The sequence below is a fragment of the Nothobranchius furzeri genome, chromosome 7 (assembly GCF_043380555.1).
Source record: "Nothobranchius furzeri strain GRZ-AD chromosome 7, NfurGRZ-RIMD1, whole genome shotgun sequence".
Lineage (NCBI taxonomy): Eukaryota > Metazoa > Chordata > Actinopteri > Cyprinodontiformes > Nothobranchiidae > Nothobranchius > Nothobranchius furzeri.
Window position 1 is genome coordinate 74,901,737 of NC_091747.1, and position 144,179 is coordinate 75,045,915.

The 144,179-nt window shown below is 43.2% G+C and overlaps 2 protein-coding genes across 5 annotated transcripts in view; both read left to right on the forward strand.

The window, feature by feature from the left end:
- Positions 1-24,166: 24,166 nt before the first annotated feature.
- On the forward strand, positions 24,167-89,863 carry palm3 (paralemmin 3). Of its 4 annotated transcripts, none has more exons than XM_015954275.3 (8): positions 24,167-24,560; positions 71,624-71,676; positions 74,530-74,610; positions 78,794-78,915; positions 79,153-79,198; positions 81,183-81,216; positions 82,232-82,282; positions 88,362-89,863. In XM_015954275.3, exons 2-8 carry the CDS (start codon positions 71,632-71,634, stop codon positions 89,303-89,305), a joined length of 1,323 nt encoding a protein of 440 aa, XP_015809761.1. In that variant the 5' UTR covers positions 24,167-24,560; positions 71,624-71,631; the 3' UTR covers positions 89,306-89,863. The 4 variants fall into 4 exon arrangements, with proteins under 4 accessions (XP_015809761.1, XP_070409843.1, XP_054607628.1 ...); XM_070553742.1 differs by having other exon boundaries at positions 81,186-81,216; XM_054751653.2 differs by lacking the exon at positions 24,167-24,560 and adding an exon at positions 59,918-60,314.
- Positions 89,864-135,587: 45,724 nt separating this feature from the next.
- Positions 135,588-144,179, forward strand: part of misp3 (MISP family member 3) — a 22,913-nt gene continuing 14,321 nt past the window's right edge. The window contains exons 1-3 of the mRNA XM_015954274.3: positions 135,588-135,726; positions 142,857-142,977; positions 143,354-144,179. The exon at positions 143,354-144,179 is cut by the window's right edge and continues 1,417 nt beyond it. Of these exons, the coding sequence (XP_015809760.3) occupies positions 135,588-135,726; positions 142,857-142,977; positions 143,354-144,179 (1,086 nt within the window). The remainder of the gene's footprint in view (positions 135,727-142,856; positions 142,978-143,353) is intronic.

Genomic DNA, 144,179 nt, shown 5'->3' on the forward strand with positions numbered 1-144,179 from the left:
TGAGCGGCTCGCTGCTGAGAACGCGTCTCTGCGGGAGTCCGTTTCTTCCCTGGAAGAGGGAATGACGCGGATCACCCAGGACAACAAAACTCTAAAGGAGACGGTTTTAGACCTTCAGGCCCGCAGCATGAGGGATAATTTGGTGTTCGCAGGTCTGCCGAAGCAGGCGGGAGGAGCGGAGAACTGCGAGCAAACAATAAAGAACTTTCTCCAGACAGAAATGAAGATTCCAGAAGAAAAAGTTAAAAACATCACATTTCACCGGGTACATCGCCTTGGAGCTAGACGAGTGGACAGCAGAAGACCTCGTCCCATCGTGGCTAAATTTGAACATTTTAAGCAGAAAGATCTTGTTAAAAGTCACGAAAGAGAGCTCAAAGGAAAAGATTTCAGCGTGAATGATCAGTTCCCGAAGGAAATTCTGGATCGACGCCGGGTCTTCTTTCCGCTGCGTAAAAAGTTTATCCAGGATGGGAAGAGAGCTGTCATCGCGGTGGATAAGCTTTATGTGGACAATAAACTTTACAAGGAGCGAGGAGTGACTGACTGGCTGTTTTAGCCCAACATCAGGTCAGACATTTACTATTCTTATCAGGATTCACTGGGTTTGATCACGTCAGGATTAAACAGCTGCTAAATCCGTTTTGTAGATGATAAGATCACCTGTCCATCACCACCTTACACCCCATCACCTCTTCTTTTTAGTTCTTTCTTCTTTTTTTAACCTATATCTGTATTTTCCCTTCCTTTTTACCTGCTTCTGTACCTTTACTCCTGTATGGCACAACCACACAACTTTCCAACACTGAGTCAGACTCGACACACACACACACACACACGCACACACACACATACGCATACATACACACACGCGCACGCGCGCGCGCACACACACACACACACACACACACACACACACACACACATATATATATATATATATTAAATTCACAGCACAATATCATAATTTATGTGTCAAATAATACAACCACAAACACTGTTGGATCTTTATTATTATTATTATTATTATTTACTTTTTTGTTATTTATTAACATACTATTTATACATTTATATACTTATTCCATCTTATTCACATGAAGGCGTCATATTTTAGCTACTCACACACACATCTATGGGTGCACTAAGGTTTGTCTCATGGAACGTACATGGGGCTGGCACTAGAGAGAAGAGATAAAAAATTTTTGATCAGTTAAAGAGAGTGCAAGCAGACGTAATATTGTTACAAGAGACTCATAGATCTGCCACATCCGCAGATGAACTTAAAACACCTGAGTTTCCCAGCATGTTCTCTGCCTGCTATAACTCTAGGCAAAGAGGTGTAGCTATTTTAATACACAAAAACATCAATTTCACAGTATTGGACACAGTTTCTGATCCAGAGGGTAGATTTATAATGTTAAAAATATCTGTACATAACCAACGCTTATGTATCGTCAGCATATACTGTCCAAATATTGATGACCCTCCATTCTTTCATAATTTTTTCTCTGTACTCTCCGAACACTTGGACTGTCCACTTATACTAGGAGGTGATTTTAATTTTTGGATGAATTCCTTAACAGACAGGCTCATTACAGCTGGGACTCAGCGCAATTGGCAATCCGCTAATATAGTTAAACAGTACATGAGTGATTATGGGCTTTGTGATGCATGGCGATCTCTTCATCCTAACCGTAGAGAGTATACTTTTTTTTCGCACATCCATCACTCTCACTCACGTTTGGATTATTTTCTAGTCAGCAGCTCATTGTTGGCTGAAATTTCAGACACTGAGATACACCCCATAGTTGTCAGCGACCATGCTCCGGTTTCTTTAACTCTGGTAAATAAAAAGACAATCCCACCAAGCAAAAACTGGAGGTTTAATACATCACTGCTTAAAGACGAAGGTTTTATTGATTTTTTTAAAAAGGAGTGGGCTTTATATTTAGAACATAATGACCTGCCTGGAACATCAGCACCTATTCTTTGGGAGGCAGGAAAGGCAGTGATGAGAGGTAAAATAATCTCTTTCTCATCACATAGGAAAAAAACAGAAAACAAACGTATTCAGGAGTTAGAGGAAATCATCAAGTCTTTAGAGGCATCCACAGAAGAAGAGTCAATGAGCAAATTACGTAAAGCTAAATTAGAACTTCATGGAATTATTGACAAAAAGACACAATTTTTAGCACAAAGACTACGAATAGAAAACTTCGAACATAGTAATAAATCAGGTAAATTCTTAGCTAGCCAATTAAAGATAAATAAAGAGAAAACTACCATATCTGCTGTTAAAGACTCAACCGGGAATATAGTTAATGACCCTGAAAGAATAAACAACACCTTCAGAGACTTTTACCAAACGTACTCACCACAGATAAACCCATCAGATCATGAGATCAATGAGTTCCTTGACAGGATAACACTTCCTAAATTATCAGACAGCCAAGTTACAGTCCTGGACTCGCCACTAACATCAGCGGAGCTCCAGGAAGCCCTTAAATCCATGACTAATAGGAAAGCTCCAGGTCCAGACGGGTTCCCAGTAGAATTCTACAAAGAATTCTGGATCATTCTGGCTCCAACATTTTTCAGAATGGTGAGGGAAATTGAAGAGAGCGGCAGATTACAGCCGAACATGAATTCAGCCAATATTAGTCTCTTGTTAAAACCAGGCAAAGACCCTTCATTTCCTACCAGCTATCGCCCAATTTCTCTTTTCACCCTGACCAAACTGGTTTCATTAAAGGTAGACAGTCATCCACAAACTCACGTAGATTACTTAATTTGATAGATTTCTCTTACAGTAGAAACATAGAAACTAGTATATTATCTCTAGATGCAGAAAAAGCTTTTGATAGAGTTAACTGGAAGTTCTTATTTGCAACTTTACATAAGTTTGGCTTTGGGAACTTCTTCATAAACTGGCTACAAACATTATTCAGTTCACTAACAGCACGTGTCAGGACGAACGACCAAATATCAGCTAGCTTCTGTCTTCAGAGGGGGACCAGGCAGGGATGCCCACTCTCCCCCTCACTATTTGCTATCTTTATCAAACCACTAGCAGCAGCAATTAGGCAAACAACAGACATTAAAGGGATAAAGTGTAAGAAAATAGAACATAAGATCAGTCTTTATGCAGATGATGTTTTACTCTTTTTCCAGAATTCTCAATCCTCTCTCTCCCAAGCAATAGAACTGATAAACTCTTTTTCAAGTGTTTCAGATTACTCTATAAACTGGTTAAAATCCACAGTTCTACCAATTAATTTCTCATTTGTCAATTTGTTTAATACACAATTGGAGTCAGGGAATATCACATACCTGGGAATTAATATCTCTCCCAAGTTAGCAGATCTAACCAAACTAAACTACATCCCACTTTTAAGGAAAGTGGAAGATGATCTTGCAAGATGGAAATCCTTACCAATATCACTCATGGGGAGAGTTGTTACAATTAAAATGATGGTCTTACCCAGAATAAATTACTTATTCTCGATGATCCCAAACAAACACCAGCTGACTGGTTTAAATCTCTGGACTCCTCAATTACTAAATTCCTTTGGCAGGATAAACCTCCACGAATTAGCTTAAAAACGCTTCAGAAGACCAAAGACAGAGGAGGACTGGATTTACCCAACTTTTATTATTATTTCTTAGCCAACAGGCTGCAATATATACCAAGATGTTTGCAAGATAACCCATTAGATGAGTCCTGGTTAGATATAGAACAGACACTTTGCAATACGATAGAGCTTTCAGACTTACCATTTATTAGCTCAAGCATAAGAAAACATGAAAGCTTTAAAAGTATTAGTATCAGCACTTCTCTGACAGCATGGTGGGAGTATCTTAAAATGACAGAGTCTTCACTAGTACCATGCAGACGCACACCTATCTGGAACAATCCTGACATTTTGCAAAACAACAAAATGATGAACCTTCCGGACTGGAAAAATAAAGGAATCCTATACCTGGAACACATATATGAAGGATTGGACTTCATCCCATTTAATCAAATAGTCTTCCAATTTGGAATGGATAAGAATAGCTTTTTAGAATATCACCAAATTAAATCTGTAGTCAAACAAAAATTTAAGCTCAATAAAATAGAATTACAAACACCACCAAGGGTATTAGACTTATATAATCTCAAACCCCCCAAACTACTGTCTAAAGTATATAAGACACTGTCCAAAATAGACGATAAAATTGCAATCCCTATTGAAAAATGGGAGGTGGATCTATCAGTTAGCTTTGACCAGGGCTTCTGGTCCCAATCTTGTTTAAAAACTTTTTAAATGATCAGACACCCCAATTTACAATTAATTCAGTACAAAATTCTACACAGAGTACACTATACAGGTCATCGGATGTTCAAGATGGGGTTTGTATCGTCTGACACCTGTACACACTGCACAAACAACATTCCTGACAATTACATTCATGCACTGTGGTCCTGCCCACCTGTCCAGGAATTTTGGGGTAGAGTATGTGAGGATCTGTCAAAATGTCTGAAATGTCATATCCCAACTTCCCCCTCTCTTTGTTTACTGGGACAGCTGCACGATGTCCCGATTGCAACATCTTTGGTTCACGTGGTTCTATGCATCGCTAAGAAAACTATCCTCGTGAATTGGAAAAATAGAGAAACTCTCTGCATCAACCAGTATAGAAATCTTTTGTTAGATCATATTGCACTTGATATAGCCTCTGCTTCCACTTCAGATGAATCTCTCTGGGCTCCTTTGATCGGTTCCATCACATAGCGAGGGTGGGGGGCCATTGATGTTGTCCTGCGGGATGGTGTGGGTGGGGGGGTGTGGGGTCTGAGTTTGGAGTATCTGGATGTTCCCTGGAGGTGGGTTCACCGGGGGTGTCTGGGACTGGGGGGCTGTCGCCCCCCTCTGGAGGTGCTTGGGTTGCCTCGGGGGGTGGACTGCTGGCGGTTGTGAGTGGGGCCCCTTGGGGATCTTGGCGGCGGCCATGGGTCACTGCCTGGCGGCTGCAATACCCCTGGGCGGGTCTGGGTGGGGGCCTGGGGGCTCGGGGTTTGGGGGTGGCCGGCCCCGTGTGGGGATCTGGGCGGGGCCTTGGGGGTCGGGTCCTGACATGTATGCTGCCGGGAAGAAGGCAGGAACACTCAGCAGTGCCTGGCCCGGGTTCGGGGGCATCAGGTAGACCTTGGCTCCTCTGCCGTTCCATCACAGGGGAGGGGGAGGTCCAGGACAGGGAGGACCAAACCTTACCTGGATGTCCCATGTCTTATATATTCTGGAAGTTGTGCAAATGCAGGGGTGGGCATAGATATTCTGCTGGGATGGGGCTGGGTTGGTGCCCTCGGACTCCGTGAGGCTCTGTAATGCTGCTGCTTTGGGCCCTGGCAGGATGGGCTGGGGTCTCCATGCCCTGGGTGGCGGTTTGACAACAGAGGTGCCTATTGGGGCCAGTAGGGGAGCTGGCTCCCTGGAGGGCTAAGCCCAACCAGCCATTCCTCCCCATCCCCGCATATTTCTCTCCTCCTGCTCCCTCACATCATCACACAAACATACACATAGGACCTTGGGGGGTGGGCAAGTCAGGGAGTGCGGGTATGGACCCCATTTCTGCATTCCTGTGGCAACCTGCCCTCCAATTTTACTTGCACCTTATACACTTCCACTGACGACATTCCACACAAACACACACTTAGGGCCTTGGGAGTGAGCACATTCAACGGCATTTGGCAGGGGGATATTTCAGCCTCCTCCCGAGTGCCGGTGCCCACTTCCAATTTTAAACCGCACTTAGACACTGATGGCTGAGGGTGTAAGTGGGGTGGTGCGGTGGCATCAGCTGGCATATGCCGGATGATGCCCGCACTGCCCACTCACCACAGCCATGGAATACACCTCATGATCACACAACACTATATTGGAGCAGGTGGAGGGAGACTAGGGGTCTTAGCCACCTCTGTTGTTGCTAGACTTCCTGGGGCTGGAGGCTAGGAGGGAGATCTGGCAGTCTGGTTGGGGTCTGGGGTGGTGGGTTGCTGTGCTCAGCGTTGGGCGGGGGAGCCTGCTCATCAGCACCCCAGCAGAAAGGGTCAAACTCTGGTTACCGGTGATGGTTGTACCCCATGTGCAGCAGTACCAGGACCAGAGTTAATAGGGTGTGAATGGGGAGCATGAGTGAGTGTCCGGCGTGCATTTTTGTAAGTCTTGGGTTGTATGTGCATGTGTGAGCATGAGGGAGGGAGTGTGTGACTGTGTTTGTGTATGACTGTATATGTCAGGTGGGGCCTTTGGGTCCTCCCCTCTCCTGGAACTTCTCTGATATAGATCTTTGTCCCCCCTCCCCCTGCCACACCTGGTGTGGGGGCTTGTGCCATGGTCTGCCTGAGTGTTCGTGGCAACCGGGTCTGGGGGTTTAAGATTTTGGCATCTGCCTGATAGATCCCGGTGGCTGCCTGGTGGGGTCTGGGTCCCTGGGCTCTGCTGGGTCCCCGGCGGGGGTGGTCACCCCTGGGTCCCGGGTCGCTGGGTCCCGGGCTCGGCCGGCTAGGGGGTGGGAGGCTGCGGGCGGGCCTGTGGGCTTGCCGCTGATATCTCCAGGGACTCTGCCGGCTGCTGGTTGTGGCCCCCCGGGGCGATCCTCTGTGCCTCTCGAGGGGGGCGGGGGCCTTTCTGGTTGCAGTCTCCTTGGGGTTCCTGCATTCTGGGGCAACGCCTGGATCTCTGGGACTTGGAGCTCCCCCCCGTCTCCTGCGCATCTTTGGGGGGCGGATCTGTGGTCCCTCACACTCTCTGTTGGACGCTCCTATAGAGAAACCTTAAATAAACAAGCGCATGTACACACACAGGTGCTCACATGGTGCTCTCAAAAGTATGGGCTTGGGCACGTTAAACACAGGTCTTAAAACTATGGGGGGCACTTAATGCATTGTGATTTATTATCGTGATTCTTCAGTTAAGCAATGTTTATTATTATATATATATATATATATATATATATATATATATATATATATATATATATATATATATGAATATATATATATAGGTTTTTTTTGTTTTTTTTTCATCAAGTTGACGCAGTGATAGGTAGATCTTGTTGTATTGTTGCTGTGTCCCTTTTTTGTGTACCTTTGTTTTTTTTTTGTCTTTTTCTGCAGGTCTAGAAGCAGACTCTTGTTCATTGTTTATTTTTGTGGAACCCCCCCCCCCCCCCCCCCCCTCCTCTCTCTCCACCTTTTCTCTTCCTTTCTCTTTCACCTCTGTCTCCGTGTCTGGTCGGAATTACAAAGCATTCAACAACAATAACAATAAAGTTTCAAGTATCAGGCGTGACATTAAAAGCAAACGCTTTGATGCTCCACCTGAGAATAAATCTGTAAGGCTTGTCACCAGCATTCAGACATCAATTCTGCTTGCTTCACAGCCAGACAGGACACGGAAAAAAAAAAAAAAAAAAAAAAAGAAAAGAAATGTATCCCGAAATCATGATTTTCAAACGTAATGTCAACAACTTAGCTTTAGGTTTAACCTGTCTGCATTTAGTCCTTGTCTGTGACTTTAAAACCAAACATGCTGCTCTCCCAGTTCACTGCAGCAACTCGGACAAAAAACATGCAGCCAGCTGAAACTGAAAGATGTGTTCTGAAACAAAAATATACTGCCTACGGACAGCTAAATGGTTACAGCCAAGATAGAAATATATTTATCACACTGGATGACTGTCTGTGGCTACAAACATTGGGTTTTCAGTCCTGGAGCTGCAGTATGAGCTGCTTTCTCGTTGCTATTTTACACACTCAACTCTCATGTGTTCTACAAGCCTGCTACTTTGTGTCATTAACAAAAAGTGTGAAGGGTTTTTTCATCAAACCATCTTAAATGCATAACTGTGTTGTTTGATTTTCAAGCATTTTCAAGGACTTAATACAGAAATCAAGCACTTTCTATACTTTAAAAACAGCTTATTAAAATTCAAGAATTTGCAAGGATTTCAAGCACCCAAACAAATTCTGAATATCACTGGACATCAGTAACAAGTAGTAAATACCATAAATAATATGTATTGGCTTTGGTTGTGTATTTTCCTATGTTTACAGCTCATTCTATCATATCACTGGTAGCTTGGTACTGGATGTATTTAAGGCCTAGTCCACACGTAGCTGGGTTTTTAAAAAAACGAATATGCACCCCTCCAAAAACTTGCATCCACACCACCTCGTTTTAAAAAAAAAACTCTGTCCACATGTACCCGGATAAATACGTTGTTAAGGACATGCCAGACCTGTAGGCGGCAGTACTTCCCCCCGTTCTTAACCTTGTCCTTCGTCTGTGGTCTTCCGCAAGGAGCAGTAATTCCGCTTGCAAAAACAAACAAGTAAAAAGCACTTGGACAATTGATAAAGCGAGCGCAGTCGGCTAGTGTAAACACAGGTCGCACACGTGATGTCAGCATTTTTTTGTCGCGGAAAGTGACGTTGCGGACCTTAAAACTCCGGTTTTGTCTGTCCACACGCAGACACCCAAAACGGAGAAAACGCAGATCTTCACTTTGGCCGGAGTTTTTCAAAAGATCCGTTTTCGTGTGAAAAAACTCAGTTGTCGTGTGGATGACAGGACAAAACGTAGAAAAATATCTACGTTTTGGCAGATCCCCGGCTACGTGTGGACAGGGCCCAAGATGACCCGACACCAACAAGTTTACAGCATCCAACCCAGTTTGTTGTAAGATCCATCTGTTCAAACATTAGCACTGTTAGGGATTTAGCTCCTGTGCATTTTTTTTCAACCTCTGCACTTAATTAAACAATGATGCTCACCTGTTTCTGTCCAATTACCTCCATGTGTGCTCCCCAGGATTTCAGCTCCCTGCAGCCATAGTGCTAATGCCAGATCATTCTCCATGCAGCCCACAAGCCTGCTCCAGTCCCAGTTCAAGTTCCAATTCCAGTTCATATCCAGTAGCCAAGTCCAGTCCAATCCAACCATGTAAAGCCAAGCCAACCTCAAGTCTAGTAAATCTGAAGCCATGCCACGCTGCATCAATCCCTCTGTTTTTCTGCAGTAAATTATTATATGCTACAATCTGTGAGGTGGCTGCATCATTGGGTACAGAATCCCTGGACCATTACTGTTTCTGTTTACTTAATGCAGAGCAGATAGAAAATGTGATATACACCCACATTTAGTGTGACAGAGATTTTACATTTTCTATGATGCCACCCCTCCAACAAAAAGTCACTGGCTACAGGCCTGGTTGATTTATTTGAATTTATTTCAAAAGATTCACTAACAGTCAAATCTGGAGACTCAAACAGACTTTAAACAAGCTTATTTTAACTAAGATGATGTACACTTGCTAAATATTAACCTCAGTATTATTTGATACATCTTCATAGTGACCAAATGTGTAAAGACATGTTTGTCTTTCAGTACTTTAAATCTAAATGGAAAAATGTGGTGCTGTGCTAATGAACTGCTCTCCATAACAGTTCAAATTACTGTAAATAATATGGTTGGATTAAATCACGTTAAATCAAGGTTATTTGAAAGCAAAGATCCTAGCTTCGGATTCAAAATAACTTTTGCTATTAAATTTAATTATCTAAATTAAACAGTAATCTTTGGATTAAAATTAGATCAAACAGGTTGATGTATGAACTTAGATTAATAAATGTAAGTTTCCGAGATTTTTATTAATATGATATAAGCTTCATAGGTTAATCTGATTGGTCATTTTTCGGAATCTCCACTGAATAGCAACAGAGGTGATTTCAGTATGCAGATAACTCCACACTTCTCTTCTAAAACTAAAACTTTACATTTAATAAAGAAACACATGAGCAGAATTTCACTTTTTATCCAACTTCCTGCTAAATAGTGAGCGTTCCTTCCTAATAATGTCAAAAATTTGTCATTGACATTGTTAGAAAGTTAAGATTATGTCCTAAAAGTCTGTGACAAGGAAACCTCTGTTATGACAGCTCCACTCCTTTAAAAGGGATCGTACACCATCAGCCGGTTCTGTTAAGAGAAATGGATCCTAAAGAGAAGGCTTGGATATGGAAACATTTTTGACACTGCTTTTGAGATGACAAATATCCAAACCTGAATGTGTAAGGAAGCAGAATTATAAAAACCGCCCACCCTCCTTCTGCACTCAAACAAACCACTCACAGCTGGAGAGGGACCACAGACCACTCAAAGCAAAGTGGCGCTTTTTTTTCTCTCTTTCTCTCTGAGTGTGATGGATAAAATCACGTGGTGTCACAGATGTCATTGTTCCCATGGTAACACGCTGCATTCATAGAGTGGGATTTGAAAAGGGGAAATGTGCATATGCAGAAATGCCCACACAGTTAAAAGCACAAAGACAATGTAGACGAGACGAGTGCCACTGAGATGCGGTCTTGCTCACAAATGATTGAATTCACATGCCAAAATGTGTGACCCAGAGAAAGAAGAGCTGTCAAAAGAAATTGCATACAATATCGTATAATTCACAGCTGTCTGAGCAGACAATAACCTGTAGTGAAGTTTGAGACGATGAAGACAATCGAGGATCTGACACCAAAACTACAAATAAATCCTGTGATTATTGTCAACCTGTCTCTAAAAATAGAGCTACAGAACCTCGCTGCTGCAAGGACACAGTAACAACTGCAGCCTGTGGCTACATGAATATTACATCTACTTACACCGTCCCATCTTTGACTCACATTCTGCAGGTGTGCAAGGTTCCATTCCATGGTGTGTGTGTGTGTGTGTGTGTGGGGGGGGGGGGGGGGGGGGCCTTAGCAAAACATTTCATAAACCACCGGCTGGATTTTAATTAAATGTTCTGTAACCATTCATCAGATATTAATCAACTATTTAACCTTGTTTCAAGATGGCCGCCACGTCTGAATCTGCCTCAGTTATTTGCTCAGATTTGATCTAAAATCTGGTGCAGCATCATAGCTGAGAGGTTTTCACCATTCACTCTGAGTCCTAACAGACATATGATATTTTGCCTAATGCAATGTCATATATTCTTCAAACACCACCCTTTGTCATCGTGAGATGACACAAAAGGTGAAAGGTGATGAGCGTTATTTCAAGGAATAAAAGGACTGTTACGGCCAGCGGCCTTGTGTGTGTGTGTTAGGGCTGCAACTAACGATTATTTTCATAATCGATTAATCTGTCGATTATTTTTTTCGATTAATCGATTAATCGATTTGTTATTGTTTAGCTATTTAACCTATACGAGTGATGAATACATTTCAGTTAAGAAAAAGAAAAACATTAGAGAATTGTGCAGTTGACTGCAATCTATTTTATTGCACATGAACACAGTCAGTGGTGTAAAATGAGCTAAACAGTGCAGAATATCAGTCCAGAATAATTTTTTGGCATCAAAATATAAGAGGCAAATTCCATAAAAAATAATGTAGAATTGCTGGGGGGTGAGTGTCTTGTTCCCCATGTAGTTGTCCATCGTTGCTTGTTTTATTTCTGCATAAGAAACACAAATAGACTGAAATAAGTACACATATAAAATAAAGCAGCACACACACTACAACACTAAATCAATATTATATTATTTGAATTAATTAACAATATACAGTGATCATTTATTTAGACAAAAATGTGTTGTGAGGCGTTTTACAGTGTTAGATAGTAAAACAGCCTTTTAATAGTAAAAAAAATTACTTTCTGAATTTCTCCTGTATTTAAAAATTGAAAGCGTACAACTATGCCGCGTTATATTCACCTGGACACAGCTCGTCTGTATATTTTTCTCCGCGGAGTTGTCCTTTTTTGAATGAGGAACATAGTTATGGGTTTGTGCAGTTTTTCTCTTAACTAGAACATTCTTATAAACAGACGTGCTAAATTTGGCAAGCGCATGACACACAACACGGAGGAGATTCACGATTGCATCTAGTCAATCAGAAGTAGAACACCATAGACTGACGTGGCAAAAAAAAAAAAAAGTTTAACATCCACTATAATGAACTCAGCTAAAACACTAAGTCCCAAATTTGATCGGCGTGTAGTGATGGACCAATATATTTAGCTTGTTTATTTTCTGTTACTTACCGGGCTGGCTCTTCCTCTGCTGCATCAGCTCCCACATGTTTTCGTCTCAAATGCTCACTTAGGGACGTCGTGCTTCCGTGCCATGCTAGATGGTTTTTGCATATTTTGCAGGTCACCCGTCTTTTCATGGCATCTAGAGTGAAGTGCTCCCATACTCGTGAGGTTTTTGTCCAGGGTTTCTCTTCAGTTTTGTCGCTTCTATTTTTCTTCCGTATTTCTTCTTGTTCCGCCATCTCTCACAGCAAGATGCGCGTCAGTAACGTGTTACGTCATGAAAACCGAGGGCACTTATTGGCTCGTTTCTTCTTCTACGGCTCCACTGGTAGATCAGTGGCTCATTACTGCCACACACTGGCGGCAAATTTAACAGCTTGTAACCGATGTCAGATTGTGGTAAAAATAGACTTTATGCGGTAAAATGTGATTATTAAACAACTAATCGATGACTAAAAATGTTGTTAACTATTTTAATAATCGATTATAATCGATTAAATCGATTAGTTGTTTCAGCTCTAGTGTGTGTGTGTTTTTTTTTTCTTATTTCTTGTTCAGTTACAGGTGAGCGGCAGTTCTGGATATCTGCCAGCAGGCTACTCCCTGGAGTCAAATACGCACCTCCTGAAACACTTCCTGCCTTAAGATTCCAGCTCTGCTGGGCTCAAGATGGCGACCAGTGCGGAAATGTTGTGAGGAGCTCCGTGAATGTGAGTTGTACCACGTTAACTTTTGCATTTTCTTAAATGACTTCCACTCGTATGTTAACACCATAAAGTTAATTGTAAATGAGAAGGCAGAACTCACTTTAATGAGTCTTCAATGTTTATTTCTGACTGACCCTGTATAACAAAAACAAAACAAAAAATATGTGCCTTATGGAAGGTTGTGTTGTTATGTTATGTGCCTCTTGTCGACTAATGAGCTGATGTCTGTTCGTGTGTATATTTGATGTATGTTTGCTAGTGTGATTATGTATTTGTGACAAAAACAAATAAAGCTTGGGGGAAAAAAAAATAAAAGATTCCAGCTCTAGAGATTGGAAGAACATCCAGCCAATTATCCAATGACTGAACAGCCCTCCCTTTATAACATGGACAACTTCCTGGGAAGCTGCGGCTGGTTCCTTCTGAGCAGCTTGCCATCTTGTTGGGTGTTTTGCTGTAGCTGTGCTTTGAAAGCTTGTTGTTTATTAATTTTGATCAGTCTTTGTTGAAGCTAACTTCTTGGTCTTTAGAGCTTGTATTTTGGTTGCAGTTTAGTCTTCTGGTGGTTCATTATTTTCCTTAAACTCCGCTCTGTATGTATCCTGAGCTTTACTTTAAGTCAGCTGAAACCACTTTTCTTTAAGAGCTGAAGGTTACTGCTTTGAGTACCTGTATTTAATTTTGTGATTTTTGTCCTTTTGTGTTATTTATTCAGTGGGTTTTTCTGTAGCCTTGAGACTAGGTCCTTCCTCTTTGTTAATCCTTACTTTATTTTGTAAACCTTCCAATAAACCACTGGACCTTTTTTTTTTTACCCTTTAACATCTTGGGTTTAATTAATGTTACTTCCTTTCCCCCTGGATGATCTGGGTTGTAACAGGACGTTGGAATATGTTCAGTTTATTATAGAGAAATGTTTTAAATATGTAATCAAATTTCAGAGAAAAAGTGATAAAATGTGTCAAAACACGTGAGGCATGACTCCAACATGAATATTAAAACGCAAAGTGTAACGTTTAAATCACAGGTATTCAACTCTGGGCCTGGAGGGCCAGTATCCAGCATGTTTTATGGGCCATTCCCATCTGTACCGGGTCGGCCCGGGCCGGGTAGCCCCAGTCGGCCCCTGCCTGGCCCGGTTGATTCCACACATCCTTGTCTTAAGCCCATGTGGGCTGATTCTACCCACCAATCAGAGGCTTGCTCTAATGGAAGGTGTGAATTTGCTGTCAGCAGTGGGTGTGTTGGCCCTGGTCGCCCTGAAGCAGACCCCCTCGAGAAGAGGGCCGAGAATGAGCCTTGGTTGGCCCGGAAAAATACCAGGCCACCCAGATATGTAAACAACCTACGCTACCCGGCCCGGGCCGACCTGGTACAGATGGAAATGCCCCATAAAAGCACATGAAAGTTACATTTGTATAAGAAGCACCAATGCAAGAGCCTAGATTTCATCTTGTGTCGTATATGAAAATGTCCTTTTTCTTAAATCGTATTTATTTCTGACAACTTGTGAGAATTGGTAAGTCAGTGTATTTTAAGACAATTCATCTATTAACTCTCCCAGTCACCTCTTTTACATTGTTCACATACACAGCAGGTGGTGGCTTTTAGGGTCCTAGGCAGCTAAAGCCTCTCTAACAATGGGAACTATTGTTTGCATGCATGTTGCAGCATGTACTGTTTTAAGAGAGCGCACATTGAAGCATGCACTGGTTATGCATGAGCACGGGCAACCTACCGCTGAAGTTATACATTTTGAATAAATCATGCATCCCTGTTAGGCAGGAAGGAGAATCTTTAGAGTTATTCTGAGTCCATATGACAAAAATATAACAGCCTGCACCAGGAAGCAGGTTTTCAGTCCTGACATATTCAAAAATAATCAACGACTGTTAGTGTCTCTCTTAGGCAGTAGACAGGAGCAGTTTAATCCATCTGGGATTCAGGAAACCTCAACATCATGAAGGTTTTCTCAGCAAAGTTCAAATATTCTGGAACTCACCAGAGGAATAGGGGCTAGTTTTACATTTAACACAACTTCATGTTCATGAATTGTAGTTTTTTTAAATGCAGTGAACTGTTGAGATGTTTCATCCCTTCTGAAGTGTGTTTCTGTGTAAGAGGTATCAATAATTTACGTTCCGAATAGCTTCGATTCTAAGACATGAGCCATGTTTCCACCATAGGAACATTTCTGGGAGGAGGGATGGCGCCAGGGAAAACGCAATGGCTTGGTCCATTCAGCTGTTGTGTCTCCATACAAAATCTATCCTGGACTTCCCGCACGTCGAAGCTGCTTTGGTAGTGAGTAACGCCGTTGATCAGCACCGAAGGTTCCGCAGACATTAATCACACTAAGAAAGCTTCATTCAAGCATTAAGGTATGTTGTAAATGAGCTGTTCAGGAGACGAGGAGAGCTGTTGTCTGATGTAAAGAGCAGCGTTCAATGACCTGAAGAAAAGCAGTTTTTTACAGCACTCTGTAGGAAACCGTGAATAATGGTGTTGGGAGTTTTGAAATTTTAAAGCAGAGTCAACTTTGCCTATTTTCTTTTCTTTCCACTCTGCTTCACCAGCAAATGCTGGTTGTTTTGTGACGTCTGTCGATGTAATTTCCCACTGAGTTACAACCAATCAGCATGAGTTAACCACAAGTCCCGCCCTGTAACTTTACTGGGCCTTTTCTGGGTACATATCACAACCGCGTTTGGTTCATGAATGGTTTGGAAAATGGTCCTTTTGAGCTTGCTTGATGAAGTAGACATCATGATGTCATGGTCTGCTAGACTTACCCAGAAGCTCTGATAGTGGAGATGGCTGTGTAGAGTTAGAATCTAAAAAAAAAACAAGGATAAACTTTGTCAACGTCACCCTGACAAAAAGATTGGGCGTTGTAAAATAGCAGCAATGCATCTTGGTCTTTGCTACTTTCAGAGTAGCTGTTAGCTCACCGGTCCAGGTATAAAGCACCATTTCTCTGACTGTATCTGCAGCAGGTAAGACTATTCATACCTTTTACACAGAAACACACTTGAGTAACTAAAATGTCCCTTTAAGAATGTTTTGTTTCTTTGCATGTGTTGATTTTTATTGTGGAAGATGTACCTACCCTGGGTAGGGTTGTCACGATACTAAAATTTCAAACTCGATTCGATACTTGGGGGGGGGGGGGGGGGGGGGGGGGCTCGATACTCGATTTCGATACTATTTAAAAACACCAATTTATTGAATAAGTTTATTCAAAAAATAACATTCCTCAATTTATATTGCAAAAATTTAATGTCAAGAATTAAGTGTGTAAAGTGCTTAAACCTTTCAAGTAACAGCATTTTTTAAAACGTGCATACAAAAACTGGCGAAAGTTAACACTTTAAATCATGACTTGTCTCACTATACATACACTATTTGTAGAGTGATGTTTTGCTGCTTAAACTCTGTTTAAGGTGCATTTTTGTCATAAGATGTAATGCCATATGTTTTGTTCTGTACTTTTGAACAACTCTGTTGGTCAATAAAGGGAGAAAACGAATTTCTCCACAGTAGGACAAAGGTACATCTACCGGTAATCTTAATAAAAACAGATCGGCGCACGGCAGTGACGTCATTAAAAGCGCCGGTTAGATTAGCCGCGGCTGGTCTGTTCACGCCTAGAAATCCCAGACCCGCTCCAAACGAACAGGGGAATCACGTTAATGATTCCTAACAAAACCTTTCGACATTGAGATGTTCTGGTGCAGATAATGTCTTATTTCGAGGCTGCACCATGGGAGCCCGTCCGCACCCGTTATATGGATATACACTGATGGCGATTCGCCGATGGATCTAAATACCCCGGGGAATCCAAGTAGCACCAAAGTTGTCAGCGTGAGTAAACAAACGTACTGCATGCTGGAAATTAAATCCGGGTTGCAATAAACGGGAGTTTTCCTTTAAGCACATAAGCGTGAATATACAACTACATGTCGGACTTGGTATGCTAATTAAGTTGGGCTGTGAAGCGCCTCCCAAATTCGCTGTTTATGTTTTTGTTTATTTATTTGGCAGACAAAACTTGGATTGGAGACAACTCGCGTGGGAAATTGCAATGTAGCCATGCGGCGTCTTCTTCTGTTTGTCTGGGAGGCGGAGGTTGCTTTACGGCATCTGGCTGTCGTGCGTGTTGGTGTACTTGAAGAAGGCTGTGTATAATAGTCCATAATATCGATATCACAGGGATGGAATATCTTATTTAGATACCACTTTTAGCATCGATTTATATCTAGGTATCGATTTTTTTGACAACACTAACCCTGGGTCAGGTAATGATGTCTGCATTTGTTCCTGTGATGACAGACCGAATAGAGAAATTCTCCAACTTGAACCTTCTGTTGACTCACAACGCCACTGATCTGGCTTCCTAGCAGAGGCCTCAGACGTTCCGTGTCAGCAGGATGTTTAAAAGTCTCCGACAGCTATACCAGAGCGTTCCTCTGACCTAACCTGAACCATGATTACATGCCATAACACAATTTTCCACACTAGTAGAAAACTAATGAGACATGCTCTGATCATTAACACACACCCAGGACCTTGTTGTTGTTCTTAGTTAACATTTTCATTTACAACAGTGTTGAAAGCCCTCAGATTCCTGTCTGAGACAACAATGTCTCTTAATAATACGCCACTTTTAACTCAGCATACCCCCCATTCAAAACCACTGATCCTCTTCACTTTCTTTGTGCGCCGCATTCATGTTCAAGCACACGTGTTCACACTAACACAGACACAGGCAGGACTGTTTCTAACACAACGCTGCACATGCACATCCATGCAAACAAAGAGCCACATTCAGAAGGTGCTGGCACTTGTACGGATGAATACACAGGAACTAAAGCCTGTGTAGAGCGTATTGTAAGGGAGAGGTTGCTATCCTACCAAATACCTCCCTCTGTAAACACCCACAAACACAAAACACAGAGAGAGACACAACTTCCATGTAGTGAAGATACATTGGTGATATGTGCCAGAAATCTCTTCCTTGTCTTGGGGAATCAGATGTGGGCCGCGTCTGAGGATGTGCTCATTTCAGATACTATCATTGTGGATCGCAGCCAAGGACTTTTTTGTTTCAAATTGCCAAGCTGGGGACTCTTAGACATAAATAATTAATCAGATTTTCAGCTGAATTGGATTATAAAGGCAATACAGCACCGGTCAGCTAAACAGTAAGTTTAGGTGCCTAAAATGAGAACCTACAAAGAAATCCTTTCACTCATACTTCAAGGGTTCACACCCCCAATGTGGCCAAAGATGAAAAAGCAATTAATGAATGAGGCTGAAGCATAGTGTGGTATTAATGAAATATGAGTAAGCTGTAATGGAAGATACTTAAAAATAGCTTGGCCTAGATTTATTTGTGAGATATCGAGAACTTTTAGAAACTCTGTTCCATCCTTGCTGGAAGTTTCTCGTGTTTAAGGGTCTGCGTGACGTCTCATACGGTAAAATGAAGAGTTTTTTGTTTTTGCTTTAAAACAACAAATAGACTAAAAATAGCATTGACGCCGTGTTTGGAATGGTGAACATCTCTGTGTTGAGTCTTTGGGACGATGTCCTGTTGGTTTGGTCCATCCGACGGAGCACGAATCGATAATGCTTCCTTTAACAGTCCCCGGTACTTACATGGTAATTACATAGTAAGTTAAAGAGTATTATTGTTTCTGAGTTCTTAAACAGTTACAACCATGTAACTCTGGTTCAATTCTAATTTTTATTTTCAGTAGTTGTTCCCAGCAAAAACCGCTTTACACAAAAATTACACTTTATCACAATTACACACTTTAATTACACAATAATACACTTTAGCTTACTATGTAACCACCATGTAGGCACTTAGTAATTAGGGGACTGTAAAAGGAAGCGTTACCCATGAATCAAACCAAATGTAACTTTTTTCAGCATTCACACAAACCAGGGTCCCTGGACTACTCTGGTGTGACATCACCCTCAGGCCTTGTCTACACCAAAACAAACTTCTCTTTCGCTGCTCTTTGTGATTTTGGAATTTTTTTTAGCAATGTTTGCAGAGACATTTTCCTCCACACAAAAACGTCGAACCCTAAAATGCTGCAGTACCTACTCCAGACATTTAGCTGGCGCTGTAATGCAGTCACGGTGTTACATGGGGTTCCATGCTAAGTTAGAGCCTAATTTGAACCCATCTACTTCCAGACCATGCGTCCTCAGAAGATCGAAGAAAATAATAAATGAAGGCAAGTCAATGGGGCTAAAACGCTTCTTTCTAATCCCGTTTGACACCACCAATTTGACATCATCGAACCAGACATGGAGAAGAGCAAAGGTAAAATGGATGTAAGTTTAGCGAGCTTCAAATCCTTTTTTCAGAAGGAAAGAACCACCATAGATCTGGCAATGTGGTAAGATACGCTGGGGAAGAGGAGATTCTGTGGTGACGTCATATACATGTGACGTACTGACATCTGATTTGTAGTCTTGCTAATTACAAACATTTACAAGCTGATAAATCGCAAATTATGTGACTGGCGTGGTCGAAACACACATGGTTACTCATTTAAATTGAAGTACAACATATGTGTGATCCAGGGCGTGAGTCAAAACTGATTAAGAAATAGCTCCTTTAGCCTCGTTGACTTGTGTTCATTTTTTCAAACTTCCGATGACCCATGAGCCGACCGGAAAGGGAGGAGACTTATTCTCTATTATTTTCCGTCACGCCCACTCTAGAGAATGTAAATAAGTCTCCTAGCCAGTTAGCTTCACCAAGCAGTTTCTTCACCAGCCACTACTGGGGTTTTTCATAATTTCCAACCGTTCAAAGTTCATCTGGGGTTTATGGAGGCTTCGTCTCAGGCCCTGTCCACACGTAGCCGGGGATCTGCCAAAACGTAGATACTTTTCTACGTTTTGGCCTGTCATCCACACAAAAACAGAGTTTTTTCACACGAAAACGGATCTTTTTAAAAACTCCGGCCAAAGTGAAGATCTGCGTTTTCTCCGTTTTGGGTGTCTGCGTGTGGACAGACACAACCGGAGTTTTAAGGTCCGCAACGTCACTTTCCGTGACAAAAAAATGCTGACATCACGTGTGCGACCTGTGTTTACACTAGCCGACAGCATGGATGCCCTCAGAGCGGCGCTCGCTTTATCAGTTGTCCAAGCGCTTTTTGCTTGTTTGTTTTTGCAAGTGGAATTACTGCTCCTTGCGGAAGACCACAGACGAAGGACGAGGTTAAGAACAGGAGAAGTACTGCCGCCTACAGGTCTGGCATGTCCTTAACAACGTATTTATCCGGGTACGTGTGGACAGTTTATTTTTTAAAACGAGGTGGTGTGGATGCAAGTTTTTGGAGGGGCGGATATTTGTTTTTAAAAAAACCCGGCTGCGTGTGGACTAGGCCTAATTTTCTTGGCTTTTTCGGTCACAACTGTCCCTTGCTCCGTCGCCTCTGCTGTTTCCTCTGCCACCTCCATGCTCCTGTGTGTTTATATGTTGCTTCTTCTGCTGGGTTAAACAGGCAGCCTGCCGATTAGTCGGAGCACTACTGCTACTTAGTGACTGCGGGGTGATTTAGCGTTGCAGCATGAAAAAAGATGCTAAAAATAATGCTATAATGCTGGCTATATAATAAATGCTATTCCTGGGTGGTGAGCATCTAACATTATTGCTGTAGACAATTGCATGCATGCACACCAGCCCTCTGGAACATCTCCATATCATTTCAGGAGTGAAGTGCACTAATGGAAGTTTCTCCATCCCCCTTAAATAAATGCCTAGAAGATGAAGACAATAAAAACAAAGTACCTATCTCAGAACTCTTTTATATGACACAATAGTTTTATGGCAAAAGCTAAATCTACACATTACAAGTGAAACTGGAAAAATTAGAATATGGTGCAAAAGTTAATTTATTAAATTAATTCAAATTGAATGATGAAAGTAATAAATGAGAAAGAGTCATTACAGGTAAAGCCAGAGATGTCAAGCCTTTACTTGTTATAATTGTGAAGATTATTCATTTACAGTGTATGGAATCTCCAAATTAAAACAATTTGGATTTTTACATGAAATCAATAAAACAAGAATGTTAAATGGTAGCCGTTTGAAAGGTATCATCATGCAGATGCACTCAATACTTGATTTTTGCCCCTTTTGCTTTATAGAAATAAATTAACGTTGGACAATATTCAAATTTCTTGAGTTTCACTTGTAAAAAAGACAAAAAACAAACAAAAAACAATATATAATTCCAACTAACATATTAGTTAAATCAAACTATAACTGCTTGTAATTAATTGAATATTATTCTAATAATTTACACTCAATCTTCTTTATATATTTCCAAAAGTATTGGCACATCACTAGTATTAAAGGTGCATTATGTAGAAATGAAGTAAAAATTACATCCTGTGGAAAAATTTGGTTACTGCAACCTCTTTAAACAACTCTGGAGCTTTTTGCCAGCCGTCATCAAATTACAGTTGTTGATATTCAACCAATAAATCAATCAGTCAATCAATCAATCATCATTTAATCAATCAATCTATCAAATTTTATTTATGAAGCACTTTTCATACAACAAGTGCAGCTCAAAGTGCTTTATTAATAACAAGCACACAGCAGTCAGTTTCCCACCCCTCCCACACAGATTAACATCCGATCTCTTCTGTATCTCCCCTCTCCCACCCTCAATCCCATCCAAATCCCTACACACACACACACACACACACACACACACACACACACACACACACACACACACACACACACACACACACACACACACACACACACACACAAGCAAAAATGAAAGGGCAGCTGGCTGAGTGTGAAGTAGGCACAAAGAGGACGGAAACGCTATCAAAGGAGCCAACTGCACCGTGAGCAGCAGGATCGGCAGCAGCAGCCCGGTCACCACCACATGGCACCAAGAGGAGGTACGAGAAGCACCCGGGGCAGCCAGCCCCCACACAGGAAACACTGGTAAAATCTAATGAGACTAAGCTAACAAGTTAAGAATCAAATTAAGCATAAACACCTGATAAATACAAATCTAAATAAAACACACTGATAAAAGATAACCATGTAGAAACATACAATTAAATATAAACACATTTTGTCATACAGATTATTAATACTGGTTAAAACGAATTATTATTACAGGTTAAAACTAGTTAAAACTTACATTAAAGAGCATTTCTCTCATTTAAGTAAAAGAGTAAGTAATAAAACACTGATAAAATATTTTAAACAGGCTAAAATAGATGAAAATCAGCTAAAAGCTATACTAAAAAGGCGAGTCTTGAGCCTGGCCTTAAAAACAAGAACACTCTCTAAGGCCTAGTCCACACGTAGCCAGGTTTAAAAAAAAAACGAATATCCGCCCCTCCAAAAACTTGCATCCACACCACCTCGTTTCAAAAAGAAAACTCTGTCCACACGTACCCGGATAAATACGTTGTTAAGGACATGCCAGACCTGTAGGCGGCAGTACTTCCCCCGTTCTTAACCTCGTCCTTCGTCTGTGGTCTTCCACAAGGAGCAGTAATTCCGCTTGCAAAAACAAACAAGCAAAAAGCGCTTGGACAGTTGATAAAGCGAGCGCAGCTCTGAGGGCATCCATGCTGTCGGCTAGTGTAAACACAGGTCGCACACGTGATGTCAGCATTTTTTTGTCGCGGAAAGTGACGTTGCGGACCTTAAAACTCCGGTTTTGTCTGTCCACACGCAGACACCCAAAACGGAGAAAACGCAGATCTTCACTTTGGCCGTAGTTTTTAAAAAGATCCGTTTTCGTGTGAAAAAACTCCGTTTTCGTGTGGATGACAGGCCAAAACGTAGAAAAATATCTACGTTTTGGCAGATCCCCGGCTACGTGTGGACAGAGCCTTAGGCCCTGAGGTCCTCTGGCAGACTGTTCCAGAGATGAGGGCCATAAAACTGGAAGGATGCCTCACCTTGGGAGTGTGTCCTGACTTTTGGAATGACGAGGAGATGGCTGCCATAGGAGCGCAGGGACCGTGGAGGCTCATATTTATGAAGAAGTTCTGAGACATAAGAAGGCCCAAGACCATTAAGACATTTTAAAACCATTAAAATAACCTTAAAATCGATCCAGAAACGTACAGGAAGCCAACGCAGCTTGTTTACAACAGGTGTAATGTGCTCTTGCCATGGTCTTCGTCAGGACACGTGCTGCTGAATTTTGAAGATTTTGTAAACCTGAGGTACTCTTTTTGGGAAGCCCAGAAAGCAGGGCATTACAGAAATCAATTATACTGGTGATAAAAGCATACATCAGCATGTCTGTTTAGGCCAGAGAGAGAAAGGGGCGGACTCTGGCAACGTTTTTCAGGTGATTAAAACCTATTTTTGCAGTGTTCTTAATGTGGGGCATAAAAGTTAGCTCAGAGTCAAAAATCACGCCCAAGTTGTTCACTTGAGAAGACAGATTAAAAGTAAGTGACTGTAGCTTTGGTAAAAGTTTCTCTCTCTGGGCTGCAGGACCGATGACTAAACCTTAAACACTGTATTAGCTCGCAGGAGACATGGCAACCCCACACTTACTGATGGTAAACAGTAATTAGGTCCTTCCTTCCTTTGTTTTGAAAGGAGAAAACCTGATAATCCCCACAGTCACCTGGATGTGAGATATGTTTCAGTAGAACCTTCCTTCTAAAATGACTGAAATATTAGAATCTTTGGGATTTTCGCATTGTGGAATTATCACTATATTCATACATACTGCACCTTTAACTACTTTCATTCCATTATTTAGACATTTTTTTGTATTGGCCAAAAATTATTTATTATTTAATTTGATCAAAAAATGTTTAAAATTTAACTTAGTTTTACCTTTATTTTTTATTTTATTTCTTTTAATTTGATGTTTCTTTGTATTATTTTGCATTTTATTTTTACTTCTGTCTTATATAATTGCATGAAGGACAAAATAAGTATCAGCTTCAATCCATTCCAATTTCAATTGATGTGTTTCATAACTTGTACAATGCCAACACTGCTATAATGCAAATTTAAAATAAATCCATCCAATCGTTCATTCAGTTTTACTGCTGAATATAAATAATTTACATCTATTTCAGTGATGCGTTATAGGTAGCAGCTTTGTAACCGATTGCTCTGACTAGCTGTTAGCTTGTCAATCCCTTCAGAACTAAATCTAAATTTCTCCAAACTGAGGCTATTCGACATATTCCACAGACACACTAAAACATCTGGACTGTCCATTTAGGCTGCATAAGGATAAAAATATGGGCAAGTCGCGGTGATCTGCGGTTAAACGCTGCTTCAGGGTCGTAAAGGTGTTAGTAAGTGATGCACGCGCGGGACTCACGTTGCGTGCGTAAGAACAACAGGAAACCTGAGTCTGCTGCTGCCGCTCTGTGGAGGGCTGGCCTCGCCGCGGAGTCAGGTAACCTCCGCTCCGTGCTCCTCCTCACACACGGCTCTAGACGCGAGGCAAAGCGGCGAGGAAGAAAACTGCTTCTACACTCAAGAGGGAGGCTGCGGCTCTCCGTCTGACGCAAAGTTTAGCGGACTTTAAACAAAGTCTGGGCAGTTTAGCGCCGCGTGGTCCTGCTGCTGCGCTCATGTGACGCACCTCTAAACCGGCGGAGGCTTCTCAGGTGTTGGAAGTTCGTGTCATTGAGCCGGAGGAAGGAAACTTACTGTTTTCTACTTTTAATTAGAAACTTTGCTTTTTGTTGCTGAAGGGCTCAAGTGGAAACATCTCACCGGGTAAGTGGATTTGGCTCTGTTGGATGCGGCGTTGACGCCTGGACTCTAAAACTAATTTGTTGGTGGGAGGTCGGTTGACACCTTTTGAGTGTGGTCCAACTGGAAGTGAGCCAGAACAGACCAGTCCAGCCCCGGCAGGTGTTGACTGGCCCGATCTGCATGCAACTCTACGAACAAATCGATTAAATTTTCGATTTTCATTCAGTTTAGCAGATAAGTCACTTTTGATCGTCATCTAACCCCCCCCCTCCCCCCCTGATGTTTTATAGACAAATTCAGAAATGAAAAATAAATTAAATTACGTTTTAAAATTAAGTTGGAGACATTTGATGTAGATTTTGCCCCTTTTGATGACATTTTTGCAGTTGCTCTGTGTAGAACACACACACACACACACACACACACACACACACACACGTAACAGTTTTATGTCATATTGTGAACACGTGCTTAGCCTGCAGCTGTGCCTGCACACTGACACTACCAGCAGATGACATCAGGGACACCTGAGAGATGATGATGAGTCTGCCAAGCTGTAGCATTGAGCGTCAGCATTGAAGTTTAGGCTGCTCTGTCTTTATTTTGGAAGTTCTTTGGGTGAATTATAAGTGCCACAGGAGCCAAAGCGGCCAGCTGTTTCTGAGCATGTGCAGATGTGCCTGTAGTGTTTGCAAACTATCTCATGAACCTCTGGACATTTTCTTAACCAAATTCTCAGAAAACAATCACTGGATGAACATCTACAACTGCTATCAGAGTCAAACAGTATCAAAATGGCAACACAGCTTATCAACATCAGCAAACACAACATCGGTTATAATTACTTCAATTATACATACTCAAGGGTAAAACCTATGGAGTCGGCCATGTTTGTCTGCGAGCTCTAATAATGTGTCATTTTAATGAAAATCTCCAGAATGAAACATTTGATGTTCATCTGCAGAAAAATAACCCACAGAGCCGACCTGATTTAAGGTGGCAGACAAAGCTTAATACAACTGGATGTTGAGCTGAAATCTGGTCTGATGGTTGCTTAGGCATCCCAGCTACACACCATGACTTCTGGTTGCTCAAGATGTTTGTTTGTTAGAAAAACATCTCACAAACCACTGGATGGGTTAGAATGACACACTTGGGTGCCACAGCAAATAAATCAGTCCCATTCCCCTCCCACCACCCCTTTGGTTAATCATTCATTACTATTCACAAGTCTTTAGGAATGTAAAACCCATCAGCGGGCTTAGGGTTGAGTTTTGATCTGAGTGTGCAGAAATGTGCCCCATCGTGGGCGGGGACAGTTGTTAATGGCAGATAAAAGAGCAACAGTAACTGTGCAGTTGTCAGCTCCACCAATCAGCCACAGTTTATCTACTGAAAAGCAGAGGCGGATTTAGCAATTTGGGGGCCCAAGGCGAACACAGACATGGGGCCCCTTACACAAAATTTTCGACAATCTTATCTTTAACTGGATTTGCGAAACTCTCCCCTCTTCTGACATGAGTTATTTCCCCTTTTTATTAGTCCCCCTCTTTTTTCCTGTATTTCCCTCCTTTTGAGTGCTTTCAGTATTTGCTCTGCTTTCTTCTTCCTGTCAGCGCTCCTGTGCTTTTGCCTTTTTTTTCTATTTTCCATTTTGGTCCATGTTTTCCTCCCTTTAAACATTTTCCATTGTCTTTCCTTTTCTGCTTCCTTTGATGTTTACATAGAAAAACAACGTCACTTTCAGAAGTGAAAATAAAAGCTTTTATGAAGCAAGCTGCTTCTTTCTCTTGTTGGAGCCACTCCATGTCATGCTTCATGTTTTGACTATCACTTTGAGTTTGTTACGAACGCTCCCGCCTCTCTTCTTCTTATTTGTGGTCTTATGGCACTTGGCAAACAACAATTTGGTGCATTACTGCCACCAACTGGATTGGAGTGGAATGACTACCAATCACTTCCTGTTTGTTTATCGCCGTCTTAATAACCCTCTTATGACCATAATTATAACAGGGCCGCCTGGTATTTTTTCTTATGGCTATAAAATTGTAATAAAAAGTGCAAAGTGTGTGTAACACTCTCCTTTTTTCAGAACAACTTCCACTTTCAGTGTATGGTTTGTATTTAGAATTTATTTCTATTAAAGCCTTTAAAAAATCAGCTTAGAAGTGAAAAAAGCAAAAAATGGATTTGAATTTTTTACATTTATTACTGAACAGGAACTTCAAAATTACTGTGCAAACAATTTAAACTTTGAACTGTAATGCATCTATTCTTAAAAAAGTTTGAACCTTGGTATCTTTTTTTAGCTGTTTTAAGACCATTTATTTTTGTAAACTTTCAGACGTTATTATTTGATGTGGTAGGCCTTGAAGCAGTTTCTCTCCAGCTGCAGGCAGAGTCCTGCACACCTGACACTGCCATGGGGTGCTTCTCTTGCACACCGTGCCAAAAACTTTTGTTTTAGCAAAAATAATTATCTATTGTAAAAAGATAAATAATGTTGGAATGAAGCTGAATCTTACAATTAGCAAATAGTTGAGGGTTGTTCAAATAAAAAAAAAAGACTGAACAAACATTCATACCCTGGTTCACTGGAGATCTGTCCTTCTTCGTGGTCACTGTCTTCAGATATAAGCCTTCTGGGACACCTAATAGATCGTGTTGATTTTCTTTGAGGCATTTCCATAATTTCATGCTGGCTTTTTATGATAATTAGCTTCCCCGTTCCGTTATCCGTTTTCACCGCGGCGCTGCGCTCCACTGGGCTCCGTTTGAATCAGGCTGTACAGCAGGATTTCCATAACTCTGATTGCTTCATGCTATAGATCGTTGGAAAGCTGCTTTTATGTACTTTTAGGAACTGTTGGGATTCTTTGAATCTGATCAGCCATTCAAAAGTTACAAAATGGAGCATTTTGGATGACAAACTCAGCACGTCTCTGAATCTGTGTTGTGATTCGTTGCGCTCAAGACAGGAAATCCCGGTGTCTACCGGAATGTATTTTATATGCACGAAAAGCCCCATTTTTAATCTTTTCAGCACTTTTGGAATTTTACAGATATCTTGAACGGTTCAGGAATTATGGTAATGAGAAGTGCACATGTCCAATCCCGTCTGCGGTGACAGGTTGGTAATAAGAATATTGTGGCATTAACAGAGGGGTGCCGGCGGTCAGGGCTAGGGGGGCCCCCAACACAAGGGGGCCCCAGGCGGCCGGCTACCTATGCCTAATGGTAAAACCGCCTCTGCTGAAAAGAGCAGGGGAGAGAAACAGACTCTGACGAGGCTTAAAGAGATTAAAACACAGAGATAAATAAAATGGTGTGTGTGTGTGTTTGTGTGTGGTGTGTGGTGGGGGTGGGGGTGGGGGTGGGGGGCAGAGGAAGGGGCTGATGAAATCTACCACTTTGCTTTGCTGGGTCGACTGGGTACAATGCCAGTAACATTCCTCGCTGTCACGCTGTTGCCTCCAGCAGTTTGCTTCATGTGTCCATCCCCCGTGTGAAGGATGCTTGGTTTACTGACACATTGAAAACGGTGTGCTGCTTTGGAATATGAAAATGTGCTGTTTTATATGGGTGGAGCTTTTCCATCTTAAGTACACGCTGTGGAGCTTTGTCCGATAAATGCTGTTGTTGGTTGTTATAATGTCAGAGTTTTCCATCTTAATATGATGTTTGATGGTTCTTTATTTGTTTGAGTCTGCATAGCGCATACGCAAAGCTCGTTGCAGGTTGTTATTATGACCAGACACAAAACTGGCCTCAGATGGCCGAGTAAGCACAAAGAGGCCTCACTAAAACAGAGACGGTGCATGCTTTGGCATTTAAACTCTAATGAATTTCTAATGGGAGCAATAAGTTCACAAACACACAAACAAAACAAGCTTTTTTGCTAACAAAATCACTTAAAATTAGCCTTTGTGTGTTTCCTTTTAGTCAGGAACTCTATATATGCAGCAAGATGAGGCAGAAGTTCTCCTGCTGAGCTGACAATGTGTAAATACGTTTAATTATAGTAAACAAATGCAAGATGTCCGGATTATCTAGTGTAGGTGGATTACTAGTCTGGAAGTGCTAATATTGACAAAGCTTTATCACTCATCTTTGGTCGGTAACAAGATGACACCTGTGCTTGGTTTAGCTGCATTCACCGGCCACTTTTTCTAACGTTTCTTTACTGACCACCTCCTTTTCACCTCCTTACGTCGACTAACTCCAGCTGTTTCTGTAGTTTCTGATTCCTCCACCTCACTCAGCATGGCTCTATTAAATACCCGCCCTGTTAACAATAAGTCCTTCCTGCTTAATGATCTCGATCTCTCTAAAACCTGGACTTTCTGTTTCAGACTGAAGTTTGGCAGCAAACATCTGATTATTCTGGTCTGATTGAACTCTGCCCGAGTTGTTATTCTTTCCTTAGGTAGCCCCAGGGTTCTGGTCGTGGTAGATATCTAGCTGTTATTTTTAGAGACCATCTACCATGTAGTTCTACAACCTCTGGTCGCTTTGCTTCCTTTGAACTGCAGCTGATTAAAGTTGGGCATACGGACCCGTCCTACTGTGCTGTGGTCTATCGTCCACCTGGTCCAAACAGTTCTTTCCTTCAGGAGTTTAGTGACTTTTTATCCTCCACTGTGAAGCTGTCCAGACTGGTGATTGTTGGTGATTTTAACATCAATGTAGATGATCCCTCAGACCACTTTGCTGTGACATTCTCTAGCCTCATGGACTCCTTCAGCTTTACCCAGAATGTTTCTGGCCCCACACACACACACACACACACACACACACACACACACACACACACACACACACACACACACACACACACACCAGGGGACACACTCTGGACCTTGTTTTTACCCTGGGTCTAAATGCTGACAGTGTTTGTCCTGAGGACATGTATATTTCAGATCACCATTGCATTTTCTTTAACTTGTCAGTTTCTAACCCCGGCTTTCCACGGGAGCCGTCAGCAGCACGTTACTGCAGCAGCACGTCATAGCTGCTGATAGGAACCGCTGTGGTCAACAGAACCTTTTCCACCAGAGCCGTCGGCAGCCGTCAGCAGCGCGAGTCGGCCGCGTCTCAGGAGCAGCATGTTGCGGCCTTTATGCGCCGGTTCTATTTTCTACGCGCGACGCCTCTGAAACGGGTCAAGTTCGACATTTTTGGGGAAGGAAAGACAGGAAATTGGACGCGGAAATTGAGAGACTCTATCGAGATTTTCAGAATAAAGAACGTACTGCCTTTCGGTTGCTTTACTTTTAAAAAAGGTTACTAATTGTGCGTCCCCGTGAGAATTTATCACCTAGCTAGCGGTCTCCTTTGTTTTTCAGGTCCGTATTAGCGATTATAAAACGGACAGAACATAAAACACAAACATTTTGGAGCCATGTTGTAGTTTTCTCCTGCTTGTTGTTGTGTTTACTGACAAAGTCACTCGTGTGACTTCGTGCTCTGTCGGTGACAGCTGCTCCCCTGCTGCTTCGCGTCTCGTGGGAAGGGCCACGCAGCAACTTACGCGAGCAAGACGTGCTGCTGCAGTAACGTGCTGCTGACGGCTCCCGTGGAAACCCGGGGTAAGTCCCCACCTCCTGCTCGCAGTAAGGTTCATTCTCGTTTTCTTGATGAGAGCACAGCTAGCAATTTTTCTTCTACTTTTAATCCCCCCTGTTCTTCTGATATTAACCCAGATTCATTAATTTCTCAGTTTAACGAGCACTATCTCTCCATTCTGGAAAACATCTGTCCTGTCACAACCAAATCAGTTCCTGTAGTGAACCCTACTCCCTGATTTAACAACAGCATTCACAGCCTGAAGCGACAATGCAGAAAAATTGAGTGCTTTTGGAAGAAAGCTCGTGTCCATGTCCATCTGCTGCATCTAAAGTATCTTCTGACATCCTTTAACTTTGCAGTCAGAGAAGAGAGGGTTGCCTATATGCAGAGGACTGTTCTGTTCTGGTCCCGCTGGACCTGACAGCAGCCTTTGACACTATTGACCATCACCTGCTGCTGGAGAGGCTGAGAGACTGGGTAGGCCTATCAGGATCTGCTTTGGAGTGGTTCTCCACTTATCTGTCTGAGCATTCCTTCTCTGTGGCCATCTCCCAAGTTTAGGTCCTCCACCTCCTCTATCTGCTTCCTCTTCAGCACATCCTGAGCTCATTTAAAGGAATCTCCAACCATCTTTACGCAGATGACATCCAACTGTACATCTCCTTTAAGCCCCATGAAATGTCTAAGCCTCAGCTGTTACACACCTGCTTAGACTCTATCAAAACCTGGATGGCTGGGAGCTTTCTACAGCTGAATGAAGATAAGACTGAGATCCTCATCTGTGCCCCAGACAAGCTGGTTCCCAAAGTCAGAGACTCTCTTAAGCCGGGCATACACTGTGTGACTTTTTCACTTTTTTGAGCCGATTTTCCAGTCGTGCGAGACGCCACGACATCGGGGCGAGTTTTGCGCCGAGTGGTCGTGTAGTGTACAGGGGGTTACGAGAGGCGATTAACACCACGTGACCAGCCGCCGATCAGCAGTCGTGAGGTCGCAGGGACTTCTGGTGTGTTTAATATTTCACTCGTCCCTCGTGAGGGTATCGCACTGTTGAAGCGGCGCTGCGAGCAGCTGCGAGCAGCTACGATCCAAAAAGTATCAGAACCGCTCACGGCGCATGCGCGCGCAATCCTGCATCAACGCCGGCCGGTCGCTCGCTATTTCCCTAATAACACACGCTGTTCGTTTTTGTTTCTACACGTTTTGTTTACTCACAAAAATTGTCAAGAAAGCGTGTTTGTCGTGTTCATGTCAAATTAAACTGATCACAAAACACAGATTCACTTTCTTTATTTCGTTTTCCTCATCTAACCCCCATAAATCCCTGTGTGTCCTCCTGCAGCACTCCCGAAGGACAACAGGCAAGACAAAAAAGTCTGACGTGTTGAGTAAAAACTGCTATTTTTAGCACATTTTTAGGGCCGACGTGTTGCTACCAGACGTACAGTGTGAGCAGTCAGGTCGCATGCGAGAACTGGGTCGTACATTGTGAGCACATGACTCGTGAGATCTGCTCTGCGAGGAAGTCGTACAGTTTGAGCTGAAGCTGAACGCTGCGAGTGAAAAAGTCGCACAGTGTACGCCCGGCTTTAATCAGCTTGCTTCTCACACCAAACCCTCTGTCAAGAATTTTGGTGTGACCTTTGACCCAGCTCTCACCCTGGATTCTCATGTCAGTTCTCTTGTTGGCTCTTTCTTCTTCCATCTCAGGAACATTGCTAAGCTGAGTCCCATTCTTTCCCGCTCTGAACTTGAGACAGTTCTCCACACCTTCATCTCCTCACGCTTAGACTACTGTAACTCTCTTTTCACGTGTCTGAGCAGAACCTCCCTGAACCGTCTACAGGTGGTTCAGAACGTCTGTGCTCGGCTTCTGACCAAGTCCTCCAAACACACCCACATCACCCCGCTTCTCCTCCAGCTTCACTGGCTGCCAGTCAACTTCAGGGTTCATTTCAAGATCCTGGTTCTGGTCTACAGGGCCTTACATGGACGAGCACCATCTTACATTGGTGATCTTCTTAGTCCCTACACCCCCAGCAGGTCCCTGAGGTACAGTGATCAAAGCCTACTGGTTGTTCAGCACCAGGCTAAAGGTCAAAGGTGACAGATAATTTGCTGCTGTGGCCCCCAGACTCTGGAACTCTCTTCTCCTGAGCCTGAGATCAGTGGACTCAGTGGTCTCCTTTAAAAAGCAGCTGAAAACTCACCTGGAAAACTCAAGCTGGTTTTGGTGTGACCCTCATCATCCTCGCCTTATTCGTCTCCCCCCACCTATTCCACCTTCCTCAGGATCATCTGATTTCCCTCTTTCCTTTTCACTCTCTTTCTTTACATTTTTTCACAATTGTCTATTTTTTGCTCATTTTAAATATATTTTAATCATTTAAATTATTTTTTATATTTTACATTTTTTTGTTTTTGTGAAGTGCCTCAGGATTTTTATCTTAAGAGGCGCTATAGAAATTATCTTTTCTTCTTCTATGCAAAAGTGTTAATAATTTTGGGTAAAAGCTGGTAAATTGTACAAAATCCAACATAAAATTTAACGATAAGAAAGATGAGGTTGAGTTTTTTCTGCATATTGTAAGTGTAAAGACTACTTACTGTTTTGTTTATTTCTTTGAACCACAAATTCTGTCTGACAGAAACCTGCCGTCAACACTTAAGTGTTTCTGGATTCTTCCCTTCGATGACGATCCTTCTAAACGGTTTCTGTTGCACTGACGGTAAGACAAATGGCTTCCCACTGAGCTCACCTGGCGGTGTTTGCTTTCTTTAGTGAAGTCACCGTGTTTGTCCAAACATGTCCTGGATACCGACCATACCTCATCATTTCCATGTGAATCTTAACAGAAACCTCCAGCTGTCAACCCGATCAGGAACTCAGATTTCAGAACAACTTCTGTAAAGCTGCAGGAAATTTAGCTAAACTGCAATTTTCAGAGGATTTAACCAAATGTGATAAAAGAAATTGACACCTGTGAAACTGTGAAAAGGTCGTCACTAGTCAAAACTCACTGATGCATGTCGGAATAAAGAATCACTGACTAATATAGTTTGTTTTATCAGTTACTGAAGCTGGGTTTGAAAGGTGCATGTTGGTCAGGTCGGCAATGGGCTGAAAAGTCTGGAATCTCAACCAATCAAGAGTGCAGAGTTCCAGGTAGATTTGTGGGCCATTCCCATCTGTACCGGGTCGGCCCAGGCCGGGTAGCCCCAGTCGGCCCCAGCCTGGCCCGGTTCCACACATCCTTGCCTTAAGCCCATGTGGGCTGATTCTACCCACCAATCAAAGGCTTGCTCTAATGGAAGGTGTGAATTTGCTGTCAGCAGTGGGCGTGTTGGCCCTGGTCGGCCTGAAGCAGACCCCCTCGAGAAGAGGGCTGAGAATGAGCCTTGGTTGGCCCGGAAAAATACCAGGCCACCCAGATATGTAAACAACCTACGCTACCCGGCCCGGGCCGACCCGGTACAGATGGGAATGGCCCAATGTGTCCGGTCCGAGCGTTCCCAGTTGAACGCTGCAGTTCCGGTGTTTTATTTTACATTAAATCAATCACAGACTGGTGTAAAACAGCAGTGAGACCTCTGATTTTTGTAAAGTTTTGTACAGGATTTCAGTTTATTTACACATTATATACGAACTTATGAGTATGATTAAGTTGTGTGAATGAAGCCGTCTGACAGGAACATAAATAGATTCTTGTTGGCTCTAAAATATTCTGCAGGTTCTGCTGGTTTAAAGAGAATGTTTAACCATGAAGATGTCGTACTGATGGTGTGTGTGTGTGTGTGTGTGTGTGTGTGTGTGTGTGTGTGTGTGTGTGTGTGTGTGTGTGTGTGTGTGTGTGTGTGTGTTTACAATGAGGTGGTTGGGTTGAGGTGCAGCTGTGGTTGGGACAATTATTACATTAACTGATGGACCTGTAAATAAATAGTTTATAAATAAGGTAGAAATAAGTTCCTCACACTGAAAAATAACTAATCTTTGAGACTGAGGACACGGTGCTAGTGCACGCTCCTACAGCACATTAATAAGACTAAATACATATAATGCAAAATTTTGTGATCATCAATTTATTTGCATTTATTTGTTATAAATGCCACTGCATACTTCTTGCTGTCAGTATCTGCAAGATATTGGTATTTGGGTCTGTACTGGTTCGACTTAAATTCAAATTGAAAGATCCTTTATTAATGAGTATTAATTATTTACACTTAATAAATGAGTTAAACCAAGGTCTATAGTCCTTGGGTCATAAACTATGAGCTACAAGTATATCAGTCTTTTTATACTGGAAGTCAGGAGTTATTTTAGTGATCATCTTGTTTCTTATTTATTTTTGTCCTGATTGTGCCCTGAGCAATTTTATGACCAAATAAAAACAAATAAAATCAACATTAATTGAAAAATCGTCTTAAATAATCAAGATCTCAATTTCAGTCACAATAATCGTGATTATTGTTTTTGCCATAATCGAGCAGCCCTACGGAGCAGTCAACAGTTGGCCGTAGCTACACTAACCAACATTCGTCTGCATGAATGTGACCGTCAGAAACCCGACCAAGCAATCTGAAAAGTAACTAAAGCCATCATGCTGGATGCCTTTCTGCAGTGGACAATACCGTGTTCAGCCCGCTAGAATCCGCTACAAGTAATAAATAAATCTATTAACCTAACGCGGACCGTTTTGCTGTTGTGTGTTGTCCGTAAGAGCGAGGGGGGTCTGCGTGTGTGGGAGGGGGGATCTCGTAGGTGTGGCGCAGCACCACGCCTGAGCCTATGTAAGGGCAACACTGTGGTCAGCTGATGGCCAATATGTACTGCTGGTTTTCATGGCCAATATTTAAGACCTTATATTCATGTTGAAATGTCACTAATAACATCAGGTGATGCAAAACATTTCTGAAGTTGAATCAGATTTGGAACGCTGAATTGAACAAACTGTTAAATTTAAAGGTTGTGCACATAAAGTTAATTTTAGAGTATTTATAATGCAGATGTAATTAGTGAATGTAAAAATGCATTTACATAAAGTTCTGCAACACCGGGCTGCCCGAGGATGTGCCTGATGTATAAAACGGTAAACGGACAGATATATCGGTAAAGTAGGGCTGTAGCGAAGCCTCGACGAAGTCGACGGCTCGATTCTAAAAATTTGTCGACGTCAGATCCGGAAGTCGACGCACCGCGCCCACTTGTTGCATCCCCAGGAGTTTGTAAATAGAGGAGGAATCTGCCTGTTTTTCCTCTAGTTCGCCCTCTTCTCCGCCTTCACTAACATCTCCGCCAAATACCGAAGACGCGGAACAACGTCCGTCCACTACTAGATTATTTTCCTGTTTTGCCCCCTCGTCTCCCGGCAACGGACAACAACTTCCGGGGTCAGATGCGCTGCTTCGTGTCTATCGCAGATGTAGAAAATCACAGGGAGCGCTTCTCCCTTCATTAAGGAGCTTCTTTCAGACATGAGGAGAGCTGTTTTGGTGGTAGCAGTCTCTCCTCCGTGCTGGTCTGTTTGCTGCTGGGTGTTTTTGGTTTATTTAAACTTGGTAACTTGAACTTAATGTTGGTAAAGCTACTGTTAGCATCTTCGCTAACAGCTTCTTGCGTTGGGATAAGCTGTTACGTTTTGGTTTAGAGTTCATCTTTTTTGTGGTGTAGATCTCCCTTTTATTACATTTAGAGTGTTGTGGGTTTTCGGTTTAGTGTAAAATATCACCTGAGTTTGGTTTAACCCGTAAGACCACTCGCCTCACGCACATAAGTGACCAAAACAAAGCAGCATGGAGACACTCAATCTTCTACCACCTCTCAGGCAGCAGCCTGCACTCCCAAGTTCTACACGTCACCAGAACATAACCAACCGCAACACAATAAAAGCAGTGTTATACAAAATGGAAGGCCTGTAGTGTTTATTCTCTTGCAGTAAGAATTTATCTATTTTTTTGAGGAATTTATTTGAGATTTTCTGGTTTTTGTTAATTGTGCAATAGAAAAATAATCATTAGATTAATTGTATAAATAGTCATTAGAATAGTCGACTATTCGATAAAATAATCGTCAGAATAATCGTTTTAAAAATAATCGTTTACCCACAGCCCTACGGTAGAGCGATTGATCGTCTACCCCTAATTCAAACGTACCGTCTTGTTTTGTGGGGTAAAAGTCTGCCCTGGTAATGTGTTGGGGTCATGTAGAGTAAACACACAGGGGTAAAGGATGTCCCTCAGAAAAATACCATTGTTCCTGGTAGGGTTTTGGGAATATTTCCTGCGGGGGATGGACACCTTAACCTGGAAAAGACACTGCACTAGAATGTTGCAGAGACTTGGCCGATGTTCTACTGAGAACGTCAGGTTTAGATTAAAAGTGGATGAATAATCAGCAGATAATTTTCATCTAAAAGATTTTCCAGGGTGTTTGTGTTCATGCTGCTGTGGAAAAAGGCCAATAATCTCACTTGAAAGCATAGGTGTGACCAAGTCACTGCTTTGCAAGTCAATGAAGTCACAAGTCTTTCCAGTCAAGTCCAAGTCAAAGACAGCCAAGTCCAAATCGAGTCCAAAGTCAATGATGTCAAGTCCAAGTCCTTAACTTTGAATTTTCAAGTCATAATCAAGTCATCTGTCCAACTTCAATTTAATTACAATGATAATAAATAAATTCCAGAAATAAAGCTTCTTAAAAGGAACTCCGGCTATGAGGACGTGTGTGCCCTATAAGCCACACGTTTTCTGTTGTACCAAACTATGTTGTTAGAAACACACAAAATATTGCTGTTTATTTATAAATCTATAATATTTGGGACATTTTTGGACATACGTAGGACGCCATGTTTTCCGTACGCGATGCACTCTGGGGGCGATGATGTATATTGGTTGCACTTGGAAGAATAGCTATTGACGCTAGTGTTTGTTAACGCGCTCACCGTATTAATAAAGTAAAATGCTGCATTGTGCTGCTTTTGGATTTAATTTCCAGTCAGAGGGCAACAAGGAGAGTGATGTGAGTTTACATAGTTTTCCCGCTGGCAAGAAGAGGAGAAAGCAGTGGGAAGATGCCTATGGACGAACACAACTTCCCAAAGATCCGCGGCTGTGTTCCCATCATTTTTCTCCTGATGCGTTTGAGGCTTATAGTCGACCACAACTACTTAAAGAGCTCACTAGAGCGGCTGGGTGTGAGAGAAGTCGGAAACTAAATGCTTTACCGACCATTTTCCCACACAAGGAGCCTAAACGCCCTCGGAGAGACAAGAGACGCTGGACGCTCTCCTGAGCCGACAACCCGCTCCTGCAGCTGCCGCTTCGGTCACGTTCAGCGAACCATCGGGCACGCCACTCGTCACGGATGAAGCTGAACATTCACCTCTCCCGTCAGTAAGACAAGTAGTAAGTGTAGCAATGCAGTGTTCTCCAAATATATAATATATGCAAAAAGGATTAAAGACGTTTCACTGAATATCCTAATCATCGATGAAGCACACAACAGCTCTGGATGCTAAAATTCTCCTAAATCATTCATAATTGAATAAGTTTGATCACACGATAGTTCACCGTTAACTTCTGCTGACAAAAATGTGAGCTCTCTCTCTCGGTTACCATGGAGACACATTTGCCTCACACCAGGGTATCCGCGGGTTCTTAAAAAGTCTTAAATTAGCTTTTCCAAATTTAAGGCCTTAAAAATCCTTAGAAATGACAAATAATCCTTAAATACAGTTTCCAAAGGTCTTAAATGACCAAAGACCCAATAAACAAGATTTTTTTTTCTATAAAATTTTCGTGAATTTCTGGTTAGTGTTCAGCATTATTTGTGTACGATGTTGGCGTAAGCGGAACCTTACACATTCAGTTGGTTGTGAAAGGGGGCTATTTTTAGATGAGCACATTAGCTGGTTAAGCTAGTGGGAGCTTGCACCATGGGGAAGTGCAAGTTTAATGGTAACTGGATGGCTAATCCCACGTTTGCGACGTGTCTAGCACCGGTTCCAGGCAATAGCTGGAAATTATAGCTTAAATGAAATTTAAAAAAATAGCTTAAATTTGGTCAAAGTGGCCTTAAGAAAGGTCTTAAAAAGTCTTAAATTTGGCTCCCTTAAACATGCAGCTACCCTGTCACACGCACCACCGGTTTTGTGCTGGACTCTCTTCATCCCGCCCGTCTTGCTCTTCATGTTGATGCTCGTTTTGTGAAACATGGTCAGTGATGTCCTCATTAATGTTTCACTCTGGTTCAAATTGTAAAGGCTGAACAGATGACATGTTGATGTCGCTGAACAGTCTCTAAACGGTCCCAAAGCCGGGCGGTGAAACCGAGCTACAACCATATGACGTCACTACCCAGAGTGCAGTGCGACGTTAACAACAATGGCAACCTACAAGTTAAACAATTTTTTACAATTTTTATAAAAATGGAGACATAAAGAAGGTTTTTACAACATTTTAATATAACTGACACTAACATTTATCTTTTAAGAACTGCGAGGTTTTGTAGCCTGGATTCCTTTTTAAAGCTTCTTTATTTGCTCAAACAAGCAGGAAGTGCAGCTGAAACTGATTATAAACAACGTGCTGCTGGATTTAGCAGTACAAGATCAAACCCAGAACGAAGAATGATTTATGATTTTTGTCCATGCCGTGCCACTTTTGTGCTAAAATATCAAATATGCTCAAGTCATCATCAAGTCAACAGATGCAAGTCGATTCAAATCACAAGTCATTGGCGTTCAAGTCCGAGTCAAGTTGTAAATCTTTATAGATTTTATCAAGTTAAGTCAGAAGTCATTAAAATAATGACTCGAGTCTGACTCGAGTCCAAGCCATGTGTCTCGAGTAGTGTTGTCAAAAAAATCGATACCTAGACATACATCGATGCTAAAAGTGGTATCTAAACTAAATATTCCATCCCTGTGGTATCGATATTATGGACTATTATACACAGCCTTCTTCACGTACACCGACACGCACGACAGCCAGATGCCGTAAAGCAGCCTTCGCCTCCCAGACAAACAGAAGAAGAAGACGCCGCATGGCTACATTGCAATTTCCCACGCGAGTTGTCTCCGATCCAAGTTTTGTCTGCCAAATAAATAAACAAAAACATAAACAGCCCATCTTAATCAGCATACCAAGTCCGACACGTAGTTGTATATTCACGCTAATGTGCTTAAAGGAAAACTCCCGTTTATTGCAACCCGGACTTAATTTCTAGCATGCAGTACGTTTGTTTACTCACGCTGACAACTTTGGTGCTACTTGGATTCCCCGGGGTATTTAGATCCATCGGCGAATCGCCATCAGCGTATATCCATATAACGGGTGCGGACGGGCACCCATGGTACAGCCTCGAAATAAGACATTATCTGCACCAGAACATCTCAATGTCGAAAGGTTTTGTTAGGAATCATTAACGTGATTCCTCTGTTCGTTTGGAGCGGGTCTGGGATTTCTAGGCGTGAACAGACTAGCCGCGGCTAATCTAACCGGCGCTTTTAATGACGTCACTGCCGTGCGCCAATCTGTTTTTATTAAGATTACCGGTAGATGTACCTTTGTCCTACTGTGGAGAAATTCGTTTTCTCCCTTTATTGACCAACAGAGTTGTTCAAAAGTACGGAACAAAACATATGGCATTACATCTTATGACAAAAATGCACCTTAAACAGAGTTTAAGCAGCAAAACATCACTCTGCAAATAGTGTATATATAGTGAGACAATTCATGATTAAAGTGTTAATTTTCGCCAGTTTTTGTATGCACGTTTTAAAAAAATGTTGATACTTGAAAGGTTTAAGCACTTTACACACTTAATTCTTAACATTTAATTTTTGCAATATAAATTGAGGAATGTTATTTTTTGAATAAACTTGTTCAATAAATTGGTGTTTTTAAATAGTATCGAAATCGAGTATCGAGTTTTTTTCCCCAGTATCGAGTCGAGTTTGAAATTTTAGTTTCGTGACAACCCTAGTCTCGAGTCCACACCTCTGCTTGAAGGTTTGATTTTTTTCACACAGTGGGTTTACTTGCAGCATCAGAAAACAGAATTATTGCTTTATTCTTTTTAAATGCATTTTTACACTTTAGTTCGGCTAAAACTGAACCAAACTGGCTTTCTCATAATCGAGCTTAAGTAGCAGATAATGTGGCTAGAAAATCGAAACTCTGCATTTAAACCACACCGCAGCTTAGCCGAGCTACAACCGGCCTGGGCCTTTCCTCTGAGACTGCAAAAGTGGGCCTATATTGATTCAGCTGTTTATTGCTGCTGATTCTCTTGGTTAGGGTTAGGGTTAGCTCCAAAGGGTTTGACTTGCCAATACTGGATTAGCTTAGAGTGCTAGAGATCAAGCCCTTACACAGGTGCACATTAGCTGTAGGATTTTTGTAAACGCAGAACAACTAAATACAGCAAAACATCAACAATTGTTCACATATTTTGGTGTGTTTGCATCTAGTAGAGAAAGAAAAAGAAAATCCCACAGTCGAGCTACGCCAGGGAAGCTGTCCAATGTTGCACATCCGGCCAAGTCTTCAGCTAATGTGATGTTGTTTTCTACTTCATTATGTGGTAAATCTAGTCTTTATCTCTGCCAGTTCACAGCTAATGTAGAAAAAAACCCTCACCTGTTGCTGAATGCACTCAGTGCCAAATCACATCAAAATCCCACACCAAAGCATGCCGGCTTTGGTTTTTCTCTGCAGACAGACAGACATCATAGCTGCATGTGCAGTAAAGATGGCTTCCTGTCCTTAGAGGCAAATGGATTTTTCCCAATTGTTTTTTAATTAGTCTTACTGCTTATAGGCAGGAATTCAGTCTGAAGCATAGGTGAACAAATTAGTTGTATTTTTTATACTGTAGCTTATCTTAATGCAAAATGTGAGATTCATTATAATAATGCCATCCATGTTTGGAGACAACTCACTTTTCAAACCTAGTTACTCTGAAATGCACCCCTGAATATGCTTGAACTTACATTTTAACCCATTTCTATATTTCAGTATTACATAAATAGCTTTTACTGTTAGTCAAAAATGATCTCTCTGCTTTCTAGTTGAGACGCTCTGGTAGTGTAGTTTGGAACTGGCATAAATTGGTTTTGTTTGGTCAGAGCTGTGAAAGAATCAAGCCTGGTTTATGCTTCTCCGTCAGCTCCGCAAGGGACAGACACGCACGGATTGACGGAAGCGTTTTGCTCTCATACTTCTGCGTCTCCTGGAGAGTGTTGCAAAGCAATTGCCCAGCAGGACAGCAGAGGGCGTAGCGCTGTTCTGTGGTATCTTGTCGTGTATCGGTCCAAGATCGTGTGTTTATATTGTGTTTTTTGTATATAAGAGACTTTTAAAACGGACATATTTGTCTCTCATTCTCCCACCTCTTCGTGCGCTCCCCACCTCTAAACCCTCGTTTCCTGTCATTTCCGTCCACAAATAAAACGCTTGCTGCGCATCTTTTCACTCCTCCAGTCACGGGAGGATGAAACGTTCATATTTTTAGAGTTTTTCGCGAGGTATTCTTCAAGCTGCTCCGTGTCTGCCGCGAGTTATCCTCGTCGCTCTTTGCAATGGCGGTGCTGTAAACAACAGCGGCGTCCTGACCAATCACAAGCTTGCGTAATCCGTCTCGTTCGACGGATGTTTAAAAAAGTGGGCTCGACTCCGTACGTACTTGCGTGCCTGCCGGAGCCCTGCGCAAGGACAGATAATGGCGTTGCGTGTCTCCGCACTGACGCAGACGGAGAAGCATAAATCAGGCTTACGTCATCAAACGTCCTTTTCATCAAAGCTTTTGTAAACACTGAATTTTCATCATCTTAGATAAAACAAGCAACGCAGCCACAGGGATTTAAAATATTGCCCCAGAGGTCACGAGTAAATAGTAAGTTAAACATCCATCAGCAGATTCTTGAGAAATCCATCGTGTCAGCTGAGCGGACTCCCACCAAGTTAGTGATGATTGTCGACAGAAGTTGCTTTTTATCAGAGAGAAAAGTGATTTAGGGTTGCATCAAAAATCCCAGCCTGCTTCCTCAGAAGATTTAGCAAAAGCATTAAGGTCTGTGATGTTGAAAACAGCACCTAAATTATGCATGAGGAGGTGGAACCATATTTATTACGTCTTGAGATTACGTACATAAATCACTGCTCTGTTGATGTTTCTTACGTCCTTCTTTCGTCGTGTTCACATCCAAAGGTTCTGGGTCTTTGCCAGACTTATGCAGTGGTTGGCTGGAATTTTGTTGGCATGTGCTAAGAGATAATTGGGAATGTGGGAAATTAAACATTACACCCCAAAGTGACAAGAAAACCCTGCAGAAAGGACTTGGGCATCACAACTCTCTTTTCTCTCAAAAAGTCATTTGCATGCACGCAAGAGTAAGAAGGTTCAGGTCTACAGTTGTTAAAATTAGATTTAAACCGCAGTGTGTTATCTGGGAGAGTGTATGGAATTGTGTTTGGGCTGTGAGGCCCAGCAGCACACAAGCCTGCAGGCTTTTGACTCTGAGAAGAACGAAAATGAACCGAGACTGGATTACACCAGTCCTGCATTCCTTTCCTAACCTGTTTAACACACACACACACACACACACACACACACACACACACACACACACACACGCACGCACGCACGCACACACAGAGAGATATGACTGGAGCAGGCTAATACATGTCCCGTACACTCTGCTTCAAAGCGTCTGCACGAGTTGATGAGCTTTCATTTGAGTATAAAAATCCTAAAATAACTGGGTGTAAAAAGAGGCCAGGTCTAATTAGATGTCCTTTATTGGGGTTTAAACACTCCTCTGTGTCAGTCGTGTACTTGCTAGTGGATACGTAGAGCTCTAAACCTTCACCACCTCCACACAAGCTGCTTCAGATGTTGTCGTATTTGATTCAGATTCACTTGGGAGCCAACGCTTAATGTTATTCAATCGCAGTATCTAACTGCCGCCTGTCAAAACTTGCTTCCTATTACCATTGTTGTGCTCTGTGGTGTGGAGAGTGGTGAGTGATGAAACCACAGAGAAAATTAGCTGCAGCCCGCCAGCCGTCTCCTAAAGATCCACTCTGATGGAGACCACTACTGGGCAGATTTACTTCAGGTTGGTTCTAAATAAACACGCTCTTATATTTTACTGTTGTTTTAAAACCACAAGTGAATTTTACCTTAACGAAAGGACACTTGCTTCACGGTGAACTCTAAAACCAAGTATTTACAGTATTTTCCCTTATTTTTAGTTATTCTACTTCACCCGATAATACAAACAATGTTTTCCTATTGGTAAACATTTATGAACCTGCACACATAAACAGCTTTTGGAAACATTCTTATTTATTAAATCACAGAAGCAAAAACCTTAGGAGAGCCGTGTTACATGGCATAATTTGTGAACGATTTATGGTGCAGAATTTGCTGTGGAGTTTTATTTGATAACAGCTTTATTTTGAAAATCACTTTCCTTGTTACATAAATGGCAGAGGCACCTTTCCACTTACGTTTACTGTCACACTTTGACTTGTGTGAGAACACTGCATGAGTGTGCAGGTAAAAAAAAAAAGGAAATGTGCAAAGCCGTGTCGGTGCGAACTGGATGTGTTTTTGTGGATGTTTGTCGTGTCACAGCAGTCATGTCTTGTTAGAACTTGTTGGAACAGGTGCTTCATGCTCTGATCCCCTCCTTCACATCCCTGCTTCATGTTTTTCTCTCTCATTTGAATCTTCTGCAGAAGAATTTAAAATGATGGTAAAATCAACTAAAATATTTTCTTTACCAGTTCCTTTCTTTTGGTTTGTTATTTCAGCTTAAAATCTATTTAATTTAATTTACCCGACCAGAAGGAGGCAAAAAAGGTAAACAAGATGCATGGCTGATTTTCTGTCATTCATAAAGCCTGGTAAGCCATCCTATAATATGTAACTATATAGTCTGGCTATGACCCATAAGCAGAGCTCAGTCGTAGGGGTCTCCTCGTGCTGTTGGATAGCATTCATGGGCTCATCCATCTTGGTTTGTGACAAGGAAGGCTGCTGTTGGTTTAGTGTTCAGGAGAGAGCAGAGCATGTCTCAGATAGTAGAAGCTAACCAATAGCATTAGCATCTCCACAGCATGGCAGAACTCCTTCATCAATGTTGCAAAGCAAATGGAGGCGGTCACATTGCTGTTAGCAAATCCAAGGTGAGATGACCGAGCATCAGGAAATAATGAGGAACCCATGCTGCACACTGGAAGCATCAGGCACTGCTTCAAATAGAAACCATTATAGTCTGTGGAGTGTTACAAACCAGCCGCGACACGTCCCAGAAGCGGCACGCTGCGCCGCCAAAATAGGATCGGGTTCTATTTTTTTTCCCGCTAGCCGCTTTTGGGATGCGTCAATTTCTGCAGTTAACATAGGGCTAGACAGGAAATCACACACAGGTTCAGTATAAAATCCCTGGTAATTTTCAAAATAAAAGTACTGCAGCGATGCAAATTTCATATATATGAAGCTTACGTGTGACCCAACGGCTTATTTACTCCCAGTATCGTTCCAGAAGTGCAGCAGTGTGTTTTCCATGGCTTTAATCCTGGTAGTGGAGTGGAACAACCTCATATCACACGTCATTTCCTTCTTTTTGGTTTAATGGCGGATTGCATTAACAAACAAGTCTCGAAGGATCTTGTGAGTTGAGTTGAGTACCGTTCTTGAGCCGACGCCATTGTTATTTTTTTCCATCGCAGCTCTGCCGTCTTCTAAAAACAACTTTTGCCATATTGGTGCTAAGCCCGCCCAATGTCTCTACAATGAGAGCGCTGTGATTGGCTCCGCCTGAACTTAGCCGAGCCAGTGGTAATAATAATAATAATAATAATAATAATAATAATAATAATAATAATAATAATAATAATAATAATAATAATACATTGAACTTATATAGCGCTTTTCAAGACACCCAAAGACGCTTTCACACACTCTCACATTCACACACTGCCAGTGATGGTAAGCTACTTGTAGCCACAGCCGCCCTGGGGAGGTCTGACAGAGGCGAGGCTGCCATTTGGTGCCGTCGGCCCCTCTGACCACCACTAACACAGGCAAGTTGGGTGAAGTGTCTTGCCCAAGGCCACAACAGCAGGATACCCCTGGCGGGAGCAGGAATCGACCCCATGACCCTCCGATCATGAGGCAACCCACTCTACCACCTGACCTACTGCTGCCCCATTGCTCTATTGTAGCCTCAGACGTGCTGAGGCTACAATAGAGCGTGGCTAGGCCGACCTGCAGATTCTCTAGACTTTTAGGCTAAAAGCAACCGTTGCATGCACAAAATGGTCTGCTGTCATGTTTCTGGAAACCTTCCAAGTCTCAATGAATACACAAAACAATAAAAGTATTTTCCCATTAGAAACAGCATGCTTGTGAACCAAAGTTGAAAGGGTACAAGAAGTGTTCATTTAGCAGATAATTCACACGAGTGTGGACAGGGCTAATGTTGGCGCCTCCAGTTAACGCACATTCAGCTTCTGCTGTCCTATAATCTTTGCTGTTGCAGAGAGACACGCCACTCTACATTCCTCTTCAGGGTCACAAATGCAGCACCCGCACGTATCGTGAGCACTAACACGTTCCTCGGCGGTTTCTGCAGCGTTTTTGAGATAAATCCGTTGATAGGAGTTTTGTGTTTCCCGAAACACCAACAGGACAGTGATTACCAGGCTTACAGTGTCAGGGCGACAGACGCTAACCTATTATCTCCTGTTCTGCACAAGGTCAGGACTGAGTCAGCATGTAAACAAAAAGCTGTGCTGTCCTTTGGATTCATTTATATTTATAAGTATTATTAGCTTTTGCAATAGATTTCTTTTCTACAATCAATATTATCGTAAAATACATTAAATGCTGCTGCTGATGACAATTTTAGTCAAGTTTTCTAGCTCTGAGAATGTTTTTTCATTCTGTTGGGATGAAAGTCTGGGTGCAGCTAAGTGAGTTTCCGGAGACTCAGATTTTATTTGGCCTGATCAGGGTGCTGCATGAGCCGACTCGTCATGTCTAGAGAGAATGAGGTTTTAATCAGAAACACACCAGTCGTTTAATGACGTTACCCTGCTGTGGTGAACTAATACGGTAATGATGTCCTCCATTAAACTCTGATCCGCCTGCGGTCAGTTTAGTTCAAACATCAAACATTATCCACAGGCCAACTCTGAGTTTTAATGTAAATTTGTATCATATGTTTAGTTTTAGATGCTGTGTTAAACCTCTTCTTGCGTATCCACAGCAAGGCTGTAACAAGAACCTTCTACAGACGGCCAGTAGTAATGCGCGGTGTATGATTTTGGCAGGTGATAATGATTAACTACCAGCTAACCGGCTGTGCTTGCTGATGATGTCATCAAGGAGTGAGATAGTGGCCCAATCTCAATACTCGCACTTGTTCCCTTGCGCCCTTCAATTGTGTGTCCCCGGCCAGGGGTGCGAGTGCATAGGGTGTCCCGATTTTCAAGTGTGGAAGTTGACCACGCAGTCATTTTGACTGTTTTCGTATTTTGATATGTAGTAATTTTAGTTAGATTGATCTCATGTTGTCCTGGATTTTCCTGTTTATACGTGTCCTTTATTTTTGCGTTATAATTTCCATTAAATTATGTATCAAAAAAGAAATATAGCTGTTTTTGTCTTTGTCTCCCACAAGCCGTCAACTTGACGGTTCTATTGTTTACATGGTAACGTTTTCCCGCGAATGACGAACAGCGTCGCTGTTGCTAAGCAACCGACTTTCCAGCTTGCACACTCCCTCTCCGTTCATACTGCGTGTGAAATAGTGGCTGAAACAGCTTTTAGAAGATTGTTCTCGGTGATACAAGCTAGGGCTGTCGCGGTTGAGGAATTCCCCCTGCGGTGATTCAGGGTGGCTTAATATTGCGGTGTGCGATATTATTGCAGCCCTTTTTTTTATTGCAGTACTATCTAAACATAATGTTTACACATTTAAAAAAGGTTAAAAATTGCCGTGCCTTCTTTAATAACACTTTACTGAATGCAGATCAAAGGGCAGTAACAACACAGATCGCAGTAACGTTTGTTTCTCCGACAGTCGGAGTCCGACTGAACTTAAAAACAACAAAATTCAGGAGGTTAAACTTTTAAATGCAAATTTGGCTGCAGCATCTAACAAATAAGAAACAAGTCCCCATTTTGTTTAGTTGTTTAAAATCAAGCATAAAAAATTACATGTACCGGGCGGGCGCGCGCCGGGGGGCGGGCGCACTGTCATTTCACTTTCACTTTCACACACACGAATGACGGTGCTTTATAGCTCGGTCACGTCCTTGTTACCCACAAGGAAAACCAGCATGTTAACCATATACGGTTTGAGAGAGGATCTGAGAGGGGTGGCAACATTTCCAGCAACACTGAAAACCCTCTCAGATGGTGCGCTCGTTGCACTAACGCACACGTACTTGCGTGCGACTCTGGCGAGCAAAGGGAATCTCTCCCGGTTGTTGCTCCACCATGTCAGGGGGGTTTCTTTAGGGTGGATGCATTCCTCCTGCAGGTAGCGAGTGAGCTCCAGCTCGGCTCAAACTCTCTTCGGGACGGTTGCAGAAGCAGTACTTGTCCGGGACTTCAGCAGGTCTCCGAGCATTTATTTATTTATTTGCCGCTGGTGGCAGCTCTGTCTCGGCCAAGGACTCTGGCTGCGCAGCAGCTGACGTACTGAAAACCAAAGCGCTCCCAAAGGAGCGAAGTAACGTTTCGTTTTGATACCAGTGCAGCCATCCTTCTCAACATGCATCATTGAGTTGAACCAAGTTCAGTAATCGCGGTGGCCCATGATGCAGCGCGGTGGGCTTCTTCATATTGCGATATTTCATTTTTGCGGTTACCGCGACAGCTCTAATACAAGCATGAGAAATTAAGCTGCTTCAGGCGGAGAGGGGAAAGCTGATGAAAACTAGTCAGCAGGAAGCGGCAGAGACTCTGACAGCAACGCGGACGACGATTTGGGACCCCTTGCCCTCACCCACAGAGAAGATCTGTGTTGGTCACCCAGCGAACAATAGAGAGACTTCTTTTCAAGGTTTGGACTAAAATTATATTTTCTTACGATTTTATTAGGTTCACCCATCCATAAAGAGTTAATTAATAACTCACTTGAACAGGCACGTGCAGAAGTGGGGTGGAGGGTGCTTGAGCACCTGCCCCTTTTGTTCAAAGTGCCCAAAGTTCCCTTTTTACGGTCTTCCGTCAAATTTTACCGTCCAAAACTGTCATATTTGATGCAGGTTAGGCACTAGGACCATGTGGAGGCAGCCTCCTCAAGCTGAACCCTTAGACCCGCCCACAAGCTCACTGATTAGCTCGGCCATGTCATGCCAACATGTGATTGGCTGTATGTGCTGTCGCTCTAAATCTGTCGCCATGGAGACGACTGGAACGGGTGTTTTGCTTGTCGGCAGGAGTCATCTAGCTGCGTTTATTTTATTCTGCCTGCATCACATCAACTGGATGGATTTTAATATCAGAGCTTTGTTTACATTAACATTTGAGTCCGTGGTTAGTGCGTATTAGGCAGAGTCATGTCTGAGACAGAAAAGAGGACACGAGAGATTCTTTGCGTGATAACGTCTGAAGGGCTGATTGAATTAAAATTATTCCAACGGTTTCTAAAAGCACATAAAACGAGCTTTCCAACGAGGTATTACATGATGTAATTCATGTTACTCTGAAAATCGCTATTACGCCGGGGACACACCGGCCGCGGAAGCGCCGCGAAGTGCCGAGAAGCGAATCGCTCACGAAATTCGACCGCCGCTCGCCGCTCCTCAGTTCAGATCAGACGCGCCCCAGTCGAGGCGCCCCTCGGCTCAGCTGTAGTTTTTCTTTTAAACACTTGGTGTCCTCCATTTCCTCTCTGCCTTCTCTCAGCTCTTTTCCTCTACGTTTGAGTGTTTGTGTGTGTGTGTGTGTGTGTGTGTGTGTGTGTGTGTGTGTGTGTGTGTGTGTGTGTGTGTGTGTGTGTGTGAACCTATGGTATGAGTTGTTTCTGCCAGTTGAATCTCTTGGAACCCGCTCCAATTCTGCAGCTGTATCCTATCAGTTTCTTCCGACATGGGTACGTAAATAATCATGTTTTTCGGGGGTCGTACAGCTCCTTGTGTTTCTCAACTTCCATAATTAATTTAAAGTCATCCATCTTAACTGCTTGCCTCAGACTTTCTGCCTCTCTGTCCTGTTTGCTCCGGTGAAAAGACACCCAAAACCACTCCCCCCTTCACGTGGTCACACACGCACACAAGTTCGATGTGTGTGTGTGTGTGTGTGTTCGTGTGGTTTTTCTGCAGTGTCTGATTACGAACACATTTGACTATTGCGGAATTTTATTTTGAAATGCTTTATTTTGTTAACTTTACCGGCCTGCCTCTTATGTCTAGGTTTGACTTCCTGCCAGAATTGATGCGATTCACCCGCGGCTCGCGAAAAAAATAGAGCCGACGCCGAAATGATCGCTGCACGGCACGGGCTGGAGCGCCGGCGCGAGGCGATTCGCGGGGCTTCGGCGGCCCATGTGGTCTATAGAATAGCTTAACGGGCGCCGAATGAAGGCGGTCCCATTTTCGCGGCGCTTCCGCTGCCGGTGTGTCCCCGGCGTTAGAGGGAAACCAGCTTTTCAGCATCACAGGAAACAGAGCGCACCGCGACGGGAGAGCGGAGGACGAAACAGAGGAGCAAACTGATCATCTGCATCAGCAGCTTTTATAAAGTTATGGAAACTTCACACCATAATCCACCTTAATCTGGTGTCCCAGAAGTTCCTGGTGACATGAGGGACTGATTACTGTCAAACGTTTATCAACTTATTTACTAAATGTAAGATTCAGCTTCATTCCAGCATTATTTTTACTTACCATAAATATTTATGTAGCTGAAAATGTCATTTAATACCTGTGCAGAATTTTATTAGTTGACTTTTTGTCATGAAATGTTTAGATTTCACATTTTATTATAACTTTTTATCTGGCTTATCGATAATTATAATGCTGGTAGAAATTTCCATACAGTTGTGATGTGTGAGCCATATGTTCCGGCCCGGTCACTCCGCTCTGAGAACCAGCTGCTACTTGTGGCTCCTAAGGCCAGGTTGAAGTTGAGAGGGGACAGGGCGTTCTCTGTTGCGGGTTTGAAACTGTGGAACACACTGCCCCTAACTATCAGTAGCAGTTTTTAAAATGAGGCTGAAAACCTACTTTTATGATCTGGCTTTTAATCCTGTGGGTTAGCAATTGTTAATGGTTTATATTTTGTAATTCTTATTTATGGTTTTAATTATGTCTGTGGCGCCATATGTTTTAATGTTTTATTATTTTGTTGTACAGCACCTTGGTGGCATGCTCATGCCTGTAAGGTGCTTTATAAATAAAGGCTGAGTTGAGTTGAGTGTTGCTTTGTGTTACCTAATATTTGTTTGACTTCATGCCATTCTCTGAACGGAGCATAGACCCGCCTGTGGTCACAGACAGGGCTGCAGTCATTAAACTGATAAACACGAGGCAGGGTTCACACTGTTTTCTGACTGTTTGTATTAAAGTTCAGAGTTTAAACTGTTCATTTGAAATAGTTTGACCAAGTCCTTTTGAGGTTAATATTTAGTAATAAATGTAAAAAATTCAAATCTGTTTTTTTTTTCATTTAAGCTGCATTTTTACAGACTTTAATAAACATAAACACTAAATACAAACCAGACACTGAAAGCTGAGGTTGTTCTGAAAAAAGGAGCAGAGTTACAAACATTTTGCACTTTTTGGTACTTTTTCACAGCCAGAAAAAAACAATACCAGTTATATTTATGGTCATAAGAGGGTTAAACATGATACATGTTCTGCCGCCCAGAATGTGAGTATAACTACATATGTTTTATTACTTTATTATGTTTTTTTTTATTGTTGACCGTAATACATATAGTTTTATGTTATTATTACAACACTAGAAATAAATAATGAGGTAAATATTCTGAATCAGCACCATGAAGCAAAGTTATGGTCATAGTATATGCAGTGTTCTGGAAACGGTATGAACTGATGCTGTGTGTGTGTGTGTGTGTGTGTGTGTGTGTGTGTGTGTGTGTGTGTGTGTGTGTGTGTGTCATGTTTAGTGTTAAGTTCAGCATGAGATCATGGAATTGGATCAGGAATTTCCTACAGACAGGAAAAGATCTCCGCTACCATAGCTGTAGATCACACTGGATAACTTACTGTGGTTGCATTTGTTTAACTTATTTTATTTTACTCATATTTTACCACCTCTTAAATGAGCTGACTTTAGTCAAGTTCGAATACAAATACAGATAGAAGGACAGTTTGGGACCAGCTCAGTGGCCTCGTGGTAGTGTCCTCCCTGGGACTGTGAGATCAGGTTCGATTCTCGGTCGGGTCATACCAAATAGGGCTGTCACGGTAACCGCAAAAATGAAATATCGCAATATGAAGAAACCCACCGTGCTGCATCATGGGCCACCGCGATTACTGAACTTGGTTCAACTCAATGATGCATGTTGAGAAGGATGGCTGCACTGGTATCAAAACGAAACGTTACTTCGCTCCTTTGGGAGCGCTTTGGTTTTCAGTACGTCAGCTGCTGCACAGCCAGAGTCCTTGCAGCAAATAAATAATAATAAACGCTCGGAGACCTGCTGAAGTCCCGGACAAGCACTGCTTCTGCAACCGTCCCGAAGAGAGTTTGAGCCGAGCTGAAGCTCACTCGCTACCTGCAGGAGGAATGCATCCACCCTAAAGAAACCCCCCTGACATGGTGGAGCAACAACCGGGAGAGATTCCCTTTGCTCGCCAGAGTCGCACGCAGGTACGTGTGTGCGTTAGTGCAACGAGTGCACCATCCGAGAGGGTTTTCAGTGTTGCTGGAAATGTTGCCACCCCTCTCAGATCCTCTCTCAAACCGTATATGGTTAACATGCTGGTTTTCCTTGTGGGTAACAAGGACGTGACCGAGCTATAAATCACCGTCATTCGTGTGTGTGAAAGTGAAATGATAGACGCCCCCCCCCCCCCCCCCCCCCCCCCCCCCCCCCCGCGCCCGGTACATGTACTTTTTCATGCTTGATTTTAAACAACTAAACAAAATGGGGACTTGTTTCTTATTTGTTAGATGCTGCAGCCAAATTTGCATTTAAAAGTTTAACCTCCTGAATTTTGTTGTTTTTAAGTTCAGTCGGACTCCGACTGTCGGAGAAACAAACGTTACTGCGGTTGTTACTGCCCTTTGATCTGCATTCAGTAAAGTGTTATAAAAGAAGGCACGGCAATTTTTAACCTTTTTTAAATGTGTAAACATTATGTTTAGATAGTACTGCAATAAAAAAAAGAAGTGCTGCAATAATATCGCACACCGCAATATTAAGCCACCCTGAATCACCGCAGGGGGAATTCCTCAACCGCGACAGCCCTAATACCAAAGACTTTAAAAATGGGTCCCTATGCCTCCCTGCTTGACACTCAGCTTTAAGGGGTTGGATTGGGGGTAAAACCACCAAATAGTTCCTGAGCACAGCCATTGCTGCATCTCACCACTGCCCTCCAATGAGATCACCAGTATGTGATAATGACGATGAGACTTTCTCCATTATTTTTTCTTCTTTTTTAATGCATTGCATCACCACCTGGTATCAAAGCAGGACCCAGTATTGGAAGATGATCAAAAAATCAAACAACTTGGATTCAGATCCAGAGCAAAAATATAATTGTAACATAAGTCAGCTTTAAAAGCTAAAACAACTGTTTATGAAATAACATTACCATAGTTAATGACATATTTTTCCTAGTTTACATTATATTGTCTGAAACCAAGGGTCTCATTATCAGCATTTTGTTAACTTGTTGGATCGTGAATCTGTTTAAAAACTTTGCTCTATATGTGCCCCTTTTTCAACTTTGAGCACCCGCCCCTTCAAAGGTCTCTGCACGGCCCTGCACTCGAATGATTTTGCTCCACAGCGTCATCGTCCGCCTGCATTTAATGGCTAAAATGACAGCCGTCAAACTGTTGGTTCCTGGAAGTTCTAGTGTTAACAGGAAGAAATGTGCCAAGTTGGTTTTGGGAAGCTTTCATTAAACTCCTGGTTTTGCTGCCAAACCAAACCCATGGAGCTAAAATACAACCATCTGCCGGTTATCTTCCCTTGAAGTAATCTTATCCATAGGTGGTTAAGAAACCAAACAAACTCATCGGGCACACCGGGTAACATCGCAGTCCCAGTGCTTCCTTGATCAGCCCGAACAGAGATCAGAAGGAGGGAGCACTGGGGGTGATTTGTGTAAAGATATTGTGGGAAGAGCCCGGCATAGGCGAAGATCAGCCTGCCCCCTGCTGAACAGAGACCCTAGTGTGTGTGTGTGTGTGTTTCGTTTCAGTTTCAGTGTAAGCCCATTAGCATGTGGGTATACGTGTGGTACCTGGCAGTACACCATTGATCCCTCCTCTATCCCTTTATAGCTACTGACATTATTTAGCCTTTGAGGAGCTTCTTTTTCATCACGTCAGTGTTGTTTAGTCTGGCTGTCAGTGCATTAGACTTGCTAACCACTGAACACACGGGCCTGTTAGATGATTTCTTTTGATATTCCCTCACAGTGATGCCTTTGATGCTCTCAGTTGCATGTTCTCCCTTATGATCAGCTCCATGAGCTTACCGTATGTTTCTAGAAGCTAACACAAAGATGCAGACATCATCAAAACGGTTAGTTTCCTTCTGTTAAAAATGATGACCCACACGTTTATAGCTCATTTGAGTCACATGACTGACGGTGCTTTACACTACAGTGTGTCATTCACCCATTCACACACACGCTCACACACTGGTGGTGATGAGCTACGTTGTAGCTACAGCGGCCCTGGGGGAAAAAAGCACACAGACATCACCGGTCCCTCCATCCACCACCAACAGACATGGACAGTGAGTGTCTTGCCCAAGGACACATTACTGTCATGACTGCAGGAGCCGGAGTTTGAACCAGCAACCTACTGATTACGGGGCAAACTCCTAACCTCCGAGCCACCATTGTCTATCAACAATAGTCACTGAAATAACTGTACAGTGATCCCTCGCTACTTCGCGGTTCGTTTATCGCGGATTCACGACTTCGCAGATGTTTTCTTTGGAGCCTTATTCAAGGGAAATTCGCCGATTCGCTGTATTTTTCACCGATTCGCGGTATTTTTCTATGCGAAATATCAAGAAATTCCTGTTTTTTTTCATCAATTTCATCATAAAATGTACTTTTTGTAATAAAACTATAAAAAAAACAAGTAAAAATACAGTACTATGTAAAGGGAGGGTTTTAAAAGTCTGAATACTGAATACGTACCTGTTAAATAAATACTGTAAATATGGTGTCCCTACTTTGCGGATTTTCGCCTATCGCGGCCAGGTCTGGAACGCATCTACCGCGATAAACGAGGGATCACCTGTAGTTCTGTGGCCCACACCACGTGAACGCACTACTCCAGCTGTTTCAGATCTGAAGGGTTCCTTCTCCAGATGTTTCAGCTCCTTCCTTAGAAGGAATCTAGATGAGGGCTCATTGAATGCCACTTTAGATTAGTGGGAGAAGTGGCTTTAGCTGAACGATTTGGGTCATTATCCTGTTGGATGAGCCGTGATCTGACTAAGGCCTAGTCCACACGTAGCCGGGTTTTTTAAAAACGAATATCCGCCCCTCCAAAAACTTGCATCCACACCACCTCGTTTAAAAAAAAAACTCTGTCCACACGTACCCGGATAAATACGTTGTTAAGGACATGCCAGACCTGTAGGCGGCAGTACTTCCCCCGTTCTTAACCTCGTCCTTCGTCTGTGGTCTTCCGCAAGGAGCAGTAATTCCACTTGCAAAAACAAACAAGCAAAAAGCGCTTGGACAATTGATAAAGCGAGCGCAGCTCTGAGGGCATCCATGCTGTCGGCTAGTGTAAACACAGGTCGCACACGTGATGTCAGCATTTTTTTGTCGTGGAAAGTGACGTTGCGGACCTTAAAACTCCAGTTTTGTCTGTCCACACGCAGACACCCAAAACGGAGAAAACGCAGATCTTCACTTTGGCCGGAGTTTTTAAAAAGATCTGTTTTCGTGTGAAAAAACTCTGTTTTCGTGTGGATAACAGGCCGAAACGTAGAAAAATATCTACGTTTTGGCAGATCCCCGGCTACGTGTGGACAGGGCCTGAGACTGATCTAGGTGCTGCCAATTCTCTCCGACCACCACCAACAGACAAGGAGGGCGAGATGTCTTCTCCAGGGACAACTGCAACAGACTGATCGTGGTGCGAACCACAACTGAAATGATTTTCATTGAACTCTGAACAGATTCGAGTAGCGTGCACTCTTTTGTGTTGGCATTCTTCTGGTTAGCTTATAACTATAAACAAATCGTAAACAAGCACTAAGTTTAAGACTCTCGTTTACATCTAAGGAGGTGATCTGCTGTCCTGTGGACTTCAAACTTCTGGATAATCCATCCAGCTGTTGTCAGAGGGACATCAGTATCTTTACAGATGGTTTCTAGCCTTTGCCTCCAACATACTGGTCACTAGTGGTCTTAATTTAACACGTGTGTTTGCTTTTGAATATTCCACAGGAGTGTTATTTGCCCAGGCCATTTTTCATTTTGCCACCATTGTGGGTTTTTCTTTCTTTAACAAGAGGGCAGAAATGATTGCATCCATGTCTGTTTTTAAGTTGATGTGAGCTAATCCTGGCTTTGAAAGTCTCTGCTGCAGCTGGACCTTCTGAACTATCGGTGATAAAGTAGTTGATTTTTGATGATCTCCATCAGACTCCAAAGTCTAGTTTGCTTTTGGCTCTCAGTCACTGGGAAAAACAACACGCACACACACACACACACACACACACACACACACACACACACACACACACACACACACACACACACACACACACACACACTAGATTTTATGTGCAGTGTTTTTGTCCCTCTGTCATTCAGAGGAGCTTGGCCTTGTACTGATTCTGCAGTGTCATCCAAGCTACAGAAATTCCACCTGTACCACGCACACATGTACAGTACACACACACACACACACACACACACACACACACACACCTCCTCCCACGCTGGGTGAGATTTATTTCCATCTAGATCTGCAGGATAGCCATCTCCAATAATGTGATTTCTGCTGCAGAGTCTGTTAAGCAGCTGAAGATCAATAGCTGATGAAAAGGCACTTTCCAACAGTTCGTTCTGTCCATCCTTCAAGCTAGGGAAGGATCAGCCCATTGATTTCCCCTGTCTGCAGCTGAAGTTTCATTTAGGAATTTCAGATTTTTCTGGCCTCTTCCTGACTGATGGCCGGTGACGACAGCAGAGGATGCTCCGGTTCAGAGATCATTCAACTGCGTGTTGTGTCTCTAATCTTCTGGAGGACAATGTTTGTACTCTTCCTGTTCCTAAACATATGGGTGGGAGGATAATTTCTATTTGCAGTGGCCTTGGAATGCCTTCTCTCTGTCCTGTTATGCTTCTCAGAGCAGGAAACGTGGGACCGTCCAGGTTGAGGCTGTAGTCCCCATCCAGTTAGCGTTGCTTTGTTTCCAAACCTTCTCCCTGAAGTGATCCATTCTCCGTAAATGAGAAGAACTCTTCTAATGCTAAACGTGTAGCCAGGGTCCGAAATTAAATTTTTTACTCACCGGCCAAGTTGGCTGGTAGATGATGAAAATCTACCGGCCAAGCATATTTTTTACCGGTCAAGATTCTAAATGATTTAGATCTACCTAAAGCATGTTATTCTATATTATGTTGATTCCAAACAGAGTGACAAAATAATTAAAATAATAAGAAATAATAAGAAAAACAACTCTTTTGTCATTTTTACTATTTATTTATTTATTTTTAGTGATGTTTTAATGAACTCTTTCATTGAAATCTAGTCAGACTCCTTGTTTTCTCTGTCCATGAAGTCTGGCCTCCTGCTTCTGACACCGTCTTTGTGCCAAAGCATTACAGCCTCATTTGGGTCCTAGTCCTTGATCTCTGGAGAACACAGCTGCACCATGAGAATATCTGAAAGTGTGTCAGGGCTAGGGTTGTCACGGTAACCGTTGTAGCGGTAAACCCCGGTAAAAAAGTTGACAATAATAATAACCGTCTTGTTTTTAAAAAATATATATATTATCTCGGTGGATTACCGTGGCTTCGCTGTAGGCGCGGTGACCCTTACCAGCCACCGTATCATGTGCTGAAGTGGCCGGCGGCACATGCGCGCTTTGTTGTTTACGACCAAAACTTTCTTTAAGCTAAAGCTGAAATAATGGCCAAAGGAGGCGGCAGCACTCGGGACATTTTTTATCCCTCAAAGAAGACAAAGTCGGAAGTACGGGCATCTTTTGGATATTTGAAGAATGCCGAGGGACAGTTGTCTGTGAAAGGAAGCAACGCTACGTGGCCATCCGCCATCTCCAGTTTGCCACTTTTCACAAAATCTTCTGGTTGCCACTGGTCCTGGTGGTTTTTCTTCCAGTTCGACGGGTTTTCATTTGGAAGGCTGGCTGACTCCAGTTAAAAACCGCCACATTTCACCGCTAGTTTTAACACGAAGCTAACTGCTAACTTGATAAACTGATTGAATGGGATAGGTGGAAATGACGTTGGATGCGGCGTTCACGTTTCGCGTACGTTTGTTTACGTTGCATGCAGGCGGGAGGAGTATCAGACATCCATGGAAGACGACTGATAAACATAACTATTTTGGTGCAAACATTTACTCGCCAGGTGGCAGGTAGAGCTCAAAAATTTACTCGCCAAATGGAGCAATTTGCTTGCATTTGGCGAGTGGCGAGTGTTAATTTCGGACCCTGCGTGTAGCATAATGGGTCATGTGACCATCAGTATAAGAATTATTAAAAATGAACAGCGGTGTGTTTCTTTAAACCCACATGCTTCCTACTCTCTGCTTTGCCTCTGTATTTGGGGTGATCTCCCGCCTCCACGGCCCCCCATGTCTCTGAAACATTTCAGAAACGCCATCTGTCTGAGAAGCACAGTGGGCAGCAGCCTAACAGCAGCATAATTGTTATATAACAAAAACTGTCACTGGGTGGCCATTTAATGACCCCCTCACCACCCCCTGTACTTACCCAGAGCTATTTTAAAAACCTGAACGTTAGAACACGATTGCTTTCCTGGCTGAATATTTAGGAGCTGTAAATTGATGCTGCCTGATTCAATCTCCCTCTTGCATTTGATATTTTTGTGACATGTTTAGATAATGAAGTCCTTTACCCACGAGGTAGAATTGTATTCATCACTGCTCCCTCAGCAACGATGGGAATGGAAAATGCTTCATGCTGCGGTTTCATGAGCGAAGGTTCAGTTTTCATGCTTCACTGCAGCTCCTGCATGTCAAGTCACTGACCCTGGACTCTTACCTCTCTAGTAAAGTAGGCTGTCATTAGGACTTCACACCACTTGTGCAGCGCTTCAGGCTAGCTGATACGAACCAAAATGAAAGGATGGTTTAATCTGAGTGCTGCCTCTCAGCCAACCAGAGAGCACTTTTTATGAACTTCTAAATATTGAATGATAATGGTTTAGTTTTGGTGCCTTTTGCTTTTACAGAAAAGGACTTTGCTTTACATTTTCATTAAACCTTGAGACATATTAAAATCTCTAACGTATTGTAATGCGATCTTAAATTTCCACGCTGTTATGTAAGTGTTGAATTGCAGGAAAAGCCAAAACCTGTGCTGCTATTTCCTAAGAATCTTGCAGTTAGCATTCCTAACCCCCTTCTGCTCTCCCATCTGTTCCCGCAGAGTTAAAGTCACTAAAGTGCCTCTCTGCATATAGACCTCCTAACAGCCCACTGGGCAAATATGCACTGCTGTATAAACATGCACACATATATTGAATAGCAAGTATGCATCCCGTCATTTAAAACAGAAAAGAAGAACGTGTTATAAGATAGCAACGACCTGAAGGGCAGCTGGACTTTCAGAATTAACCCCAGTGGTTTATGCTGTTCAGTTACTTTTCATGTTTGTCATCAATGTTTCAGTTTAGGGCTGAAAAGGCTCCTTATTGGTCCAAAAGATGATTATGATAAAATGAGGGATGGGTGTGCTTGATGTTTATTTGTCTAAGGCCCTGTCCACACGTAGCCGGGGATCTGCCAAAACGTAGATATTTTTCTACGTTTTGGCCTGTCATCCACACGAAAACGGATCTTTTTAAAAACTCCGGCCAAAGTGAAGATCTGTGTTTTCTCCGTTTTGGGTGTCTGCGTGTGGACAGACAAAACCGGAGTTTTAAGGTCCGCAACGTCACTTTCCGCGACAAAAAAATGCTGACATCACGTGTGCGACCTGTGTTTACACTAGCCGACAGCATGGATGCCCTCAGAGCTGCGCTCGCTTTATCAATTGTCCAAGCGCTTTTTGCTTGTTTGTTTTTGCAAGCGGAATTACTGCTCCTTGCGGAAGACCACAGACGAAGGACGAGGTTAAGAACGGGGGAAGTACTGCCGCCTACAGGTCTGGCATGTCCTTAACAACGTATTTATCCGGGTACGTGTGGACAGAGTTTTTTTTTAAACGAGGTGGTGTGGATGCAAGTTTTTGGAGGGGCGGATATTCGTTTTTTTTAAAAACCGGCTACGTGTGGACTAGGCCTTAAAGACAACTTGAAAAGTGTTATGTTTCTGTCATCCAGTCTCATGCTTTGTTGAGAAGTCTGGTGATAAAATAATCAGAAGGTGAGGATTAGGAACAATGACTCCCTGTAATCTCATCAACAGGACACACATGATCGAAGGTTTAAAGGTGTGGTTCACTCGTTTAATCTATGCATTTCCAGTGGTCTCTAGTAGGAACGAATGTCTTGTAAGTCATACTCAGGGGGGATAATACACCGGTGCAGCGTATCACAGCTGAGCTTCAGACAGCTTTTGGAGTAATAGTTCCTGATATTTAAACATCTCGCCTCAGATTGGACAAAAGCAGCATGTTTACCACTGACTTGCAACGTTGAGGTTTTATTTCCACACGTAACTCAAGCCTGGAGGAGCTCCCGCTGCGTGGTGAAGTTGCTAATGCTAACGTTGGCTTCTACTAGGAGATACGTCCTCTGCTGATTACCAGACGTTAAACCAACAACAGCCTACGCCTTCGTGAGTCAAGACGGGTGATTCTTTAATGTCATTTCATAGCAGATCTGTGAGGATTTTCTAATCCTAGCCTTTCACAGTCTGTTTTCTATCAGACGTTCATGCAGGAGATAAGTGTACGAGACTATTTTCATGCTCGGCCTGCATGAAAAACTCAGTGACTGGCATATTAGCCAGCAATCCGTTACGATATATCGCATTAATAATATGGACTCACAGCGCCCTGGCGATTTTTTTGTTGAATGTAAAAGATGAAGCTGCTTTCGGTCCGAAAGCAACGATTGGACAACCCGTTAGTCTCGTCGAACCGCAGCATTTCTGCACTTTCCCGTGACCCACCTTTTTGTTTTACTGTGATTTGAGAAGGTCCGTGTTTGAAAACATCTGGCATAAAAATCCTGATTAGTTCTGGTTATCAGAAGGTGATGGGTAAGTTGGCTTTTTAATAAAGGGGTTTTTGTCCTGGCTACATTTATAGAAAGAGCGCGGGTTTGTAGACAGTCCACTTTATCCTGTCGTCTAAATTGTTCTTTTATTAATGTCTGGACATCTATTGTTTTATTATTTTGGTAATAGTGTCTTAAAGGCCCGTGGGGCTGGGCACATGTTGTGCTTGACACTTATATAAATTTCATTTGTTCACTCATTCATTCTTAAAAATGGACTCACCCATCATAGCTACAGGCGTCTCTCCACTTCTGGACTGTTCATGAGACATTAGATCCTGGACGGCTCCTAACTTTTTACTCGTGACACAAAAACTGGTCATAATTCTCAGCCTCAGTAGATTGGATGGTTTATCCCTTGAGGGGAGGCGTGAGGTGGTGCTCACTCCTCACCCCTACCATTTGGACCACAAGGGATAAACCGTCAACCCAGCTCGACGGTCACCTATCCTGGAGGGGTCACTCGATAGGACAGTGGTAGGGTTCAAGGGTATTTCATTAAAATTCATCCTGAGGTAAATGAGGGTTTATGCTAACAAACAAACATCATCGCCCACCTTCTGGTAGAACGTGATAAAGGTTGTAATTATGAAACTGGCCCACATTTCTCTTTTTCCTTTGTGGAATAATGATTCTCAGAGCCTCTCTGTATTTTATCCTCTCATATAAACCTCATTTAAAGGCATGGGCATCAAGCCCTAAGTCATCCTGATTGGCCAGATTTGTTTTAGGGATGCGGTGCAATGATGCATGATGGTTGGGATATAGCAACCAACCACTTGTTGCAGTCCAAGTCTCCCTTAGTCTTATTAAATTATTGTTGCTTAGAAATGTTCAGCAGCAGCTCTGGGGCCTTCCTCCTTTTGTGAAATGTTTTTCCTGTGTTAAAGAGTCAGCAGACTTGTTAACGAGATGTCATCAGTAGCTCTTCTTTGTCCTGTTTGTGTCTCAGCAGACAGTTTGTTGGGAGACCGTATTTGCATACAAAGCAAGTTAGCTGATATCCCATCAGCAGCTCAAGTATGATGATAGCAGATGTGGACACTGTCCTGACTCCATTGTTGGCTCAGACCTTCTGCACGTAGCCATGCAGGACACAAACGGGTAGCTGTAGCTTTAACAGTCAAACCTTTGCTAATGTAAATAATTTCCGCCCTGCTAAAGCAGCTGGTGTTTAGAGTAGCTGAGCTGCGTTCATGGCTGCGTGCCTCGTTGGGTTTTATCTCCTGCTGGTTCTGGATTCTGTGTGACTCAACAGTTGCAACGATTCTGCGCTAAGGTTTCTTCTTTAGTTTTTTTTTTTTTACTCCCCAATCACCACTTTCACATAGAGCTGTCCAAGATTATTGTGGGAGGCGTGTAAAAATTCACAGTTAAGGTGCAGAAGATCTGTGGTCAAGTCAGGGATTTCAGCACAGAATAACTTCTGATTGGTTTTATTGTAGTGGAGATGCTGACCAATAAAGACGATCTCATATGGAAAGAAAAAGCAATATGTTGATATTAAAAATGTTTTCTGTCTTGCACTCTGCCAAGGCTGGCCTTCATCACCGATTCTGTTCAGAACTTTTAAGGATCAGGTCTCTGCTTTTTGCAGATGATGTGGTTCTGTTGGCTACATCAGAACGTGATCTCCAGCTTTTGCTGGAGCGGTTCGCGGTCGAGTGTGAAGCAGCTGGGATGAAAATCAGCTCCTTTAAATCTGAGGCCATGGTCTTGAGTTAGAAAAAAATAGAATGTCTTCTCCGTGTCAGGAATTAGCTCCTGCCTCAAGTGGAGGAGTTGAAGGGTCTTGTCCCTGAGTGAGGAAAAGATGGAGCGTGAGATGGACAGGTGGATCGGCGCTGCATCTACAGTACTGCGGGCGTTGTACCCATCTGTCGTGGCGAAGAGAGAGCTGAGCTGGAAGACAAAACTCTAGATTTAACGGTCGATCTACACTCCTACCCGCAACTTTTGTCGCGGACTTTGGGTAGTGACCGAAAGAGCAAGATCACGGATACAAGCCGCCGAAATTGTTTTTCTCTGTAAGGTCTCTGAGCTCTCCGTCGGAGATCGGGTGAGAAGCGTAGCCATTCGGGAGGGGCTCGGAGTAGACCCGTTGCTCCTCCACCTCAAGAGAAGCCAGTTGAAGTGGCTCAGGTAATGCCTCCTGGACGCCTCCCTGGTGAGGTTTTCTGTGCGCGTCCAACCTGGAGGACACAGGACACGCTGGAGGGACCGTGTCTCTTGGCTGGTCAGGGAACACCTTGGGATTTCCCCAGAGGAGCTGGCCCAAGTAGCTGGGGAGAGGGAAGTCTGGGCCTCTCTGCTTAGGCTGCTGACACGCTACCTGACTCCAGATAAGTGGAAGAAAATGGATGAATGGATAAAAATGTTTTCTTTCCTAACTCTGCATAATTTTACTGATGTCGTCAAATGTATTTATTTTAACCCATTTTTAGTTCATAGCTGTAAGAGCAGCCATGTTTGATCACGTTATAAGATATGAAATGATCCTTTTGTATTAAAGGGCAAAATCAGGGCATTAAATGATAATCAGGGAGAAATGTTGTTGCTGCTGCTTCTGGTGTCCAGCTAGTAGCATCCCTAAGAATTTTATCAATAATTTTTCCACATTTTCTATCAGAAAGAGTCGGATCCAGCTGAAATGAAGCTGTAATGATCAGGATATTCTCAAAACAAATATCTTGTGTTGACATGACCTGAACCTCATTGTTCCACTTCAACCATCTTTGACTCTTTTTGTCTCTTAACTTTTTGACGTTGTCAGCTCTCCCTCCTCCATCCTCCTGTATCAGGGCTAATTATTGAAGTCAGTGTTTGTCCACGGGGAGCAGCTCGATACCTCCTCATCAAAGCCCCGGTTTGTGTTTGCTTGTTTATCTGTGAGTGCTATTCTGGGCCTTCTCCTGATGAGACACAAGCCTTCCCTCCCTACGGAGGCCCGTATACTGTACGCTGTCGCTGCACCTCTAGTCATTCAAAACTCGTCCACAAAAAGGTTTTGTCATCTCGTTCCTCTGTTGTTCTTCTGCATTTTCCCTGCCTCCAAACGTCTTCATATGTGTTGTGTGTATAAATACACATGCATCTTTTCCCACTCAGCTTTTGTGAAGATTGATGAAAACTATGATGGAAGTTGGTTTCCAATCCTCTTCCTTTCATCATTCAGTTCAGTGAGGCGGCTGGCTTCAGCTTGTTCAGAATTCTGCAGCAAGGTTCCTGACTGGAGCTGAAAGAAGACACCACATCTCACCTATTCTTAAAACGCTTCACTGGTTGCCCGTTAAATTCAGGATCAATTATAAAATTTTACTTCTCACGTTCAAATCCTTGAACGGTCAAGCGCCTCCCTTTCTGAGTGATCTCCTTCATTACTACCACCCTCCTCGTGCTCTTAGGTCTGAAGATCAACTCCTCTTAACTGTCCCTAAGGCACGTTTGAAGACTCGTGGGGAAAGGGCTTTTTCAGCCCCAAAGTGCCCCAAAGTTATGGAACTCATTACCACTGCAGGTAAGGCAAGCTTCCTCTATCGCCGCCTTTAAATCTCGTCTGAAGACCCTCTACTTCACTTACGCATTCGATCCCTAATTCCCTAACTCCTTAGCTCATCCATTGTCCCACCTAGTCAATTCAATTTTAATTTTGTGTTTTTACATTCTGGTTTGATTTGCTTTTACTGTTAATAGTCTGTTGTTTATATTTCTTTTGCTCCTTTTTACATTTTCCATCTACCTGACTATTTTAACTTGTGTTTTCTTGCTTGTTTCTTGTGCAGCGCTTTGTATGGTTGTAATGCCGTGTTGAAAGCGCTCTATAAATAAAGTGGTATGGTATGGTAGTTCCCCCCCCCCCCCTTCCACAGAAAGCTCACCCCCACTCGTTCAGAGCATCTCGTATGGGGGACCTTCTCTTTTGTGGCCTCCCACCCTACACCTGAAGGGCACCTGAATGAGTCCTTCTGGTGTCGAGAAGATGAGGTTTCTCACTGTGATGACGGACACCCTCAGAGGGCCTGGAGGATCTACTGTGATCCAGGAGCAACAATAGCCTGAGCTGTGCTGAGTTCCCCTCTGGGGAGGAATGAGAGACCTCATTTGGAGAGCGTGTGCCTGAATGTGGAAGGTGTTTTAGAGGAAGTGAGCTGTGCTGGCTGTTCCTTTTGCAGAATTTTACTTTTTATTGTAAAAGGTTGGAGGTAAGATGATGTTCTGTTGGTTTGATTAGTTGGGACTTATTGTGTTTAAAGTGGTGATGCACTGATGTGAAATTTAGGGCTGATGCAATGTCCGATATTAATATCACTGTTGTGGCCAACAAGCAATATTTGTTGAGACAAATATATAGCTTTACTTATCTGACCGAAACCAATATGTAAATAAGAAATGACTAACAATGGTCATTGCCGATATGTCGTGCATCCCTGGTTTTAAGTTTATGGTAGGGCTGAATGATTTTAGGAAAATCAGAAATTGCGATTTAAGTTCAATTCACGATTTTCTGCAAACTAATGGGCCATTCCCATCTGTACCGGGTCAGCCCGGGCCGGGTAGCGTAGGTTGTTTACATATCTGGGTGGCCTGGTATTTTTCCGGGCCAACCAAGGCTCATTCTCAGCCCTCTTCTCGAGGGGGTCTGCTTCAGGCCGACCAGGGCCAACACACCCACTGCTGACAGCAAATTCACACCTTCCATTAGAGCAAGCCTCTGATTGGTGGGTAGAATCAGCCCACATGGGCTTAAGGCAAGGATGTGTGGAATCAACCGGGCCAGGCTGGGGCTACCCGGCCCGGGCCGACCCGGTACAGATGGGAATGGCCCATAAGGTCCAACACTAGCCTGTCAAACCATCCTGTAGATTAAGTGAAAAGATGGTCTAGATTCTAATCTAGTGCAACAAATCATTCACATTAATATTTACTATTTAATCCAACAATAAAAACAGTTAAAGCTATTAATATTTTCCCCCATTTTTAATTTTTTTTTTTCATTTTTATGTGCTTGTGAAGCAACTTGTGATTTTTATTTAAAGAGGTGCTTGATAAAAACATGTTCTTGTTCTACACTAAAAATGCAAGGAGGAAATCTGAAGGTCAATAACAAATAATGCTCAGTTTTCCCTGCATCACCAAGGCGGCAGGCTGCACATTTTTCCTCACTAAACTGCTAGCTTATGCTGCGGTCTGCTCCATGAGCCTGTTTGAATTAACGTGTTCCATTAGAAAAATTCAAACAATTTTTAAAAGAGAAGTTGAGCTTTCAAGTCACCTAAAGTGCGCAACTCCGCACTCGCGCTGATGAAGCATAAACCAAGCTTTAGAAATCAGCCTGAACCTGCTCCGATGTGGGAGGAGTCCCCCCCCACACACACACACTCACCCACGTTTTCGCTCTCTTTCCCTCGCTCACCTACTTTCTCTCTCTCTCTCTCTCTCTCCCTCATTCACTTGTGGTGCCATTATTGTTGGCTCTAGCAGCGCTGTGTGTGGAAAAATAAAACGGAAAGTAACCTGCAACTCTGTCAGCTGTGGGACTGGGCTCGGCTCTGGACAGTATACCCCACCCCCTCCCCCGCGCTGGCTGTTGCCGCCACCGTAAAACACGGGGAAACCCCGGATGTAAAAAAAAAAAAGTTACACAACAGATCCTGGATCAGTCAAAATAGCAAAAACCGCACCTTTGACGGTCACGTGATCGTGCTGTTTGAAATCACGATTTCGGTCCAAAAACAATAGATCGTTCAGCCCTAGTTTATGGTGTTGATTCTTTGCATGTTTGAGTCTTTGGTAGCCTAGTAATCTTGACCAACCGTAGCGACAGCAAATGAGTTTGCTTTGTGAGGCGGTCTAGCCACGCTCTGTTGTAACTTCAGCAGCCCTGAACAATTTTAGGTCTGGCCTGTCACAGAGCTCTGTTTGTCGGGACTTTGGGCGGGCTTGGCACCAGAGATGTGATGGAGAAAAACTGCAATAAACTACAGTGCTCGTTTGAAACAGCTTTGAAATCAATTTTGGACGATTTAGACTTGGGTTATCTTTGAGTCAAGAGCAGATAGAGGTACTTCAGTCCTTAATTTGGACAAAGGATGTATTTGCTTCTTCTCCAAAGGTGCATGGTAGATTGCCCCTTAACCGATGTCCTTAGAGATGAATGTATCATGTTGTTTGTTGCTCTGATTGTTCCTAGTGCTGTCTACCGTAGATTCTGCCCTACGGCAGAGCTCTGTCTATGGTTTGTGACAAGGCTATATATTTATGGGATAGCTTCCCATTTATGCTGCTTCTGTGCATAAAGTTCAACTCCTGAACCCAAACACACAGTTGTGATAGAATAGAAGATGGTGAACCAAGATTTGCACCATTGCACTTCAGCTAGATGCAGCTATTTTTAGTTTGTGTGTGTTTGTTTGCAAAGTATTTAATGAACCAGCAGGCAGTTTTTAATGGAACTGTCAGGAAGTAGTTATTGGATTAACATAGATATAGTTTACCATTCACAACCAACCTATTTGGCTTGAACTCTGTCTTGGAGCTAAAATTCAACATGAGAGTCCGTTACAACACGTTTTCAGTGCTTACAGGTTTTGTGAGATTTTGTTTGATGCGATTTTCAAGCTTTGGCCAAAACGGCCGTATTATTTTCAGCATTAGATGGTTTTAGTTTAAAACTAATGTGAGTGGCATGTACTCATGTAATGATAATAGAGGGTAAATTGCTTTAAGTAAATTGCTTAAAAAGCTATTTATATTATACCACTTCTTGTGACCAATAAGTGGCGATACTCTATTTAACTAGATATCACCTGCTTGGTCTTACTGTTTTAGTCAGAAGATTCTAAGATTCTTTTATTCATTAAGGGATCGTACACACTTTGCTTTGATTCAAGAAACAGTCAGGTTTATAAACAAAGTAAGAATTTATTTGCACTTTATTGAACGAGCTCTACGAAAACCTGACTGGAAGCTAGCATAGATGTTATGTTCATCAAGAGCAGCTGTGAGTTGTTTAGCCACAACCTTTTCCAAGATCTTGGAGATGAACGGAAGTTTAGAGATGGGTCTGAAGCTGCTTTGGAGAGCGGGGTCGAGATTCGGTTTTTTAAGAAGCGGGTGGATTACAGCGTTCAGTTGTTTTTATTGGTTAGAGGTATTTGGCCTGATCTTTATCATGTTGTACAGCGTTTTGTGATTTATATCTGTGAAAGGCGCTATATAAATAAACTTTTACTTACTTACTTACTTACTTACATACTTACTTCTTAAAGTAAGCAGGGACCTGACCAGAAACCAGAGAAGCATTAATTATAGCTATATAACTAGTTTGGTTAACTCAGGCAAAGAAACAGGAGCAAAGCTACCTAGGATGACAGATCAGGTTGAAGCCGGGAGAGGCAGAGATCAGGCTGAAGGAGAGATGCTAGATCTAACCTTATTGACTTTGTCCACAAAGAAAGACAGAAAGTTCTCACAGTCTGCAACAGAGTGGATGGAGGCTGTAGGAGAGGCAGGAGAGACGATGCTGCTGATGGTGTTAAACAGCACCTTGGGGTTCCCTTTGCTCTGGGACACCAGGTTGGAGAAATAGGAAACCCTGGCGTCTCTGACTGCAGAGTTAAAGGATGTCAGAAGATCCTTTAGGTGCAGCAGATGGACGTGGAGATGGGTTTTCTTCCACAACCGTTCACCTTTTCTGCATTGGCGCTTCAGGCTGTGAATGCTGTCATTTAACCAGGGAGTAGGGTTCACTGCAGGAACTGATCTGGTTCTGACAGGACCGATGTTGTCCAGAATGGAGAGGCAGTGCTCGTTAAACTGAGAAGTCGTTATCAGAAGAACAGGGTGGATCAAAAGCAGCAGAAAAATTGCACCACAGTGACTACGTTTACATGCAGCCAATATCCGGGTTATGATCGGGTTAAGGTCGGTATTCGGGTTTCTGAGTTGATCAGAATAACCCGTTTACAAGCACAAATAGAAAGAGTTACCCCTAACTTGCATAACCCGATTTAAATGCGGACGTTGGGGTAGCGTCAGGACGTATGGACTACGTCCAGACGCAATATGCGTCATTTCCTGTTCTTCTTGTTCTGGTATCCGTGAAAACAACAACATGTTTCCCAGTTCGGAAGAGATAGCGACCGCGTTTGTTTGCGCTTTAGTTTCCTCGTCACTCCAAAAGTGTGGTGCTGTGCCGCGACTCGCCATGTTGCTCCCAACTTGTTGTTTACTTCCGGTGTTCTGGCGCATACAAGACGTCTCGCTACTCAAAAGACTAAGATTCCTTGCGAACAGAGCATGCGCAGAACACACGCTTTGATGGGAATATCCCGATATGCGTTTACACGACCAAACATTCGGGTCAGAAAAGGGTTACCCCAGGTGTAGTAACCGGGTTTTTAAAAACCCGGTTATGAGCATATCCGGGTTTTTGGCGGTGTTTACATGGACCTGTGGAACCGGGTTATTGTGAATATTCGGGTTTTAAAAGGGTTACTGGCTGCATGTAAACGCACTCAGTGTGGCCAGAGGGGCACCAAGCAGTCAGGCTTATGAAAAGAAAACAGATTATAGTAATTATTGTACTGGCTACTGGACAACATGCACACAAACAACACTGAGGTAACACACACAATCCCATCTGTATAACCCAAGCTGATGTGCTTCTCTCCGCTCTGGCTGTGAGGTGGGCGGAGCCGTGAGCTTCACCTGCGGCGGATGGGACGGGCAGGTCCGGTTCTCTCTCCCAGAACCGTGAGCTGCCAAAATGACATGATTTTATTTAGAAATGCAGCCGATTTGGATGGAGCTTCAGTCCCAAATGTTTTTTGTCTTGTTTTCATTCATCAGCCACAGATCGCTCGCTACTCTCACTCACAGCAAGCTGGGCTTCCTACCGTGGTGACTCACTCACACGGCCTTCTCCTACATTATTTACAGTGAATTAAAACATTATGATTCCTAATGTTTTAATTCATGTGTAAACAGTGTGGTTTTTTCTCTTTGGGAGACAAACCCCTCCTTCGTATCCAGGTTACTTTACGGAAAGCCGGAAAGGTCAAAATTCCTCAAACGTATTTTTTCCTACTGGCTGATAAAAATGTATTGAATAAAACAGAATATATGTATTAATCCCACAGTGGGGACATTCACTCATTGCAGCAGCACACACACACTTGGAGAGTAATGACAAGATTACAGGTATAACTGATTCCAGCCATGTTTGCATTTATAACTTCAATAACTTCATGCTGATGACCCACATGAACATAATCCTCTGTGTAGTGGATGCAATTACATCACGCAGTTAGCTTAACACGATAGATTACTGTTGCATGGCTAAATACAATAACAGGTAATATTATGAATGACCCTAGATGGAAATTAAATAATTTTACATTAATTAACTAAAAGTTCCTGGAAGACATTTGTGACATGTAGCTGTAACTCTTTACTGCTCATAGGTAGATGATGGGAGTCCTTGTAACCCTGACCCGATGAAGTAGAGATAAGTGAGCATGATGAGGGAGAGAGCAGCAGGGAAGCAGAGAGAGGGAAGAAAAAAGTAAACATTGAGAATCTAGCTGGGACCCAAAATGGACTGAAATCACTTCCGCCCATGGCTGTACCACAACAAGCAAGGTGGGAATCAAGCATTACAAATTATTTCAAGTTAAATATATTTTTTATATTAAATTTAATTTTTATTAAACAATAATGATGATGATGATGATGATGATGCATTGAACTTATATAGCGCTTTTCTGGACACCCAAAGACGCTTTCACACACTCTCACAGTCACACACTGCTAGTGATGGTAAGCTACTTGTAGCCACAGCCGCCCTGGGGAGGTCTGACAGAGGCGAGGCTGCCATTTGGCGCCATCGGCCCCTCTGACCACCACTAACACAGGCAAGTTGGGTGAAGTGTGTTGCCCAAGGACACAACAGCAAGCTATCAGTAAGCTGTTTTACACACTCCTGCAGGAATGTTCACCAAAAAACATACAGTCTCATGTCTCAGAATAACCGTCTCCATACGTCTCTGCACCCCCCCCCCCCCCCCACCACCACCACCACCACCACAGTTTTAAAATATCCTAGAGGAAACTCTGTCTATATAACGTGTTTATCATGAAAATACTTTATTACCTCCAGATAACGCTACCTACATGAGCTGTTTACCTCCTTTAAGGTCCTTTTTGAAGACGACTTCTTCTACAAGCAGAGTGAGAACTGACTAATGACTGAGTTACTATGAGTTGGTTTCTATCTCTGGCTCTTTTCTGCCTTTTCCTGTGTGCCTCATAAGTTTTGAGGAACTCGGATATTGTCCTTTTTAGCGCCCACTGCAGGGAATGGCACATATTTCTGCTTGCTGTCTTTATTTGAGCTGTTTCAAGCTGTGCTGAAACAGGACAAAACCCCAGTGGGGGACATATTTGTTAAGTGACGGTGGGTCAGAGAGCCTAAGAAAACAATTTCACACGATGTTTGTCAGATTCCACACTGTTCAAACTGCAGATCGAGAGCCTCCTGCTTCTGTTCCTGGGCTGTCTCCTGGTACTCTGATGTCTCAGAAATTAGACTCTAAAAGTGTCAGTGCAGATATTTCTCTTTGATTCTCCTCTTCATGCATCCTTTAGATGAAACTCAATGTTTACATTTACAAAGATTCAAACAAAGACCAGGAGAGTTGAGACAACAAGAACAGGAAGTGCTCAGTAAGACTTGAGGAGAATTTCAACTTTAATACTTATCTGAGGTCATCCTTTTGAAACCAGCAAATACAGCAAACCCTGAGATGACGGAGATTACATGGATGCAGCAGGTTTGACCTTTGACCCCTAACCTCCCATCCTCTGTTCTTATGTGACAGGTGCCAAGATGGATGAGGCGGAGAAGTACAAACAGCGACTGGAAGCCATTGCTGTGAGTGCACACACACACACACACACACACACACACACACACACACACACACACACACACACACACACACACACACACACACACACACACACACACAGTAAAGACACTGGATCTTGTCAATATTTTATGACTGTGCAGCATGATGAGCGAGGATGTTCTGGTCTGTTGAAACAACACCAGGTTGCCACGGTGACGACAACTTTATGCAATATTAAAGCCAGTTTTGCTAACTTTTAGAGTGGTGGTGAAGAGGTTTTATGGATGGGTTTTGAACAACCTCAACATACAGAGACATAGATTAATCCTGATCAGATTGTTACATATCTGAGTTTAATATTTCTGCCAGAATAATGGTGCCATGTGGGTTAGATGGATGTGTGATGGGATTATCAATGAAAACAGTCAAAGGTGGTGAATTTAAACCAAATAAACATTTCTTAAGAAACTTAAGTGTTTGTGACATGGAGATGTTGATGTTCATTACCTTTGGAAGTGAGCTGAGCCTAAAACTAGCAAAGTCTAAAATGTTGCATATAAACACAGTCTTAATGGTAAATGTTGCATTAATGAACTAATATATTAGCTTCAGTATATATAACAGTTAGGTATTAGATGTCATTTATATTGTCACTCCTCTCCTTATCAAAGTTGCTGACGACACCCAACCTCCTAGTTGTAAGTAAGATTGACTCAATATCTTGGAAGCTAAGAATAGATACAGTGAAGATAATAAGTATTTGAACACCCTGCAATTTTGCAAGTTCTCCCACTTTGAAATCATGGGGTCTGAAATTCACATTGATGCATTTCCACTGTGTTATACGGCATTAAAGACAAATTCAGAAGAAAATTCTCACCCAACAAACAGAGCACTGTGATTGGCCAGACACAAAACTGCCCTGGCCAATGGTAGACCTGCTGAGGCTACCACGGAGTGTGGCTAGACCAACCTGCAGAGCAAAACCCTTTTGCTAATATAAGGTCTGTCTATATTTCTAGAATAAATGTTTCCCCACTCATCCCTTTCAAAGTGGGGCTGCTTGGCGGCGCAGTTGTTAGCACTGTTGCCTCGCAGCACGAAGGTTGCAGGTTTGAAACTCGGCTGCGGCCTTTCTGCGTGGAGTTGCGTGTTCTCCCCATGCATGCGTGGGTTTCCTCCGGGTACTCCGGTTTCCCCCACAGATCACAACATGCCCTATAGGTTATAAATTGTAAGTCGCTTTGGATAAAAGTGTCTGCCAAATGAATAAACATAAAGTTGTAAGACCTTTACTATCATCTTGTTATAAAATGACCCCCCCCTCCCCAAAAAAAGGTGTTGATATTTCAAGTTTCTCTGTAGGTTTGTTGTGCTCTCTTCACCGAGCAGGCTGGCTTTAACTACCCAGAATGCACTGCACCTGAGCATGTGTAGATCAGCAGGCAGACACTGACTGTGGAATGACAAGATGGGCACCAGTTGACCACCACAACCATTTCCAGACTAAATTATAAATTTGCTCGCAGGCAAGACAAATAAATATTTTGATCGGGAATATTCAGGAAGTATTTAAAACTTATGCACTAAAGCAGGGGTGTCAAACTCAAACTCACACGGGGCCGAAATGAAACTCTGGGACGGAGTCGAGGGCCAAACTTAATATTTTTTGAAAAAGTGACGGCAAATTTGCACATTTTCTTTATCAACATATATGCAATTTTGAACTTTAAATTTGGAAACAAACATATTTCTGCATTAACACTAAATGTGTCGTCGTCGTCGTCGTCTTCCTCCGCTTATCCGGGTCCGGGTCGCGGGGGCAGCATCCCAACTAGGGAGCTCCAGGCCGTCCTCTCCCCGGCCTTGTCCACCAGCTCCTCCGGCAGGACCCCAAGGCGTTCCCGGACCAGATTGGAGATGTAACCTCTCCAACGTGTCCTGGGTCGACCCGACACTGAGCAGCTAGAATCTCCGTTTCTGGGCTTCAACGTCAGAAAACAGCTGAGTGAACTCAGCGCTGAGTGAGAGGAGTGTTTAGTTTGTCCGAGACAGCGAAGCTACAGACACCGGCAGAAGACGCTGGAAAAAACACAAAGGAGGGGGGCGCGTCGGCTCCGCGCTGACGCCGCAAAGCATCATGGGAGTTGAAGTCTTTGCGGTAAAATTGGCCAGTGGGCCAGTTTTAATATATTTTTGATATTTATCTCGCGGGCCACATAAAAATGCAGCCCGCGGGCCTTGTGTCTGACATATGTGCACTGAAGCAAGAAAATGCTCTTAAAATCACATCAAAGGGTTTTTAAACTAGCTCATTTCAAAGTCTGGTTATTTTTTCTGTTGTTTTCCTCTGCTCCATATAAACACAAGAGTTTGAAACGGTGTTAAAAACAAGCAGCCTAATGCAAACCTTCAAATTGTTCAAAGAGACTAGAGAAGATCGAAGAGATTCAGGTTTGTTTTAATGACAAACTCAAAGAACAGATGGATCGTCTAAACCCACGGACTCGGAGACCGGGACTTTAACTGTCGTCTGTTCAGAAGAAGCCAGAGCAGCAAAAATAACTAGAGTTTAAATATAATAATAATTACGCAGGTTTGCGTCTTAAGGGGCACTGGAAGAAAAACACTTTCACTGGTTTATGAGAACAAAAATGGAGTGAAATGACTATTCGATCCCTTTCTGCCCTCATCTTCCCAGGAATACGTCCCTCCATGTCCCTACATCAGATAATTCTGCATTTCTGTTGCCTTCGTATCAACACTTTAATCACATTCATTTTATTTGCCTAGAATATTGAATTTTAAGTGCTCAGAAAGGAGCCTATCAATAAAGTTTATTCTCTTCTTTCTTCCCCATCTCCTCCTTTCTGCAGGAGAAGCGTCGGCTGCAGGAGGAGCAGGACAAAGCCAGGAGAGAGATGGAGGATGAGAAGCTTAGACAACAGCAGCTCAAGGTCTGACACACACACACACACACACACACACACACACTGATGACCCGAGCCATAACCTGCCTCATTTCCTGGTTGTGTGCATTTCTTGGAAGCCCGAGGCAGGCCTTCCCTTTAACAGAATTGGTTTTATGTGCGTGTTTATTCACACTGCGCGGCACAGAGCTTCTCCATTGTTTTCACATCGATTGAGACTGGTGTTCCCACTTCCTACTCCGCCATTTTTAGCCGCCCTGAGGCACATTCCTCAAGTTGTGAGAAATATGCAGTAGATGTGTTATTTAGGGGTTTTCTTTAGTTAGTTTTGTTTTTTGGCGTCTACGCAGGTGTGTGTTGGTGGGATTGTGTACCGGAACATTTTTCACTCCGCCACTTTAACGCCCTTCTCCAAATATAGAAACCACATTTAAAGTTGCAAAATGCTGCAAATGCTGCATGCACCTTGCTCTTAAAGGAGGTATCAGCATTTAGTTAAGACCCCAAACACAAATGTATGAATATGTGGGGGCAGCAGCAGCTTTCTGCAGCTCCTGACCTGTTGGGATTCATGGAGAGGGGGATGCAGGAAGGAAACAGAACTGGGCTTGTTCTGAGGTAGAACACAGAGATGGTATTGAGACGCTTCTAGTCGCATAAACAGGGCATCTGCAGGGTCTTAAAAACCATTAAAAGGTGATGCATTCATTTAAGAAAAAAGGTAGAGCCTTAAATATTACATCAGTTTTGTAGATATTTGATTAGTTCTGACTTATTTTTTTAAAATAGATCTGTGAAAAAAGACACGTGAACTAAAAAAATTTAAGCAAGTTTTTATTCTCTCGTGTCCGCTGTGTGCTTGGGCCTCCGTACCGCGTGACTTTGCATATCCTGCTACAGACGGGATGTGTCACACTTATTTCTAGTGAAGTAAAGACTTACAGGATAAAAGGGGAAAGGTAACTTTGCAGATTCTTGGCAGAAAACAAAAGTCCAAGAGCTCGAGAAAATTGAAAATTCGATTATAGGAAAAATAAACGAGCTAAGACGAATGTGATCAACGATTTTCTGTTTTTCTGTGATTTCCTGCAACTGAGGGCCGTTCGGCATTAACAGCTTGATTTACCTGTTATGAAGAACGCCACAATATCCAATAGTTTTTGCGAATTAACTAATGCAAATTAAAAACCAAACTTGCCTTTGGTTGAAGTTTTAACTGCAAAATTGATTGATTTCTATTTGAATCACAAATAGTACAGTTTATCAGTTTCAAGTGCATCCGGAACGTTGAGTTAAAATAAATAAATAAATGAATTAGGGCTGCACAATATATCGCAAATATATCGTTATCGCGATATCAGCATGCACAATATGAATATCGCAAAGAACAAATAAATATTGCAATGAATGGTCAGCTCAAATGTTTGCTACACATAATGCATTCTGTCCATCAAACGGAAGAATGATGTATTATTAAGAAATCAAATAGAGCTCTTCACCCATTTGGCCAACTGGGTGGGTTCTCATAGGTTAGACGCCCGCCCCCGAGGCGGACGGCACTTCATAAAGATGGTTAGCAAACACCTGAGTTAGCTTTGTTAGCTCTTTTTGCTGATTCTGCTTTTCCCGGGATCCACGGATTGCCTTTTCTTGTTCATTTTATTTTTCCCTTTCCTCACATCTTTAGCTTTTCTCATTTTTATGATTTTTAAATGTTTTTGTTTTTGATTATTTTTGTTCCTGAGTTAAGTTTTTATTTTTCACAAGTAATATCGTCATCGCAATATTAATCATTGTTATCGAATATCGCAGGTTTTCCTAACATCGTGCAGCCCTAAAATAAATATAATAATAATAATAATAGTAATAATAAATAGCATAAAAACCAAAAAGTTCTTTGAAGGTCATGTTTGCATTTCAGGATGATCTACAGAACAATTTCTTAGAGGTAGCTGTCTGATACAGGCACAAGTTTAATGGACCAGAGTTTACCCGAGGTCACCGACTGCTGAGCAGCTGCAGGACGATTTACTCTTGACTTTCGCTGCAGTCCGCTACACACTGGGAGATTCTCAGCCGCGGAGCAGCTTCTCTACCATGCTCCTCACTCAATTCGCGAGATCACAAAACCCCTCGAGTTTATGCCATCCGCCATTAAACCAATAAGAAGGAAATTGATATCGCTGTTTGATGTCGTAAATGATGTTCCTCTCCACTGCCGGGCTTAAAGCCATGAAAAACACACCGCTGCACTTCTGGAACGATGCTGAGCAGATGAGCAGTTAGGTCACGTTTTCACGTAATCTACATAGATATAAAATCACATCGCTGCTATATGCTTTTATTTTGAAAAGTTCCAGGGGTTTTACACTGAAACCGTGTGTGATTTCCTGTCTAGCCCTATGTTAACTGTGGAAATTGTCGTGTCTCAGAAGTGGCACACAGCAAAAGTAGAACCCATCCTATCCTTAGCGGCGCAGCCCGCCGCTTCTGGGATGCGCCTAAAAATGTTGGCGTGGCACTGGTTGGAATCACCCCATAGCATAGACTATAATGCATTCTATTTGGAGCAGTGACGTTCTGCTGCCGTTTCGCTCCGCTGATGCTTCCAGTGTGAAACCGGGCTTATTTTCCAAACTGCTCATGGGCCTGACGAGGTCTTTAGATCATCTCCACGCATCCTTTAAAGCTGAATAAAGTGTTGTATTAATGACTGTTAATTTAAATAAAAACAATGCTAATATTAATAAACTTAGACGCTAGCATGACAAAGATGAATCAGTTAATGCTGTTTTTATTTTACGTATGGAAAATGCAATTGTTGACCTAAACAATTGTACATAATAGTACATTTGGATCCATCCATTCATTTCCGTCCACTTATCCAGGGTCGAGTCGCGAGGGCGTTAGCCTAAGCAGGAGGCCCAGACTTCCCTCTCCCCAGCCACTTAGGCACATTTGGATATGACTCAGTTTATCACATTTAATTTTATTTTTTATATTCAGACTGTTCTAACAGTGAAGTTCTAACTAGGCCTGGGCGATATGGCAAAAAGAATGATCATGATATATTTTTCCATATCGTTCGATCTCGATTTTAATCACGATTAATTTTTAAATAGTCAGTTTAATGCAGCTTAAAATGTAAAAATAAAGAAACTAGATATTAGTTAAACCTTTTATTGACATTCGATGTGTCTTTAATGCTATACAGGTACAAAATAAACAAATTATCTGCTGCATGAAACATCTTTGAGCTCCATCTCTAGCTTTTCTCTGCATTCATCATACAGCTGTGGCAGTGCAGTTTGAGAAAAATACTTTCGGCCAGGTATTTCGTACCTCTGGTCCAGCACTTTGATTAAATGCTTAAATCCTTCTTTCTCTACTGTGTTCAGAGGCATCATGTCTTTTGCTGTACAAAAAGTTATAGCTTTTGTGATGGTTTTGCTTCTCTTTGAGTTCTGCTCGTACGGTGCAACAGCTGAAAATGACGAGATGATTGATTGCTGTTTTGGTTGTGCAGCTGCACCGCCAGTGCCGGCTGGACCACTACTAGCAGCCGCGCTAGTGCTAAGTCTACTTTGAGACAAGCTAACAAGTTGTCCAGACTCTGCTCGCATTTTCACGCTCTCTGTATAATCACTTGGGTGGTATATCTTTAGATGATTAAATAGATTCGTAGTGTTGCCAGTTTTGAAGGCACCATTCGCCGACATACCTTGCATGTCGGCTTGATTTGCTCAACGTCACTTTTGAGATACCCGAACCACCGCCACACAACTGACGTTGAGTAACTTTTCTTCTGAACAATGTCTTCATCTCCAGAAGACAACTCTGAGTCATGACTGGGATCTACTTTGCTGTCTTAAGCTCCACGTTTGGCCATTCGGCTTATTAAACCTCTTCATCGCAGTAGCGGAGCAGGAAAAGTGTAATTGCAAATGCTTCTTCTTTTTGTTAAATGGCGGTGGGCAACCAACGCGCATGGAGTGTTAGCGCCCCCTACTGAGGCTGCAAACATCTATTTCTGATCGAGACTCCCAGCTGATCACCGTAATTGAACTGAAAATGATCGTGATCACAAAGTGCGATCATATGATCGCCCAGCCCTAGTTCTAACACAGACAAGCATCAGTTACGATATGAGATGGGTTTTCTGTCAGTAACGCTGTCCTCGTCTGTTTCCCTCCTCTCCTCCACGTCCCAGAGGAAGTCTTTAAGAGACCAGTGGTTGATGGAAGGAGCTCCAATGTCCCCGACCTCCCCAAACACCAAGAACCTTCTCTCCTCTCTGTGGGACTCCCAGGACACAGAAAAGCCCGGTGACAAGTATGCCTGCTGTCCAATTTGTAGTGATGGACCTGTGATTTACAAAGGAAATCACATTCATAGTCGGAATGCTTCTTTTGTTTCATTTCCCGTTTGTTAGATGGATTGTTTTAACCAGATTTTCATTTGTTAGTCGTAAACACTCAGAAATGGACTCACAGTAGAGCTCTGCCTCACTTCTACCTGAATTATAAAAGTAATTAACGTGATTCGTTGACATGCTTGTGTCCGTCTCAGGTTGCAGGCAGAGAATCAACAGCTGTCCAAGGAGCTTCAGGAACAGGTATGGGATTATCAAAGGGTGCAGTAACTGCACCTGAACACACACACACACACACACACAAACACACTATATTATGTGTCGAACAAGCTTGCAACGTCGTCTTCCATTAGACAGAAAATGTCCTCCTTACTTTTCTCGGTGGCTCTCAGCCATGCATAATGCATTTCCTGTCTGGGAGCCGCTCTGATGTGGCACCTCCTGTTGGAAAGCAGGGTTAGGGTGGGGGTCAGGGTTAGCTTCATGAGTGCAAGTGGTCCGATTATGTCAACGGCACAGAGAATGAGCCGCTCTGGAATCACTGCTTCACCACCAGGGATTTCAGGGATGTGCACTTGTTGCCTCGTCTCTTTTTTATTATGTCAGCAGCGCACTTGTCTTCTCAGATTCAGGGTCCAGTGAGTTCCTCATCGTTTTTATAAATTGTCCTCAAACTATTTGGTGACAGTTGCAGCTGATGTGTGCCAAGCTGTGATTAAGGAGATTGGTTTCTGGTGTTAAAATCACCGTTTTAAACCAGAGTGGTGACTTTTATGTGGTTTTAACTGTAGATTGCATGTTAACGGCTCTTTAATGCTTCTGTTAACGAGTAAAAAAGCAACAGCAAAACGTGTATCCCAAGAGGCATTTATTAGTATTTTTCCTGAGATGTTTTAGCGCTGTCACCCCCTGTAAATTCAATCTGAGGACTAAAATCACTCATGTGAGTTTCTGGACTAACCCTGACCCTGACATCAGCAGAAAGCATGTGAATTAACATTTTTAAATCAGGTTTTACTTTTTAAGAGCCAGCTTTTACAGCATTACCACATTTTACTCACCAGAAATGTAGTCATTCATACGGTAGGAGAGGAACAGTTAAATTATTCAACAGGATGACTTTTAAAATGTTATCAGCTTTGACAGTTTCTTTTATAAAGTTCAGTTTAAAGCAGTTCTGTGTTTCAGCGTGTCGTTTCTTTATGAATAATAAATGTAATGTCTTTGTAATAATGAAAGGCTTCTTACATGTCACATAAAAAAGCAAAGAGAGGGTAAACGCATGTCTAAACAGTAAAATCCCTTTCTACTGTGAAGGAATCGGTGGTGTTTAATGGGTCATTATTAGGGATGCACCGATACCTCTTTTTTCCAAACTGATACGATTCCGATACTTGGATCTGAGTACTCGCCGATGCCGATTACCGACACCGATACTTCCACCACACACAAAAAATGCAATGATTTGGAATACAGATTTTATTTTCTTCTCTGCTTTCAACAGGAAAAGACTGTGAGGTAGATAAAAAGAAAAGTATATGAATGGAAATCATCACAAAACTAAAATATTAGGTGAACACAAACGACAAGTTACAGTGAAGCCATTTTCAAGCAACTGCATTGGTATCAGTTCCTGGTGTCGGTTAACTTTTACCGATACAGATACTGGTATTGGTATCGGCACTGATACCTATACCAGTATCGGTGCATTCCTAGTCATTATTATCCAGCATGTTTTAGATGTTTCTCTGCTCCAACATCTGATTTGAGCCAACCAGGAGTCACCAGGATGGTGCAGATGTGTTGGAGCAGAGAAACTCTGGAGGGCCAGGAGAAGACTCCTCTGCATGGACGTAATTTTGGGGGGGACAGGGGGGACATGCCCCCCCCCCCCCCCACACACACACACACACACTTTTTCCAAAGTCAAGTTTTGACCCCTGCACTTTTTACCATCCAAAAACAATATTACGCTATATTAAATTGACACTGGTTGAGCTCTAGGACCAAGCGGAAAACAACCATTTGTTTTGAAGCCTGTTTCCCATTAGAACAAACTGTAAAGATACCCCCCCCACCCCGTGCCCCCCCCCCCCCCCCACACACACACACACACACTTCTAAAGTGAAAATTACGTCCATGCTCCTCTGCCTAATTTAAAAGACATCCCAGTTTTACCAAACCAGTCAGACCAGCTCTAACACCTCTCCTGTCCCTTTCACTCAGCAGAAAGCTGTAAAAACCCTCCATCCTGCTGCAGGTAGGTTGAATCAGATGTTGTGTGTGTCTGATTGTTGGTTTTACTGTTGTGCTTTTCTGTCAGCGAAAGCAACCAGTTTAAGATCTGTGCTTTCTAACAGTAACATGAACACATCCAGTCATCTAGCAGCATTTATGCAACGGTGCAGGAGTGATGCTGTCATCCATCTGTCAGCATCTCCTGTCCAGATACCAGCTCTAAAACGAGTGCATTTACACTTTTGCTGAAGCCACCACCTGTTTCCCCAGCTGCAGCGCTTTATCGTGTTACCATAGCTTCTTATTCATCCAGGTTATGGCAACCCGAGGAGCAAAAACAGCACCCATAAAGCTTCTTTAGACTAAAGGTCTCTTATGGTGGAGACGTAGCTCAAAAGAAGTTCAGTTGCTATTTTAATGTTATTGATCTTAGCAGGACTTCAGTTTTATTAACGATCCATTCTGATTCAGTTTAAAGAAAAATTCTAATATTTTACTTCTACATGCACAAAGCTTTTGTTCCTTTATTTGTTGTAGATTTAGATTTGACCATTTAAAGGATTAGTCCAGCCACTTTGAAGTGTTTATTCATAAAAGTTGTAAATAATTAATGTCTACTTATTGTTCTTATGGTTTTCTGAGCAGCCTCTGTTTGTTTGTAGTAATAGTTTACATCCCACCGGATAGATGAGCTAACCACTAGTTTGAGTGCACTGCTGCTAGCTTAAACGGCTCCTAAAACCTTACAGCAGTTTGTGCTACGTTAACACACCTGTCCTTTTAGCATTACTCTGCATTTATGAGGAGATGGTGCACATCGGGGGTTCAAACCAGGAAGTTTCTTTACATTTCTGGCAAAAATAGCGAAGAACCCCGTGAAGTGAAACCGAGGTTTATAAAGTGGCGTTGCATGAAGAGAACGGGACTGTTTTAGGACAACAGCAGCTAACCCCAACATTAAAGCTTTGATTAAAAAGCTCCTCTGAGACTAAATGTTTCATGTGATTTTAAAGGTAATCTTTTATTTTTGCTCTCAGAAAAGGTCCCGGCTCTCCTGCAGAACGGAGAAAACAAAGCAACAGAACCAGGTGAGTAAAGAGAAAATGGTGTCAGTGTTTGGCTCTAAAAGCAGCTCCTCTCCCTCCGCTTCCTCTTGTGGCAATAATTATTTAATCATCATTTTAAGGCCAGCGGTCAAAGGTCACCAGATCCCTAATGGATGTGCCGGTCCACGTGACTTTCATCTGCTGATCTTAAAACATTTGAGCTACGAAGAAAGCCGATTGAGAGACGAGCTGCTGTAGTTTATTAAACAGTAACATAACGTGATGAATTCAAATTCTACTTAATGGGCGCTCGGGTGCACGACTTGCACTTTTGAAGGGCAGCGGGTACATCTGAATGTCCGTCTGGATGCTTTTCAAACAAACGAGTAGAAGAAAGGATTTTCAACATGAAACCCGGTGTTCTGCTTGGATTACAGTCAGCTGGAGTTCTTGTCCACACTGCAGAATTTAAGTTTGCATCCAGTGTGTAGCTTTGAGGGTCGTGACCTTTAGTCTTTAAAATCTTCAGTCAGACCCATGAACAGGCATCACCCCTCCCTGGCCTGTGTTTGCTCACACAAGAGGTCCAAGATCACCTGGGTGTTGTGTTTTTGATTGTAATTCAATTCAATTCAATTCAATTCAAAAGTACTTTATTAATCCCAGAGGGAAATTGATTGCTGTAGTAGCTCAGAATAATAATAATAATAATAATCAAGTCATCAAAGAGTTGTTGTATATTACAATGGCTGTTGGCAGGAAGGATCTCCAGTAGCGGTCAGTGTTGCAGCCAAACTGAAGACGCCTCTGACTGAAGACACTCTTCCGTTGTCGGACAGTCTTGTGAAGAGAATGCTCAGGGTTGTCCATCATGTTCTTGATTCTCTGGAGAATCCTTCTTTGCATTATCTCCTCCAGCGGTTCCGAAACTGCCGAAACTCTGGCTGAGTCCTCGAAAGGGCTTGGAGTTCCTCCATCTTGTTGGCCAGTGATCTCACATCGCCCAGTATGATCGATGGAAGAGATAGTTTGAATTTCCTCTTTCTCTGTCTCCGTTTTGCTCCCGCTCTGCACCCACGCTTCTTGCGTTTTAGCTCATTTGGGATTTGTGGCTTCAGTTGAGGTATTATTTCAGCCTTTCCCATGTTAATTAGCTGCTCCTGATTGTAAACCAGTTTGTTGCCATGGTTACGCATCATAACAAATGCTCAAAAAGTGAAAAAAGCTTAAAAGATAGCAGTAAAAATCCTCCAAGCGTCACAGCACCAGAAACAGAAAAGTAAAATGTCCAAAAAATACAGTTTTTCTCGAGAAACTAGAAGAAAAAAATGCCCAAGAAAAGGCTAAACTTACATATGTCAATAGAGCTACTCCAACATGCAGCCATCCAGAGCAGCGCAGTTCTGAGAAAAAAAAACAAGCTGGTGGTGTGTCCGACAGCTCAACGGGATCTGGATCTGGATCGGTGTGTTTAGCTGCAGCAGCCTTTGGTTTAACTACGTCAGACTTTTTCCCCTGGAAGAATGTTTAGATACAAAATCAGGAGTTCATTCCCAAGCTGAAGTGAGTCCTCCAGGCTGTGGAGGTCCAACATTCAGGACTTCTGTGATCCGCTGGGCTCAAAACCATTAAACTTAAATCAGTCATAAATGAATTTATAAATCAGCACAGACTTTTTTCGTCATCCGTGGGTCGCCCAGAGCTTCACTCGGATTTGACCCAGAACCGTCGGGCTGTGGGTCTCATTAAGAGAGAAAAATACACGTATTACCCGGCCTCACGAGCAGGACACCGTTGTGTGTGACTCTTCTGTTGGATCCACTTTTAATAATCCAGAACGTGTGTGCTGGTACTAAAGCTACATTGACACCATCTGTGCACCCCCCGTGGTTTTTGAAACACTGTTAGGCAGAACTTCAAACACTTGTAATTTATGCAAGTTAAAATATTAAGTATCCACCTGATTGTGCTTTACTGATGGTTGTTTATGTAACATGTTAAAGGACCAGGTCTCCTGACTGCAACTTCATATATATATGCTGTCAGAAGTAGTGTCGACTATGGAGCCTGAGTGTGTGAATAAAACACAGGAACCCAAAATAGAGCTCGAAAAAAAATATATATGTTATGCATGGTATGAGAAATATATAGACAGATGTACAAAAACTATAACCACATACAACACAAACAAAAATAATGGTGACAATACAAAACAGCTTATTAAGTCCCAAAAGGAGGTGGGATGAGGTTTAGTCCAGTACGAGATCAACTTAGATGCATGGGCCTGGGATAGGTCATGTGTTAACTGTTTTTAGTCCAAATGTTTGCAAATCCTACCGCAATACAGCGGTGGTCGGGTGGCTTGCCATCCCGCGCTGATCAGGACTGATCACGGGGGGAAAAAACCTGACCTAAACAAGGTCAAAAACATAAATAATCATTCACAGAAGAAAAATGGAACAGCGATCTACTGCTATGACAAATAAATTTAATAATTGATGCCATATGTTATACAACAATCAGTGAACGTCCCGGGGCTGAGAACCACAACTAATGGTCATCCTTTAGACCTCCAGCTGAAACCTGGATCGGACATGGCCCGCAGCAGAGCTCAGCAGCCTTCAGAAGCTGATGGCTGTGTTACCTTTCTCAGTGGCCTAGTGGTAGGGTGTCCGCCCTGAGACTGGGAGATCAGGGGTTCGATTCCTGGTCGGGTCATACCAAAGACTTTGAAAAATGGGACCCAATGCCTCCCTGCTTGACACTCAGCATTAAGGGGTTGGATTGGGGGGTTAAACCACCAAATGGTTCCCGAGCGCGGCTGTGTCTGCAGCTCACCCCTCCCCCAGGGGATGGGTCAAATGCGGAGAACAAATTTCGCACACGCACCTGTGTGTGTGACAACTAATGGGACTTTAACTTTAACTTTTTTACCAAACAAATCACATCATCATCTCTTATAATGACTATCATTCAAAATACCATTACAAAATAACATCATCATGGATCCCATCAAAGTACATCAGCAATAAAGCTAATAAGTTAATCAAACATATTCTTCTCACATAATCACAGGTGTTGCGCAACAAGTTCAATTATCTAAATGGAATTTAACTCAATGCAAAAGTCGCATCGGCCATTTTGGCATTTAATCAGAAATGTAACAAAAACCATCCAAAGCGGACCAAACTACCAAAATCAAATCACTCGTTCAACTCTTGATACGTTAATTCAACATTCGGCCATAGTGGAATAAACAAAAACAACAAGGTTTGATGAATACAACTAGTAGGTTTAGTTACTGTTACTAGCCTAGCATTAGCTTACCAGCGTTCTAGAATGCGCGACCGCTGCTCCGCACTTTCATTATTTATGACCAAACAAAACAAACAAATAACTCACCGTTGAGTCGATTGTGAGGTGGTGTAAAAATGAATGAATCGGCCGGGTTATTGCACGCTGTCAGCTAGTATGCAGTGTAAAATCTGTCAATATCTGACAAGTACGCCAACCAGCACATCTGGAAGTCTCTGAGAGTGCAGAGGGAAAAGCACTGATAAAATGTCTGATTTAAGAGGTATGGATGTCACAAAACTATAGTTTAGTTTTGTATACGGACTAAACACAAACAATAAAAGCACTCCTGATACAGAGATGTCAGAAGTCTGAGGTCTGTCTGCACGTGGCACCTTAAGCAAAAAATTCAATTCAAATTCAAAAATACTTTTATTGATCCCAGAGGGAAATTGATTGCTGTAGTAGCTCAGAATAATAATAATAATAATAATCAAGTCAACAAAGAGTTGTTGTATATTACAATGTCTGTTGGCAGGAAGGATCTCCAGTAGCGGTCAGTGTTGCAGCGAAACTGAAGAAGCCTCTGACTGAAGACACTCTTCCGTTGTCGGACAGTCTTGTGAAGAGAATGCTCAGGGTTGTCCATCATGTTCTTGATTCTCTGGAGAATCCTTCTTTGCATTATCTCCTCCAGCGGTTCCGAAACTGCCGAAACTCTGGCTGAGTCCTTGAAAGGGCTTGGAGTTCCTCCATCTTGTTGGCCAGTGATCTCACATTGCCCATTATGATCGATGGAAGAGATGGTTTGAATTTCCGCTTTCTCTGTCTCCGTTTTGCTCCCGCTCTGCACCCACGCTTCTTGCATTTAATCTCATTTGGGATTTGTGGCTTCAGTTGAGGTATTATTTCAGCCTTTCCAATGTTAATCAGCTGTTCCCAATTGTAAACCAGCTTGTTGCCATGGTTATGCATCATAACAAATGCTCAAAAAGTGAGAAAAGCTAAAAAAAATAGCAGTAAAAATCCTCCAAGCTTCACAGCACCAGAAACAGGAAAGTAAAGTGTCCAAAAAACACAGTTTTTCTTGAGAAACTAGAAGAAAAAATGTCCAAGAAAAGGCTAAACTTACATATAGTCAACAGAGCTACTCCAACATGCAGCCGCCCAGAGCAGCACAGTTCCGGAAAAAAGCAGTAATCAGTCGCAGAGAAGAGTGAATGTTTCCACGTGAAAGAGAATATCCAGAGTTTTAAACAGACTCCTGGTGGTTTAGTGTGTTTATGTTATTCTTATTATACTAGTATATATGTAGATTTACAAACATGCAGAGACCTGATTAAGAAAAAAATACATACACACACGTAAAAACAAATTCATTTATTTTCTACTTCAGCAAAAAATCCTAAATTATGGACACACAGTGCTGCTAATAAAGCAGAGAAGAGCTGCTACGGAAGCCTAGATGTCCAAATGAAGTCAGCGTGTATAAAAAGTATTTTCCAGGAGAACCCACACATTCTCACTCCCAGCTCGTCAAAAACAAACGCTTGGTCAGCCACCCTCCACGTCAGACCCCTGACGCCAAAAGTGCCCTTTTTCGTTACTTATGTGCGAAAAGGGGTTTTTCCCTTATTTGACTGCAGATCCCAATGCAGCGTAAAACTGACGTGATGGGACGTCCGCTACCGTTGCATCCCAATGCAGCGTTACACTGACGCGATGGGATGTCCGCAGCCGGGGCACCAAACAAGCTCATTGTACCTCACCCTAACCTTATCCTCTTATTTAACCTTCCCCTCACCCCTATCCTGACCTTAACCATGTTGCTAGCTAACACGTTAGTGATGTGTCAATCGCTCTAAAAGCCGGCTCTATGAAGTGAACGGCGGGAGCCGCCTCGTCATTGGTCGAGTTTGGACCGAGCCAACGCGAGGGGGAGGTTTCAACTACCACGGTGGAGGTTAAAAGTAGAGGGTATGTGTAACCTCCCCCTCGCCAGATGGTATGTTCTAACTTTCCCCTTGGGCGGCAAATACGAAAATTGACAGTCAGACTCTGACTGTCAGAGTCTGAATGCACAGGAAACAAACGCTTGATCACAGTGAGAGTAATGTTTTGGGAAGCAAGAGGGTTAAGGTTAGGATGAGGGAGAGGGGAAGGTTATAAATAGTGAAATGTTAAGGTTTAGGTACGGTTAAACGAGCTGGTTTGGTGCCGCATCAGCAGATATCTAATCACGTCAGTTTTATGCTGCATTGGGATCTGCAGTTACAAAAGGGGAAAACCCCTTTTCGCACATAAGTAACGAAAAAGGGCACTTTTGGCGTCTGGGGTCTGACGTGGAGGGTGGCTGACCAAGTGTTTGTTTCCGATGCTTAGGGTGTGAGACTGTGTTGGGAGAACCCACGCATGGAAATTAAAATTTTTGAGAAAATATTTGGGGAAGCTGCACCTCAGAGCGTGTGGAGTTCGATGCAGCGGATGCTGCCAGGGTGTTTTGCCCTCGTTTTGCCTCTTTTACTATTTTAATGTACCATAACATGCAAGTGAGGTTTTCCTTTGGCTAGAGAGGCGCTAATTTGGAAGACATTACAAAATAAAAGTTTTTTTTAAATAAATTAGAAAGTTGTGTTTGCAGCCAAAATCAAATTACAAATGCCACTAATTTCTCTTTCCTAAACCTTCCTTTCCTTAATCGAACTCTGCATGAGGTGAATGACTTTTATAGAAAACTACTTGAGTCCTAACAGATGAATAAATTCTGTTTGGTTGTTCAATATTTGAAGCTAACATGTTGGCTGACAGTTTGATTTATCTCCTTCAGAGACATCTGGTGTTGAAGTGACATTTGTCCAAACCCCACCTGAGGTTGAGACGGCAGCGGCCCTTACCAACGGTGAAGGAGACGTGGAGCCTAACACCCCGGAACAGAACAAGTTAAACCCAAACGGGCTGGATCGAGTCACCGAGGGTGTCGACAGGACTGAGTCAGCATCCGCTCCAAATGCCAACGTTAACGAAGAGGGGGTGGAAGAAGGGATTCTGGTGATGAGAGCAGAACCTGTGTTCATCACAGATGATGGACCAGAGGAGGACCAGCAGGAGTCGGATCAAACACTGCTGTCACATCCAGAAAACGGTAACGAGATGGGAGAGGATACGGAGCAGGTGGTCACGACAGAACCCGTTCCAGAATCCTTAACGGAACCAGAGAATAACGAAGCAACACGGGAAGCACACAAGCCTACTGGAGGTGAAGATGAGGAAGAGGAAGGTGAAGTCAAGTTAAACAAAATCATAGAGGCGGAAATGATGGCTGAAGACCAGGAGAAGGTGGAAGATCTGGTTGTTGATCAGCTGCAGTCACCAGCTGATGCTGTAGAGGGTGCCGCCGTAGCTTTGGTGCCAGTCTACTCTGAGGCGTCACCTGCTGCTCTCAGCCCTCAGCCAGAGGTGCAGATAAAAGACGAAGCTTCAGCAGCACCGGATGAAGAGGAGAGAGAACGAAAGGTGGAGGATCCTGTCCGTCAGTCCGGTTCGTTCCAGGAGGTTTCCCTGGCTGAGCCTCAGGAGAACCATAGAACAACGATGGAGCCGAGAGAACAGGAACCTCTTCTGGTGAAAGCCAAGGCCTCCTACCTTTACGATGAGTCAGCTGGGTCAAACGGCCCAAGTCATGCAGAGACACAGAACCCACCCAAAACTAGCCAGGGAGACGAGACCGGCTCACCCAAACGCAAAACCTGTCAGTGCTGCTCTGTCATGTGATGAGGACGAGGTCCATCTCCTCAGTGTGTCCTCCCCCCAGCCAGCATAACTCTAAAGTCACACACGAACGCTCCTTGGAGGTTTTTGTAGCTTTTAAGTGCCTCAGAACGGTTGGATGCATTTCGCAGATTGCCGTCTCACAGAGGACTAAAGCTTGGTGGGCGGGGCCTCAGACATCTCTGATATTTACCTTTTTTTAACAGATAGAAGGTTTGGTGATTAACCTCTCTGACCTTAAAGCTGAAATATTTTATTGATTTTGACACTTAGGAATACTAACTAATAGTCCAATAAGGGACTTGAATTTGTATTTACTTTGTAATGTTGAAAAGAAAAATGTACAAACTGGGGTCAATATAAAATAGTTTGAGGACCGCTGGTAATTTTAAGAGATAAATTATTTGAAGTTGAGGAGTATGGATCTTCTTCTCCTGTTCTTCAGAAGAGGAGGTGCAGGAATGTGTGGATGGATGTAAATACTGTGAACAGCTTGTGAAATGTTTGAGCTTTGGCTTATTTGCTGACTGGTTTCATGAATAAACTATTTGTGGTAAACCACTTGACTTCCTCCATAATCATACATCATACAGCTTTTTATTGCAGCTCTATATTTCTCATATTACCATCAAATGACTCTTATTAGCCTGGTTTAACGCAGAAATCTTCCATTTAGATGTTGGAAAAAGTGTTTCTTTACATCGTTTTTTAGACGTGCTGGTGTGGCTCTTAGTCATCAGGAGGTGGAAAATCAGGAAAGTTTATATTTTTTATAAACTAGGTGGTTCTGTTCACTGTGAACAAAGTTGTCACCTCACACTCAACAGTGCAACCGGCTACAGCACCGGTGGGCACAAAGTAACCAAATAAGCTTAAATATGTGGTGAAGGTTCTGTCATCCAGGTCATGGTAATCCAGAAGGATTCAGAAGGCAACTGAACTTCTTTGGTTTCTTAAAGATGTTTCTTTAAAAAAAATCTAACCCAGACCCCCTCACACTCTCATTTAGTCAGAACAACCAATCCAGCACTATGGAGCTCCGGGAGTTGACGTCACTTCTCCCGGCATGCAACAGTTCAAATCGAAATGGCGCCATATTGGCAGGCAGAAGCCCGCAGCTGGACTATTTGTTATTGTCAGAAAACTCAAACGGGAAATATGGTAGATTCCTGTTGTGCCCCAGGATGCAGAACAGACGCGGACGACATAAGGAATGAGCCATCGACAGGATTCCCCAAGATCCGGAGCGCCGCAAACGTTGGATCATTGTAATAAAACACGCTAGTGACCGGGCTAAAATGAAGCTGTGGGATCCCGAGAGAAAAGGTTTTCACTTATGCAGTGAGGTATTTATTTTAAATGCTTTTATTATGATTCTTAGTGGGCTTCCTGAACTTATTTTGGCGTAGCTTTTCCTGTCTTATTACTCATAGCAACAAGTAAACATCACGTAAAACGTTGCCTCGTGAGTTCTGCGTGCTGCCGTTTACGTGTGCATCCGAATCCATTCTCATCCATCACAGAGTAGTCCTGGTAGATTGTTTAGAATTTATAATTCAGAAATTAAAGATTCTCAAACGATCCCATCTCTCTCTTTTCTTGTCTCAAAGTCAATACAGAGTGTTTAATTAAACTCCCTGATGATAAAAACAGCCTATTCTTCTGTTTATAAAAGTGAACTACTAACAGTGTATTACAATACAACTTTAGATAGTTACATCACTTTGTTTCCGTTACATCTTCAAGAAACTAAAGAAGTCCAGTTGCCTTCATTTGAACCCGTTTGGGTTATCTGTTACTTTTTTAGAAAATGTAAAATGGAGAAAATCCGTCTTGGTTTCATTTATTAGAACGAGTCATGACAAAACGTGTTCCTGTCTTAATCTGGATTAAATTAGGAACCAAACAGGAGGAGTAACTCACTCTCCAAAGGAGTTAAGTGACAGTGGATGCTTTAAGTTACATATTTTAAATAATTTACAGGCATCTGAAGGAGTTTTATCAGAATAAAAGACCTTCATTTCTAAGGATGAATCTGACTGAAGTGGTTACATAATTTGTAATTTAAAGTCCATAAACATCAACAAAGTCAAGGATTCAGCTCTTTGCTTTAAACGTAGCTGAGTTCATTGATTTGGTTTGATTCTATTATAGACAAGAATGTGAGAAGTGAAGCATCAATGACAGAAAACACATTAAATAGGGATTTTCCAGAATTTCTAAATCCAACCTGCACATCGGTGTGTGTGTGTGTGTCGCTCAGTAAATAAGAGCTAACCTTTAACATGGAGCTGTGTCTTTAATCCAGAGGGATGTTCTAATCCATGTAAACAATATGTAACTCATTACTCTGATTCTATGGTTATTTCACAATAATCTAGATGACCAGAGAACCTTTGTTTGTTTGATCTAAGATGTTTATTTTCAGCTGTACACCACAGAGCAAATGGCTCAAAGGTCAAATCAATATTTGTGATTTCATCAATAATCAAGATTGGATGTTCTGAATCTTTTTGCATCTGTCAACTGGTTCTTGCCAAGCAGTTTAAAAAAAACTGTTTTTTCCAAAAATTTCCATTTAGTTGATGAATGGATTTTTCCTGTTCCTTGAACAAATCATCAGTGCTAATGCACTCTGGAATTAACTAGAAACACGATCAAAGTTAACAAGAAAACAGAAAAGCACTGAAACCTTTTCATTGGATTTCTTAAAAATAAACCAAATTTTATATTTGATCGTGCATCTGGATCAGCCTTTTAAACAGTTTAGATGCATTTTTGTGACTTTTAGCCAGATGAGAAAAAGCTGCTATAGCAAATCTGCACACAAGCTCGTTTTTAAACACAAACAAGGAACTCTCACCTCTCCCATCGTTTATCATTCCTGGGCCACGTCCGCTGGAACACGCATTGCCATGGACGTAATTTTGGGGGGGGACAGGGGGGACATGTCCCCCGCACTTTTTCCAAAGTCAAGTTTTGACCCCTGCACTTTTTACCATCCCAAAACATCATTACGCAATATTAAATTGACACTTGTTGAGCTCTTGGACCAAGCGGAAAACAACCGCTTGTTTTGAAGCCTGTTTCCCATTAGAGCATACTGTAAAGATACCCCACCCCCCACCCCCCCGTGTCCCCCCCACTTCTAAAGTCAAAATGACGTCCATGCGCATCGCCAGAGGAAACGAGAGACCACTAAACACCAGTCGCTGTTTTCTAGGTCCAAACAAATTATGTTGTCCGTGACTTCAAATGGTGTTTTTCTTTTTTGGGACTCTGGTAGTTTGTCCTAACGTTGAAGTGGTAGCAGCCGGCTGTTTCGGCTCTCTGATTGTATTGAGCGGAGAACCTCACACCAGTGGTGTTCTGTTCCTAAATACGTGAGTGCGTAACGACTCGAGGTAGACTCTGCAAGACCGACAACCAGATAGTCCAATTGTAGGTCTCAGTCCAAAACGTGTTATTGTCTGAGGTTTTTAGACAAATGTGAGATAACTAATTCTCCTATTTGTTTTTTTTTTAATGTCCACAAAATATACTCACTGGCCACTTTATTGGGTACACCTTGCTAGTACCAGGTTGTACGCTGTTGCCTTCAGAACTGCTTTAATCCTTCGTGGCTTGGATTCAACAAGGTACTGGAAACATTTCTCAGAGACTTTGATCCATATTGACATGATAGCATCACGCAGTTGCTGCAGATTTGCTGGCCATGATGCAAAGCTCCCGTTCCACCACATCCAGAAGATGCTCTATTGGACTGAGATCTGATGACTGTGGAGGTCATTTGAGTACAGTGAACTCATTGCCATGTTCATGAAACCAGTCTGAGATTATAACATGGTGCATCATCCTGCTGGAAGTAGCCATAAGCAGATGGGTACACTGTGGTCATACAGGGATGGACATGGTTAGCAACAATACTCAGGTAGGCTGTAGCATTGCAACAATGATCATTTAGTACTAAGGGGTCCAAAGTGTGCCAAGAAAATGTTCCCCACACCATTACACCACCACCACCAGCCTGAACCATTGATACAAGGGAGGATGGATACATGCTTTCATGTTGTTGACGCCATATTCTGACCCTACCATCCAAATGTCGCAGCAGAAATCGGGACTCATCAGACCAGGCAACATTTTTTTTTTCAATCTTCTATTGTCCAATTTTGGTGAGCCTGTGCAAATTGTAGTGGTCTTTTGCTGCTGTAGCCGGTCTGCCTCAAGGTTATTTGAGTTACTGTTGCCTTTCAATCAGCTCAACAAGTCTGGCCATTCTCCTCTGACTTCTGGCATCAACAAGGAATTTTCTCCCACAGAGCTGCAGCTCACTCATGTTTTCCCTATCTCGGACCATTCTCTGTAAACCCTAGAGGTGGTTGTGTGTGACAACCCCAGAACAGCAGTTTCTGAAATACTCAGACCAGCCAGTCTGGCAACAACAACCACACTACGTTCAAAGTCACCTAAATCACCTTTTCCCCATTCTGTTGCTCGGTTTGAACTGCAGCGGATCGTCTCGACCATGCATGTCAACATGCCTAAATCAGTTGCCACGATGTGATTGGCTGATTAGTAATGGGTGTTAACGAGCAGTTGGAGAGTCCAGACCTTAACGCCATTAATGATCTTTAGGATGTGCTGGAGAAGGCTTTGTGCAGCAGTCAGACTCAACCATCATCAATGCAACATCTTGGTGAAACGTTAATGCAACACTGGATGGAAATAAATCTGGTGACATTGCAGAAGCTGATCAAAACAATGCCACAGTGAATGTGTGATGTAATCACAGCTTAAGGTGGTCCAATGAAATATTAGAGTCTGTGACCTTTTATTTTGGTCAGGCAGTGCATATTGATGACATGTTTATTTATCTTATCTCTGGTTTGTCAACAGTTTCACGCTATACTGTACTTAGTACATCATCCAGTCAGCCTGCTACTTGGATTTTGTTTGGGAGAGTGTTTAGCTGTCTGCTTGGGCATCAGAAGCATAGAGAATGTGTGTGTGTGTGTGTGTGGGGGGGGGGGGGTCCCAAATACATAATCTTAAAAAGTGGGAGGGACACGTCCTCTTCTGGCATAATTGGTGGCAATGCAGTGCCTATGGCTGTCTGCACAGATGGGTCTTCATTCCTGAGGCCTGGACACCGAACCTTTCTACCAGATGCGTAAGCAGCATTTATGCTACACTTCCATAACGCGACAAGCTCAGCCTTTAAAGCTGAGCCACAAAGGCAGCAAACACAAAAGCAGCATATAAACATCTGAAAATGTTCTAACTAAGTCACGTGCAGATTTCCTGTTGCTTCACTGCAACATGGTGCTGCATGGTGGCGCAGTGGTTAGCACTGTTGCCTCGCAACACGAAGGTTGCAGGTTTAAATCTCGGCTACGGCCTTTCTGCGTGGAGTTGCGTGTTCTCCCCATGCATGTGTGGGCTTTCTCCGGGTACTCCGGTTTCCCCCACAGATCACAACATGGCCTATAGGTATAAAAAAATTGTAAGTCGCTTTGGGTAAAAGCATCTGCTAAGCACATAAACATAAACATTAACTAGTATAACAAGTAATAATCTGTGAAACAAGGTAAACAGAACACACAAAAAAAGTATGCTGCCATCTATCTCCTTCCTTTTTGTCGCATCAACTGCTGAAATCACGCGTGGTCTTGCATTTCTCTGGCTATTTTGTGGTCTTCTGAGACCAGCTGCATGGAAAGCTTTTGCTGCTGTTTTGTATTTTCTACGAAGAAACAAACACATCATATGGGAGGAAACACACCCAAAGCTGAATCTCGGCTTGTTTTGAATTATCAACAAAGGATCAGCCTCAGCTCTTGATTCTACTTCTCTTTATCCACACCAAAATAGAACGAGTGGGCCTTGGGTTAGGCTTCTAAGTGTTGTTGGGCTCTACTTGATGAAGAAACGTCTACTCAGAATAAATGAGCTTAAGCAGCACATGGACAGGCTGAGAAGGATCCCTCACGAGGGCTTTCTTCTTGCATCCGCCTTTGACAACTGTCTCCGAGGTGAGGAGCGAGACCCTGCTGACTGTGAAACCCGCTCAGCTCATGCTTGAGTTTTCCTGTCAGTCCCACTGACTGTTGTGAGGAGACGCTCTGTGATCCTTAAGATCAAACTCTTAAAAGAGAGGGAGACACTTAGGGATTAAAGAGCGAAAAGCCTTGCTGAGCTTTTTATTAGCTCAGATCGACCAACTCTGGTCCATTAAAACAGCAATAATCTACAAGTTAAACCTCCACGCCAACAAAATTAGGTGATGCTGACTCAGCTTTTCTACAAGGAAGAGTTTCTGTTGCCCAGGTCAAAATGTGGAACTTTATTTTCTTAGTCTGAAATCCTCAGAAATCATTTTAACTAAATTCTATTTTGTAATAATTATTCATCTCTGAACTCTGAGTAAAAATTCAAGCTGCTTCCTCTAAAGATGTAACCGAACTGCATGTTTTAATGTTTTCACAGAATTATAAAGCAAATGTCACCTTGGCCTCTTCCAGTTGTTTCACACTCTCCCTTTCGAGCGCAGCCCTCCATGGGTCGCTCCCCGTTCTCCTCTGGTGTGAGCAACGACGGTAAGGGCACGAACCCAGTCCTTCGATATAGTTTACGTGAGCTTGACCTCGAACACGCGTCCGCTGACGGAACGCGCACAAGAATGGCGCCGCCTTTGTCTCATGGGCAAATCAGACACCATTCATTACGGTCATACACTCCCTTTTCAGCCCGCTCCTCCTCCCTTCAACGGGATCGTGGAGACGGAACTCACATCACAGGAACAATCTCAGGCCCTAGAGCTGGAGCTATGGGAACTTCTTTCCCAAGAAGCCATTTCCCAAGTTCATCGCGGGCGAGAACACTCGGGCTTCTTCTCCCGCTTCTTCGTGGTACCGAAGAAGTTGGGAGGAATGAGACCAGTTCTCGTCCTTTCCCTGTTCAGCTACTCCATAGCAGTGATGCATTTCCGAATGTTAACAATGAGGCAAGTCCTAGAATGCGTGCACTCCGGGGACTGGTTCACATCAATAGACCTGAAAGACGCATACTTCCACATCCTAGTAATTCCCAAACACCGGAAGTTCCTGCGCTTTTCATTTAAGGGAGTTCAATACCAGTTCAGACGTCTCCCTTTCGGCTACTCACTTGCTCCACGCACCTTCTCCAAATGTCTGGATACAGCTCTCCAGCCATTACGCATGGCAGGATGACGGTTCTATTTTACCTGGGCAATCTGCTCCTATTCGCCCGGTCCAAGGATGAGGCATCAGAGCAAGCCAGGAAGTTAATAGAGCACCCGTCAACCCTGGGGTTTTCCATAAACTGAGAAAAAAGTTCCATCTTTCCATCTCAGTTGATTGTGTTTCTCGGGGTGGAGCTGAACGCCTCCCTAATTAGAGCACGTCTATCCCAGGCGAGAGCGGCAGATCTCACCACTGCGATCTCCCGTGTGCATCCCCGCAAAATCGTGAGAGCCCTATTAGTTATAAAACTTCTGGGCATGATAGCTGCAGCCCACGCTGTGGTGCCATTAGGATTACTACACACGAGATGGCTGCAGCGTTGGTTCAACGCCTCCGGGTGCACCCGATACGTCAGAAGAGACGTATGTTGAGGATTCCCCCTTCAGTTGGCGGGGACCTCGCTCACAGGGGGAATCCCTGCATCCTTTCACACGGGGTCCCCATCGAATGTCCTACATCACACGTCTCTGTATTTACGGATGTGTCACTGTCAAGATGGGGAGGTACGTGCTTACCCCATATGGCGGAAGATCGCTGGCCCTCCCACTTGCACGAGCACATAGATGTGTTGGAGCTTATGACAGTCAGTGAGGAAAGTGATCAGACACTTTGCTGCCCTTCTCGAAGGCCATCATGTCGAAGTTCACACAGACAACCAGGTGGCTGCAGCCTACATAAATCCCCAAGGGGAGTTCGATCCCTCCCACTATTGCGCATAGCCACAGATTTACTGTGTTGGGCACATGTCCACCTGCTGTCCATCAAAGCCACCTACATTCCAGGCGTCCTCAACGTGGCAGCAGACATCCTGTCAAGGGGGGGACCCTGCGACTCCGACTGGCGTCTGCATCCCACACTGATATAACAGATCTGGATCAGGTTCGGGGAACCATCTGTGGATCTGTTAGCAGCTCGCAGAAATGCAGTGTTGTCTGTGGTTTTCCCTGAGACCAGGGGACCAACCCCCTTCTCACACCAGCCACGGCCTCAGACGCTCCTGTATGCGTTTCCGCTAGTCCCACTGATTCCCCGACTCCTGGACCGAGTTTGGTCAGAACAGCTCTCGGTGATTCTGGTAGCTCCCAGACACTTGTCCGCGTCATGGTTTCCAGACCTATAAGCACTGGTGTCCGGCTCCCCGTGGATGCTCCTGTGGAGGGAGGACACCCTCCTCCACGCGGGAGGAATAATCAAACATCCTCCAGAAATGGGCCAACGGCTGTGGGTCTGGCCGCTGAGCGGTCACACTTAGAAGCCTCTGGGCTGCCGCGTGATGTGGTCAACACGATTCAAAGTCTGTGCGCACTCTCTACCATTGCATCTTATGCTGCTAAATGGGCAGCTTTCCAAAAATGGTACACAGAGCGGAATGTCCAAGTGCTATCCTGCCAGCTGGCGGATGTCCTATCGTTTCTGCAGATACTGATGGACAGAGACCTCACATTCAGCACTAAACATATGCTGCAGCTATCTCATCCTGTCACCAAGGTTTTGGAGGTAGATCTGTTTCAATCATCCCCTCACAAAATGTTTTCTAAAAGGTGTCTGAAGGAACAGACCTGTGTCCCGCCCACTATTTCCTCAGTTGGACCTGATGGTGGTTCTGCACGGCTTATCTGAAGCCCCATTTGAGCCCTTGGACCAGGTCTCACTCAAGTTCCTGTTACTCAAAACTGCTTTGCTGCTGGCACTGGCGTCAGTCAAGAGAGTGAGTGATCTAACCACCCTCTCAGTGGCTCCCGCATGCCTCAGGGTCCGGGAAGATGGCGGGTCTGCTATTTTATGCCCCAACCCAGCCTTTGTGCCCAAAAACATTTATACTTCCTTCAAATCCAGGTCAGTTTCATTGGCTGAATTTTTTCCTCCTCCCTATAATTCTGACGAGGAGGCGGCTTCCCACCTTCTCTGCCCGGTGCACGCGCTTGCACGATACGTGTCTCGCACTTCAGGGATCCGTCGCACACAGAGCCTGTTTGTGCACTACAGAGACTCTTCCCTTGGGCAAGCACTGTCGACCCAGCGTCTTTCACACTGGCTATGTGACACTATTTCACTCGCTTACACATCATCAAGGCGGGATCCTCCTGAGACACTCGGGGCTCACTCAGCCAGAGGTATTTCCTCTTCTGTGGGGCTCCACAGTGGTGTGTCAATGGAAGACATTTGCCTAGCTGCTTCATGGGCTTCCCCATGTTCCTTTACTCGTCATTACTTATGAGATGTTTCTTCAGGATCCATCACTCATTCAGTGCTTGGAATCCAACAGGCTGAGTGAAAACATTACAGCCTCACATCGGCCCTACTACAACAATACATATCCAGATGGATATGTTCACAATCACTACCTATGTTCCCCTCATAACGGGTCCCATTCAATCCATTGCCCTCTTGTCACCCTGGGCTCCTTATTATCTTATCACCCCTCATATATGAGCCGGTGATTACATCAATGGATCATTAAATTCATCCTCTTGTGGATGATCATTTAGTGGGAACCCCACTCTTCTTTCTGGATGGCTCAGCCTTCTAAGCCCTTAGGCTTAGGCTGAGCGACCCTCTCTAAGAAGCGAAATGTTGGATGTGTCCATTTGGTTTGAGCTAACCAGTGTGGAGTAAACTCATCCAGCTGTGCATTATTCCAATAGCAGCTAGCTGAAGGGCTAAGACTAGACGAAATAGAACGTTGGTTATGTATTGTAACCCCAGATTCTATGAGTCTAGTCGCAGCCCTTAAGCCAATGGCCCACTGGTTCTGATAGGACCAAGAGGCATCGGAGGCGAACAGTGGAGTCACTCCACTTATATACCCACGGGGGTGCCCACCATTGTTGGGCATACATTTAAGCTCTTCATGATTGGCTGATGCTGAGATCACCCTTCCAATAACAGCTAGCTTACGGGATGCGACTAGACTCATAGAGTCTGGGGTTACAATACGTAACAAACGTTAAGGTTGGTTTATGCTTGACGCGTCCGCGAGGTCAGCACGGCTCCGCGCTGAAAAGTTGCGTCATTTTGCATCATTTTAACAACCACGCCCCTCCACCGCGCCTCCGCACGGCCCAAAATTTTGGCAACGCGCACCTAGGAAATTTTTAACCACGCGGACAGTCGGACGCGGGAAAACATGGTGGACCGGCAAGAACTAGTATGGCAGGGGTTCGTAAATACAGACATTTGTATGATTCAGCACTCAGAGATCAGCGTGATCAACATGTTGTTAATAAATCTTGGAGAAATAGCTCACACTGTCGGAAAAGACGAGGACGCTGTTAAAAATGCTAGAATGCCATGTTGTAACAGTAATTTTTACTTCTACTATGGTGTAGTGTTGGATGCATGCCGTAGAGCTCCATGCTGCCCCCTACAGTTTGGGAGGATATTGGCTCACCGCAGAGACAAGCCGCATGAACCATAAACGCTACAAGTTGTGAAGCGCGTTCCAGCCGCGAGCTGCACCACCAAGCGGAAAGTGAATGCGTCAAGCATAAACCAAGCTTTACGTAGCTTTGCTTAACTTCAGATCCCCGGTCCGGGAGGCTCAAGTTGCAAACGCAGTATCCACACGGAGCGGAGGGGCCTGAGACACTATTAATTCACCCTGGAGAGGGTCATTTGAGCACCTACTGACAATGTTACTGAGTGTGTCTGTAAGTGGGTTTCTGTGGAAATGGTTTAAACATTTATAATCAGCTGTTTGAACAACGTCAGTGTGGAGAAATATGGCAGCAACAGTAACTGGGCCCATTGTGACTAGTCATTAGCTTATCAATCAGCTACAGCTTGTTTCTTTAGACTGAGGCTGTTCAAAGAGCTATCAATACCAGTTAAGATATTTGAAATTTTTTTTTCTTTTAAGACCTAAAACAACCTAATATTTTACAGTCAACTGCTTTAAGGAGTCTGGCCTTGACTCAGTAGTGTGAGTGGCTTGAGATTGGTTTATGCTTGACGTGTCCGTGAGGTTCGCATGGCTCCGCGTGGAAAAGTTGCATCATTTTAACAACCACGCCCCTCCACCGCTCCTCCGCACGGCCCAAACTTTCCACACCGCGCACCTAGGAAATTTTCTAACGACGCGGAAAAACATGGCGGACTGGCAAGAACTAGTATGGCAGAGGTTCGTAAATACAGACATTTGTATGATTCAGCTCTCAGAGATCACCGTGATCAACATGTTGTTAATAATTCTTGGAGAGAAATAGCTCGCACTGTCAGAAAAGACGAGGACGCTGTTAAAACATGCTGGAATGCCATGTTGTAAACAACAGTCATTTCTACTTCTACTATGGTGTAGTGTTGGATGCATGCCGTAGAGCTCCATGCTGCCCCCTACAGTTTGGGAGAATATTGGCTCACCGCAGAGACAAGCCGCATGAACCATAAACGCTGCAAGTTGTGAAGCGCGTTCCAGCTGCGAGCCGCATCACCAAGCGGAAAGTGAATGCGTCAAGCATAAACCAAGCTTTAGGGTTTACTTCTATGAGTCTGAGTTTAAACAAGCAGGTAAATAATTGTTTTGTATGCTTTTATTCCATAAAATCTCTTTTTTGATACCCTTCATCAACACGTCAAATCTCACTGTGAAGGAAAAACGTGTGATGACAAAAATAACTCAACCAATGAAACTACTTCAATTTTCAAGCAGCTATTATCAGTGTGGATTTATGTAAGTAGGTGACAGCACAAACCATTTAACTATAAATGTTTATCTTTAGAGTATTTGATAGTCCGTGATTAGTAATCCGTCAGGCGTCCTGCACACATGAACTGCACGTGTACGCACGTCTTTATGGGGGAGACAAAGTCCACAAGTGTGTGACACAATTCCCCTAAAATTTTGTTTATTTCCCAATCCTAAGCTCCACAGGTGAGAAATCACAGTATTGTGAAATCCAGAGTGTGTGAAATGACTATAAATGATCCTGATGGCTGTGGCTGTCTCTCAGTGTTACCGACTGTGACTTTTTCCTAGCATCACAACATGATTTCTGCCGTCTGTGCCGTCGCTCTCGTCTGTTTGGCGTCTGTGACTCATTCAGCTCCTCTGACCTGCGAGGGGCTGCTGCACCCTCTGAGTCAACCGCACCTTTCCAGTTTAGGAGGGACGTGGGCTCTCGTCGCTGGCAGTCTGAGCAGCCTGCCGCTCCTGGAGAGATTCAGACAGAGAGACAGCGCCTCTGTGAACTTCTCCAGCAGTGCCAGTGAAACCCGCACCTCCTACACTAGCAGCATCCGTCTGAACAACACCTGCTTGTACAATTCCTACAACATCTCCATGGAAGGCAGAAGTTTCACGTATGATGGCACCGCTAAGAGCAACCTGACCGCAAACTTCGTCTACACTTCCTGCCGGGACTGCATTCTGATGCGTATGTACGTGGAGTCAGGACAGAGGCAGCACTTGTACCTGTTCAGCAGGAGGAGGCAGCTGGAGCAGGAGGAGATGGAGGAGTTCAGAGCTCAGGTGAAGTGTGTGAACATGCCTCCGCCAGCTGTGATGGATCCCACCAAGGAGCTGTGTCCAGAGGAGGAGACTGAGATTACATTTTAGAGTAAACATGGAAGGACTGGTGTGCATCCACCAGGAACTAGACTTTTACTGGATCTTTCAGAGCAGCAACCTCTTTTATTGTTCAATCAGAAACAACTCAAAGTCAAACTGTTGTGATTCACACTGTAACTGAAAATAAAATTTGTGTTTAGATGAAAGTTTTTGCCTTGTCAGTTATTTTAAAACATTATCAAACAAAGCAGCTTTTACGCAACAAAAATAATAAAACGCCCAACGTCCCTTAATGGACTGCTTCTGGTCCACCTTTCATGTCACCAGTAGTGCCCCCAAGGGGTGGCCATGGCCCCAGGAGAATTGCTTGCATAAGCAAATGTTGCTGAGGGCCATCATTTTAAAAAAGTAAACATACCAATCAATATGTGGATGCTTTTGTTGGAGCAGCAGGTTAACTAAACTGTTCTACAATGCTAAAACATCACATTTTCAAACAGTAATTGAAATAAATGTTTTAAATTTCTTTTTTTCTATAATGTTTTTGTTAGAGGTGAATGTGTTGGATGCATTTTGTTTTTGACTGAAAAAGAATAAAAGAACAATGTTATGCACAGCTAAAGGCTAAATGGTCCCAGAGTTATCAAAAGGGCCAAATTGGCGTGCCACCCCAAACTTTTCATTGGTCCCATCTGCAGCCCCCCCCCCATGAAAAGTTTCTGGGTGCACCACGGCATGTCAGAGATTTCACCTGCAAACATTTTATGTTGAGACCTGATGAAGTTTTTGACTAAACTGTGATCTAGGGCGATGGTGGCACAGGAGTTAAGTGCTCGCCTCGTAGTCGGAAGGTTGCAGGTTCGAGCCCCGCTCAGTCTGTCGCTGTCGTTGTGTCCTTGAGCGAGACACTTAACCCACGTTGCCTGCTGGTGGTGGTCAGAGGGACCGGTGGCGCCAGTGCTCGGCAGCCTCGCCTCTGTCAGTGCGCCCAGGGCAGCTGTGGCTACATTGCAGTTCATCCCCACCTGTGTGTGAATGTGTGTGTGAATGGATGAATGACTGATTGTGTTGTAAAGCGCCTTGGGGGGTTCCAGGACTCTAGAAGGCGCTATATCAAATACAGGCCATTTACCATTTTACCATCTACTGCAACATCACAGGATTGTGTCTGGTCAATGACCTTCAACCACAAAAGTTGTAATTACCGCTAAATATCTATAAAGCTGCCTGAGTTGAGGCCATTCTTGTGCTTTCTGTTGATCAGCATGGCGACCATGTTCAACTGGGTTGACTTTGTGTGTTTTATTAGTATCCATTCAGTGGTTTATTATGCAAACACATAAACACAAGCAGAACCATGGCCAAAGATGAATCAGTCTTTCTGAAACCTGAGGCACACCAGAAACAGCGTTGCATCGCGCCACGCCGTCATTTTAAGTAGAAGCCATTATAGTTACAGTGAGCGGCTACATGAGGAGCGCAGCGCCTCGGCTCAGAAGCGCCACACCGAGGAGCTGAAGATAGGCACCAGTACTACTTAAAGTGGCGTGGCGTGGTTGTATACAACATTGTGGAGTACTTTACAACAGACATTATGATGTGGAACGGCTTTACGGCACAAACCCAACAGCCAGCAGAAACCCAACTGAAGTATTGATAACTTTAAAGTACTAGTGATCTTAAAATATTCTAATAAATACTGTACTTACCCATTTGTAATTAATTAGAGTCCCACAATCTACGACGGAAACTCTGATCACGTACTGACAATAGAGTTGCGATGTTGTGACCATCTCACGACTTTCCAAGAAGCGCTCAGCGGCGCATCCTGTGAGACCACTTGACTTCTCAAAACTGCGGCGCTTCTGCGGCGCGTCTGTCTTCAGTGTGCCCCAGGATTCAAGGAAAGATGTTTTATCGTCTGACGCTACTTCCTCCTCCTGCTGACTCATAGTTCTTGAAAAAAGTACAAAAAAAGTATGTCTCACCCCAGAGAATGACTTATAAGGCATTTATTCCTACCAGAGATCACTGCTAGTATATCGATTAAATGAGTGATCCACACCTTCAAACACAACTCTGAGTTTTTCATACAGGGCGAACATGAAAATAGTCTCCTACACCCATCAGCATCAGCTTCTGATAGACAATTTGAAAAGCCAGACAGATCTACATCAAGCGGTCGCTTGGACTCACCCATTTAAGCTCGCATCAAGGAAGGATGTTGTTTTATCGTCCAGGAGACAGCAGAGGACATCTTAGCTAGCAGAACCTAACCGTTAGCATTAACAACTCCACCACACAGCAGAAGCTCCTCCAGGCTTGTGTAATTTGCAAACATCCATGCCGCAGAGCAAACAGAGTCAGTGGTAGGATTGTGTTTCTGTTATCCAATCTGAGATGATGTACAGACATTTCTTCAGTCCTTCACAGTAAAAGTCTCAAACGTACATCAAAGCATCTAAAACTGTTGAAAATTGTATGAGTTTTACCAGAGAACAGATATTATTTATTCTATCTTGATTTTAATCTTGACATTTCATCTGTTCTGGTTTGTTTTATTTAAGCAGTGACAACAAAACTCTGGTAAATTTGTCTCAAAGCAGTCACATCTTTTTTTTTTAATTATTTATTTTACCCCGTTAGTGTAATTATCCAGGTCCCAGAGATGATGTTGCTGTTGTCTGACTCTTTGTTCTCTCATCTGGAGGAAAACCAGTCAGTAAACGGCGTCGTTGTTATCTTCCTCCGCTTATCCGGGTCCGGGTCACGGGGGCAGCATCCCAACTAGGGAGCTCCAGACCGTCCTCTCCCCGGCCATCTCCACCAGCTCCTCCGGCAGGACCCCAAGGCGTTCCCGGACCAGATTGGAGATGTAACCTCTCCAACGTGTCCTGGGTCGACCCGGGGGCCTCCTGCCGGCAGGACATGCCCAAAACACCTCCCCAGGGAGGCGTCCAGGAGGCATCCTGACCAGATGCCCAAACCACCTCAACGGACTCCTTTCGATCCGGAGGAGCAGCGGTTCTACTCCGAGTCCCTCCCGAATGTCCGAGCTCCTCACCCTATCTATAAGGCTGAGCCCGGCCACCCTACGGAGGAAACTCATTTCGGCCGCTTGTATCCGAGATCTCATTCTTCCGGTCATTACCCAAAGCTCATGACCATAGGTGAGGATTGGGATGTAGATCGACCGGTAAATCGAGAGCCTGGCTTTCTGGCTCAGCTCCCTCTTCACCACGACAGATCAGCTCAGCGTCCGCATCACTGCAGACGCCGAACCAATCCGCCTGTCGATCTACCGATCCCTCCTACCTCACTCGTGAACAAGACCCCGAGATACCTAAACTCCTCCACTTGAGGTAGGACCTCTCCCGACCCGGAGTTGGCAAGCCACCCTTTTTGGTCGAGAACCATGGTCTCAGATTTGGAGGTGCTGATCCTCATCCCATCCGCTTCACACTTGGCCGCGAACCTACCCAGCAAGAGCTGAAGGTCAGAGCTGATGAAGCTAGGAGGACCACATCATCCGCAAAAAGCAGAGACGAGATTCTCCTGCCACCAAACTCGACACACTCCACACCACGGCTGCGTCTAGAAATTCTGTCCATAAAGGTAATGAACAGTAAATGGCAACAATCAAAAGTCACAGTAGCTAAAGTGTCTCTTTCCCAATCCCAGAATCCACGGCTGATAACAGCTCTGACCTCTGGGACTTTCTGTGGTTGGCTAACAGAAAGCTTCACTGAACATATAAAACCGAGTAAGGGACCAGAAAAACAGAAAAATTCAACATGATGCTTCCCATCTCAGCTGTATCCGCTGTTCTGTTCCTCAGTCTGATGTCCGTGAGCTCCTCAGCTCCTCTCGACTGCTCCCACCTCCTCAGACCTCTGCATCAACTGGATCCTCATCTTCTGGAGGGCAGACGGGCCATGGTGGCTGGCAGTCTGAGCTACCTACCTCTCATGGAGCCGTTGGCACGGAGAGACAGCGCTGCTGCCATATTTTCCAACTCCACCACTGAGGGCACCCTCACCTTCAGCCGCAGCTTGCATTTAAATGGCACGTGCCATTATTCCTCCTACAACATCTCGCTGGAGGGCAGAAGCTTCGCCTTTGATAGCAGCAGAGTTACTGCCACCTTCACACACACTTCCTGTCGTGACTGCATCCTGCTGAGCTTTGATGTGGAGTCAGGCAAGAGGCAGCACTTTTACCTGTTCAGCAGGAGGAGGCAGCTGGAGCAGGAGGAGATGGAGGAGTTCAGAGCTCAGGTGGAGTGTCTGAACATGCCTCCGCCTGCTGTGATGGACCCCACCAAGGAGCTGTGTCCAGCGGAGGAAACCAGACGTCCATCAGCTCAAACCGACACAAAGAAAGACTGAATATTACATGTTCGTTTAACTGATGTTGGTTTTCACATGATTCTTAAACATTAAACCGTTTTGAAAATGGAAAATGATTCATTTTTTAAACTGATCTTTGGAGAAAAGCTGAGTATTTTTTGTCATCTCACTCAGCAGAATTAAGAATCCTAATCCTACAATTCCAGATGTTTGTTACTCACATTTTTAATCTTTAACCGGGTTCCTGCTGAATGCAACCCTGTGTGCATCGTTTGCCCTCTGGTGGATAATCTAAACACTACATGTGGCAAGTTCCAATTTTATTATCAAACAACTATTTTTCAATATCATTATATTAAAATGATCAACAAGTTTGGACAAATTTATGTTACGGCAAATCAGAAAATAGGCACTAGCATAATGTCTCGGTGGGATATGTCTGACACACACCCCGTGGACGGTGCCCAAAGGTCAACCTTAACAGACGTCTAAACCACCTCACCCAGTTACATACAGAGGAGCAGTGACTCTGCTTTCAGCTCTTCATGACAGGCTGCACTTGGCTGGACCAAGTCCTCAGACTTGGAGGTGCTGATCTTCAGCTTCAATCCTAAAGTGTCTGCTGGAGGGTCCTGGTCCAGTGAAGCCAGTAGAATTTCTGTTTGCTGGTTGCACCCAGAGATTCTGCTCGTAAGTGTTATGAACAGCATCAGATGCAAAGGGACACCTTAGAAATAATACCTTATTAACCATAAGCAAATATTAAAGGAAGTTATTTTAATATCTTTACATGCTTTCTAACCAAGCTCAGCGATGAAGAATATTTGTAAAAATGTGTTATGTAACTAATGGTTTTACATATAAAGACTGTTTTCAATGAACAAAGGAAAGTAAATTCTTAAAGAGCAAGTCCCCGCCTACCAGAGTCTTACTCCACTCCCACTTCCTGTTTGAAATATGCAACAAATGCCATTGGCTGGCAGACCAAAAGGGCGGAGCCACTAGCAAGTACACACACACAGGCTCACAACAGCATTGTGACATCATAATGTACCAGCTAACATCATAGTGTACGTCTTAGCCAACAGCGATGGCAGATTTAAATTCAAATGCGGTGCAGAATTTTTACTTGAAGACGGCACAACACTGACAGTTTAACACCTGGAACACACCAGCTGTGAAGTGGATCGCTCACGAAATCCGTGCGCTCTCCGCTCCTCCTCTGTTCACATCAGGCGAAAATTTTCAACGAGCACTTCTGCTCATGCCAACTGCCAGTGTTGAGAGTAACGCGGTACAAAAGTAATTAATTACTGTAATGCATTACTTTTTGCTGTAATGTGGTAATGTAAGGCATTACAGGGAAAGAAAATGGTAATATTTACTCGGTACAAGTGTCAGTAACGCGGTAATTACAATGTATTTTTAGACCCAGAATCAAGATGTGGGTTTCCCAAAAATTCTAACTGCGGGAAGCCTGAAAAAAGATCCAGTATCTACATAGATTATGCCATTTATGGACTCTGCTTTGCGGGCATTCTGTGAGAAGAGAGGACGCAGCGATAATGGCTGAAATACTTCAGCTGCGTCTTGCGCGCGGCTGCTGTTATATTCACAAAATCGCTCCACCAAAACAAAGTAATTCGTTTGCGATCGTTTATATCAGCCCATATTCTCTGGTACTTCATGTACTTTTCAGCTGACTTCATAATCTGTGCGCCGGTGATTTCAACTCATTGCTGCTGGAGCGCAGCGCATATTAAGCTTTTTTTTTTTTTTTTTTTTGCGTTCGGTAGATCCCTTTGGCTGATTAGTTAGAAAGTAGAAAATCTAGGAAACAGTTTTTCTGGAAGACGGAGAAAACATGCAGCATGCAGGAAGGTTAGAGAGAGAAAGGGCGGGAAATTATTCAAATAAAATCAAGAAAAAAAGTAGGTAGATTTATCCCCAAAACACATTTCTACCAGTGAAAAGCAATAATATATAAGCATTTAATATTTATACATGTGATAGAATCAGATCACCCCAAAAGTCAGTCCCACATCCAGGGCCGTATCAAGGCATTTGAGGACCAAGGCAAATATAGGCTTGGAGCCCCCACGACCTCACTCCCTGCTCAGATGATATAAGATGGCAGCGTGCTGAGAGTACAGATTGTTGTTGCTTTTTTCAAAATAAACAATCATTTTAAAGCACTGTTGTTATATCTGACTGTTTTTAACAGCAACCCTAGCTCAGACACCACATCGCCTTCCACATATATGTCATGAGCTCACTGAGCATCACATTACCAGATTCATGTTGAAGTTGTTTTGGTGAAAGTAACTTAAAGTAATGCAAAAGTAGTGTAATGCCTTACATTTTAAAATCAGTAATATTGTAATGTAATGAATTACTTTAAAATGAGGGTAACAAGTAATAAATAATGCATTACAGTTTTGAAGTAACTTGCCCAACACTGCCAACTGCTTTCCAAATCCCCCCACACCAACCCCGTGCTCTTGATGTGTGCATGTGTGTGTGCGCGCACATTGTGCGTAACCAGTTTGCCCTGCTTGTTGACATTTGAAACTGCGCTGATCCTGCTGCTGTCTATTTCTTTGTATTCACATTCATTCATATTTTGCTGTAAAAACTGCATTTAAAATTATGGAAATGCTATGTTCTCCGCTATGTGTGTGTGTGTGTGTGTGTGTTTGTTCGTTTTCATCTCTCTGGTCTGTTAAGATACACAAAAATGATCCCATTTATCAATTGCAGTGTTTTATTTAGAACATTTTCTTTTATTTTGTTAAATGTACCGGCCTGCCTCTACTGCTTTGGTTTGACTTCCTGCCAGAATTGACGTAGCACACTCACGGCTCACGAGAAAATAGAGCTCACGCCAAAACGATTGCTGCACAACGCTAGCCTTTGTGGCGCTTCGCAGCTGATGTGACCGAGAGTGTAGGTTTACGAGGGCGCCTGGTGTGTTCCGGGCGTTAGGCAGTATATTTCAATTTAAATGAATTAAGATGTACCGTAGTACCAAATTATTGACTACACATTGTGACATTGTGGGAGCCCTATCCGGTCAAGTCCACAGAAGGATGAATCCAATGCATCCTTGGTACAGTGGGCGGAGCAAGGACACATCCAGAAACTCTGAGCGTACTTGCACGAAAGCATTTGTAGGATTGGTACAGTACTTGGTCAACGTTGATGACGTTTCACAAGGATGTGAGTACACAAGAACAGACAAGTACGCATATTGAGAAATGGCCTTGGTTTAGATTCAGTTCAAGGGTTATGACTCGAGTTCCTAAGTCAAACCTTTGCTAACCGGAAAGACACAACGACCTGTTTGGGATTTTTCTGGAAGGTCTCCTTACATCTGGAGTAAAACTTGCTGTGATTGATGGAAACATGAATTCTGCTCCCAGCCAGAAAAGGGAAGAAGCTCTGACCTTTGACCTTCAACAGCTCACTGTTATCAGTATCAGTCAGTCTGTGTTCCACACTCTCAGAATAAACAGACAGAAGCAGGACTCTGCTCTTCAGATCTGACGCTATTGTGAAACATAACCCATAAAACCGCAGACTCTCCTCTCCCAGACCTCACACAGATCCCGTTTTATCCTCCAGAGCCATGTTTGCTCTGTACGTCGTTGCCTTCGTCTGCTGGGTGTCTGCGAGCAGCTCAGCCCCCCCATCCTGTCAGATCTTGCTCCAGCCTGTGGAGAAACTGGACTTTAATGACCTGAAGGGCATGTGGGCTCTGGTTCTGGCCACCTACAGCAACCCCGTACACCTGGAAATCCTCAAGCGGAGAGACAGCGCAGGCATCAGCTTCACCAATCACAGTGGCAGCTCCGAGATCACCTTCACGCGTGTTTTACATCAGGACGACAGCTGTCAGTACATGCAGGCCAACATCACGCTGGGAGGCAGCGGCTTCAGCTTTTCCCACAACAACGTCACCATGACTTTCCTTCACACTTCCTGTCTGGACTGCGTTGCGGCAAGTCTCAATAAGGATGGCAAAACAGAACGTTTCTACTTGTTCAGCAGGAGGAGGGAGGTGGAGGCAAGGGAGGCGGAGGAGTTCAAGGCCCAGGCTGAGTGTCTCAGCATGCCTGCACCTGTTGTGATGGATCCTACCAAGGAGCTGTGTCCAGAGCAGGTATCTCGGGATTCGGCTCCGACTGCAGGACAGGACGCCTGATGGACTCCAGCTCAGCTCGTAACCCAACACCCGAGAGCAGGACGATAACAAAAACATCACAGGAAACAGATTTAGAACAAAGTCTGTAAGAATCGGATAGAAATTGGACAATTAAAGATTCAGGATTTTCTGAAGGAACCCATAATTATTCATGATTTAATAAACCTGGATTCAAACTATGAATGTTAATGACGTTATTAGTCATTCTGTTCGTTTTATATTAATGAAGCTGCAAAATTCTAACTTTGTAGTTTTCATATTTCCACATCCTGTAGTCCGCAACACGCTCTCTGGTTCGCTTCATTATTAACATATCGTTTATAAAACACTGAATATGTTGTTGCAGTGTGAAAGTAAACGCACGCACACACACACACACACACACATTGAGACACAATCTCGTTATCAGAATCAGAATCAGAATAAGCTTTATTGCCAGCGCTCCAGCGACCCAGAGCATAGGGACTTGACTCCGCAACCACAACCTGACCAAGGTTAAACACACACACATGTAGACAAAAGCAGATTCAGGCAGTCCACGAGAGCAGCCAGAATGGTGCTCATTTCATTAGATGAAAAGGGTGTTACATGAGGATAACTGGGGTAAGGTAAAAAAGGCATAGCAGAGTTAGTCCCAGCAGGGAGTAGCTCTACTATATAAAAAACTCCTCAACATAGAAGCAAGAACATCACAGTTACAAAACATCAGACTCCGATAGGGAGGCGAGGGGGGGGCGGGATCCTGAATCCTCCAACGGGAGCTGCCAGTGTACGGTGCTCACAGCTGCAGTCAAACAGGTGGGAGGGAGAGAGGAGGGACAGAGAGCACATTGAGTTTCCTGCAGGTTGATGACCTCGAAGCAGAAGTCACAATCTGAAGGCAGGGGTGGAAGATCGGGACACATCATCTGTCAGCATTCCTCCTTTCGTGGGGGTGTGTTGATGGCAGCTTTGGAGGCTGCCTTGGCGTCAGATAAGGATAAACATGACTTTGTTTGGGGCAGACAGAGATAATTTTCCTCTCTGCCTTGGAGTCTATTAAGTGGTCATTCATGTCCACCAGTGAAGCCAATTATACATTCTAAACATCCCCACATCGTCCGGCGACCCTCTCCGAGATGACTTCCATCTTGCGCACTAACACAGGCAACGCCGCGAGGACATTGTCCAGCTTACGGTTCACCTCGAGTAACGTCCCAGTCTGTGAGGTCACCGCACGGGCGGCACATTCCGTGGGTACGGGTCGCACTCCAATCGCTCCCGTCTTCCCAAATTTCCAGAAAACCAGATATCCTCCCACTCCAATAAGAAGAAATCCAGTGATCATCAGGCCGAATATCCACAAATCTTCCACGTCCTCGATGGACAACTGAGAGAGGCACACGATTCGCCAGACCTCCCAAGAATCGAGTGTATATCCCGCTGCGAATGTCCCTTGAGGACAGGTGGGAGCCCCCTTCTCCGTTCTCATCGTTCTATGAATCAAAATCATTGTATTCATGCCGTTAAGAAAAATATTTTACCTTCATGAACCAACTTGCCAGAAAAATAAAGGAACTCTTTAACAACTTGTGGTCAGAGTTTCTAATTTCTGTGAATAAGTGGTCAGATAACTGAACTGGTGAATGAAAGGAGGAGTTTTTATAGAATCGTTTATAGAAGTAAGTTCTAAAGATAAATCATGTCCAATGATATATTTTTAAACAAACACACAAAATCAGACACATTTGGATGTTAACTAAACTAAAGTTTACATCTGAGAACTTAAAAGAACTTTAAAAACAAAAGACTCAGAATAAACACAAGAGAGAGATCAAAACATCATTAAGATATTTTAATTATATTTGTGTTTTAAAGCACCAAATATAATGGTTGCTGTTTTGTTTTCACTTGTTTAATGGTCCCTCTTTCATGATGAGTTCATGTGAGTCCTAAAATTAGTAGAAAACTTATATTCCTGTTAGAAATAATAAAGATAAATGATGTCTTTATTAAACACAAGTCTTTATTTAGGATGTCTGATCATTTTTAATATCTGAAATAGTTCAGCCTGCCTGTCTGGATGTTGACTTACTGAAGAGTCTGATGAACGATTAGAACAAACTCGTTCATTTTTTTGGCTTGCTAGGATCCTGTCTCACCTTTAAGTCACACATTTGCATTAAATTTGACAATAAAACAAACAGCTAGCCTAAGACTAGCACTTATGTAGTGGCTTAATCACTCCCAAGTTGTTTTGATCGCAGCTGCAGAGGACCACAGACCCCTGATCTAAAGGATCTTTTATGTTACAATTTATTAAAAAACCTGCAGCGATTTTTGTCATTTCATTGCTTTAATGTAAATCTGCACATCTGATTATTATTATTAAACAATATTTATGATATTCAGCTCTGAGGCTTCAGCTGCTCATCAGTCAACTGGAAGATCCTGACTGTTGGTAAAATAATCAAGATGTCAAACATTTATGGAGCGGTATGGGGGCCAAAATTAAGACTACTGCCCAGCAGCAGGAGGCTATATAAATTTTGAAGCAAACTACCGACCTCATTAATGATAAGCTGGCGCCGGTAACTGAGAGGCTGGTGCTGCTTACTGAGGAATAGCACCTTTACCGGCATTATTACTAGATACGCTAGGGACTAGCAGCCCTCGGCTGGTCATTGACTGGTTCACACACTCCCTCTGCTGTCTATTAGCATGGATAGGCTAGCGTTAGCCTGGACGGGCTGGTGTTAGCATTGGAGAGGCTAGCCATTAGCGTGCCTAGGCATGCCACTAGCTGGAGTCCTACCCCCTTGACGGACCATTAGCATGGATAGGCTGGCATTAGCATTGGAGAGGCTAGCCATTAGCATGTCTCGGAGAGTCACTAGTCAGCTAGTGGCCAGCCTAGACACGCTAATGGCTAGCCTCTCCAATGCTAAAGCCAGCCTATCCATGCTAATGGTCCATCAAGGGGGTAGGCAATCCAGCTAGTGGCCAGCCTAGGCACGCTAATGGCAAGCCTCTCCAATGCTAACACCAGCCCGTCCAGGCTAACGCTAGCCTATCCATGCTAATAGACAGCAGAGGGAGTGTTTGAACCAGTCAATGACCAGCCGAGGGCTGCTAGTCCCTAGCGTATCTAGTAGTAACGCCAGTAAAGGTGCTATTCCTCAGTAAGCAGCGCAAGCCTCTCAGTTACCGGTGCCAGCTTATTATTAATCAGGTCGGTAGTTTGCTATATAGTCTTCTGCTGCTGGGCAGTAGTCTTAATTTCAGCCCCCATACCGCACCATAAACATTAACTGGGTGTTTTTATGCGTCACGCTGGAGGTGAGCCAGAGACTGCAGCTCTGGTTCAGGTAAACGTTGATCGATCTAGTGTTTGAGGCAGTTGGGTAACTAAAACTTTCTCTGATCGTGTTATTCTGTCCTTTCCAGAGTTTTGCTGAGCGTCAAAGCAAACATCGTTCTTCGTGAGCGACACGAGTGGAGCCCTCCACTCAGAGGTCTGGGTTCATCACACAGAAACATATTTGTTGTGTTTCCTGTCTGTAGGCCAGGTCACCCCTCTCACCTGCAGAGACCTGTCACAGCCTTTGGATCAGCTGGATCCCCATCGTCTGATTGGCAGATGGGTTTTGGCGGGCAGTTTTAACGATCCTGCACACCTGAATTTCTTCTGACTGGGAGACCGCTCCAGCGTTAGACTCTCTGGTACACCTGGGAGCCCCACGTTCTCCTACACGCCGAGCACTCGTCTTGCTGCTAAGTGGAAGGAAGCTCCCTCACCTTTGATGTGCAGGATCAGTTGAACTTCGCTGTAATCTTCATGCACACATCCTGCTCAGACTGTGTGGTGATGCGCTTTGACAACGTCTCGAACAACGCAGAGTGCTTGTGGCTGTTCAGCAGGAGGGAGGTGGAGACGGTAGAAGTGGAGGAGTTCAGAGCTCAGGAAAAGCGTCTGAATGTGCTGCTACCTGCTGTGATGGATCCCACCAAAGAACTTTATTAAGAACCCTCACGCTGGGAAAGAACGCGTCTAGACTCCTTTGGTCCAATTCCAAAATACTTTTATTTCTGATGAAACATTTGTCTGCTTTTCACTCTTCAGCAAATGCGTTTACTTTTTATTCTGATTCTGGTGCAAAAACCCACAGTAATTCATCTGGGTGCAAATGTACTTCATTAACAAATCGACCTGTGAGCACCATAAAACAAACATCACCTACTTTCATGCCAATAATAATAAATTTAATAATCTTGAAAATGTTATTTTCAGTCTTTTAAAGTGTTGTATGTGGCTCTCTGATGTAAGGTTATGAAGTTCATTATTTTCAACTCCACACAGCTGCCCCCTGTGCACAATAACACCGTGTAGAAAAACCAAGGTCGGGTGTTCCTCAGACTGTTTACATTCCAGGAGAAGAGTCCGAAGGAGAAGAAGAAACTTTGCTTAATCAAAGTACTTTATTTGTGATTAAAATTATTAAGCAAAACATAATGATCTGTGAAATAAATATGTCATGAATTATGTTTAATGAAAACAGGACTACGGCACAGACATACTGATCCTCATCTCCATAGAAACGCATGACACATTGTTCCAACCAATCAGAGCTTTCGGCTGCCGCAGGAGAATCTGGTGTTGACTTCAAGTGTCCAATCCACTTTACTGAAACTTAAAACAATTCAGAGATATAAAACAAGGCAACGCCATTTTAAAGTCAGTTCCATTTTGACTTCAGTTCTATTCAACGTCATCCTAAAGAGAAGCACAGCCTGGCCAGATGTGTTTTCTTCTTTAAATTAAGAACTGTGAAGCGGGAGATTTTCGTTGTTTAACAACCAGACGACATCCTTTCAAAATAAGAGCACCTGCCAAGCCGCCGAACGGTACCGGGGTCGACCCTCCAGACGGGCTTTGAAACGTTGTGATCGCTGCACCGACAGCTCCAGCGTACATCCGAGGTCTCCAGACCTGGCATTTCCTGATCTACCTGGGAGACCCCCACTGGGTACGTACACGGCAAAATAGCGGCTCATGTCATCACTTTATAAGCCTCGTGATATCTAGTCATAACAAAGACGACCAGATTCAGTGACGCCAGCCTAGAGAGTCTGAACCAGACACACACACACACACACACGCACCAACACAACATCCGAATCCATTCTCATCCATCACAGAGTTAGTCCTGGTAGATCGTTTAGAATTTATAATTCAGAAATTAAAGATTCTCAAACGATCCCATCTCTCTCTCTTTTCTTGTCTCAAAGTCAATACAGAGTGTTTAATTAAACTCCCTGATGATAAAAACAGCCTATTCTTCTGTTTATAAAAAGTGAACTACCTACAGTGTATTAAAATACAACTTTAGATAGAGACATCACTTTGATTCCGTTAAACTGATTATGTGTTTGAATAAGTCTCAGCAACACTGTAAAACTGAATAGTTATAAGAACTTGTTTTCAATATGTTGCCTATGCTAATATGAGAATTACAGTACATTGTACTGGTTTATTTTTGGTAAAGAAACCTGCATTTAACTCATTCACTGCCAGCCGTTTCCTGATCGCCAACGGCCTTCGCTGCCAGCGTTTCTCACCGTTTTTACTGTTTTTTTAAGAGTCACAGAACGTTGCGCGCTAGCATGAAGTCGATGCCAAAACAACCAAATCAAAGAGTAGACTCACCTCTTACATCAGGAAGAAGCCACGTGTTTCGAGCGTTATCCGTTCTTTCAAAATCCGTTGTCAAATTGTGATCGGCAGACACTTTTCCGGTTCGCGCCTCACTTTTTTTTTACAGGAACGGCCCAAAACGATCTCCAAACACATGGATGTGTTGCTTCCTGATCATGTGATCATGTGACGTATGTGGATGAAGATCGGCTTCAGGGCTGAGATGTTTGTTCTCTCAGCGCGGGGGCTCGTTCCGATGCTCAAACAGTAAAAAAATGCAAATGACGACTTTAGTCGTCATTGGCAGTGAACGGTTGGATCTAAAATGGCGACTTTAGTCGTCAATGGCACTGAATGAGTTAAGTGCATTTGACTTAGTCAACACTAGTGGCTCCAGCTTGCTCCTGTTTACTTATTATTATAAGTGCAACCCGTTTTTATACTTTTTTCCAAGTAAGTGTAACTAATCAGATTTGACAGTGTACTACCACATTAAATCCTATTGAAAATTCTGTATATTTAACTGCATTATAGCCCTTTTTATATTTGCAGCTGCCTGCCCATCTATTTGTTCTTCTTACATAAATCGCGGGGTTAGCAGCTCCAGCCGAGGGCTCCAAACTCTGTTTTTTTTTTTTTTTATATTTGTGTATTTGTTTATAGAGGAGTCCCCAGTAGTTTTCACCAAAGTAAAGACCATTATTCCAGGGGTCCGTGGTGATCCAAAAGGAAAACATGCCTGTGTATTTTGACAAGTGCTTTAGTCAGGACGCAGTAATTATGATTGAGTCCTAATTCAGTCAACTGGAAAGATGTCTGACTGTACTAAACCGTTTTAGGATATTTAAAATACCATCCAGGAAAATGAACAGCCTTTTAAAATAATCACTGAGAGGGTTGTGTTTAAAGGAATAATTCACGTCTTTTGATAGCTCTTTGAACAACCTCAGCTTGGAGAAGCAGAGATTAGTTCTGACTAAATAGATGAGATACTGGCTAACCAGAGAGAAGCTGGTGTTTACATGAACTTCCATTAAATTTGTGAGATTAGAGAGCTTTGAGGAAAGCAGAAACCTTTTGCAACTGGCCCTGCTTTGGCTAGCTGTTAGCTCCTCGATCGAGTTGGAATTCACGGCTGTTCAACACAGAAAATCGCCTCAGATAATCAGAATATAGTCTCTTTGAGAGCTACGCAGTGGTTCAGTTGATTAACATTGTTGCCTTGCATCAAAAAGATTGCAGGTTTGGCGCCCAGCTGGTACTCTTACTCGTGGCGTGTGATGTGTGATTTCAAATAAATCCATGAATTTACTCTGGTTTTCTCCTACAGTCTAAATGCATTTTAAAGGTGAATTGGTCACTTTAAACATAGTTATAGTGGTGAACTTGAATGTTTCTTGACTCTGTGTGGGCCAGGAATGGACTGGTGACCTTTGACCCAGTGACTGCTGGGAATCTGCATCCCTGCAAAATAAATCCAAGTCTGTCCCTTCTGGATCCATCCATAAATCGACACTTTGTTAAAAAGTTAACTGACAAATGGATTATCTATAAAAGAAAAATATAAAAATTGAAAACGACACACTTTTCTAGTTTACCTGTCATATACATCTAGTGTGGTGTACACAGGAAGCAGTAATGCCTTTTGCCCTGCATGCTCTCTCTCTCTCTCTCTCTCTCTCTCTCTCTCTCTCTCTCTCTCTCTCTCTCTCTCTGTCATGGTCTGCGTCTGCCCCTCCCTTCATGTGCCTCCTGGTGTTTCTCCATCCTCTCTAGGTGCTCCTTTTGTGTCCTAACGCCCTCATGTGACATGTCTGCGTCTTCCTCATGTGTCTTCTGGTTTTCCCCATTTGCCCCTAGATCGCCAGCCCTCTAGGTTTCTCAAGTAATTTCCTTTAGTTACAGCCTTTCATGATTTAGTATGTTTTTTCCCATCAGTGTTTATTATTTTTCTCCCCCCCTCCCTTTGAATTGTAGTTATGTTTCCTGCTTTTTTGTATTAAGTTTTATTCTTAGGTCAAGTTAGTTTCTCCCCTGATTAGTCATTGCCTTCACCTGGTCCTCCTCCCACACTCCGCACACCTGCAGCTCATCTCCCTCTCATCCTCTCTGTGTATTTAAGCCCTGTCTTGTCTCAGTGTCTTGTCGGTCCATTGTTTGTATTTCTGTCATGTCTTCTAGTGCCCCCCGTGTTTGTATTTAGTCTTCTCGTGCCTTTGAATATTTGGATACCCAGATCTTCATCTGGATTTTTGGACTTTGGCTCCCAGCCTTCTTTGGATTACTTTTTGTTGTTGATCGTCCTAAAAATAAAGGATTTATTTTATTTTTTCCAACTTCTGCCTTGTGTCATCCTGGGTTTCTGCATTCTGGGTCCTCCAACATCTCAACCTGTCTCTCTCTGTCTCTCTGTCTCTCTGTCTCTCTCTCTGTCTCTCTGTCTCTGTCTCTGTCTCTGAAGACCTCTGCATGCCCCCTCGACATCTTACCCTTATCTTTGTTTAAAAGTGCTATTCAGTCCATCGGTCCCAGCATGCTCTCTATAATTAATGCTTCTCTGGTTTCTGGTCAGGTCCCTGCTTACTTTAAGAATGCTGTAATCCACCCGCTTCTTAAAAAAACAGAGTCTCGACCCCTCTCTCCATAGCAGCTTCAGACCCATCTCTAAACTTTCGTTCATCTCCAAGATCTTGGAAAAGGTTGTGGCTAAACAACTCACAGCTGCTCTTGATGAACATAACATCTATGATAGCTTCCAGTCAGGTTTTCGTAGAGCTCATTCTACTGAAACAGCTCTTCTTAGGGTCTCTAATGACCTTCTGACTCACAGTGATGCAGGGGACTGTTCTGTTCTGGTCCTGCTGGACCTGACTGCAGCCTTTGACACTGTTGACCATCACCTGCTACTCGAGAGGCCGAGAGACTGGGTAGGCCTATCAGGATCTGCTCTGGAGTGGTTCTCTTATCTCTCTGAGCGCTCCTTTTCTGTGGCCGTCTCCAAGTTTAGGTCCTCCACCACTTCCCTTACCCATGGTGTCCCACAGGGTTGTGTGCTGAGGCCTCTGCTCTTCCTCCTCTATCTGCTTCCTCTTCAGCACACCCTGCGCTCCTTCAAAGGAATCTCCTACCATCTTTATGCAGATGGCATCCAACTGTACATCTCCTTTAAGCCCCATGAGATGTCTAGGCTGCAGCTGTTACACACCTGCTTAGACTCTATCAAAACCTGGATGGCTGGGAGCTTTCTTCAGCTGAATGAAGATAAGACTGAGATCCTCATCTGTGCCCCAGAGAAGCTGGTTCCCAAAGTCAGAGACTCTCTTGGTCAGCTTGCTTCTCACACCAAACCTTCTGTCAGGAATCTTGGCGTGACCTTTGACCCAGCTCTCACCCTGGATTCTCATGTCAGTTCTCTTGTTCGCTCTTCCTTCTTCCATCTCAGGAACGTTGCTAAGCTAAGTCCCATTCTGTCTCGCTCTGAACTTGAGACAGTTCTCCACACCTTCATCTCCTCATGCTTAGACTACTGTAACTCTCTTTTCACGTGTCTGAGCAGAACCTCCCTGAACCGTCTACAGGTGGTTCAGAATGCCTGTGCTCGGCTTCTGACCAAGTCCTCCAAACACACCCACATCACCCCGCTTCTCCTCCAGCTTCTCTGGCTGCCATTCAACTTCAGGGCTCATTTCAAGATCCTGGTTCTGGTCTATAGGGCCTTACATGGACAAGAACCATCTTACATTGGTGATCTTCTTAGTCCCTACACCCCCAGCAGGTTCCTGGGGTCCAGTGATCAAAGCCTACTGGTTGTGCAGCACCAGGCTAAAGACCAAAGGTGACAGATCATTTGCTGCTGTGGCCCCCAGACTCTGGAACTCTCTCCCCCTGAGCCTGAGATCAGTGGACTCAGTGGTCTCCTTTAAAAAGCAGCTGAAGACTCACTTGTTCAAGCTGGCTTTTGTATGACCTTCTTCACCTCTCTCTCTTTATTCTGCTCTCCCCACCTATTCCACCTTCCCCAGGATCCACTCCCTCTTTCCTATTCGCTCTCTCTCTTTCTTAACATTTTTAATCACAAATGTCTATTTTTTGCTCATTTTAAATATATATTTAACCATTTTCTATTTTTTTTTAATATTTTTACATTTTTGGTTTTTGTGAAGCGCCTCGTGATTTTTATCTTGAGAGGCGCTATAGAAATGATATTTTCTTCTTCTTCGTCGTCTTCTTCTCTCTCTCTCTCTTTCTCTCTCTCTCTCTCTCTCTCTCTCTCTCTCTCTCTCTCTCATTACAACAGAAACTAAGAACAAAGCAAAAAAAAAAACCTAATTTTCAAACAAGGGATAACATAAAAGGAAGCTCCTGAGGGAAATTGTGGCATCAGTAGAGAAGAAGCACAATTCCAGCAGCAGCTCAGTGTTTACAGTGTTTATAGGTCATGATTCTGACAACCTTGAGGTAAACTGTGAGGTGCGAGGCTCGGGCCTTAAGAGACAGCACCGCTGCTTTCCTCAGGGACGAGGGAGGACAGTCAGAGTCCTCCTTGATTCTTGATGCTTTCCTCCTGCAGCAGGTGGTGTAGATGTTCTGTAGCTGGGTGGTTATTTAGCATCGTGTGCTGTAATGTTACCGGGCTAAACTAGCATAGAGATGATAGGATGATCTTTATTATGGATCAGTAGAAACTGATTAGGGATTTTTTTATACATGTCATAGTTTTAGACACCTTGTTGTGTTTCTCTATGTGCAGAGGACATGAAGGGAGTCCTAGATGAAACTTTTGACAGTTTATGTGTCTGACTGCTCACCAGTCCTGAGCACTGAGGACATAAAGTATCTGCCTTAAAAATGGAGTCATTCAAAAATATTTACTAAACCTTTTGATTGTCTAAACAAAAACGTGTTTTAGGTACAAGATGTTACTTCTATTGTTGGTTCTTTTAACAACTCTGGATCCTGTTGTTTGCTGTTGTCCATTTAAAAATCCCTAACTAACGCAGCTGCTTTTATCGAGATCTGGTGAAATTTCTGCACCAATCAACAACATCTCCATTTTGTCTCTTTCAGCTTATAAATATTTGTTCTGTACTCTGCTAAAGACCAAACGTTAGTGACCAATGTAATTATTAAACTGGTGCAGAGTGCACGTGCTCTTCTGGTGAATCTTTAGCGAACAGCTGTTGTTCCTGGAGATGATCAGATTTAATAATCAACCTTTTGCTGAATCCTGAAACCAACCAGCCAAGTTGTCTGATTTTACAATAACAGAATCCACATTTAGAGACAGAGGGAGTCTTTTTTTATTGTGAAAGTGGAGTTTTCTGTTTTCACATGAGCTGGTCTGCTCTCTAGACTCACCAGCTCCTCTTCATTGGTACAGCAGATGGGCTATGGCTGCAGTCATGCCCCATCCACGGAGGCAGTGAAACTCTCTTCTACACTCCTGTGCCAGCATCATCCTCTGAGTGACAGGAAGCACCAAGCACTAATCGCTTTGACCTCACCAGATCGCCCCCCCACATGTCCTGTCCCGACTGTCTGATGGTCCATCAGGTCATGAAGTCCAGGGGGAGGATTTCTGTGGATTTGTATCTGCTCAGTAGGAGATGGTAGGTGGAGCTGAGAGAGAAGAAGGAGTTTAGATGACGGCTGAAATGTTATCAGCTGCCTGCACCTGCTGCGATGACTCCGACCAGAGAGCTTTGTCCAGAGGAGCCTGACGGTGAACCCACAGCAGTATCAACTCAGGATGAAACCAGAGTGGATGAAAAAAAAACGCAGGACGCATCAGTCACACAGCAAGGACAGATTATCATCCCATTTTTTTCATTTTAACTCAGGACGGATTTCTGTAGGGAATATTTTACATCATGTTAGCTTTGAATGAAGCTGCACCAAGAGCCTGGGTTTCTAACTTTTTAGAACTTTACTGAAAAACCTGCTTTTCTAAAGCTTTACTTTTGATTTAGAAACCAAAGAACTTTACTTGCTAACAAGTATTCAGACATTTAAACAAGTTAAAACTGAAAGGATGCTGCTGATATTTATTTTCTCCTTTAATACATCAAACGGTCATAAAAATGTCTATTAATATATAAGTGAGTTAATTTTCATGTTTCTCTTTCTGTTGTGTTTTTTTCACATTGGTTTTTTATTATTTTTATTTTTCTGGATGCATTAAATAAAAATGTATATTTTAAAGATGTATTTTTATTCTTCCTTTTATTAAAATCTTCAAATATATTGAAGAAAAAACACTGAGAGCAATAATGTCAGTATGTCAGGTGATAATAATTTAACCCTTTAACCTCCTCACCAAGAACAAAGCTATGGAAGAGAAGCAGTGCGGGTAGCAGTGTTAATGTCATTGACTAAATATTTTCGGGGGGGGGGGGGGGGGGGTGTTCATGACAAATCAAAGTTTTTGGACTAAAACTAAATGAAAACTAAAACATACGACTACATTATGACGCATCCAGCATTTTCATTGACAAATAAGAGACGGCAACGAAAATTGACAGAAATTCAACTCACTTTATTTGCACAGTAGACACAACACACGCCAAAGAACTTCACAGCAATAAAAACATAGAATATTGGAATCAAATAAGATGGGATTAAAACACAGAAATTACAATAAAATCATAGTATAATAATACAATTAGCTAGAAATTAAAAGCCAGATCATAAAAATGGGTTTTCTTTCTAATTTTAAATACCTTCACAGAGGCCCGAGACCATTAGGACACTTAAAAACCATTAAAAGAACCTTAAAATCGATCCTGAAACATACAGGGAGTCAGTGCAGTGATTCTAAAACCAGAGTGATGTGCTCCCGCTTCCTGGCATTCATCAGGACACGTGCTGCTGAGTTTTGTAAAAGCTGTAAACCTGAAGTGCTCTTTTTGGGAAGACCAGTAAGCAGGGCATTGCAGTAATCAATTCTACTGGTTATAAAAGCATGCATCAGCGTCTCAGTATTGGCCCGAGAGAGAATGGGGCGGACTCTGGCGATATTCTTAAGATGGTAAAAACCTATTTTTGTGATGTTTTTAATGTAGGGGATAAAAGTCAGCTCAGAGTCGAAAATAACACCCAGATTCTTCACTTGTAGTGATGGATAAAAAGACATTGATTGTAGTTTAGGTAAAGGTTTCTCTCTCTGGGTCTCAGGCAGAGGCGGAGCTGGCCTAAATGGCGCCCTGTGCGAGATCCCCCTGTGTTCATTAGAACATCAAGTTCTATTCAGTTTACCGGTAAACATATCATGAATGTACAACAGGTCAATTATTAATCATCTTGGCTACGTAGCTCAATCTATGCATTCCAGTAGCGTTTGCTACAAACAAATATAAAAACAACAATAAAGGAAAACAACTGTCTGACAGACAGCATAGCCGAATTCAAGGCAACACATAACAATAATCATTTGATTGCTCTTGGTTTCAAGTTAAGCCCACTAAAGTGCTTAAGTAAATAAAAGTGTTTCAAAAACAGTGTTTTTGAACCGGAGTTCTGCTCGCGGTGGGAACTCCGCCAAACAAGGTCATTTTTTATAGCGAAAACGATCGACTGGTCACTGACAAGTAAAAGGGTGTTATTGGTAGATGTTAAGAACACTTACCGCTGAGGTAAAATGAGAGTATAAATGAACTGAGGGGAGAAAAACGCTTTGTTTTCCAACGCCGTTCTACAATCAACAAGCTTACAACCACGGCAGGAGCAGCTTTCATGGTTGCCGCGACGTGGACGGAGCCAATCAGGAGAGGGACCTCACATCAGCTGACGTGGGTCATGTGACAGGGAGCAGTTGATATAGGTTACACTTTGTTGTGCTTTTATTACAGAAATATTAGTATTATCATCTCTATTATTATTAAGAACATGCGATTTCTATGTTTTGTTTATGTATTGGTTGATGCTAAAAAAAAATTTTTTAGAAAAAAAAAAGGAAAAATGCCGCCCCCTGCAGACTGCCGCCCTGTTCGGCCGCACATGTTGCACATATCAAGCTCCGCCACTGGTCTCAGGACTGATGACTAAAACTTCAGTTTTGCCTTGGTTGAGCTGGAGAAAGTTTTCAGTCATCGATAACTTAATATCTAAAATGCAGTTAAAAAGTGTTTCCATTGGCTGTGCGTCATCACAAGACACAGCGATGTACAACTGTGTATCGTCAGTGTAACTGTGGAAATTCACCCCGTGTCTCCTGATGACGCTGCCCAGAGGGAGCATATAGAGGTTAAAAAGCACTGGGCCTAGAACTGAACCCTGAGGCACACCGCATGTGATTCTGTGGACCCCAGAGGAACAGGTATCCAAACTCACCATAAAAGTCCTGTCTGTGAGGTAGGAAGTGAACCAACTGTGAACAACACCAGAGAGGCTGATCTGTTTTAAACGGGTTAAAAGAATAGTGTGGTCTACTGTATCAAAGGCAGCGCTTAGATCCAGCAGAACCAACACTGTTGCCCTCCGAGCATCATAATTTGTTCTAAAGTCATTTAAAATCTTCAGAAGGGCCGTCTCAGTGCTGTGGTTCACTAAAACCAGACTGAAATTTCTCTAGGACATGTTGGTGGTTGATAAAATCATTAAGTTGTATTAAAACAAGCTTCGCTAAAATTTTGCTTAAAAATGGTAAGTTGGATACCGGTCGAAGTCATTAAAATCTAAATTGCTCTTCTTCAACAGGGGTCTGACCACCGCCCGTTTAAAAGCAGCAGGAAAGACCCCCGTCTGAAGGGAACAGTTCATCACAGTTAAAATCTCATCTCTAAAAGAGTCATAAAATTGTTTAAAAATCCCTGTGGGAATAGAGTCCGGAACACACGTGGTGGGCCTCACTGAGGAGAAAACTATCAATAATCTCTGCTTCAACCAAGACAAAACTGTCCAGTGTCGACACACACTCTCAGATTGATCGGGAGCAGCATGACATTGGGAGGATAAAATGTTACGTCTGATGGTGTCTACCTTCCCTCTGAAGTGGGCTGCAAGCTCCTCACAGAGAGCATCCGAGGGTGTTTTCTGGAGAGAACTAAATTCACTGCATTCAGTAAAGTGTTATAAAAGAAGGCACGGCAATTTTTAACCTTTTTTAAATGTGTAAACATTATGTTTAGATAGTACTGCAATTTAAAAAAAGTGCTGCAATAATATCGCACACCGCAATATTAAGCCACCCTGAATCACCTCAGGGGGAATTCCTCAACCGCGACAGCCCTATTGCACACGATGACCAAAAGACCCAGATTTATAAACAGCAGCTGGTAATTTCCAAAGAACAATGTTTATGAACAAATCAAACTGTGTTTGAGAGTTTAGCTGAAAGCGGCTGCTGTGTGCGGTGTTCTGACCCGCTCCAACTGTGTTTAGAAAACGAACCAGGATAACGGACTTTGATCATCTGCTTTCTCGTCCCTGCTGGAGCGGAGCATTTCGTCTTACATCACACCCGATTAAAGGTGAAATCTAGACTTTAACCCTTTAGGGGACTCACTGAAGTGGTTTAAAATGTTATAATTCAACCCCAGGATGTTATCAGGGTATTTAACAAAAAATGTATTCTGTTGTTACAATTTTCAAAAATCATTATTTTCATGCTTGTTGTGGTTTTAAAGACATGTCCAAGTCATTCAAAACAGAGGAAAGACCTGCAGCAAACTCCGCTTCAGACGCCATCTTTGTTGTGAGTGGGGAGAAGAGCGTATGCTTCTCAGCGCTGATTGGCTCGGTTAGAACTCTCAGGGGGTGGGGTTATTTGAATAGGAGAGTACCCAGCTGACAGGCCAGGCTAGTCTTCCTCCTCCTCATCATCATCACTGATGTGAGATTGGTTGGCACGAGAACTATCCTCCTCCATTTTCCATAGAAAACTTAGTTTAAAACTGCTAAATATGTTCAGTATTATAATTGTTATTATTACGGTTAATGTGAATATTAAGAGTTTGTCTAAAAAACACTAAATTTGACCTAAAATATGCATAATTTCTCTTTTGTGCATTCATACAGTTTTTTTTTTCATAATTCATTTTTTTGTTTTTTTCTTACACAGTTTAGTAGTAACACATTTTACTAAACCGTGTAAGAAAAGAATTAGAAAGTGGATTTAAACATACTTTCTGCTTTGATTTGACAGCTTTGATTTTCATGCTGTGACTTCACCAGCTTCATTAAGGCCTAGTCCACACGTAGCCGGGGTTTTTTGAAAACGAATATCCGCCCCTCCAAAAACTTGCATCCACACCACCGCGTTTTAAAAACAAACTCTGTCCACACGTACACGGATAAATACGTTGTTAAGGACATGCCAGACCTGTAGGCGGCAGTACTTCCCCCGTTCTTAACCTCGTCCTTCGTCTGCGGTCTTCCGCAAGGAGCAGTAATTCCGCTTGCAAAAACAAACAAGCAAAAAGCGCTCGGACAATTGATAAAGTGAGCACAGCTCTGAGGGCTTCCATGCTGTCGGCTAGTGTAAACACAGGTCGCACACGTGATGTCAGCATTTTTTTGTCGCAGAAAGTGACGTTGCGGACCTTAAAACTCCGGTTTTGTCTGTCCACACGCAGACACCCAAAACGGAGAAAATGCAGATCTTCACTTTGGCCGGAGTTTTTAAAAAGATCCGTTTTTGTGTGAAAAAACTCCGTTTTCGTGTGGATAACAGGCCAAAACGTAGAAAAATATCTACGTTTTGGCAGATCCCCAGCTACGTGTGGACAGGGCCTAAGCCTAACATCTGCAACGCATGAGTCCTTATTTAGAACAACTAGTCATTCTTGTGATCTGAGAATATCATAAATCTAGCATCGTTTTCAGGCACACGAATAGTTGATGTGTCATAGCCTTATGCTGATTGGTCCAACCGTGCGGTGGCTTTATCCCTGTGTGGGTTGGGTTAAATTCCATAACACTAAGAAATTGTGAAAAGGCACAGTTACTGGCATCATTTATGATGTGATTGGAAGAGTCTAAATATAGATGCTGGCCCTAACATGACATCTTTGGTTGTTGGTCTTTCTGAGCCCGCCTCCAGCTCCTGTTGGTGCCATATTTGCATCAATCACCGGAGTTTCAGTTTGCAAATTAGCAGATTATATTAAAATGTTCTTGCCTGATCAGCAGATGCACCAGTGTGTTTTCTATGATCTGACTCTATATAATCAAATACATGAATAAGTTTTATTGAATCTGTTCACATTAGATGTTTAGACTCTTTTTGTCATGTTCTGCGTCCTGCGTCCCCCTCACGTGTCCCCTTGTGTTCTCCAGCCCTATCTGCTCCTGCCTTGTGTCATCCTGGTTCTGCATCTTGGGTCCTAACCTCCTCCTGGCTTACATCGTGACACTTTTCTGTTTAAAAGAACCGTTTCTTATGCTCGTTTCTTGTTTTGGTCCCAGACGGGATGCCATCCCATCCCCGTGTTATTGTTTCAGTCACTTACAGCCTTTAACATTGTTACCCACTAATTGGATTATTACTTTACACTTTCAAATCCACATAAGCCTGGAGCACACAGGCTCATGCATGCACGCACACGCCTGTGCATTAGTGAAGGACAGTGCACGAGTGTGCAGTGAAGGCTCACGCAAAAAGAGGGGATGCAAGCAGGGAGACAACCAAGCAGCGAGCCCAGAGATTACATTTGCGCGGGCAGCCAATCCTCCGGCGTTTGTGTCTGTCGTCTGGAGGCAGCCTGAAAGCAATTTGTCTCCAGGTACGTGCAGCTAGATGTAATCATGGCATTGTAGTCTGCTGTGGTTTGATTGGAAATTACTGCAGGTGTTTTAGTTTACTTTAAAGCTGTCAGAAAACAATCAGAAGCACAGGAAGGGAGTGTAAAATGCTTTGTTACGTTTTGCTACAGTGACTTAAACGAGCCTGTAAATGTGAACAGAAACCACTTATTCATCATCTTTTAGAATTCTTTAACATTTTAGATCCGAAACCACTCCAGGACACGACTGAACCCAAAAATGAAAGCAAGTTGCTTTGCCTGTTGCAAAGAGTTTGTAACTGTGTTTGTGGTTCTCTGGGTCTTTTGATAAAGCAAGTCTCTTTGTAGATAACGAGGAAAACACGGGCCAATTATGCAACAGAGTTTCATCTGCAACCTCTTGCAATTCAACAAATGAGAGTTTGAAAACCTTTGATTGTATTTTGTCAGCTTTCTCTGTGGAGAATAGAACCAAACAGCACGCCACAGATACATAAAGAGTTTTGTTTCTTAAAGAAAATGCGTGCATAGGAATGATCTTTTTAAGTGTCTCATTAAGGCATGCCAGAGGTTGCACCCTGAGTAGTCAGATTACATTAACATGCCTCCGTGTAAATCAGGGTTTGTTTTCCACGGCTGTAGCTCAGTAGGATCTGTATTTACTGGAGCTTTAATTAGGACTTTTTTTTACAGAATTAGCAGGTGGGGTTGATTAAAATCAGAATGGACTAAAAGCTCCTGTTTTAATGCTCCATTTCACAAAAACACTTCATGATAAAAACTCTCATTCAGTCATTTCTGATCCAGTCTTTATATGAGTGCTGACGAGTGTGTGAGAGAATGGCAGGCCACAATGTTTTTGCCCATAGCAGCGTTAGCTTGTGATGTTGTCGTGAACCACTTGTCATATTTTAGCTAACCTCTCAGGAAGAAAACACTAGATCTACATCTACAGCTGAATAACTTTAGTTAGTCTGCTGAAAGATGGCCGCCACAGCTAATCCGCAACCCTGGCTCTATTAAAGTGGGTCTACACTCGTTTCAATACATCTGCAGTACTCTCGAGTATGAATGAATGCCTTGAGTCGATTTCTGTGGGAAAATAAGCTCTTGCGCTCCTGTTTCAGGAGGTAGAAGTTAGCGAAAGGAGTGGGGAGCAGAATGCAGGATGTTTTTTCATCATTTATGAGGAAAGGTAGTTCAACACTACTAAACAGGGGCGGCGTTAGGGCCGGCTACTTGGGCTGAAGCCCCAAATGTTTTATGAAAAGCCCTGGATCTAAATCGTGGAAGTAACATGCAGTACCAAAGTCCAACAGAGAGGGAGCAGCTGGCAGTAGTTTGTATACAGCCTGCCTGAGCCTCCACCACTGAAGAAGAAGCCCTTCAGCAGCCGGCTTCTTCTACACTCTCTGCCTGAAACGCATGAGTGAAGATGGACATAAGGACATTTTTTAGACCAAAAGTACAACGACAGAACCCCAGCTTTGATGAGACTGGTGTTGACTCAGGTTTGTGAGTCTTATTTGAAAATATTTGTTGTGCTGCTGGTTTGCCTAAAGTTAGCTTATCAAGTAAAGTTGATGGAGAAAGAAAGGGAATATTTACTATCATCTCACACTAAACACTAACAGGAACAATACTCTGCCCTGAAAATGCTTAATATGTAGCTTCAGATTAATAATTATGTGGTACAAGACAAATATATATATGATGTCGACTAGTGTGTGTCACATGTGTGTGCGTGCGCGTGTGCACAGGCGTGTGTGTGTGTGTGCGCGCGCGCGCGTGTGTGTGTGTGTGTGTGTGTTAGGCCCCGGATCTTCTTCAGTCCTAAATCTGCCCCTGCTACTAAATTAATCTTTCTTCCCTGGATTTTTTAACATTACTTTGAAATCATTGAAGTCTAACATATTTGACTCAGTTGTTTATTTTATGTGTGAACGATGATCTCAGAGACGCAGATGACCAGAGGAGTTGGATTATTTAGCCGCAACTTTTTTTTCTGTGACTTCTGCAGATAAAGGAGCCGTTGTCCTGAACTTCTCCTTTAGCATACTCATACTATTTGCAGACAACACAACTATTCTCTACAGTATGATTATGATCAGCTTGTGAATACAGTAAACAAGGAAGTACATGAAAAAAGAGGATGGATACAAATAAATTATCCTTGAATATAAATAAAACTAAGACAGTGATGTGCGGGAATCGCTACACAGTGTCTGAACTGAGATTACGTATTACAGTTTTTTTCGATTGCTAAAACACGTTTTTCAAAACTGTACGTTTCTTTCAAAACTGCACACACAAAACCCCAAACATAACACACAAATTGCTAAACTGTGGCTTCCCTTTGCAACAAAACCCTGCCATCACATATTGTAACATGTTCCCAAAATGGAACACGTGTTTTCATTTGGTAAACACAGCCGCATTTTCACATGACACACACATACCATTCACTGCTTAAACACAAGTAGCCTTTGGGTGAACACTACCAAGCATGGAGAGAACACTGAAGAGCAAAACTGAAAACACAATTGTCTAAATGGAACACAATGAATTACACACTGAATGTATGACAGTGCCCACTTTTCTCTGAGACAAACATTAGACAACACACAAATTTTGAGACAAAACATTTTATTTTTACAGTTACCCCTCCTCACCCACTCACTCCCCACCCCCCCTCACCCCCGGCCACCCCACCCCACAAATTTTGAGACAAAACATTTTATTTTTACAGTTACAGTAACCACCTCCACCCCCTCTCCCATTCAAGCATAATCATGGGGCATCATGCCGCCGGTCTCTGTCTGGCCAGAGGGCCTCATCAACATCACAGGCGATGTCCTCCTGGTCCAAACAGCGCTGGAAGTACCGCCTCGAGTGCCTCATGAAGCCCTGACAGGCCTCAAAGGCCACATCTCTACATGCCTCCTCCATGGCTTGAAACAGTGGGACCTGGCTCTGTGGATTCCTTTCGTACACCTTCCACCTCCAGGCTGAGAAAAACTCCTCAGTGGGATTGAGGAAGGGGGAATAAGGTGGAAGGTATAAAATGGAAAACCGTGGGTGGTCCTGAAACCACTCATACACCTGGGCAGCCTTGTGGAAACTTACTTTTATGCTGCAGTCCCTGATTGCAAATTGCTCGCCAGACATGAAAGTTTAGAGATTTGAATATTTGTGTGTTGTTGATTGAAGCTTTGAGAGTTTGTTTGACAAGTTTGTGTAAACGTGAAAATTGTGTGCTGTGTTTTGACAGCATGGTGATGTGAAATTGACATCGGAGTGTAAAGGAGGACAATCAGAGAGCTAATATGATAAGGAAATCTTAAGTAGTGATAAATGGAGTCAGGCGATTGGGAACTGAAGTAGAGGTTGTGAAATTCGTGCCTCATTTCTGATTTTTGAGTTTTAGCAATCGAAAAAACTGTAATGGTAGCCAGATTGAAACAGTAAATGAAACTACATTTTTAGGAGTAAAAAATGATAGTAAATTGTGATGGAAACCCCATGTTAGACACATAAAAACAAAAATCTCCAAAAGCCTCTCAATTATAAATAAAGCAAAATTATACCTTGATTAAAATGCACTCTGCACTTCATACTCCACCTTGGTACTCCCATACCTTACATATTGTGTTGAAGTATGGGGGAATACTTATCATAACACATTACATTCTCTGATCATATTACAGAAAAGAGCAATGCGAATCATCCACATGGTTGGGTTTCTAGAACACACCCATAAGCTGTTTACCAAATCAATGCTGCTAAAATTTGATGATAATACATCAATAGTCCTATACAAAGCATTCAATAAATTATTACCATCTAACCAACGTTTTTTTTCCAATTCCTGAACGTGTTCACAACTTGAGAGGTTTTGGACATTTTTCATTGCCAAGAGTTCAAACTACTCATAAATATTTCTGTGTGTCGGTATGCGGAGTGAAACTCTGGAACAAACTGGACTTACAACACAAGCAATGCCAAACTATAAATCGATTTAAACTGTTCTATAAAAATAAGGTCTGGACAAAGTATAGAGATGAGAATCCCTAATTTAATTCTGTCGTTTAGTCTGTTTTATCACATAAACGTTCCTTGTTGATATTTTTCCTTTACCATTGTTGCTATAATTTGTTGTTAAACTGTAAAAACTTTACAGTTTTCTGTGGTTACGCCATCACTCTTTTTTATACAGGAAAAGAACGATTGAATAATCAACAGCGAAGCTCGAGTTTACTCACTGAATGGGGATCTGGGGTGGGATTATATGGAAGCATCGTTGGGAATCTAAAGTATTGCCACACAGGAAGAAGAAGAAGAAGAAAATATAATTTCTATAGCGCCTCTCAAGATAAAAATCACGAGGCGCTTCACAAAAACAAAAACAAAAAAGATAAAAATATAAAAAAGCATTTAGAAAATGTTTAAAAATATATTTAAAATGAGCAAAAATAGGCAATTGGGATTTAAAAGAAAAAATGTTAAGAAGGAGAGAGAGAGTGAATAGGAAAGAGGGAAATCAGTGGATCCTGAGGAAGGTGGAATAGGTGGGGAGAGCAGAATAAAGAGAGAGTGGTGAAGAAGGTCATCCAAAAGCCAGCTTGAACAAGTGAGTCTTCAGCTGCTTTTTGAAGGAGACCACTGAGTCCACTGATCTCAGGCTCAGGGGGGGGAGAGATCCAGAGTCTGGGGGCCACAGCAGCAAATGATCTGTCACCTTTGGTCTTTAGCCTGGTGCTGAACAACCAGTAGGCTTTGATCACTGGACCTCAGGGACCTGCTGGGGGTGTAGGGACTAAGAAGATCACCAATGTATGATGGTGCTTGTCCATGTAAGGCCCTATAGACCAGAACCAGGATCTTGAAATGAACCCTGAAGTTGACTGGCAGCCAGTGAAGCTGGAGGAGAAGCGGGGTGATGTGGGTGTGTTTGGAGGACTTGGTCAGAAGCCGAGCACAGGCGTTCTGAACCACCTGTAGACGGTTCAGGGAGGCTCTGCTCAGACACGTGAAAAGAGAGTTACAGTAGTCTAAGCGTGAGGAGATGAAGGTGTGGAGAACTGTCTCAAGTTCAGAGCGGGACAGAATGGGACTCAGCTTAGAAATGTTCCTGAGATGGAAGAAGGAAGGGCGAACAAGAGAACTGACATGAGAATCCAGGGTGAGAGCTAGGTCAAAGGTTACGCCAAGATTCCTGACAGAAGGTTTGGTGTGAGAAGCAAGCAGACCAAGAGAGTCTCTGACTTTGGGAACCAGCTTGTCTGGGTCACAGATGAGGATCTCAGTCTTATCTTCATTCAGCTGAGGAAAGCTCCCAGCCATCCAGGTTTTGATAGAGTCTAAGCAGGTGTGTAACAGCTGCAGCTTAGACATCTCATGGGGCTTAAAGGAGATGTACAGGTGGATGTCATCTGCATAAAGATGGTAGGAGATTCCTTTGAAGGAGCTCAGGATGCGCTGAAGAGGAAGCAAATAGAGGAAGAGCAGAGGCCCAAGCACAGAACCCTGTGGGACTCCATGGGTAAGAGAGGTGGTGGAGGACCTAAACTTGGAGACGGCCACATAAAAGGAGCGCTCAGAGAGATAAGAGGAGAACCACTCCAGAGCAGTTCCTCATAGTCCTACCCAGTCTCTCAGCCTCTCCAGTAGCAGGTGATGGTCAACAGTGTCAAAGGCTGCAGTCAGGTCCAGCAGGACCAGAACAGAACAGTCCCCTGCATCACTGTGAGTCAGAAGGTCATTAGAGACCCTAAGAAGAGCTGTTTCAGTAGAATGAGCTCTACGAAAACCTGACTGGAAGCTATCATAGATGTTATGTTCATCAAGAGCAGCTGTGAGTTGTTTAGCCACAACCTTTTCCAAGATCTTGGAGATGAACGAACGTTTAGAGATGGGTCTGAAGCTGCTATGGAGAGCGATGTCAAGACTCGGTTTTTTAAGAAGTGGGTGGATTACAGCGTTCTTAAAGTAAGCAGGGACCTGACCAGAAACCAGAGAAGCAATAATTATAGAAAGCACGCTGGGACCGATGGACAGAAAAGCACTTTTAAACAAAGATGAGGGTAAGATGTCGAGGGGGCATGCAGAGGTCTTCATAGAGTTAACTAGTTTAGTTAACACAGGCAAAGAAACAGGAGCAAAGCTATCTAGGATGATGGGCCTGGTTAGAGTTGGGAGAGGCGGCGATAAGGCTGAGGAGACCTTAAGTGCTTCCTCGGTGGATATAGAGTAGTCTCTGTTGTTGTTGTCTCAGGTTCTGCCGTGATCCGAGTTCTTTTGGTTTTTGTGAGTTGTGCTATTAATTTGTCGTTTGTTTTAGCACTTTTGTTTTTTTGGGGGGCAGTGTTAGAGAAGTTTCAATAGTGGATTAACAGCAGTGTTCCCTCCAGAGAGCAAACATCGTTTCTTGTCTGTGACTTTAAATGGTGTTTTTCTTTTTGGAACTTTGGCAGTTCGTCCTAAAGTTGAAGTGGTAGCAGCCGGCTGTTTCTCCTTTTCTGATGGTATTGAGCAGCATACCTCTCACACCACTGGTCTTCTGTTATTAAATACGCAAATGAATAATCAGTGGAAGACCCAGGGAAGAGTGAGACTGACAACCAGATTGTCCAATGGTTGCTTCGGTCAGAAAGGTGTTTCTGGTGGAGGGCTTTTGACCAACACGAGAGAACCAGTGGCACATCCAGATCTTTTGAAATGGGGAGGCCCAGGTGGGGAACTACTTTGTGCATGGGTGGCATCAATGGTTATGCTCATTTGTTTACCCCAAGCCTTTTGTGGAAAATTAAAAGCCTATTTAAAGGGAATTCTGTGGGGTGGCACCTCGTGTGGCCAATCAGATTCCAAGGGTGGCATGTGCAACCCCAGGCCACTCCCTGGACACACCTCTGGAGAAAACCACTTTATGATTAAAAAAAAAATTATCCCCATGATATATTTATCAAAGACATGCCATGTTAGAATGTTGCAGGCATGAAAACCCTGTTTTAAGGTCATTTGTTTTCCAAATGTGCTATAGCAACTTTAAGGTAACACTAGGGGTTTAATACAGATTAACACCCAGCTGGTTTCTCTCCCTCTCATCTGCTGATGTCGTTTTTGGTTAATCCAAAGAGTCCTTTGTATATGAATAATGAGAACAGCCTTTTTCCTCCTCTGAACTCGGTAACAACTGAACAGAAGTTCCAACAACCTGAATTCCCCTCTTGCCTCATGAGCCAGAGTATTTCATAACGGACTCTGAATGGAGATTTCTGTCCTCACACTAACAAGCCGCTCCCGGATCCGGTCAATGACACGACACAAAAGGTGTTCCTGGTATAAAAGTAGAGCAGGAAACAATTCTAGGATGACTGGAAACCAACCTTGAAATGATGCCGGTGCTCTGAGTGTGAAGTGGCTGGAGGTAAAGAGCCCATTTATTGCCCAAACACTCCACACATTTATGTGGCACTAACAGCTGGAGAGCCGCTCTGCTGTGGACCCAGTTACATTTATTACCACTTTCTTCCTGTCACGTCCCGCTGTTGGTCCTTATAATCCCCACATGAAGGGGTGGATTTCACTTATCAGTCTCTTCCTGTTCATCAAGGGCTGGTTCCCCAAAGCTGTGATCTACATTTCCTTAACAACCAGCCACAGAGTTGGAATCCAGCCTGGTTGGAGAGACCTGCCAGAGATCATCAGTGTGTGTGTGTGTGTGTGTGTGTGTGTGTGTGTGTGTGTGTGTGTGTTGAAAGGACAGAACTAGACTGAACGGACAAATGATTAGATTTTAGGATTTTTACTTTAGTCTGTTTTGATCCAGGGATCAGAAATGTAGTTGGCTTAGGCCCTGTCCACACGTAGCCGGGGATCTGCCAAAACGTAGATATTTTTCTACGTTTTGGCCTGTCATCCACACGAAAACTGAGTTTTTTCACACGAAAACGGATCTTTTTAAAAACTCCGGCCAAAGTGAAGATCTGCGTTTTCTCCGTTTTGGGTGTCTGCGTGTGGACAGACAAAACCGGAGTTTTAAGGTCCGCAGCGTCACTTTCCGCGACAAAAAAATGCTGACATCACGTGTGCGACCTGTGTTTACACTAGCCGACAGCATGGATGCCCTCAGAGCTGCGCTCGCTTTATCAATTGTCCAAGTGCTTTTTGCTTGTTTGTTTTTGCAAGCGGAATTACTGCTCCTTGCGGAAGACCACAGACGAAGGACGAGGTTAAGAACGGGGGAAGTACTGCCGCCTACAGGTCTGGCATGTCCTTAACAACGTATTTATCCGGGTACGTGTGGACAGAGTTTTTTTTAAACGAGGTGGTGTGGATGCAAGTTTTTGGAGGGGCAAATATTCGTTTAAAAAAATGGCTACGTGTGGACTAGGCCTTAATTTGACACAACTTGCTGCTTCAAACACATTTCAGATGTTGTTGCTGTTCACCCAGAGCAAGTAAAGGTAAAACAAAAAGATCCGTTCATCAACAATGTGATAGGTTTGGGTTTGAGATGTGGACAATCTACAGAAAGGCCACAAAAAACTGTACTTTTTAAAAATAAACAATAAAAAAATGAACTGATAGTGATTTCCCCACCCAGCTTTTCAGCAACTCACTGCCCATGTGAGTAAGGAAGTAAACTCAACTAGGGCTGCAACAAACGATTATTTGGATAATCGATTAATCGGATGGGGTCTCGACACGATTAATCGATTAATCGGATTACATAGGGAAATTTTTAAAAACTGCTAGGGAAACGTTATTTCTCTCCTTCCTTCACTTTATTTAACACAACATTATTAGAAAACAGTTCAATAGCAGAAAAACAACATGCCATCACCTAAATTGTCTTATAAGGTGTATAGACAGAGACCCTAAGCTACATCTATCTGTGACCTAAAATGCTTGGTCCAAGTTAAACAGCTTAAGGGCAATTTTCATCTGTTTTGTTTGATCTCATCTGTTGACATTTATTTTAAATGTAATTAAACATAGGCTGTGAATTAATCAAAATTGATCACTATTTCCAAAACTGACTGAAAAAATACCAAATAAAACAAAAGTAAATGAATGCCATCCTCCTTGCGATGATGCCCTGGGCAACTGCCATAAAGTCACATCAAGAAATGCTGCTGATCATTCCAATGATCCCAAATAGACTCACATTAGGCCACATGAAAGCAACTGAACCCAAAAATCTATTAACCAGTATATAACTGCACTCTCACACAACACGCCTGCAGCAACAGTTAGGACTCCTCCCTCCCTTTTAAAAGCGTTTTTGCTTCTGAGGACATTGTGGTTGTAAAACCACATGCTAGTAGTCTGGCCCCGGTGTGATCAACCAGTTTCTGCGGGAATGTGACGGCGGAACCAGGGCCAGATTAACACTTTGTTGTACCCTGGGCAACAATATTCAAGGGCTCCATCATCACGACCCAAAGATCACCATAATGTGGTCACATACAGAATATTTTACTGTAATATGCAGTAAATATACTCAATACTTGAATGCCTGACAACACGTAACCCGCCCAGAGTAACCTTTGACCCACCTCGTGTGGACTGACCAATGAGGAGAGGGTCTTAACTTGAGGCCCTCTCTTCATTGGTCAGTCTGCATGAGACTGACTCTCAACTGACATTCAGTCGTAGGCAGCGAAGCGTCTCTGTGCAGTGCAAAAGCCCGGGTGGACAGTTTGTTTAATATAGGGTGACCATATTTCCATTTCCAAACAAGAGGACAGGGGATCTGTGCCTATGACATCACACTATGGCAGCGCCACACAAACCATGTTGGGACCCATTTTTTGTAAGAACTAAATTAATATCAGATTCTGCCAATTAAAGGGCTCTAAAACAATTCATATGTAAATATTTTGCATATTTAACGCAAAATCTAATTTTTCTGCTTTAGTGCTGCAACAAGGTTTTATTAATAATAAATTATTATACCTTTTGTTTTACTACAGCATCGGTAAGCTTCCTGTGCAAAGATTATTAAGGATGCTTGTTTCAGCTGTGAGATTAGACGATAGGATCAATGAAAAAATAAGTTGTCACACACTCCATGGAAACTTTCAGAGAATCCACAAATAGTTAGCCTAGTGAACTAGACCAAATTCTTGCTTTGCAAAGTTTGGTCTAGGCATGCTCCATTGGAACCTCAGCAGCTCCTACCAGGGCTCTGGCTAGCCAATCACAGCTCTCTAGGGTTTCAAACACATAAAGAGCTGTGATTGGTCCATAATGGTGGGCCAATCATAGTGCTCTATCTGCTTGGTGAACAAATCACAGAGCTTTATCCGCTTTGTGGGCCAATCAGGGCACTCTATATGCCTGGTGGGTGGGATGATGCAACAGAGTGAAACAAGAGTATGTCACATTCATTGTCCAGTGGAATGCGGAGATCATTTGAAAGACAACGGTAGAACCCGCCCCACAACCGAGAGCCGTCAATGGAGCATGGCTTGCCAGGCTAACAAATAGTGGCTTTCAAATGGTTTTGTTACTTTTTGCAAGTTTTTAAAAGAAGCAGATGAGACAGCATGTCTGATAATTTAGTTTTTCATCTGATAATATTAGAACATGTCAGTAATGTCTGAGGGGCTTTTATAAACACCATATCACTAACACTACTGGAGAGGGCATGAATTACACAGAGGCTTCTGGGGAGCCCAGTTATGGGGGGGGGGGGGGGTTGGGCATTTTGCCTTGGCCCCCAAAATGTCTTGAAACGGCCCTGGGTGTGTGACTGAGTTTTGAAGGTGATCTGAATTGTATCAGATGTATAAATATTACATGTGTATAACTTATTGTTTTTTACTGGTAAAAACGTGTCGTGGAGATAAATCTACCTACATTTGACTTTTCAACACTTTGTTTTGTTTTCTTGTTTTTATTTAACTATTTTCCTGTCCTGTCTGTCTCTCATCTTCCTGCATCTCCTCTTAATTCTCCAGAAAATCTGTTGCCTGGATTCTTACCTTTTCACCTCATCAGTTACTTTTGAGCAGATCAAAGGGATCTCCTGACCGAAAAGCGCAGAGGTGACATCACCGCAGCACAGGTGATGAGCTTATCGCGTCATACCCGTGTCAAAACCCGTGCACGCGCATTGGGTCCACAGCGCGCGTGTGAACGGGACTCGCGAGCGAAAATATACATGGCAGCGCGCGTGTGAACGGGACTCGCGAGCGGAAATATACATGGCGAGAGGTCATTTGTGCACTGAGAGGGAGCAAACTGTGTCTGTGAGCGCACAAGGATGTGCACAAGTGACAAACCTGCGTGCGCGCGTTGTCAACGAGCACACGGCAGAGGAAAACGTGCGCGCGCGGCAGCCTCTGTGCGCGCTCGGCAGCCTCTCTGCGCGCTCGGTTTCTGACTCCTGCTCGCTCGGCTGTAAGGGTTTTGGCACTCTGGAGGCGTGGCCTGTGGCAGATCTTCTCTGTCCTCTGATTGGTTAGTGTACCCCGCACTTTACCCTCTACCTATCTATACAAAAAAGTCTGCTATTCAAGCAGTTGCTGGCATAGCTCAGTTGGGAGAGCGGGTGACTCTCGCCCCGGAGGATCCGGGTTCGAGGCCGGGCAAGGAAAATGCAGTAGATGTCATGTTAATTTTTCTTAATTTCAGGTATTTTACAGTTGTGACCGTTCAACTGTCATTAAACGTCCGAATGTTTGCTGGGCAGTGTTTTAAAAAGTGCACATAAGCTAGATGGTTTTAACCATAGAAAATTACATTTTTTGTGATACTGGAAAAATACATACTGAAATAAAACTACTGATTGAAAACTTTATGACTGTGGTTGTACAATATATGACTCACTAATACACTGCAAACTCCCTTAGAGTGGGGCTTCCAGAGAGAGAGAGAGAGAGAGAGAGAGAGAGACAGAGAGAGAAAAGTTCTTGCCTCATTAATGAATTGTTTATTTTTTTCAGTATTTAATTGACAAATTATCCTTTCAAATAATTAATTGATGAGTTACATAATTGTCCATTTAGAATTGTTGAATGGACTGAGTCAAGTTTGGTGCACTTTATATATTTCAAAACATGTTTTTTTTTAATGATGCATATAAATAATTTAAATGTTAATTTAATGAAATATTTCTATTTTTTCATTACCTCACCCTTGTTTTGACAAAAACGGGACCTTGCTGGATAATATCATGGAGAAACTATAGAAGTTATAGAAACAGAAGCCATAACATCTCTGAGTGCATGTGGAGCGCTCCATTCATCTGGTCCAAGAACACAAGCATTTTGATTGTTATTCCCCTCCTTGCATTTGTAAACAATCAGCTATATGCTGTGGTTTTTCTCCTTACCAACTTTTAAAATAGCCCACTAGTGAAGGCCTGGGCAAAGAAGCCTGATGTCTGAGAACCTCAACATATGTACGGCAACCACACTGTATATTTACACACTTTCATAAAGAAACTGCATATCAAGCTTTCATTCAGATGACCTTCAACAGTGCTGCACCCTGCTGAGGGACATCCGAGTAAAACCTTGAGATGGCCATTTTCTGTTCACTAACTTGCTTTAGTAAATCCTTACTTTTGTTAAATAAATCAGTTGTTGAACCCCCACTGCTCTGTTTGGTCTCCTTTCTTATTACAGCCCGCCACTTCCAGTCTGGGTTGTAACAATCTGCAGACAGATTTCTGAGTATCTCCTCCTTTACACAGATCCTCACTGAGCCATGTACTGTGAACAAATAGTTTCTCCATGATATTATCCAGCAAGGTCCCGTTTTTGTCAAAACAAGGGTGAGGTAATGAAAAAATAGAAATATTTCATTAAATTAACATTTAAATTATTTATATGCATCATTAAAAAAAACATGTTTTGAAATATATAAAGTGCACCAAACTTGACTCAGTCCATTCAACAATACTAAATGGACAATTATGTAACTCATCAATTAATTATTTGAAAGGATAATTTGTCAATTAAATACTGAAAAAAATAAACAATTCATTAATGAGGCAAGAACTTTTCTCTCTCTGTCTCTCTCTCTCTCTCTCTCTCTCTCTCTGGAAGCCCCACTCTAAGGGAGTTTGCAGTGTATTAGTGAGTCATATATTGTACAACCACAGTCATAAAGTTTTCAATCAGTAGTTTTATTTCAGTATGTATTTTTCCAGTATCACAAAAAATGTAATTTTCTATGGTTAAAACCATCTAGCTTATGTGCACTTTTTAAAACACTGCCCAGCAAACATTCGGACGTTTAATGACAGTTGAACGGTCACAACTGTAAAATACCTGAAATTAAGAAAAATTAACATGACATCTACTGCATTTTCCTTGCCCGGCCTCGAACCCGGATCCTCCGGGGCGAGAGTCACCCGCTCTTCCAACTGAGCTATGCCAGCAACTGCTTGAATAGCAGACTTTTTTGTATAGATAGGTAGAGGGTAAAGTGCGGGGTACACTAACCAATCAGAGGACAGAGAAGATCTGCCACAGGCCACGCCTCCAGAGTGCCAAAACCCTTACAGCCGAGCGAGCAGGAGTCAGAAACCGAGCGCGCAGAGAGGCTGCCGAGCGCGCACAGAGGCTGCCGCGCGCGCACGTTTTCCTCTGCCGTGTGCTCGTTGACAACGCGCGCACGCAGGTTTGTCACTTGTGCACATCCTTGTGCGCTCACAGACACAGTTTGCTCCCTCTCAGTGCACAAATGACCTCTCGCCATGTATATTTCCGCTCGCGAGTCCCGTTCACACGCGCGCTGTGGACCCAATGCGCGTGCACGGGTTGTGGCACGCTTTAAACGCCATATGAGCTCCGCAGTAGCGAGCTTCAGGCACAAATAAGACAGAAAATAGAGAACATGTGCAGACATGAACGATCGTGTGCTAATTATAGTTTTTTGGTTGCGCCACTTTGAGAATGGACCGTGCGCTGGAAGCAGCTGCCTGGATCGCTGCGCGACAATGCGGAACCGGTTCGCAGAAGCGCAAGTCTGCCGGCTCTCCCTCGCGCTGATCTGCCGGTACCGGCTCTCCCTCACGCTGATCTGCCGGCTCTCCCTCGCGCTGATCTGCCGGTACCGGCTCTCCCTCACGCTGATCTGCCGGCTCTCCCTCACGCTGATCTGCGGCTCTCCCTCGCGCTGATCTGCCGGCTCTCCCTCGCGCTGATCTGACTTGCTCTGGTCTGCGCGCAACGGCGGGCGGGAGGGGGGGGGGGGGGGGCGCTTTTGGAAGAGTTGTGCGACACAACGAATCGATGACGCAATTCGTTGCCAACGCTTTTAGTAATCGATTTATCGATTCGTTGCTGCAGCCCTAAACTCAACACATTTTATGAAACAAAATATAACCACTTACAAAAACAAATATATATGTTAACAGCAAACCCTGGGGGCTTGAAATTGTACCAATCAGGAGCCGCCGTCAAGGTTCCCACTAAACAACTCCAAAATGGCCCATGGGTCACACTTTGGAAAACTTTGGTTTAGACCACAAGACATTTAAGGCTGTTTGTCACCGGGCAACTGGGAATGGTTTGAGAATGACAGCGTTTAGGAGAGTTATCAATTAACTCACGAGTCTCAGGGTCTAGCTGATGTTTTGCTAAGTTTGACAATAATTGCACAACACATTTTATTTACAGAATCAGCACAGGGACCTGGGACTCTTCTTCTGATGTTGTAATGTTAATATGCATTTGTCAGAATGTGCAAAACAGTGCAAGTTTGCAACGTTTAATTACATGGATAAGACAAAACTGCAAGTGTTGGCACACTTTAGTTCCTAAATTGCAACAATAGCATTTGCATGACTGGAACTGGTTTTTAACGACCTCATAAGCCCGACTCGGCCTTTTCCCCTGTTCCCGTTACAGCAGCATGTACGCAAAGGCAGTACGCTTAAACCCCTGGAATGATTCCCATGTTAATTTTGCAACATGTTTTATCCTCATGGTCATAATGTATGCTTTTATTTTTGTTTTGCTGTTTTACACAAAAATGGCCTCAAAAACATAAAAAAACTAACTTTGTTTTTAGAAAATTTGTCATACAAACAAAAGTAAAGAAAACTTTTAATTTAGACGAATAAAAATAATTAAATTTTAAATAAAGTTTTTCATGATAATAATAACAGGTCTAGCCTGAATAGAATAAAATAGTTTAGCTCTGTGGGATATAATGAAACAACACATTTCAGAATGTAATCCTCACTTAAACCCTGGCAGCTGATTGGCTGGTAGACACGAGGCATCTGGCTCTCTGAAATAACATCATCAAGCCTTCTTTGTTTCTCACCCTGCTGTTTAACCCCTCTGCTCTCTGCCCCTCTGATTACAGACCAGCCTCACTGGCTTTAGACCAAACATCCCAGTCGCTCCTAACATTTTACACCAGCAGACGTGCTGCCATGGAAACAAAGCGCATAGCATGGCAGGAACAGGGCCCTGTCGTATTGCCAGGCGAGCTGCTGGGTGAAGAGGGCACATCTTTAAACTCCCCTCCGGATGGCAGAGAAGCACCCAGAGCAACGCCTGAGGAAGACCTGGACGACCAGGAGCCTGGAGCTGAAGTCAGAGAGCCCCGTGACCACCAGCCGGTTAGGATGGGCGCAACCCAAATTACAAATGAGAAATCAGCCTACGTCAAGCAGAGCCTCCTGAGAGAGACTTGGGAAACGATGACAGGAGAAATTCCTCCTGAAGTTTTACCTGCTAAAGAGGAATCCAACAATGATCTGGCTGAGGATGTTTTCCCACCTCCACCCACAACCGATGCCCTTTCAGCAGGGGGCTGCAGTGAGAGAGAGGGGCTTTCCAGCTTAGAGGGGGAGGTGGCAGAGTGGATCAGTGATGCTGAAGTCGTCTTAGATCCAACAGATGACTTAGCTCAACTTGACTTGCAGAGCGGTGAAGAGTGGGCAAAGACAGCCCAGGTGGTTGTCCAGTTTAAAATATCACAGAATCAACCATCAGCTGAAGAGAATGTTGATGAGAATAAAACATGTCTGCTCATGCAGCCATCTCATTTTGACATTCACAGCGCAGATGATGCAAACTCTCCTCCTTTTGTGGATGAAAGTGGGGAAGAGGTGGGATATGATGAAAGCGGTGAGGTTTCTCAACCTTCTAGTCATGCTGCGAGTGATCCTGACTCGGTCCTGCAT

What these genes read in the sequence shown, in the direction of transcription:
- palm3 (XM_015954275.3), top strand. Translation starts at nt 71,632, where the DNA reads ATGGATGAGGCGGAGAAGTACAAACAGCGACTGGAAGCCATTGCT. An exon ending in ACAGAAAAGCCCGGTGACAA is followed by an intron (nt 78,916 to 79,152) that starts GTATGCCTGCTG and finishes TGTCCGTCTCAG; the next exon opens with GTTGCAGGCAGAGAATCAAC. An exon ending in AAACAAAGCAACAGAACCAG is followed by an intron (nt 82,283 to 88,361) that starts GTGAGTAAAGAG and finishes TATCTCCTTCAG; the next exon opens with AGACATCTGGTGTTGAAGTG.